Source organism: Capricornis sumatraensis, chromosome 5 (assembly GCF_032405125.1).
Source record: "Capricornis sumatraensis isolate serow.1 chromosome 5, serow.2, whole genome shotgun sequence".
Classification (NCBI taxonomy): Eukaryota; Metazoa; Chordata; class Mammalia; order Artiodactyla; family Bovidae; genus Capricornis; species Capricornis sumatraensis.
Genome location: NC_091073.1, coordinates 37,001,409 through 37,145,587, shown reverse-complemented (window position 1 = coordinate 37,145,587; position 144,179 = coordinate 37,001,409). Strand labels below are relative to the sequence as shown.

The window sequence follows — 144,179 nt, the reverse complement described above, 5'->3', positions numbered from 1 at the left end:
AAGAGAAGGGGGTGACAGAGGATGAGATGGTTAGATGGCATCACTGACTCAATGGACAAAAGTTTGAGCAAACTCCAAGAGATAGTAAAGGACAGGGAAGCCTGGCGAGCTGCAGTCCATGGGGTCACGAAGAGTCCAACACAACTTAGCAACTGAACAACAACAACAACAAAGGCAAATCTCTGAATAATTTTCCTAAATAAATGTGAAATAACTTTTCAGGAAAAAAAAGTTGAGAAAAGTTATCACTGGCTAAAGGAAGCACAGAGAGTTCTTTAGGTAAAAGGAAAATGATCCAAGATAGTGGCTCTGAGATGTAGGAAGAAATAAAGAGAAAGAAAAGGGTAATACATGTATAGATAAATCTAAATGATAATGACTATAATCATTATAAAATAATTATAAAATCATTATAAAATAATTTCTCATAAGGATCATAAAAGATAGAAAAAAATTAAAGTACATGACAGTAGTAGTGTGTAAGAGGTGGATAAGTGAGGTCTGAGAATTTTAAAGTCCTTACATTGGCCTGGAAGAGGAAAAAGTACCACTGTTTAGTCAAAGATAGGTCATAATCTCTAGGAAACAATTAACTGTTAAATATAAAATGAAATATGGACTTATTAAATCAAAAGAACCAAAGAATAAAAATAATCCAAAAAAAGCAATAATTAAGATTATAAAAGAAAGAACTAATGGAACATGTAGAAGAAGTAAGACGGAGGGAAGGACATTAACTCTACATCAATGAGAACAAAGCAGGATTCTCTCAATATCCTACCAACAAAAGAAAGTTGAGATTTCTCACAGCCTGAGTGTCATGGAGAACTCTCCAGTTTATCACAGTGGCTTAAATACTGTTTTTTAATGACTAACCGGATGGATGCACCAGATAAGGTTGTTTTACTATTATTAGATAAATGTAAAAGTAGCCCTTGGAATGGGCTGTAACACAGGCAAATACATAAATACAGTCATTTGGGCATGGCTTCTCTCTCCCCACACACAGGCCTCAGATGCAAGCAACATGTGATGAACACTTTTTATAGGAACAACTTTATGAACTGACTCTGACAGGGGAAAATGTCATATTCCTGTGTGTTGGTTTTTTGTTTTTGTTTTTTTTAGTTCGGAAGCTTCCTACTTTCTCACATGTCTACCTTTTCACTCCCCCAAGATGTCTTTTATAGAAACTTAAGAGGCTGCCATCTCCTTACAGGCTACTGAGTTTTATAATGTTCTCCTGTCACCACCAAGCTTTCTTTCAGCTCAACAATTTCAGTTGCTTTAATTGTAGAGTATTTTTTAAATAGTGATCTGACCACCTGTTAGACTTGTGAAGAAGAGGAATTCTGGTTGATCAAAGAAGAGAATCCTCCTGATTGTGGTAGATGGGCTAAGAAGAAAACACATTTTTAGGAAAACCTGTAAATAAATTCATTTCTAATAATTCTAGAACATGCCACAGTTTCAGTCAACTCTAAGTCATCTCTTCAAGTCAGGTTCTGCCTAGCTAAAGGTGATATGCAGAGTGGGGTAGAGATAAGTGGCATACTTTAGAGTGAGTGCTGGAGCTCCTGGCTCTTATCCCAGTCTCTCCTCATCAGTCTCTTCTGATCTTGTAACTATTAATACCTCTTATATGCCAGGCACTTTACACACATTATGTCTAATCCTAAGAACACCTCAATTTTACGGTTTCCATAAAATCAAGAATTAAGTAAATTGCCTAAGGCCAAACAGTAAGTGACACAGGTGAGAGTCCAAGGTCTGCCGACAGCACCTCCTCTTGTAGGATGCTCTTTGTTAATTTTCTCTGGGAACCCGAGAAAGCCAGGGGATGACTTCTGTGTTCACAAGACAGCAGGAGCAAGGACCAGCAGGTAACCCTGCTACCTGGCTGGGAAGAGGGGAAGCCATGTGTATGGAGTGTATTCTGGTTCAGGCTCAGTACTAGCTCCTTCTACCTTCTTAGTTATTCCTCACAGTGACCTAGTAAGGGGGGTGTTTTATCCTCATGTACCATATGAGGAAACTGAGGCTTAGAGAATCGAGAAAGTGTCCAAGGTGACATAACTAGTGAGATAGGAAGCTCTGAGTTTGAATTCCACTGGCTTCAAAGCTATGGTAACATGTTGCTCCCTGTTTTCGATTTTCCCTTTAAGAAGGAGTGTGGCGCGCGGTTCATGAAAAGGGATGAGAAAACCACAGAGGATTCCCGTGAGCGCGAGGTTTAGAGACACCTGAGCACGGGGAGAAGTCCAGGATCAGAAGAGGATTCCAGGAGAGGACACTGGAGACTGGACCCTGATCCTGAGGATGTAGCCACAGGCGAGACTCGACCTCCCTGGGCTTCAGTTTCCTATTGGAAAGGGAGTGGACGAGAAGCGAGAAGCGGTTGAATTTGGCGATTTCTAAAGCGCCCTCCAGCCCTAAAGTTCTGGGCCTCTCCGTATTAAGAAAGGCTTCCCTGGTGTTAAGACGCCACCGACTGCATTATCCTGCGAAGAGCTTAATGCGATGTTTTTGGGCGGCCCTGCCCTGTTCTCAGCATCCCGAGAGACGGGTGGGTTCGGTGCCCCCCGGGGAGCAGACCCGGGGATGCAGAAGCTGCGGAGGCGAGCGTAGGGGTCCCTCAGCTGCCGCATCATTGGTGAGCATGTACAAACTGTCCCCGCAAGGCTTCAAAAAGAAAACTGCTCTGAAGGAGTGTGACAGTCACTCTGGAGGGCTCGAGGGGCCCGCAGGCCAGGCTTTCGGAACACCCCGCGGCACCAGGCTGGTCGCGGGGCTTATCGGCCGCAGCTGGCGCGGCGGGCCCGGGGCTGGCGGCTGGCCGGGGGTGGGCGGCAGCGGAGGGCGGCGCGCCGGGCACCCGTCCCCGCGGGGTGTGCGGAGCGAGCCTGGCGGCTGGAGCGCCTGCTCTGCCCGGGGCCGTGGCCCCGGCGGCTTCAGGAGGCGTCTCTGGGGCCGGACACTCTCGGGGTGGGGCGGGGGGCGGGGGCGGGGGCGAGCAAAGTCCCAGGCCCCGCGGCCGCAGCCCCGGCGCGCCCAGCGGCTCGGCCGGAGACAGGCGCAGTCCCGGGCGAGGGAAGCTCGGGAAGGTGGGCTCCGCGCGGCGGGCAGCGTGGCATCCGCGCGGTCCTCCCGGGTCCCCGCGACCAGTCTGCTGGCCCCGACCCCCCGGCGGGGTGGGGAGGGGGGTGTTGTGAGGAGTCTGGGCGACCTCCCCAAGCTGGGGCTGGTGCCCTTGGACCTGAGACTGGTTTCTCCCCAGGCTGAGATGGATCCAGAGGTGGGAAGGATCGCAACATTCCGGATCACCGAGACCAGGGAGGACGGATTTGAACTGGGCGTCCGCAGGTACACCACCCTCGGCCACCGTTTTTCTGCTTTTCTCGTTACACGCGAGTCAGCAGGGCCACATGTAGCCGAGCAAAGAAGCTGAGTGGATGATGCCTTTGGCCTTTGTTTTGGAGTTTCCTTAGAGTCTTTTCTGTGGTTCTGACTTTACCCAAGGAATGTCACTGAGGCTTCTTTTGCGACAGGCTGGCTTTCCTGGTGGGTCAGTGGTAAAGAATCTCTCAGACACGCCGGGACCCCTGGGTTGGGAAGATCCCCTTGAGACGGGCAAGGCAACCCACTCCTGTATTCTTCCCTGGAGAATCCCCATGGACAGAAGAGCCTGGTGGGCTACCGTCCTCTGGGTGGCAAAGTCAGACACGACTTAGCCAATAAACACCACCAGGAAAGAGAGCATGGTTTGAAAGCGCCCCCTTCCGTTTGTGCAGGGCCCTTCGATGAGCATGTGTGGTGTAACATTCCTTGCATTTTGGAGCTCACGACTTTTCCAGAAAACTTTCATAAGCATGGTCTGATCTTCCGAGCATCAACAGCAGATGTCTGATGCTCGTGCTTTTTAAACAAGTGTAGTGAAGCAGGCAGCTCCTTCCTTCCACTCATTATTCCTCTTCCTCCTTTTACCCACCCTCCTCTCAGCTCTCCGGTTCCCTCTTTCTCCCCTCTGGGGGGTGAGGGGTGAGTTGGGGAGGGGAACCTTGAGCAGCCTGGGGCGGGTTACCTGCGCTTCCAAAGAAAGTGTTGCTCAGATGCGAGGGGGAGACCTCTGCCTCTCTCTGCTGGCCTGTCTTTCTCCCTGTGCTGGCTCTTTGGTTCCCGAGGGCCCTCTTCACTCTCACTTCTCCACCTTAGTAGGGGCGTAAGCAATCAGTAAGTGGCAAGCTGTCTTTGTCCCTCTTTCACTTTGAGGACAGTGAATCATTTTTGCCTTCAGCCTCAAAATTTATGAGGCTGTTGTAGTCTGAATTCATGCCAAGCCACCCAGAACTAACTGACCTGTGTCATCCAGTGATCACCCAGAGGGACACACTTATCAGGTTCTGTAGTGGGTCCTCAAGCTGCAAGTGGCCTGATTAGTTAACAGAGAACATGCCTATCTGGTGGTTAAACCAGGGCATTATTTTAGTCTGTTAATTTCTTCAAACAGTGATCTTGCTTTGTTTCTTCTATGTACTGTGGTATTCATTCACAGAATATCTAGTTTGCCCTATAAAGTTGGAAAACCAACGGGTGGTATTTTTTCTTCTAGAAAAAGGTGGTTTTCATTCGCTGGCAGTTTAGGCTGGAATTGACTGTGAATCTATAAATAGATGGCATTTTCTCCAAGAAGTCTGTTTCTGTGTTGCACTGGCTAAACACTGGTGAGTGTACAGAGGGGCTACCCCTGCAAAAGACACAGTGACACAACAGAGCCCAAGGAAGTGCTCAGAAGTGGCGCTCACAGCCTTGTGTCGGGAAGAAGAGTTCAAAGAGTATAAAAGACTAAGAAAAAGTTAAGATTATGAACTTAAGTGTAATGAGACACACTTTTATAAAAAATGGACCAAAACTTGTATGCTAAAGGAAGTTCAGCTCACTTCAGTGGTCTAGGGAAAACTGAGAGTTCCATGGTCGTTCCGATCACGCAGTTTTGCCTGTCACATTCTTGTGAACACGTTTCATTGCAGATGTCAGTCCTTTGATTTTAGAAAATGTTCCAGATAGTTTGGGATCAAGTCCTGTGAATAAAACTTTACCTGGAAATTTAAATGAATGCATTTAGGTAAAAAAAGTCTGCTCTCCTACAGTTAGCTTTTATTTATTATTGAGAATAGATGCAAACAATACATATGCTGAATATGTAGTTGCTAGAATCTGGCAACTAGTCTTTATATGGCATGGAATTAAAGCCCAAGATATGTAAGAGAAAAATATTACATCAAATTCCATCTTCCTGCCTCAGGGGAGAACCAGATTGTGTTTCATTCTATACGGAAGACTGAGGAAGCAACAGCATTTCCAACCTAAAACCAAATTAATAGCCTGTGCTTCTGAGACAAATTATCACCAAAGGGCATCAGATATCCCAGACCAGGAAACCAGGAGCACTCTTGGGCTGTAAGTAATATCAAGTTAGATCTATGCAAATAGGTGGTCATTTGTGAAAAAGAAGCATCCATAAACTCTTTTCCCAGGGGCACTTAGTCCTGCAAATAATTGTTAGCAGGTTATGAATGCTATGGGAACACGTTAATTAAGGCTAAAGAAATCAGGAGTGCAAAAAAGCAATTTTAAATAGGGTAGTTAAGGTAGGTCATATTGAGAAGGCAATATTTAAGCAAGAACTTGAAAAAAAAAAGAGAGAGCCCTGTGGCATATATGTACCACTCCCGGCAGAGGTAATGCAGGCCCCGCAGGGGGAGCGTGTTTGGAGGGTTCACAGGACAGCAGCAACAGAGAGAGCTGGGTGACTGAGGCTGAGCTGGCAGGGGTGGGAGTGGGCACTGTGGGCTCACAGAGGCAACAAAGAATATCGTGTGGGGCCGGAGAGGCCAGGGTAAGGATCTGGCTTTTTCTCTGAGAAAAGTGGAAGCCACTTGTAAGTCTTTGAGCAGAGTAGCAGCATAGTATGACCTGAGAGTTGTTTTTAATTTATTGAAGTATAGTTGATTTCCAATGTTGTGTTAATTTCTGCTATACAGCAAAATGATCAGCTATACATATATATATATATATTTGCGCACACATTCTTTTTCATGTTCTTTCCCATTATGATTTATTACAGGAAGTTGAATACAGTTCCCTGTGCTCTGCAGGAGGACCTTGTTGTTCATCCATCTTATTTGTAATAGCTGGCATGTGCTAATTGCAAACTCCCAGTCCATCACTCACCTCTTCCTCCTCTTTAGCAAGCATGTGACTTGTGTTTTTAAATGATGACTCTGAGTGTTGCCTTGCGGACAGACTGAAGTGGGCACGAGCGGAAGTGGAGAAACAAGGCAGGAGTTCTCCGGGCTGTTAGGATAGTTATGAAAGTGGTGAAGAGCGAGTGAACTCGAGATGTATTTTGACTGTAGAGCTGACAGGATTTCCTGACGGCACTCCCTATAATCATTCAGAAGAGTGGCCTTTACTAATTTTAGATCAAGATGTACCTTTTCAGCACATGAAGAATTAACTGATCTTGCAGACATTGTTGACATGGTCATCTTCCTTCTGTGCATGCATGCTGCAGGCAGGTGACCATTCCCCGGTTATCCAGAGATTCCTATAGTGCCTTGGACAGTTCCTTTGCTCTTGGATATTACCTTACACCATGTGTTAAACTGGATAATTTTGACAGTTTGTGGGCATCACTCTTTTACATTTGGAAATATAATATTCAAATTTGGTAACTACTTAAATTTATATTCAGTTGACTGTGAAATATTTTGTAAGAGTTTTTAAATACAGGTTTTTTGTTGTTTTTTTTTTACAGCAGCCAAGCTAAGGAAAAAATGAAGAAAGTAAATTTGATTGGACCATTAACACTGGTAAGCTGTGAAATATTAAGTTTGAATCAGTTCTGCCTTCATTTAAGTTTGATGTCTTGGATCTGAAGTGAGAAGTACTTTAAGATACATGTCCTGGATTGGCTCATTGTATTTAATGGCCCATATTCTCAAGGTGGATGATAAAACAGGTAGGGATAGGCTGGCTGGGAGAGCAGGTACACCAGTACTTCAGAGAATAAATTGTTTATAAAACTAAATCTGGTTTTAATGCAAAGGTTTTAAATCTGCCTCTTACAGAAAACAAAATGTCACAAAACTTAAAGTAGAAACTGAAATTTTCGGGGCGCGGTCCTAAGATGGCGGAGGAATAGGACGGGAAGACCACTTTCTCCCTCACAAATTCCTCAAAAGACCATTTCAACGCTGAACGAACTCCACAAAACAACTTCTGTAGGCTGGCAGAGGACATCAGGCAACCAGAAAAGCAGACCATTGTCTTCAAAAACAGGTAGGAAAAAATATAAAAGACGAAAAAGGAGACAAAGGAGGTGGGGAGGGAGCTCCGTCCCAGGAAGAGAAGCCCGTCCCGGGAAGGGAATTTTAAGAAGAGAGGTTTCCAAACACCAGGAAACACTCTCCCTGCCAAGTCTGTGGCTAGCCTTGGAAACACAGAGGGCAACATAACAGGAAGGGAAAAATAAATAAATAATTAAAACCAAGAGATTACAAGCCCAACAGTAACTCCCCCAGCAGAAAAGCAGCACAGATGCCTGCATCCGCCATTAGGATGTGGGGGCGAGGCAGGGAAGCGCGGGAGGCACGGGCTGCAGTGCTTTGTAAGAATCGGGCAGGAACGCCCCACGCGCAACCAGAACGATCTAACTTGGGCTAGCAAACCAGACTGTGGGATAGCTACCACGAGAAAAACTCGAACATAAGACATCACCAGGACCGAGCACAGAACAAAGGATGGAACGGAAAAAGCCGGCTGCAGACCATGCCCCCCCGGGGACAGGCAGCCAGAGCCATAAGGGCTGGAAAGGGGCAATTGCAGACCCGGAGAGACTTTACTTACCAAACTGCAAACAGGCTTCTTTGCTAAGACTTTTGGGGGTGCTGGACAGTCACCATCTGCCTCACAAGGGGCGCCAGCGGTCCACCCAGAAAACTGAGCAGCAGAGGCAGAAAAGGCGACAAGTCGCAGCGATTGCGCTCGCCAAACTCCTGAGCTACTCGGACCCGGGAAGGGTACAAAACGCAGTCCCAACCGAATCTATGCCTCTGAGGGCTACCTGAGTGCTGAACCTGAGCGGCTTAGACCGGGGAAGTGCACACAGCCTAGGGCTGGCCTCAGACGGTTCCCGGCTGAGCATCGTAGAGCCAGAGCGGTTTGTACGCCGCGAGAAGGGACAGGTCCAGCGGGGCTGAGACACTGTGTGCACACGACAGTGCTATTTGTTGGCAGCATCCCCCCTCCCCACAGCGCGAATGAACTAGTGAACCTAAAAAACCAGCATAAAGAAGAAGTTAAACAGAGGGAACCGCCTGGGAAGTGACCCCACACTGCCCACAACATCAGAGAAGAGCCAGATATATTTTTACTATTTTTAAAATCATTCCTTTTTTTTTTCTTTTTTTCTTTTTTTTCTAACTTTTTTTAATAGTTAAGTCTTCTATTTCTCCTCTAATTTTTATTTCTATAACCTATTATTACTATTTAAAAAAAAGACTCTTTTTTTTTTTTTTTAAGGCAAACACCATATATAGTCTTTGGGTGATTATTGGTGTTTGTTTTTTTTTTAATCTTGTGCCTTTTTTTTTCTTTTCTTTTTTTTTTCTTCTTTCTTTCTTTTTTCCTTTTTCCTTCTGCTTCTTTTCTTTAATATTGTATTTTTGAAAATCCAACCTCTACTCTAGATTTTTAATCTTTGCTCTTTGGTTTTTGTTGTCAATTTTGTACATTTAAAAACCCAAACTTCACTACCCAATTTTACCTGAGAGCGAGATTACTGGCCTGACCACTCTCCTCCTTTGGACTCTCCTTTTTCTCCACCAGATGGCCTCTGTCTCTTTTCTCCCCCATCTCTTCTCTATCCAACTCTGTGAATCTCTGTGTGTTCCAGACGGTGGAGAACAGCTAAGTAACTGGTTACTGGCAGGATTTGTCTCTCTCCTTCTCATTCCTCTCTCTTATCCTCCTGGCCACCTCTGTCTACTTCCTCCCTCTCCTCTTCCCTGTATAACTCCATAAATACCTCTGAGCGGTCCAGACTATGGAACGCACATAAGGAAGTGACTACTGGCTAGCTTGCTCGCTCCTCTTTTGATCTCACCGCATCTCATTCCAGTCACCTCTAACTACCCCCTCCCTCTTCTCTTCTCCTTGTAACTCAGTGAACCTCTCTGAGTGTCCCTCAATGTGGAGAAATTTTTCATCTTTAACTTAGATGTTTTATCATCGGTGCTGTATAGATGGAGAAGTCTAGAGGCTACTGTAAAAATAAAACTGAAAACCAGAAACAGGAGGCTTAAGTCCAAAGCCTGAAAACATCAGAGAACTCCTGAATTCAGGGAACATTAAGCAATAGGAGCTCATCAAATGCCTCCATACCTACACTGAAACCAAGCTCCACCCAAGGACCAACAAGTTCCAGAACAAGACATACCACGCAAATTCTCCAGCAACACAGGAACACCCCTGAGCTTCAATATACAGGCAGCTCAAAGTTACTCCAAAACCTTTGACGTCTCATAACCCATTACTGGTCACTCCACTGCACTCCAGAGAGAAGAAACCCAGCTCCACCCACCAGAACTCCAACACAAGCCTCCCTAACCAGGAAACCTAGACAAGCCACTGATACAACCCCACCCACAGTGAGGAAGCTTCATAATAAAGAGAACTCCACAAATTACCAGAATATAAAAAGGCCACCCCAAACGCAGCAATATAATCAAGATGAAGAGACAGAGGAATACTCAGCAGGTAAAGGAACAGGAGAGTTGCCCACCAAACCAAACAAAAGATGAAGAGGTAGGGAATCTACCTGAGAAAGAATTCCGAATATTGATAGTGAAAATGATCCAAAATCTTGAAATCAAAATGGAATCACAGATAAATAGCCTAGAGACAAGGATTGAGAAGATGCAAGAAAGGTTTAACAAGGACCTAGAAGAAATAAAAAAGAGTCAATATATAATGAATAACGCAATAAATGAGATCAGAAACACTCTGGAGGCAACAAATAGCAGGATAACGGAGGCAGAAGATAGGATTAGTGAAATAGAAGATAGAATGGTAGAAATAAATGAATCAGAAAGGAAACAAGAAAAACGAATTAAAAGAAATGAGGACAATCTCAGAGACCTCCAGGACAATATGAAACGCTCCAACGTTCAAATTATCGGAGTCCCAGAAGAAGAAGACAAAAAGAAAGACCATGAGAAAATCCTTGAGGAGATAATAGTTGAAAACTTCCCTAAAATGGGGAAGGAAATAATCACCCAAGTCCAAGAAACACAGAGAGTTCCAAATAGGATAAACCCAAGGCAAAACACCCCAAGACACATATTAATCAAATTAACAAAGATCAAACACAAAGAACAAATATTAAAAGCAGCAAGGGAAAAACAACAAATAACACACAAGGGGATTCCCATAAGGATAACAGCTGATCTTTCAATAGAAACTCTTCAGGCCAGGAGGGAATGGCAAGACATACTTAAAGTGATGAAAGAAAATAACCTACAGCCCAGATTACTGTACCCAGCAAAGATCTCATTCAAATACGAAGGAGAAATCAAAAGCTTTACAGACAAGCAAAAGCTGAGAGAATTCAGCACCACCAAACCAGCTCTCCAACAAATTCTAAAGGATATTCTCTAGACAGGAAACACAAAAAGGGTGTATAAACCCGAACCCAAAACAATAAAGTAAATGGTAACAGGATCATACTTATCAATAATTACCTTAAACGTAAATGGGTTGAATGCCCCAACCAAAAGGCAAAGACTGGCTGAATGGATACAAAAACAAGACCCCTCTATATGCTGCTTACAAGAGACCCACCTCAAAACAAGGGACACATACAGACTGAAAGTGAAGGGCTGGAAAAAGATATTCCATGCAAATAGAGACCAAAAGAAAGCAGGAGTGGCAATACTCATATTAGATAAAATAGACTTTAAAACAAAGGCTGTGAAAAGAGACAAAGAAGGCCACTACATAATGATCAAAGGATCAATCCAAGAAGAAGATATAACAATTATAAATATATATGCACCCAATATAGGAGCACCGCAATATGTAAGACAAATGCTAACAAGTATGAAAGGGGAAATCAACAATAACACAATAATAGTGGGAGACTTTAATACCCCACTCACACCTATGGACAGATCAACTAAACAGAAAATCAACAAAGAAACGCAAACTTTAAATGATACATTAGACCAGTTAGACCTAATTGATATCTATAGGACATTTCACCCCAAAACAATGAATTTCACCTTTTTCTCAAGTGCTCATGGAACATTCTCCAGGATAGATCACATCCTGGGCCATAAATCTAAACTTAATAAATTCAAAAAAATTGAAATCATTCCAAGCATCTTTTCTGACCATAATGCATTAAGATTAGATCTCAATTACAGGAGAAAAACTATTAAAAATTCCAACATATGGAGGTTGAACAACACACTTCTGAATAACCAACAAATCACAGAAGAAATCAAAAAAGAAATCAAAATATGCATAGAAACTAATGAAAATGAAAACACAACAACCCAAAACCTGTGGGACACTATAAAAGCAGTGCTAAAAGGAAAGTTCATAGCAATATAGGCATACCTCAAGAAACAAGAAAAAAGTCAAATAAATAACCTAACTCTACACCTAAAGCAACTAGAAAAGGAAGAATTGGAGAACCCCAGAGTTAGTAGAAGGAAAGAAATCTTAAAAATTAGGGCAGAAATAAATGCAAAAGAAACAAAAGAGACCATAGCAAAAATCAACAAAGCCAAAAGCTGGTTCTTTGAAAGGATAAATAAAATTGACAAACCATCAGCCAGACTCATCAAGAAGCAAAGAGAGAAAAATCAAATCAATAAAATTAGAAATGAAAATGGAGAGATCACAACAGACAACACAGAAATACAAAGGATCATAAGAGACTACTATCAGCAGTTATATGCCAATAAAATGGACAACGTGGAAGAAATGGAAAAATTCTTAGAAAAGTACAATTTTCCAAAACTGAACCAGGAAGAAATAGAAAATCTTAACAGACCCATCACAAGCACGGAAATTGAAACTGTAATCAGAAATCTTCCAGCAAACAAAAGCCCAGGACCAGACGGCTTCACAGATGAATTCTACCAAAAATTTAGAGAAGAGCTAACACCTATCCGACTCAAACTCTTCCAGAAAATTGCAGAGGAAGGGAAACTTCCAAACTCATTCTATGAGGCCACCATCACCCTAATACCAAAACCTGACAAAGATACTACAAAAAAAGAAAACTACAGGCCGATATCACTGATGAACATAGATGCAAACATCCTTAACAAAATTCTAGCAATCAGAATCCAACAACACATTAAAAAGATCATACACCATGAACAAGTGGGCTTTATCCCAGGGATGCAAGGATTCTTCAATATCCGCAAATCAATCAGTGTAATTCACCACATTAACAAATTGAAAAATAAAAGCCATATGATTATCTCATTAGATGCAGAGAAGGCCTTTGACAAAATTCAACATCCATTTATGATAAAAACTCTCCAGAACGCAGGAACAGAAGGAACATACCTCAACATAATAAAAGCTATATATGACAAACCCACAGCAAACATTATCCTCAATGGTGAAAAATTGAAAGCATTTCCCCTAAAGTCAGGAACAAGACAAGGGTGCCCACTTTCACCGCTACTATTCAACATAGTTCTGGAAGTTTTGGCCACAGCAATCAGAGCAGAAAAAGAAATAAAAGGAATCCAAATTGAAAAGGAAGAAGTAAAACTTTCACTGTTTGCAGATGACATGATCCTCTACATAGAAAACCCTAAAGACTCCACCAGAAAATTACTAGAGCTAATTAATGAATATAGCAAAGTTGCAGGATATAAAATCAACACACAGAAATCCCTTGCAATCCTATACACTAATAATGAGAAAGTAGAAAAAGAAATTAAGGAAACAATTCCATTCACCATTGCAACAAAAAGAATAAAATACTTAGGAATATATCTACCTAAAGAAACTAAAGACCTATATATAGAAAATTATAAAACACTGATGAAAGAAATCAAAGAGGACACTAATAGATGGAGAAATATACCATGTTCATGGATCGGAAGAATCAATATAGTGAAAATGTGTATACTACCCAAAGCAATTTACAGATTCAGTGCAATCCCTATCAAGCTACCAGCCATATTTTTCACAGAACTAGAACAAATAATTTCAAGATTTGTATGGAAATACAAAAAACCTCGAATAGCCAAAGCAATCTTGAGAAAGAAGAATGGAACTGGAGGAATCAACTTGCCTGACTTCAGACTCTACTACAAAGCCACAGTCATCAAGACAGTATGGTACTGGCACAAAGACAGAAATATAGATCAATGGAACAAAATAGAAAGCCCAGAGATAAATCCACACACATATGGACACCTTATCTTTGACAAAAGAGGCAAGAATGTACAATGGAGTAAAGACAATCTCTTTAACAAGTGGTGCTGGGAAAACTGGTCAACCACTTGTAAAAGAATGAAACTAGATCACTTTCTAACACCGCACACAAAAATAAACTCAAAATGGATTAAAGATCTAAATGTAAGACCAGAAACTATAAAACTCCTAGAGGAGAATATAGGCAAAACACTCTCCGACATAAATCACAGCAGGATCCTCTATGATCCACCTCCCAGAATACTGGAAATAACAGCAAAAATAAACAAATGGGATCTAATTAAAATTAAAAGCTTCTGCACAACAAAGGAAAATATAAGCAAGGTGAAAAGACAGCCTTCTGAATGGGAGAAAATAATAGCAAATGAAGCAACTGACAACTAATCTCAAAAATATACAAGCAACTTATGCAGCTCAATTCCAGAAAAATGAACGACCCAATCAAAAAATGGGCCAAAGAACTAAATAGACATTTCTCCAAAGAAGACATATGGATGGCTAACAAACACATGAAAAGATGCTCTACATCACTCACTATTAGAGAAATGCAAATCAAAACCACAATGTGGTTCACACCACACCACACCAGTCAGAATGTCTGCGATCCAAAAATCTGCAAGCAATAAATGCTGGAGAGGGTGTGGAGAAAAGGGAACCCTCCTACACTGTTGGTGGGAATGCAAATTAGTACAGCCACTTTGAAGAACAGTGTGGAGATTCCTTTAAAAATTGTAAATAGAACTACCTTATGACCCAGCAATCCCACTGCTGGGCATACACACCGAGGAAACCAGAATTGAAAGAGACACATGTACCCCAATGTTCATTGCAGCACTGTTTATAATAGCCAGGACATGGAAACAACCTAGATGTCCATCAGCAGATGAATGGATAAGAAAGCTGAGGTACATATACACAATGGAGTATTACTCAGCTGTTAAAAAGAATACATTTGAATCAGTTCTGATGAGATGGATGAAACTGGAGCCGATTATACAGAGTGAAGTAAGCCAGAAAGAAAAACACCAATACAGTATACTAACACATATATATATGGAATTTAGAAAGATGGCAATGACGACCTTGTATGCAAGACAGCAAAAAAGACACAGGTGTGTATAACGGACTTTTGGACTCTGAGGGAGAGGGAGAGGCTGGGATGATTTGGGAGAATGGCATTGTAACATGTATACTATCATGTAAGAATCGAATCGCCAGTCTATGTCCGACCCAGGATACAGCATGCTTGGGGCTGGTGCATGGTGATGACCCACAGAGATGTTATGGGGAGGGAGGTTGGGAGGGGGGGTTCATGTTTGGGAACGCATATACACCTGTGCTGGATTCATGTCAATGTATGGCAAAACCTATACAGTATTGTAAAGTAAAATAAAGTAAAAATTAAAAAAAAATCAAAATAGAAGGAAAAAATAAATAAATTAATTAATTAAATAAATTTTTTAAAAAAAGAAACTGAAATTTGCATTTGAATTTGCAAGTTTAACCTTAAATATAAATGTAATCTTTTCCACTCTCTTAATTTTTTTTGCTGCTATTCTGATTGAGGTTCAGGATAAAACTGCATTTTACTAGGAGTTAGGCATTCGGGCTTCTCTGGTGGCTCAGATGGTAAAGAATCTACCTGCAAAGAGGGAGATCTGGGTTCGATCCCTGGGTTGGGAAGATCCCCTGGAGTAGGGCATGGAGTAACCCACTCTGGTATTCTTGCCTGGAGAATCCCCATGGACAGAGAAGCCTGGCAGGCTACAGTCCACAGGGTTGCAAAGAGTTGGACACGACTGAGTGGTTAAGCACAGCACAACACAGAAAGGCATTCTTCTGTTGAAAAATCACTGGAAACAGATCTAGGTTACTTAGGATATTACTGTGAAATTCCTGGAATTTTCACTGAAGCTTGGAGACAATAAAATTATGTTTCATTAATATGAGAAACGTTTTAATTGAGGTGCAGTGAATATATTATATTACATGAGTTTCAAATGTACTATGAAAAGCCTTTAAAACTTTCCTCAGTTTCACATGGAGAAGGAAATGGCAACCCACTCCAGTATTATTGCCTGGAGAATCCTGTGGACAGAGGAGCCTGGTGGGCTGCCATCTATGGGGTCGCACAGAGTTGGACACGGCTGAGGCGACTTAGCAGCAGCACTAGCAGTTTCACGTAAATGTTTGGTGAAGACAACATTGCATGTTGACTTGCTCCTATGCTTGAGCTGTGGCCCAGATACTCAAGTGCTCTATCTCCCTTCCCCTCTAGCCACTAAGGTGAACCTTGGGGACACTGGTCCCTTTTGTGGCAATTTTAGGGGCCCTTCCCACCTGCCCTGGACTTTACCTGCCTGCCTTGTTTCATTCCAAGCTCCACCTGGCTTCCCACCCTTTGCCTCTCTCAACACTCTTGCTTGCCCTCTGTGTTTAATGATGGAATTTGATCTCCCAGACCGAACTTCTGGAAATCCCTGAGAGCAGTTGGCACACTGCCCCCCACCACCCCCCACTTTGTGCTTTAGCCTCAGGGTGCCCCTGCATGGTGGCTCCCTCCGACTCAGCCTCCACTCTCAAGGACCCCACTCTGCCCAGCCTGACTCATCACCCATTCTCTTGATGACTGTTCCTTCCTTTGTCCCCCAAAGGGAGTGGGGTGGGGAAATGGGCAGAGATAAGGGTTAAAAAGATGAGAGAGATGTGAGGGACAAAGGGAAAAGTATAGAAATGGAAAACTAAGAGACGGGAGATGTAGTCTGGAAGGCAGAGGACGAAAGAAGAACAGAGAGAGAGGCATAGTTTCAGTCAATCAGAAATGGGGAGAAAAAGTGGGAATTTGGAAAGAACTAAAACAGGTGGTGAAGGACAAAGGGTTTTGGAGTATTGTGACACTGATCGCTGGTTAGTTCCTGGGTGTCGTGCACTTTACTGGTATAATTACTTCCCTCTATAAGTGATAAGTGGAAGTTGCTCAGTCATGTCTGACTCTTTGTGACACCACGGGCTATTCAGTCCATTGAATTCTCCAGACCAGAATACTGGAATGGGTAGCCTTGCCCTTCTCCAGGGATCTTCCCAACCCAGGGATCGAACCGAGGTCTCCCACATTGCAGGCAGATTCTTTACCAACTGAGCCAGCAGGGAAGCCCTCTATAGACGGTGCTACATCCAAGATAGTTGGTGTGGCCACCAGGCCTTTTAGGCCTCTCTCTAATATCGTCTTCCATGCTCTGTACTGTGTGCTTAGAAATTCCACCACATGGAATTCCCTGAGGACTCAAGGCAATGGCACCCCACTCCAGTACTCTTGCCTGGAAAATCCCATGGATGGAGGAGCCTGGTGGGCTGCAGTCCATGGGGTCGCTAAGAGTCGGGCACAACTGAGCGACTTCACTTTCACTTTTCACTTTCATGCATTGGAGAAGGAAATGGCAACCCACTCCAGTGTTCTTGCCTGGAGAATCCCAGGGATGGGGGAGCCTGATGGGCTGCCGTCTGTGAACTACTATGAAACTACTCATGTAGTTTCCATTCACCCTGCTGTTTTAACCCCCCACTTTCTCCACTTTCTCTGCGCTCCCCAGTTCTTCTTCACTAATTCCCCCTTGTCCTTCAAGATTCTACAATGAGTATCATCTCCATAAGCAAGACTTCCCTAAAGCACACACCCAGGCACTCCTTACGGAGAAGGCAATGGCACCCCACTCCAGTATTCTTGCCTGGAAACTCCCATGGACGGAGGAGCCTGGATGGCTGCAGTCCATGGGGTCGCTAAGAGTCGGGCACAACTGAGCGACTTCACTTTCACTTTTCACTTTCATGCATTGGAGAAGGAAATGGCAACCCACTCCAGTATTCTTGCCTGGAGAATCCCAGGGATGGAGGAGCCTAGTGGGCTGCCATCTATGGGGTCCCACAGAGTCGGACGTGACTGAAGCGACTTAGCAGCAGCAGCAGCAGCAGCAGCAGGCAGCACTTCTTAAGTTTCTTGCCCTTTACTATTGATCTGTCTTCTAAAAGCTAACTTAAGCCTCTTAAAGGGACCTTATCCTCAAAACCCAGAATATCTGTTCCTTCTCCACTCTTTATAATTCTCCCTCTGAAATATTCTGAATGTCTTTTTAAAGGATATATTGTGTCTGTGTGTGTAAATGACATCAACCCCTAGCTATTTCTACTTCACTACCTCAGGAGCTCTGGAAGATCAAACAGTGTTTCTTAATGAAACCAATCTCAGTCCCTTCTGATTATATTGCAATCACTTATCCAAATAAGACACTGATTCAATGAAATTAGGATTTTTTCCACACAGATACAAAATAAATAGAATCTCAAAATTACTCTGTCAATGATTTGAATTGAAATTCTCTTTCTTCCCTAATACATTTATTTGGAACGGTTACAAAAGTACTGACCTTAAAGAAAAATCCAAAGAACATACATTGTGAAAAAAGAGAAAGTCTGTTTACAAGCTAAGTATTCTTCTCTTCTCTTTCCTTCTTTTTTTTTTAGTTTCGATACTCTGATTGGCAGGATAAATTATTTATGTCTTTTGGCACTATCATGGCCATAACTCATGGATCAGGTCTGCCCCTCATGATGATAGTATTTGGAGAAATGACTAACAGATTTGTTAATACTGGAGGAAATTTCTCCCTTCCAGGTAAGCGTTTCTTTAATTGAGATATGTAGATGTATAGATGTATTCATTTATTTAACTGAGTAAAAATTAGATATTGACTTTTCTACTCATCATCTGCTTGCTTCATGGTCTGGACATCTGGGTAGCTTCAGATATCACAGAAGGAGTTTTAAAATTCTCAGTAAAATTCCTCAAATAATCAGTTAAATTTCAACAAATAAGTGTATGCTATTGGGCTTTAAGTATAGAACAAGGAAATTTCCAGAAAGCTTTGAGTTTCAATAAAGTAAGGAAGTCAGTCTGCTTGAGGACGGTGGACCCATAGCAGAGCATGTCTGCACAGTGTCCATTCAGTTAATGACTATTGATGAACTCGCTTCAAAATGCAGCAGTTGGCATGGCAATACTTCTGAGCCGTCCTCAGCTTGCAGGTCTGTTTCTGATGTTTTCTTCTTCCCCTCCCTCTTCCCCTCTCTCCTATCCTTCTTGCTAAAATTACACCTACTTTCTGTCTCTAATATTTGGATCAACAAGGTTGACTGTTCCTTAACAGAGCACTTTACTAAAGAGTGAATGGATTCAGTATGAGAATGATGTGCTTTGAAACTCACCCAAAGGACTAAAATTCTGAAGTGTCAAAGGAGTCACATAAGTTAATGCCATCTATATGAGGAGCTATGTCAGCAGCATTGGAGTGAGGTTCCAATGGACAAAGTTATTTTCATATTAGACAGACTTAACACAGAAAGGAAGATAGGCCACACTTTCTAAGCACGACGGCTCAGTTCCTCCCTAGAGACCTGCAGGCTCTAGCTGGAGACCGAGTGGAGCCCTGCTGCTCAGATGGGGGATGTGCAGGAGACGGCTAATAAAGAGGAGGCAGCCTCCCCAGTAGAGGCACCTGAGAGGCAGTAGACTGTATTTAGATGACACTCAGGAAGTTTCCAGTGTTCACTGCTGAGAGCTACATATTTGGTTAGCATTGTAGGGCTTAGCTGTAATTACCTAAGAACATGATTGCTTAATTTATACAATAGGATCTCTTTACATGAATATTGATGAATATTAATACCTTTTAGATGTCTAATAGAAGCATCCTTTAAATAGTTAAAGCACACTCCTACAAAAAGAGTTTATTTATTCTCTAGTACTACTGTCTCTGAGAAGAACCTCTTTGTAACAAAAATAACAGAAATCTTTCATAGTGTGTATCACGTGCTAGGTCTTATTCTCTGTGACACATGAAGACAGCTGAGGCTTGGAGAGAATAAATAACCTCCCAAAATTACACAGTGTTAGGGCAGAATTCAGACTCAGGTCTTTCTACCGCCCATACCATGCTCATGACTGTACACATTCTACTGCCAATGTAGGTAGCTGTACCTTCTCCTTTAAAAGTTGTGTCTGGGAAAGTTTTAACTGGGTTAGTTGTATTTGACCAGTGGCCAAACCTTTAACACAAATATTGTAAAGAGTAAGATAGGATAGTTTTAAAAGTCTTTAAGGAAACTAGGAATTTTTAACTTACTTTTCTTTTACTTCTAAGATTTATAGATGTATAATACACACACACAGAACAGGAGGATGCCCATATTAGAATATATCAATCAAAACTGGCTTCAATTTAGGATTTTAAAAACTCAGATGGATAAACAAAAGTTGTTACATACATACAATGGAGTGTTAAAAAGCCTTAAAAAGAAAGGAAATTTTGACACCTGCTGTAACAAGGATGAATCTTGAGGACATTACGCTAAGTGAAAGAAGACAAATATCATATTATTCTGCTTATAGGAGGTGTCTAGAGTAGCCAAATTCATAGAAACAGAAAAGAAGATAGTGGTAGCTGGGGCTGGAGGATAAAGAAATGGGGGGTTGTTTAATGGGCAGAGTTTCAGTTGGGGAAGCTGAAAAGTTCTGGAGATTGATATCACCATAGTGTAAATATATTTAGCACTACTTAACTATACACTTAAAATGGTTAAGACTGTAATGCATACCTTATCACAGTTAATTTTTTTTAATTGGATGCAATGTACTTATCCCAGGCAAGTTGACATTTGGCCCAGTTTTATTAGTCCCGTTTTTGTTTTTACTAACACCAGAGTAATTCACAGCTTCCTTATTTGGAGCAGTCTGCTTATTTTTAATGTGTTTCTAATTATGCAACCGAATTGCTTTGAAGCTGGAATGGCAGACAGGTCCCACGTACTGTGCCCAGGGCCAAGTTCAAGGTCTTTCTGGGGAATGGCACAAGCAAGTCACTTGCAGACCTGTGACTGCTGGAGTGATACACTCACCAGAGTTGCCAGCTTAGTTTCGGTGACCTCCGAATTAAATGACACTTGGTTCTCTGCAGCCACGTTTGTCATTAGGCAACTTGTCTTGGAGGATTTGGAATGAGAAGTCCCTCAAATGTTATTAATGCCAGTGTCCACTCTTTAGGTTTGTACAAATAATATTCCCATGGCTCTTTGGAGAAAACAAATTGTTACATTTCATGCTCACTCTGAATCCAGAGAGCTCCTTGATATGTTTAGGTTTGTAGAGTTTAGCCAAAGTCATGGGGGTTGAGAGATGGCAGAGTCCTCAGTGTCCCTAGCTGAGCTCACTAGCTCGTCTCACCAAGATGATGTTTGTTTAGAGTCTGTTCTTTAGAATTGTTGGATTCTTGGACAGCAAGACTCAATGGGAGCCAAATGAGACGAGAATGTTAGAAGAAAAAAACAAAAGGTTTAAATTACAAGAGGGTCTGACAATGAGTTATTGTGAACAGAGTCCATCCTTGTCAACAGAATGAAGTCTCCGTGACAAGGTTGTTCCCTCACAATGACTCAGTTGTGCAGAAACTATGCATAAAACATTCCACATCCAAACCTTAAGAATGGAGTCCTAGGACACAGGGTTTCTACCGGGTATTAGGAACTTGATACTTTATGCCAAGTCTGTGTGGCTGTAATAATGTAGGAGGTTGTGTGGACAAATTGATACACCCTGCGTGCCCTTGCATTACCACAGAGGAAAGGAAAAGACATTTTTGAGCCCCAGTTACCTTGATTTATTACCCATACTGCTAAAACTGCCTGGCCATCCAGCAATTCTGTCTTGTGCTAAGTGTTTCCATGTACTATTAATAAAAGTAGTCCTGGACTGAATCAAGGGAGGCAGGCATCGATTTACTTTAAGACTCAAAGTGACAGCTCTCCTTATTTAGTGTCTCTTTGAGTGTTCCTTAAGGTATACGTTTATTACTGAGGCCTGTACCTGAATTGGGGGCAAATTACTTAACCTCTATAATCCCTACTGTTATCACCTTTGAAAGGTAGGCTTGCTGATAGAATTAAATGAGATGACTTATGTCAAGTGTCTGGAACATAAATATTGAGGGGAAACTAGCTGTAAGAACTTGGAAATGCAACAACCACTCTTAGACTCTGTTTCCTCACCTATAAAATGTATAAACGTATGGAGTATATGCGGGCTCTCTAAAATGAAAAGGCAGCTTTAGAATTTCCCACTTCTTTGCTATGGGAGGCATTTAGGCAGAATAGAGAAGTTCTCCATCCTGGTATATTAAAGTCAATTGGAAGCAATTTTTAGATTATGATCTAGACTCAGCTAGAGGTTCTGATTCAGCTGGTCTTGGATGGAGCCTCAGTTCAGTTGTTCAGTCATATCTGACTCTGCAACCCCATGGACTGCAGCACACCAGACTTCCCTGTCTATCCCCAACTCCCAGAGCGTACTCAAACTCACGACCATCAAGTCAGTGATGCCATCCAACCATCTCATCTTCTGTTGTCCCCATTGGACAACTATATTTTTTTCCACCCACCCCACATGATTCTAACAGGCAGAGAGTACTGCAAACCACTCAACCAGATAACTGCTTGAAGACTGTTTATGAGGCTGAAGCCTAACACGTAGCATCTGGGAAGACCAGGTAGTGGCCTCCTCCAGATCAAATCCCGTGAGATTTCCAGATCTAGCATTCCAGATTTCATCGCATGACTCTTGAAGGAGCACATTCATACACACGTGTCACACCTTGGTCCTCTGGCAGCAGAAACTTGGTTTCCTAGGGGCTGTAGGGCTTCTAGGGTTACTCACCCAGGATTAGATTGCCATTCTTGGCCTGGGACTCTGAGAAAGGAGCAGGTCAAGTTTGTAATGGTTGTAGATTTTTATTTCCTAGGAGAGAAGATCAATTTGAGTTATAATATTGGTGTTGGAGGCGAGAAAAAGTCATTTTAAGATTTCACCTGCTTTCTAAGTTCAGGGGGGAAATAGCCCTGTACACATAATCTGCAGGTTTCCTGTGGTTTTGAACAATGATTTCTGCACATACTTCAGCTTTCATGTAGCTTGTCTGCCTCTCATTCCAAGCACACTTCCAACAAAGCTATCGAGGGTGCCAGATTTATGAACTCAGGAAGCAAATGAGCACACAGAACTGAATGGATGAGAACAGAAGCAAAATAGAGTCTGCTTCCTCAAGGACCTAGTAGCTGATAAAGAGCTAGACTAAAAGGCAGAAACAGTTTGCTATGAACATCTATAGAAAGAACAATCCTGAGGGAGAAGTTATGCCGCCATCGGGGCTACAGGCCTGGTAATTGATCCTGACGGTAGGTTAAGTTTAAAATAAATTTCTACCTCATCTCCCTTTGGTAACACAGCACCCAGAAAATGTGACCTCAGGGCTGTCTGCACGTGATAAAGGAACAGAGCCTGGTCTCTCTCCTGGTATCGTGGCAGGGGTGTTTTCCCAACAATGCTGTGGTAGCATTTGATCCTGTTACGCTGTGAATGCAGTCGGTATGGGCTGGTTTCTTTCTTTTTTTTTTTTTACTTTGTGCTTCTTAAAGTGAAAATAAGTCATTACCACGTGAACCAGTCGGTGTGTAGTGTCGGGTGCTGTATGAGAGTGTTAGGACTCTCAGCCTACTTACTGTAGTAACTGAGTGACTTTGGCTAAGTTACTTTATATCCCTGTGCTTCAGTTTCCTCATCTGTAAAACAGGAATTTATGGTATAGCCCTACCTGTATCGTCCTATCTATGGAATTGTGAAAATTAAACCATGTAATGCGTGTATAGTATTCAGAACAGTGCCCAGCATATAATAAATGCTCACTGGATCCTAGCTGTTACGAAAACATGTGAACCAGAAAAGGCACAGTGACACTTTTATCAAAATTAGTTCAAAGTAAAAGACCATTTCCTTCCAGTTAATACTGCTTTAAAAATACCAGTTTACAGGACTGCTAATAACCAAGACAAGGAATGCAGGACCCTGACGGATCACCATGATCGACTGACTTGTCTTTGAGCAGCTCAGTGATCTTTCTTGTCTTTTTCTCCCTTTGCCATGAATGTAATTCAGACTTTCCATTATTTATGTTGTGAGGAAGCATGTAAGGGAAACACACACATATAGTAACGTAGAATCAGAAGAAGCAAGTATCTGTAAAGTGCTTTGCACCACTAAGAAAAAAGTGCCTGTTAAATCCTGTGTTTCTATGTGGACCATTTCTTTTTTCTTCCTCTGCCTTCTGTATGCCCTTCATCAGCTCCTCTCTGCTGCTCTAGGAAGCTGTGTTGCTAAAGGCCCAAGGCCTCTGGTAGGGGGGCAGTACCTGGGGCGGGGGGGCTTTACTTCCCCAACTGGACCCTCGATGCACCTAAACCCTAGGGCCCTTTACATGGGCCAGATGATAAGAGTGACTTGAGAGTGACAGGGAAAGAGAAAAAAGATTTTAAAAACCCAGCAGTTTCTTTCAAAAATGTCTTATTTTTAATTTGCTTTTATTTAGTGAATTTTTCACTGGCAATGCTAAATCCAGGCAGAATTCTGGAAGAAATGACTAGGTAATTGGCTAATATTGTATATATCATATGTACTTCTTCATACTGTGCTTTTAAAACACATTCTTTTGAAAATAATTTCAGTCTTATGTAGAGCTGTAAGCGTGTACAAAGAATCCCTGTATACTCTAGCTTTTGCTAGACTCTTTATCCTATTGTTTCCATTTATACCCCTCCCCCTGCCATTTAAAGTAAGTTGCACAGGGGACTTCCCGGGTGGTCCAGTGGTTAAGACTCTGTCCTCCTAATGCGGGAGGCCTGGGTTTGATCCCTGGTCAAGGAAATAGATCCCAGGGCAGCCAAATGAATAAATATTTTTTAAAAAAGTAAGTTGCCCAGAGCATGGTCCTTTACTTATAAATACTTGATTGGTTCCAAGAACAGGGTATGCTCTTTATAACCACAGTACAGCTATCAACCTCAGTACATTTCATATTGATACAATACTTTGGTCTACCATCTGAATTCCAGTTTGGTCTGTTGATCTAATAATGTCATTTATGGCATTTTTTTCCCTTTCTTCACCTTCTTAATAGAAATCCCAAAGCCTGTCACATAACATCTGTGTTTACTTATCAATTAATGTTGCCGACTTAAATGAGTACTGTGTGTTGCCATCGTGGCCTGAAAGGAAAATATATTTGAGAGTAATTAAATTGAATTTATATTTCTAAAGATACTAACTTCCCTCCAATTTAGTTAAGACTACACTCTGAGTTGATTTGAATTCATAACATTTTAGCATTGTTTTTAAAAATTCTTTCCACTTCTGCCAATCAGGAAGAGGGTCTTTTGTTCTTTGTGCAAACAGTATGGGAAAAACTTACAGCAAGAGCCATTTTGCATGTTCAGCCTATTTATTCCTGTATTTGCAATGTGGTGAAGCTTTTCAGAACAGTGAGATATGCAAGTTTAGAATGTGAATCATGGAAGTCAAATTGTGTCTACAGATTATCAATATAAGTTTAAAAATGATTCATGAACACCACTGTATGTTTGCAGTTGACCACACAACTTTATTTTACCTTTGGCTGATAATTCAAGTGGATAGATTGGCCACTGTTCTATTATAATGTAAGATAAGAGAAAAAAAAATTGTATGTTATAATGTCCTACATGGTCTTTGTGATCTGTCAGTAAATTTATTACTGTCCAATTCTGAATGTTTCTCTTCCAAACATAAAGACTTTATTTAAAAGAAACTTTTGAATTGTTTTCCAGATATGCATATTATTATTCAGGATTAGGTCCTGGCGTTCTTGTTCCTGCCTATATACAGGTTTCATTTTGGACTTTAGCAACTGGCTGACAGATTAAGAAAATTAGGCAAGTGTTTTTTCATGCTATTCTATGACAGGAAATAGGCTGGTCTGACATCAGTGACATCACTGAACTCAATACATGGCTAACAGAGTAAGTATATTCTTACCTACACATCCATAAAGAAATTAACTACTAGCTATAGATGATGCTGTGAAAGTGCTGCACTCAATATGCCAGCAAATGTGGAAAACTCAGCAGTGGCCACAGGACTGGAAAACGTCAGTTTTCATTCCAATCCCAAAGAAAGGCAATGCCAAAGAATGCTCAAACTACCACACAATTGCACTCATCTCACACGCTAGTAAAGTAAAAATTCTCCAAGCCAGGCTTCAGCAATACATGAACCGTGAACTTCCAGATGTTCAAGCTCGTTTTAGAAAAGGCATAGGAACCAGAGATCAAATTGCCAACATCCGCTGAATCATTGAAAAAGCAAGAGAGTTCCAGAAAAACATCTATTTCTGCTTTATTGACTATGCCAAAGCCTTTGACTGTGTGGATCACAATAAACTGTGGAAAATTCTGAAAGAGATGGGAATACCAGACCACCTGACCTGCCTCTTGAGAAATCTGTATGCAGGTCAGGAAGCAACAGTTAGAATTGGACATGGAAAAACAGACTGGTTCCAAATAGGAAAAGGAGTACGTCAAGGCTGTATATTGTCACCCTGCTTATTTAACTTCTATGCAGAGTACATCATGAGAAACGCTGGGCTGGATGAAACACAAGTTGGAATCAAGATTGCCAGGAGAAATATCAATAACCTCACATACGCAGATGACACCACCCTTGTGGCAGAAAGTGAAGAGGAACTAAAAAGCCTCTTGATGAAAGTGAAAGAGGAGAGTGAAAAAGTTGGCTTAAAGCTCAACATTCAGAAAACGAAGATCATGGCATCTGGTCCCATCACTTCATGGGAAATAGATGGGGAAACAGTGGAAACAGTGTCAGACTTTATTTTTTGGGCTCCAAAATCACTGCAGATGGTGACTGCAGCCGTGAAATTAAAAGACACTTACTCCTTGGAAGGAAAGTTATGACCAACCTAGACAGCATATTCAAAAGCAGAGACATTACTTTGCCGACTAAGGTCCATCTAGTCAAGGCTATGGTTTTTCCTGTAGTCATGTATGGATGTGAGAGTTGGACTGTGAAGAAGGCTGAGCACCGAAGAATTGATGCTTTTGAACTGTGGTATTGGAGAAGACTCTTGAGAGTTCCTTGGACTGCAAGGAGATCCAACCAGTCCATCCTGAAGGAGATCAGCCCTGGGATTTCTTTGGAAGGAATGATGCTAAAGCTGAAACTCCAGTACTTTGGCCACCTCACGCGAAGAGCTGACTCATTGGAAAAGACTCTGATGCTGGGAGGGATTGGGGGCAGGAGGAGAAGGGGACGACAGAGGATGAGATGGCTGGATGGCATCACTGACTCGATGGACATGAGTCTGAGTGAGCTCCGGGAGTTGGTGATGGACAGGGAGGCCTGGTGTGCTGCGATTCATGGGGTCACAAAGAGTCGGACACGATTGAGTAACTGAACTGAACTGTCCTTTTTGCACACTTGAGAGACCCTTTAAAAGACAGTTCCTTTTGACATCCTGGTAGTCTGTCACAGCTTCCTTGCTTTGTGGAAAACAAAATGTTCTGATTTTCTTTGGTACATTTCATGCCCATGGTCAGGATCAGCTGCTTCTCCAAGTCCTGTTTCCTTACACTAGAAAATGATACCGGAGAACATAATCTGGGCCTTAGAGGTGCCTGTTATGACTGGACTGGTCACTGTTTCTAGCCTCTTCATTAGCGAGTTAGGAAGTTTTTTAAAGAAAAATATACCTAAAATTTATTATATTTTGTAATTCATACATAAAAGGTTTCCATGTACTTTTGTATATATTTCTTATGAGGAAAATATTGGTCTCTAGTTTATAGGAACATAATTACTTGCTTTTCCTTATTATTTGTTCTAATTTCAAAGTAATATTATCTCTATTACTAAAATACAATAAATATAAATTTTTAATTATTTTATCTTGTGAATATATCCCAGAGTCAGAGTACTATACTTAAAGTTCATCTCAACTCTGCCAACTTCTACTTTCATAACTATCTTATTAGTTTAATTATCTATTGATCTTTAAAAATATATGCAAATTAAAATAAATTCATGTTCCTCAATATAAAAGATAACATATTATGTGCTTTGCTTTTTCCACTACATAGTATATCCTGGAAATTATAGAGATTTTTCTCATTCTCTTTTACACCTGCACATTACTCCAGTGTGTATGTCAGACTGTTAGTCTTTGCAATTACTGTTATAATCTGTATATTTTAAAAATATGTGTAATCTAAGTATATACTCTCAAAGAATTGAAAATAGGGCTCAAACAGATACTTGGATGCCAGTGTTCACAGCAGAATTATTTTCAGTAGTTGATAGGTGGAAACAACCCAGATGTCCATACAGATGCGTGGAGTAACAAAATGTCATATGTACACACCATGGAATGTTATTGAGCCATGGAAAAGGAATACATACCACATGCATGGGCCTTGAAAAATAATATTACGTTAAGTGAAATAAGCCAGACACAAAAGGGCAAATGCTGTGATTCCACTTTTAAGAATGAATCTAGGACAGGCAAATTCACAGGAAGTAGATTAGAGGTTTCCAGAGACTGAGGAGAAGGCGAGAAAGGAAAGTTACTGTTTAAAGAGGTAGGGAGTTTTTGTTTGGCATGATGAACATTTTTTGAAATAGTGGTTGGTGATGGTTGCACAATAGTGTGAATGTGATTTTCACCTTACTAGCCTTTCACAACCCACTCCAGTGTTCTTGCCTGGAGAGTCCCAGGGACGGCGGAGCCTGGTGGGCTGCCATCTATGGGGTCGCACAGAGTCAGACACGACTGAAGCGACTTAGCAGCAGCAGCCTTTCACAGCCTTAGGCCGGCCTCTTAGAGCAACTGTGTGCACACTGGGGGTTGAAACTTGTTCTGCTCAGGAGAGAACGTGATTTCCCCAGGCATGGACACAGACCTCTGCCACTCCTCCTTCAGGGACCAACTGACTTCTAGCAGGTAACCGTATTCCTGGTGCAGAGTAGATGCTGAATGTTTATTCAGTCAGTGGACAGAGGTTCCCTAGGTCAGGCCTCCAACTGAACTGCAGCAGTTCTGCTGCTTCTGCATCGCTTCACCTTTACCCACATGCGGATTTCCTGGTGTTTCTGTCACCTGGGCACTTGTGTTGTTGCTGTAGTTTTTTGTTATTCTTTACTAATTGGATATGACCATATTCTCCCCCAAAAAGGTAAATTCCATATTTGTTCCAGAATATCTCAAGCTTCCATATCTAGAACCTTAGAAGAAGCACAAATAATCCCACTGTAATGTTTCTATAAGGGGTAGCATTGAAACGACTGGAAGATCGAAAGTCAACATACAGATGTTTGATTTTACAGTATGTTTGCACTGTTTTACACAGTATGTATGGCGAAGGCGATGGCACCCCACTCCAGTACTCTTGCCTGGAAAATCCCATGGACGGAAAAGCCTGGTAGGTCCACAGGGTCGAAGAGTCAGACACAACTGAGCAACCTCACTTTCACTTTTCACTTTCATGCATTGGAGAAGCAAATGGCAACCCACTCCAGTGTTCTTGCCTGGAGAATCCCAGGGATGGTGGAGCCCGGTGGGCTGCCGTCTGTGGGGTCACACAGAGTCGGACACGACTGAAGCAAGTTAGCAGCAGCAGCAGCAGCAGCAGCATACAGTATGTAGTTTAATGGTTTTAGGATCTTACTAGTATCAAGTTTCAAGAGCAATTAAATATTTGTTATCTAATCCTAATTTTCAGGTAAAGAAGATACTCCCTCGTTACTTGGCCTCTGTGGGTCTCTAACATCAGTGGCAAGTTTCAGATCTCTAACAAGCCTAAAATAGAATGACTACCTTGCAAGTCCCACAACAGAGATGACAAGTCCAGGTCTGACTCCATCCTGAAAAATTGTGTAAAAAACCAGAAGTTTTTATGTTGCAAATATTCCATATACGTAAGTTTGACTGCTGGGAAAATCTTTGGAATTTTATATTGTTCTGGGACATGTCTGGAATTCTGTTGCTTATTCAGTCCACTCCATGTAAACTTCTGAGTGAAAAAAAAAATGCTGCCATTTTTCATTTAAAAATTATATTTGTCACTGAAGTTTAAAAATAGGCTTAAAAAACTTTCAGATATCCTCCAATAACCCATTGCAAATTGTACATATTTATTATTCAGCTGATTTTCATATATTTAAATGTATCATAGTTGCCAGAGACTGAGTTCAAGGTTTTATTCTAGATATTTAAGTATTTTCTTTTGCTCTCTTATTCAATGATTACATTTTCTAAAAATGAGTTATTTCATATTTCATGAACTCCTTCCCAGGTTCTGATGTTTAAATGCCTTGTCTTTGAAGTGAAGAGAAAGTTTCTCAGCTGCAGTTTCACAGCAGTTTATTCAGTTTGTCTGTAACAGTTACCATTTAGCATCAACCTAACATTCCATTCAGCATTTTATAAATTTTGTAGGACGTGCATTTAGGCAGTTACTAAATTTGTTGGGGCACAAGGAAAGTATTTTACACTATTTTAGGCCATTTAGGTAAAATGAATTAACATTTTGTTTTCCAAAATTTCCTTTAAAGTTTACCAGTTTTACTGGTCAACCACTTGTAAAAGAATGAAACTAGAACACTTTCTAACACTATTCACAAAAATAAACTCAAAATGGGATTAAAGATCTAAACGTAAGACCAGAAACAATAAAACTCCTAGAGGAAAACATAGGCAAAACACTCTCCCGACATACATCACAGCAGGATCCTCTATGACCCACCTCCCAAAATATTGGAAATAAAAGCAAAAATAAACAAATGGGACCTAATTAAACTTAAAAGCTTCTGCACAACAAAGGAAACTCTAAGCAAGGTGAAAAGACAGCCTTCTGAATGGGAGAGAATAATAGCAAATGAAGCAACTGACAAACAACTAATCTCAAAAATATACAAGCAACTCCTGCAGCTCAATTCCAGAAAAATAAATGACCCAATCAAAAAATGGGCCAAAGAACTAAACAGACATTTCCCCAAAGAAGACATACAGATGGCTTACAAACACATGAAAAGATGCTCAACATCACTCATTATCAGAGAGATGCAAATCAAGACCACAATGAGGTACCATTTCACACCAGTCAGAATGGCTGCGATCCAAAAGTCTACAACCAATAAATGCTGGAGAGGGTGTGGAGAAAAGGGAACCCTCTTGCAGTGTTGGTGGGAATGCAAACTAGTACAGCCACTATGGAGAACAGTGTGGAGATTCCTTAAAAAACTGGAAATAGAACTGCCTTATGACCCAGCAATCCCACTGCTGGGCATACACACCAAGGACACTAGAATTGAAAGAGACACGTGTACCCCAATGTTCATCGCAGCACTGTTTATAATAGCCAGGACATGGAAGCAACCTAGATGTCCATCAGCAGATGAATGGATAAGAAAGCTGTGGTATATATAAACAATGGAGTATTACTCAGCCATCAAAAAGAATACATTTGAATCAGTTCTCATGAGGTGGATGAAACTGGAGCCGATTATACAGAGTGAAGTAAGCCAGAAAGAAAAACACCAATACAGTATACTAACACATATATATGGAATTTAGAAAGATGGTAACGATAACCCTGTATGTGAGACAGCAAAAGAGACACAGATGTATAGAACAGACTTTTTGACTCTGTGGGAGAGGGAGAGGGCAGGATGATTTGGGAGAATGGCATTGAAACATGTATAATATCATATGAGAAACGAATCACCAGTCCAGGTTCGATGCAGGATACAGGATGCTTGGGGCTGGTGCACTGGGATGACCCAGAATGATGGTATGGGGAGGGAGGTGGGAGGGGGGTTCAGGAGTGGGAACTTATGTACACCCGTGGCAGATTCATGTTGATGTATGGCAAAGCCAATACAGTATTGTAAAGTAAAAAAAAAAAAAAAAAGAATTTAAATAAATAAATAAAGTTTACCAGCTTTAAAATTGATCACATTTATGTCCCATAAATTGGAAAAACTTAAAAATGTAGAACAGATGTTGAAAACAGTTTTATCAGGAAAGATATCAAGTTCATTTAAGGATTTGGGAAGCTTTAAGATAAGGATCAGCAGGCTAATCACCACACTTAACAACATGCCTGACATCCGGTGCTGTTTTTCTCGTGTGCAAGAATGAATTGCGTCTCACGTGCTTTAACAGCTTCTGTTATTAATCATGCCAGAATCTCATTTTAAAACTGACCTTAAAAATTATTAGTTAAAAATCGGTTTTCTTAAAAAGCTCTGAGATGTCTTTTAAATTTTTGCAAATTTTGAAACAACTGTACATTTGGTCCCCCCAAATTCCACCATATTGAAAGAGGAAATGTATGAAGTATATTTTCTAAAGTAATATGAGGAAAACATGGTCAGTTTTGCCAAAGATCTTTTATACATTGTTTACATGAAGAGGCTACTACAGTACTTATCTGGGACTTTGTATGCTATTTTTTATTTGTTAATAAAACATTACATTCAAACTTAGCAACTTTGACTATTGAAAGAACATTCCTCCTAAAATATTGAGAGAAAAGCAGCACTTACCACAGTCATTCTTTGTATTCGAAATGTGGGAGTGTGGTGGTTCTCTGCAATACTTGACTCTCATTATTCGGAATTGAAGATAATAAACAGTAACAAGGCTAGTCATATGTTAAGACAGTTCAAACAATGTCATTTCAGGGATAAAGAAGACCTGGAAGCCCTTAAGTTATTTAGATGTATCAGAACATACTCAGAGCTTTCTTCCTTTAGCTTAAGTCTTTGGTACTTGTAGTAATGCAAATATGCTTGAGAAATGGTACCATCAATCTAGTCTTAATTCTGTATACCTTATTGTGAATGATGTATCTACAGCAATTTGTAATTCAGCATGGGGAATGGAAGGAAGGTTAAAACAAGGTTACTGGAAACCTTGGGAGGAGCCAATGAGAGACAATTAAGGGTGGGAGGAACTTCGAAAATTTTAGGCTAGCCCTAAGCACTGTTGCTGCTGCTTTCCTAACAGTCAGACTATTTAAATGCTTTCATTCATGGTCCACTCTCAAATGGCATTATCCTTCAATAATTAAAGGAAATCATTGTTACATTTTCCATACATTTTTATAATATAGAAAGGAAATACAGGATTCCATAACTGATCGAAATTTTCAGATTTCTTCTAACGTGTACCGAATCTTGTGCATCTTCACACGCTGCTGAACGCATACTGAAACATGGCATCTGAGGACAGCGACTCTTCCTCCTTTCTTGGAGCTCTTGGTGTAAAACTGAGCTGCTAATGTGACTTCAGGTTTCTACACAGTTCATTCCACGCTAGTTATAGAGGTAGTCTGTTAATGTTTGCATGAGGTATGTCTCTATCTTCAGTAGTGTTCATTGTTCACACACTCTGCCCTAAATAGAATGCTGAACTATATGCTACTATTTCCATGCGTATTTTGTTGCCTTGATGTACGATACTTGTTGCATGTATATTAAACATTTTGTACCATGCAGTAGTAGTCTTATTTTTTCTTTGACAAAATGTTATTTGATTCAAGGTATACACTGAATTTTTGTTTCAACAAATGTGGTAAGTGTATATTAACACCTCAAATACTAATATGAAAATGATTTTGGAGAAATCTTCATTTTGTTTCAAATTTTTATTTTCTAAAAAATGACATAATATGCTTTAAAATTGACAACATTCACTCAAGTGGTACAGGACAGTCGTGGTTTTGGCTGAGTTGTGATTTATGTAACAACCCTGTTTGTTTTCTCACATGTAAAATGGACCCACCACCATTCTCTCAGCACCTATGTGATGGCATCAGGATAAAGTCAACATTAAATAAAATTACAAGTTCTGAAGTGGTAAGTACCAAATGCAAACTACCATTAACTGTGACTGACAGGAACCTTAAACATCCAAGTAGACTAAGTTGGTTTTAAGTCCTCTTTATTAGATGTACATACAAGTTTTCAGGTGGTTAAAAATGTTTCTCAAATTTACAACTTATGTAAATTCTTTGTTAAATTTCCCATTGTGGTTAGTTTCTGGTTTTGATAAACTCATCTACTGGATTACTCTGGAAATGTCACATGACTGCTTTGAACATCAGGGCTCTTAATTTCTTTTACCTAGTCCACTTTGCTCTTTAGTAAGCAAAGCAACTTTTATTTTGCTTTAGCTTTTTTTCCCCACAGATAGGAGGGGGAAGATAAAATTATACCAATGCCACGGTGGTACCTTTTAAAAACATACTTTAGTATAAACCAAAACTTTTGTTTTTAAATAGGTCACCTGCTCATAAGTCCCATTTTTCATCCTGCCAGTCATTTTTCTAAAACCAGCTTCACTTTATAACACTTGGTCTTAATATGTGACACATTCTGGTGTTTTCTGTTTAGGCTAACCTATGCTATCCTATTTTCTTTCAGTTAAAAAAAAAATAGGTCTTGAGAGAAAAACAAAACACAACTCTAACTTTTCAGAGCTGGGCTCAAAATACTTCCTTGGTTTTCTCTTGCCTTCTTGTTCCTTCTTGGCAGACCAGGCCCCCTGGACTCCTTTTCCCATCTGATCTACCACGGGGCATGTACACTCTGCTCAAGCCACTGGTGCTAAGTACCACTGCCTGATTGAAGACTCCCAGCCTCCAGGTATGTTGCCTTGGACTGCCTGTCCTAAGAACCATTTCCTGACCAGCCTGTGCACCCCAGGCCAGGGGAGAATTCTTCAGCTTTTCCATTACTTCTTTTGTTTATTCCTAACAATCACAGCTGAAACCTTAAGACCAGTGAGAGTAACTGCAGTGTCTTACCTCCAGTGCTTTTTATGCTGCCTACCACGTAAAAGAGCTCATCTCAGTAAGTGTGGAGTGATGGATTAAAACATAACAACAGTCATTTACTTTTAAAAGTTCACTTGGACAAAAATTAAAAAGTAACACACCAAACTTTCCCGTATTCCTGGAATTTGTGCCCCAGGAGGAAAAAAAGAGGCTAGAATTAAAGGAGTCAAATGTGGCTAAATAAACATAGTGATTAGTTTTCCTAGAAATAACTTTATTTTTGAAAAGTAATATGGAATTATATGAAAAGCAGCAAGCATGTAATACCTGAAGAAGACATTTTTCTTAAAAAACTTACACATAAGAAATTAAATGTGTATGTTAGAAATTTTAACATTAACAGAATGCATTTAGAAACATTACCAAGAATACAGTTTGTAGCCAAACCTTTTTTGGTTCCTACTAGTAATGCTTTTTACCACTTAAGTATAGACAAAGCCTAAATTCAGACTTCTTTTCTTTCAGATACCTTGCATGTAATGTATGTTACAAAAACTACAGGGAGTTAGGTTTATTTAAGTTCTTTTAGTTATAAAATAATAATTTTCCACAATGCAGTCAATAGTGGGAAAGGAAAGGATGAAAGTTTCCCTTCTGTTTGTTTATAAGTGACATTAACTGAAATACATAACTGATTTTTGAGACTATTGTTCAAAACCTAAATTTTTCTGCCTGTTCCTACCAGTTACCCAAAAGAAGCACAGCAGGACAAAGGTAAATTTAAATTTAATACTGTAAAAATCAGTGTTCAAGATAAACTTCCATGTGTGTTTTATATATGTGTTTATAGAATAGCATTAACGTAATTTTATATGAAAGTATTTAGCTAGAAGCACAGTGGTAGCTTTAAGAAAGCACAAAATATTTCAATGAAAATATATTTATATTTTTATGGATATATATGTTGCAAACTTAAGGTAAATCAACACAGGATAAAATAAACACAAAAAGCTTAAATATAAACCCTATATAGTTTATTTCTGGTGAAACATTAAATATTTTTCTACTATATTAGAAAATACATTAATTCCTACCAACACTAGAGATTTGCCATTTAAATATATATTACTCTATTTTAGGGAAAAAATGTTTCACATTTTCATAAAATACAGATAGACTGCAATAAAGTGCTTTTTCTTAGAGTATACATATCCTGAGGAAAACAAAAATATTTAAAAATATTGTTTGTCTTGAAATCATATTCTTTTTCATTTTTACATTCATAAATTAAACTTCTTAGGCATTAGCCTCCAGTGACCAAAAGCTCTTTCTTCAAGGAAATTGGCTTGGTAGTTCTTGGTCTAGCACTCTCGTGTGAGATGTGTAAAGTCAAGGGACATCTTGAACATACTCTGTCTCAGTGGTGTTAGGACAAGCGAAGAGACGTGACCTAGAGAACTTCACAGATGGTAATGCCTGATGACAAGACAGCTGAAACCAGAGGCCTTTCTTGTGCTGAAACGGCTTTCTTGCTGGCCTGAATACCACGTGCTTTACCACTGCACACCCAAGTTTGACTGAAGTGAACACTGAATACAGTCAGTGAACACTCTCTCACAGAAACAGTAGATAATACAGGGTCTTTAGACATCAAAAATAGCAGCATCAATATCACACAAGTTATATTTTTGGTTCATGAACATAAGATAGCCATACCTTTGATCAGAGAAATCTTAATACACATGAGGCCTTAAAACAGTAACATGGTGGGGGGCGGGAAAACACCCAAATACATGTGAATTAAAGAAAATAACCGATAGGCAATATTTGGTAAATGATGTGAATAATAACATTTAAAGACTGCTTTCCATTATCTACTTTGTTGAAACACTTAAGTATCTACGTCCATGATTTAAATGTGTATAAAAGACTTGGGAATTCTCTTAGACTCTGTACATCATTCAGCACACAAATGCAAAAATGTTCGACGACTCTGACACTCCCAACAGGATGAAGTTACACAGAAATCGATACCAAACTCTGAGATTATTGCTTTCAGTGTAGAATAATTTCTCTCTTCTTTACAAGAATGCTCAATGGTTATGATTTCTGGAATATCTTTTTCAAGCTCTCAAAAATTAGGATAAAAATTTGAAGTTAGAATGATTAAATGCAAAGTAGGGGTTTACTATTCATTTAAATTATAGATAAGAATGATAGAAAACCACTGTAAGATAATAGCAAAAAAGGTGAAAAAAGCTCTTGTCTAAGAGTCTCCGCTTATTATTTGGTCATGGTGGTTATTTCAGGTTGAAATAGCATCTCTAGTATTGCTGTCTTTGAGCATTTTGTTTCTGGAAAAAAGACTTTCCAAATTCATATGTACTGATCATAACAGCACAAGCAGGAGCAATTTTAATTAAACGAGGTATCAGTCCTAAAAAGGGAAGAGAAAAATTCAGACCAAAGTTTTCCTTACATTTTAAAATGTAATTTATTTGGTTTCATTCTGACAGTTATCAAATTAAGTGAAGTTAACATATAAAACACCGTCCCATAACTGGTGTCAAAGAACAAGCCGAACTGTTCACTCCTCACTTTAATTCCAAATTACTTCAAAAGCAACTGGTATTTAAAATTTTTAAACTTACAGCAAAGATACTTAGGAGGAAATAGTAAATGAGGAATATTTTCAAAAATTTTCTGCTGAAAAGCAATTAATTTAAAAGGAAAAGTAAACATTTTAGTCAACAGTTGGTAAAGGAAATATTTTTACCTGTAAATAATCCAGAAAATCCGTTCTTAGCAACAATGTTCTTCATTATAGTCCAGGTTGACATTTGCAAAGGCATAGAAACTAAATGTTAAAGAAACGATGCTATTATAAATTACCACTTAATTTCTAATATAGATAAATACACATAAAAGAGTGTTAATGGGCTTTGGGATATATCAGTTCATTATAATAAGAACAGATCTGTTTACATAAAGAACTATGTTAAATCTTATTTTTAATAGTTGGATTCATTAAAAGAAACTTTAAAGGAACTTTTAAGGTACATAGGACCTGATGCAATCAAGGAGGAGTATACAGAAAGCCTCTCCTGAGTTGATGTTTAAGCTTGGTGGTGTGTATCCTTTATACTTTTTTCCGTATCTTAAAAATATTTTCATAATGAAAAATTTTAAAATTTTAAAGATGTACAGGAATTTTCATGGGGTTCCCCAAGTGAAGCCATGATAACCATTTTTCATTGTACTTTTAGTGCATACATTAAAAAAACTCTTTTCCCCAAAGAGAAGCTTTAAGGAAAATAGCTCATTCTCCCTAGGGAGGTTCCACCTTACTAGAATCTTTCTGAATAAATGTGCTAGTCTTGAAATAAATCAATCCTGTCTCCTCTGAAAGGAAGAGTTTTCCTGTAAGTAACAGTAACATCTCACTTATTTGCAACTACTCAAGTGTCTGGAACACAGTAAATAAACAGATTTATACATCTTTTGAAAACAGCAAAAATAGATGTTACTCAGATTCAAACATAAACCTCATGAATGTGCTGTACATACACAAAGTTCGCTCACCTTCATTGTACACAATGATTCTAAGCAGCTGGCTTAGCCCCCAGACTATAGACACTAAAGGTGAAAAAATATCTGCTAAAAGGTGGGCATCCTACCACGTGAGCACTGTGACAGCTGAAGATTTCAGTCTTGCCCAGCCCAGTGCGTGATAAGCCAACACTTATCACTCCTAAGTGTCTCACTAGCTTCTGAGAGCTGCGTTATGAAACTACAGTAATCTGTGTACAGTGACGACAACTCTGAGTCTTTAGGATTAAAGTACATTTTAGTACGTATGCCTAGGGAAAAAGGGAAAATTAGGGAAAGGGATCATTCAGTAACAGCTCTGTAGAATCTGCAACTTACTGACGAGGGGCTCATTATCTTAAAATTTCTTCTATATAAATCAGATTCTCTATGAAGATAAATGAGGCCTTGTCATTTAAGAAGCTAAACTATCTATATAAATAGTGTAAGTATAACTATAGTAATTAGAGCAACCAAACAGAAAGGATACATTTTAAAACCAAGAACAAAGTATTTATGATTGAAATTTAACTCTCTAAACACAGTCAGTGACAAAAGCTTTATACTGCAAGTTGACAACTTATACTCCTTGCTTAAATGTTTTCAAGTTTGGAAACAACTAGTAAAGAAAGGAGGCTAAGTAGCTGGGTATTTCTAATGTTATGGAGCTCAAGCTCCAAACCGATCTCTATTTTAACAGTAGGGTGAGATGAACGTAAAAGAAGATGAACAAGAAGACTTCTCAGCTGGAGGGACGCCATGGCAGAGCCCTGCCTAAAGAGCCAACGTCCAAGAGCTCTTTCTACAGGGGAAAAGCAGCTTCATACACTGTAAGGAAACACTGTGTGATTACTAATATTTCAAGCACAGACAACAATAAACACTCCTCTACTGACCGTCCAAATGATCAAATCCTAAAAATGTTATGTTTCAGAAACAAAGCCCTATTTCCAGTGGGCTTGCTACGCTTTCTATAATAAAAACAGAATGAATATAGTAGAAGCAACTAATAGTACTTTTTTTATAAATATGGACCATTGTTAAATTCTTTATTGAGGTTGTTCAGTATTGCTTCTGTTTTATGTTTTTTTTTTGCCCAGGAGGCATGTGGGATCTTAGCTCCCCAACCAGGGATCAAACCTGCACCTTCTGCATTAAAGGGGAAGTCCTCAGGACAATTTTGTTCTAGAAGAAATTACAGGTTATAAAGAAGTAGATGGGATAACAGGCAGGGGGAAAACAAAACACATCAAAAGGGAAGCTAAAAAATAGAAAAGAAAAAAAAAAGAATATGTATATGCATACTAATATAGTCTTTAAAATTTCTTAAATTTTTTGCTTAGGTTTAGAGGTTTTTCTGGGTACTCCATTCGAACAGTACATTAGTTTGAGCAACCAAGCGACAGGGGGAATCTTGTCTTCCCTATCTTAGATATTCCTATCTAGAAAGAAAATATTTTTCATGGCATCTTAGACACATTTTAAATTAATTAAACTTACTTTTCTGGCTTTCATATATCCAAAGTTGTGTCTGCTTTTGTGTTTTTACCACATCAAATGGCAAAGTTACAACAGCTGCAAACTAACAAAAAATAAAATTGATTAAATTTTTCCCAAAGTATTTTATACTCTAATTAGCATCTTACTTAATAAGCATAGTAATAAAATAATAATTAAGTGAAACCAGGGATGTTTAAGAGAAGCTCCTATTGAAGAGGACAGATAAAGTCTTATGTATTCCTCCCAAAGTTCAGGACTAGGAGAACAGTCCCCCTATATTCCTGAGGTCACACCACACTAGTTGGCAGGCAGAATTCCAATCAGACCTCTGACTGCAAAACCAGTATTCACAATTTCTGATGCTCCTGTGTGTTCCATTATTCCTTTACTACAGATGAAGGCATATGTATTTTAAAGCAGAAATTATTAATTAGCATTTAAAATTTTCCAAATGTTTTTTAAATTGTTAAAAAATTAAAGAAAATGGACTTTTGAACTTTCAGTGCCATATACATTTTCTTTATGGGTTTCAACATATTTATCAAATGTAGTTCCCAAATCATTTTTAAAAACACATTTCATGCAAATCAAAACCACAATGAGGTGCCATCTCACACTGGTCAGAATGGCTGCTATCAAAAAGTCTACAAACAATAAATGCTGGAGAGGTGCGGAGAAAAGGGAACCCTCTTACATTGTTGATGGGAATGCAAACTAGTACAGCCACTATAGAGAACAGTGTGGAGATTCCTTAAAAAACTGCAAATAGAACTGCCGTACGACCCAGCAATCCCACTGCTGGGCATACAAACTGGGGAAACCAGAATTGAAAGAGACACGTGTACCCCAATGTTCATCACAGCACTGTTTATAATAGCCAGGACATGGAAGCAACCTAGATGTCCATCAGCAGAGGAATGGGTAAGAAAGCTGTGGTATGTATACACAATGGAATATTACTCAGCTATTAAAAAGAATGCATTTGAATCAGTTCTCATGAGGTGGATGAAACTGGAGCCTATTATAAAGAGCGAAGTAAGTCAGAAAAACACCCATACAGTATATTAATGCATATATATGGAATTTAGAAAGATGGTAGTGATGACCCTATATGCGAGATAGCAAAAGAGACAGATGTAAAGAACAGACTTTGGACTCTGGGAGAAGGCAAGGGTGGGATGATCTGAAAGAACAGCATTGAAACATGTATATTAACATATGTGAAACAGATCACCAGTCCAGGTTCTATGCATCAGACAGGGTGCTCAGGGCTGGTGCACTGGGACGACCCTGAGGGATGGGATGGGGAGGGATGTAGGAGGGGGCTTAAGCATGGGGAACACATGTACACCCGTGGCTGATTCATGTCAATGTATGGCAAAACCACTACAATATTGTAAAGTAATTAGCCTCCAATTAAAATAATTAAAAATTTCAAATTAATCAATTTAACAGTTATTTCCATAATGCCTTAATTAAGCAAGAAAGGTTTTCTGAAAGAACAAATTCCCCTAAGAATGTCTTATATTTGATATAACAGTCATGCAAAGTAAAACAGTCTCTATTTTCTGTTTCTCAACTTACATTTGGCCAATATGCTCATAAAATGACCTTTAAAGTCATTTATTTTTATTTCACCCATCCATGTAAGGAGATTTAAGTTCTTGAAACCAGTTTCAAAGATCTCAGGTAAGATAAAATCAATGATCATTTCTCCACAATCTAACACATATAGTTGTTCTTTAGTATCTGAGGTGCATTGGCTGCAGATACTGAAACCTGCCGAGTATCTGTCCCTTATATAAAATGTCATAGCACAGCTGGTCCTCTGTGTCTGTGGTTCCACATCTGTGGATTCAACAGCCAAGAATCGAATTGGTTCAATCTGCAGGTGCAGAACCCCTGGATAGGGGGTGCTGATGGGAGTATCAAAGGCAGCAACAATGCGGAATGAGCCTGACACTCTGCAGAATAACAGGCTTAGGCTGTTCGGTTTTCTAACAGAAAGCCTGGACATTATCCCACTGATGTGCTTTTCCTGTTGCAGACACATTTTTATTTGTTTAACAGTTAAAAGGCAGTAATATTTTCTAAATTATTAAAGAATTTAAAAATATATTTTCCGTGTTAGGTAAGAAATAGTGAAACAACATTCTTTCGTTACTGGAAAGCTGGGACCCTACAGCCATTCAACTTTTTCCTTTTTTTACATAACGCACTAAGTACAGAATTGGTTCTACAATTGTTATGGATCACTAAACATAAATGGTACTTGTTTTTCATTTCATGGTGGATTAAGATATAAATAAAATTTGTAAGTTACTTTTAATCACCTCACAAATAGAAATAATGAAAAGATTTTGCTGGTATTCTAACTTCTTAAATTAATACAAAGAATTTCTCTTTTGCCTCAGTATATTTATACCCCACTAATGCGGGAGACCCGGGTTCGATTCCTGGGTTGGGAAGATCCCCTGGAGAAGGAAATGGCAACCCACTCGAGCACTCTTGCCTGGAAAATCCCATGGACGGAGGAGGCTGATAGGCTACAAAGAGTCGGACACAACTGAGCGACTTCACTTCACTTCACTTCAGGGTTAATCTGCAGAGAAGGTAATGGTACCCTACTCCAGTACTCTTGCCTGGAAAATCCCATGGATGGAGGAGCCTGGTACGCTGCAGTCCATGGGGTAGCTAAGAGTCGGACACGACTGAGCGACTTCACTTTCAGTTTTCACTTTCATGCATTGGAGAAGGAAATGGCAACCCACTCGAGTGTTCTTGCCTGGAGAATCCCAGGGACAGTGGAGCCTGATGGGCTGCCGTCTATGGGGTTGCACAGAGTCGGTCATGACTGAAGCGACTTAGCAGCAGCAGCAGCACCAGCAGCAGGGTTAATCTGACATATACCAGACCCGAGAATCTTCATGTCTCAATTTTGAACACAATCTCTGAGATTGTGCCTAGGTTTTCTGACAGTGACTCCAGTAGTTTTCTGCCAGTCTCCATGACTGCACTGAGCTCCTTCACTCTCTCTATCTGGTTCCAGTATGTCAGCACATCACTGTGTCATCACAAACTCATTCTCTAAGTATGCGGGGGTAAGAAAGCTCTCTGCGTCCAAGATCATGGTGATAAGAAGCTGCATAAAGGCCCACTACATGAGTTTTCATTATGTGGAGGAGTGGCCAAAGGTGAACTCCCTACTACCCAAAAACGGTCACTGGGTACTGCTCCCTTCTAATTGTAAGTTTTTTTAAAATTCTTTTAAGAGGTACTCAGCTAGAATGTTCCCAAAGAAACAGGAATTAGCAGCAAAGGATGCAATTACTTCTATTCAATCAGATGATATATAAGAGATAACATTTATAAAATATTAACTAACAAGATCTACTGGTATTTAATGACCAAACTGCCAAATACTTTGTGTAATAAAGTACTATCTAAACTCATTATCATAACTAATGATCTAACAAGTTCAAAAGTTTCAGAAAGATATAATGTACTTGTAATGTAATAAAGACAGATATAAAATGCATTTTAAAATATTTAATGGCTAGTGCTGATAATTTATCTTCAAAATAGGGTAGTAAATACTTAGCACTTTGACGATACACTACCCTAAAGCTGTTCTATCTCAATGGACATGAAATGCTACATAATATTTTGTTCTGTTTCAGTAAGACAATTATCACTATTTTGGAATATAACAACAATAGAATAAACTTACAGAACCAGACAGTGCCCCTGAGGTAAAGTTGATCATAAATGTTGGTTCATATAAGCCAGATTTTGCACACAACCACTTCTTTAAGACTTCATAGTTATACCAGTACATTGCTACAAAAACAGAATAGAATGAACACATTTAGGAATGAAATGTGGACTTTATGGAAAATATTTGAAGAATATTATATATTAAAGGAAAATAGAATTCTGGTATTGAGACACCTTGCTTTCTGCTTAGGCAAATACTAGGTGAAATTTGTAAAAATAGTAACCAAATTCTCAGTAATATTCTAGGAATCTTATAAACAAAACTATGCATCAGTAAAAAGTAGGACTTTAATCTCAAATCCCAACAAGAACACGAGAGGAAAGGAGAGTCACATCTCATGAACACTGATATAAAACTCCAAAAGAAGAAAAACTGAAGTATTTCATGAACTATCACACACTATGACTAAATTAGGTTATCTGATAAACACAATGATGGTAAACATAAGAAATGCTTTAGATACCGTGTATCACATTAACAGAATTGTAGAATCATCTAAAAATGATGGAAAAGCATTCAAAGGAATTTCTTAGAAACCTAGGAATAAATGGCAGCTTCTTCAACTGCATAAAGGATATTCATCACGAACTTAAAAATGAAATAGTTATAATTTACACATTGCTGTCTACATAGAAAAAAGGTAGGCAGACAAATTAGAATTTATAACAGTTTTAGAAGAAGCTGAATATAAGCTAACAGACAAAAATCAACTCACAATGCAACATCCACAAACACCTGGAAAACTTTTTTTAAATAGATTTTTAAAAATAGGCACTAAAAGCTGCAGATTCTTGTACATACCCAGCAAAAGACTTAAAAAAATGTTTACAGCATTATTTGTTTATTCATGTATAAACAAGAGTGAAAAAAACACAGTTGCACATATAAAACAAAACAAGGAATATTTCCAAGTAAAATAAACTTTATACCTCAAAAATAGGCAAAACTGAATACCATTGTTTAGCAATAATACATATGTGGTAAAACTACTTTTTAAAATGAAATAAATGATAAAAATTCAGGTAAGAGGTTACCACTGAGGATGTGACAGTGGAGGTGGACATACGTGGTTTCATGATTTTAAAAACTGCAGTGTTCTAATTCATATACAGGGGTGGTGATGTCACAGGTGTGTATCAGTGCACTTGGTAATTTATATCCTTACTACTTTTTATGTGTAAAACATCAAATCAAAGAATGAAAAAGTATTGGTCTAGGAATCCACGGTGTTTCTAAAAAGCATAGCTGAACACAAAAGTTGAAGAAAAATACCAATGGAAAGGGAAAGATACAGGACTGTGAACAGGAGTCCAAGCAAAGGATTAAATCAAAGAGAGAAAGAATGTGGAATGTTAATACAACGGTTCTCAATAATTCTTTCTTCCAGGTTTTAAATGGAAACATCAGTTTCCAAGAGAAGTACTACTGAAGTATGCACATTCTATAAGTTGTTAATTTTGTATTTCTTCATGATTTTCTCCCTCTTCATAATTCAATGATTAGCACAATCTTGAATCTGATTTATAATAGTCCCTATAAGACATTCACTCAAGTGGGGGAGAATTTTAATAACTGAATAAAGTAGGAGTCAATATAATTCACAGGTGGTCTTAAATGTTATGATATTTTGATTCGTAGTACTTTACATATCTTACTAATTATGACTTCTTTACAATAATTTTAAAGGTAGCTTGCATTACCTAAATATGAGTACTCACCAACTGATATTTTAAAAGAAAACACAAAGAGAAAAGAAAACCAGGCTTGAAACAGAAACCGTCCATTAAATACTCATCAAGATCTGAGAGAGCCACACTGAACGAGGTGTGCGTGATCACCTAAGACAGTAGCTTACATTTAGCCTTAAAGAGTCTAGAATTTCCTTCATTTAAAAGTAGTACATACAAAGCTACTTAAAATGTAGCAGATAAGTCCTACCTGAGAATGGTACATCTCTAAGAATGGTAGGAGCCCAGCCCCTCCAGAGGGAAATCCAACCATCTTCAGATACTTTCTTGCTGACAAATCGATGCAGTTCCTCATAAGAAAACTTCTTAGATTGCATCTTGGTTCTGATCAATTCCAGTGGACTTATTACAGTCACTGCGCCAACTGGTACAAAAGAAGCGAATACAACAAAAGCAAGCCATGCAGTACGAGAACATGCGTGCAGAAATGAGTATTTCATGCATTTTTATATTTTAAAATTTTATTCTGAAATATCTGCAAACTGTCTAGTATCTCATGATGGCAACATACTGGCTCAGATTTTTTTCCTTGATAAAGGTATTTCACATACCTTACTCTTTCAAGAGCAGGTCCACAGCCATTATACATCAACCAGGACTATTATAAACTTCACTTCCACTACACAGAGAAAAATGCCCTTCTGATTAAACTCTGAATCTCAGAGTGTATAAAGAAAATGATGAAAGATTCTGGCATTAATTAGACTCTGTTATTATCCTAAAATCTAGAATCTAAGGTCTACAATCTCACATCTGAGACTCTGTCCAAGAATTAACGGGATAGGCTGATCCCATCTGGTTCTGACGGCAGTCACCACACAATGTGACCACTAGAGCATAGGTGTCAGCATAGGAGGACAAACTATGATGCAAAATAAACCGTCACCAATACTCTGCTTGAAATTCTCCACGAATGTAAACATTTTAAAGCAAGCTTTAAGTAGAAATCAGAATGAAAATATTCTGAATTTATTACTTACGTCTGGCCATGATTCCAGCAACGATTGGTATGCAGCTTTCATTTTCTCCTAATTTAGATCTCAGAAGAGCAGTTAATTGATCATAGCAGGTAAAATAAATAACTGTGGCAGGAACTGCCATCACTCTGTTAGAACAAACGAAAAGATTGGTCCAACACTAGCAAAAGGCAGAAACATATTCTTAAGTTATTATGAAGCACAAGATACAGTCATACTGCATAGGTGCTCAGTCATGTCAGACTCTCTGAGACCCCATGGACTGCAGCCCACCATGCTCCTCTGTCCATGGGATTTCCCAGGCAAGTATACCAGAGTGGGTTGACATTTCCTTCTCCAGGGGCTCTTCCTGACCCAGGTATCAAACCCACATCTCTTGTGTCTCCTGCACTGGCAGGTGGGTTCTTTACCAACTGCACCACCTGGGAAGTACAAAATGAAGATCCTTCTATTTTACAGAAGCTGAAAACCACAGCAAATCAGCTATGAGATCAATTTTTCTTTAAGAATTAGCAGTGTTTAACTTAGACAACAAAAAGATGTAAAGTAGGTTTCTGCTCTCCAGAGATTTGTAATGTAGTAGGGAAGGGAAGTTTAGAGCACCCAGTCAGGTCAAAAATGTGAAAAGACAAATAAGTCGTCTTGACTTATTCTGTGTCTGGTCTTCATTCCCAACTACATATATTACGGTAACATGAAAATCACTAAAGTAAAAAATCTTGTAAAAATTACTTGTAAAAAAGTACAAGCACAATTATAAAATACTTTTGAACTGTGGACCATGTCATACCTGCTTATAACTGAAAATAATGTCACCAGAATTATACATACTCAAAGCAAATTCCAATGACATTCTTTCAAATGGAAATATCAACAGGGAGTTATTAATTAAACACAAAGTTGAAGGTACTATCATGTCATAAAGATTTAACGCAACAAGAAACCGGTCTCTGTTACTGGTCTAACCAAAGGACTTTCACAGACCACACATGGGAACGCCTAACACTCGACAGTGAAGTGTGGTGACGAGAACTTAGGAACAGGACTGACTGCTGCTCCTGGATCTAGCACCAACCTTACAACCTTAGGCACTGTTTAGAGTATGTGCTTCAAAACTGACTAATGTGCTCCATAACAAGATAAATCAGAAAGAAACGAGGCAGAGAAAGGCAAGGTATTAATTGGAATTTTTACATTCAGCCTTACTAGCTTGTCATGTGAATTCACGTAATAGCTAGTTAGTACAGAATTTCATTATCTGGAGAAGAAGTATAACTAGCACAATACCTCTCATTATTTTAGTAAAATAAAAACTCAAATGAACACTAATTCCTTAATTTCTGAACATGGAAAAATAAAGAATGCTTGTGCCCCAAATCCAGTATCTTCAGGAGGGCCTATTTGTCTACTTGACCTTGGGTCATCTTCAAGGAATTTAGCCCTTGAAATACTCCCTGTAACAAGGCTTTTCTGTATGTCTGGAGCACTAAACCAACTTGCCTGCATTGATTTGTGCAAATGATGTGAGTTTTGGTAAACATCTACCGCTTTTTGTGGGGCTGGAGTTTCAGTAACCACAGCCAGTCATGAACACAGCATGCTATATCATCAGCCCCCAGTGCAAACCCTAGACTCAGATTCAAGTGTGGGTAAGGCTGAACCCCTGCACTGGCCGCAGCGGCCCGGGGCTGGGAGAGGCAACATGCGCCCTGCGTGTCACAAGCGGGGTCTTGGCAGGAATCCGCCTGGCCAGCTCCTGTTGGGCCTCTCCCCTCACTGATTCCGCTTCATGCCTCTCCCCTCATTGATTCCAGTTCACGCCTCTCCCCTCACTGATTCCACTTCGTGCCTTTTGCGGTAATAAACCATAGACATTAGTATACATCCTGTGAGTGCTTCTAGCAAATCATTAAATGTGGGGTAGTGTGAGAGTCACAAAACAATGCTCTAGAAAATGAAAAGTTCTGATATTAACATGCATGATGTTGTCCCATCATACTGATAAGGCAAAACAAAACCACCACCATCACTAAGTAAGAAAAATACTAAATTTCAACTTACAACGTAGGAGGAAGGCCACTCCATAGGGATTTAATGCCCTCATTTCGAATGATTTTCAAAAAAGCATCCTAAAATTGTAATAGAAAAAAAGTGGTCAAAATAAACAAAAAAGCTTATAATGATAATTGGTATTTGATTCTTTTAAGCATTTATTTCTAAAATAAAAGCTTCCCAGATTTATATATGCCCATTCTTTAAAAAGGAAAAAAAAAGAATTTTTCTCAACTTCTAGACACAAATAATGCATTTCTAAATGACAGTTCCTGCTTACAAAATAAACCTATATTACTCAGCTTGGGATTGTTCTACTTAGGGCTGAGAAGCAATGTTTTTTGAAGATTATTATAAAAGGAAGTGGAGGGATGGCAGAAAGTTAGAATAACTCTCCTCTCAAATTATGAAATCTGAGAGAACATTATTTAAACCCAGTATTTGAAACCTCTCAGGAAGAACAAAAAGCAAGTAGAAGCTAGAGGGAACCTTACTGTTAAAAGTCAAAGTGCCATGAATGAGGTTTGCACATTTACAGCTTTTTGCCGATGGGAGCTGCAAGGAACAGTACATTTACTTGCTTGAGATAGCAAACACCAGAGTTCAGGCTCGTGTACTAATCAGAAAGTTAGAAGGGAAATCCTAGGAAAAGAGGCTACAGAGGACATGTTGTTGTTGCCATTTTAGTCGCTCAGTCATGTCTGACTCTGCGACCCCATGGACTGTAGCCCTCCAGGCTCCTCTGTCCATGGAATTCTCCAGGCAAGAACACTGGAGTGAGTTGCCATTTTCTTCTCCAGAGGACCTAAGCCCTTGAATTTAGAGACAAAGTTAGCCCCAAGATGCGGCTCACCACTCAATTGTGCAGCCCCAGGAGAAGACAACAAAAACAAACCAGACACCCCGTGGATGGCAGACGGGGTGGGAATTTCAGCTACAGCCCCCCACAGTGGTGCCTGAGTGTGAAGTCTGAATCTGGCCAAAGTTAACTGCCTTTTAGAACAGAACGGACTCTTGGGAAGAATATAAAAGAACCCAGAGTCTTTACAAAGCATTCTTCATAATGTTCACTATCCAATCAAAATTCATTAGACATAAAAAGAAACAAACGAAGCAGTAGTCATCAGAAACCAGCACTGAGATGATTAACATGAGGCTATCTGCAGATAAGAACTCCAAAACACCTATTATAAACATGTGCAAGGGTTACAAAGATGATCGATCCATAGTACGTGGACAAATTTGGAATTCAGCAAGGAAATAATTACTGTTAAAACTGACAAGTGAAAATTCTGAACCTGAAATGAAAAATTAACTAAGTGGGCTTAACAGCAGAAAGGAGACATCACGGAGTCACTGAAGACAAATCTAAAATTAAATCGGAAGAAGGAAGAGAAAACGAATGAAGAAAAATGTGAACTTCTCCGTGGTCCAGTGGTTAAGACTCTATGCTGTCAATGCTGAGGGTCCAGTTCAATCCCTGGTCAGGGACTGTGATCCAGCAACCCATGTGGCATGGCCAAATTAAAAAAAAACACAAAACTTTGGAAAAATGATCAGAGACTCAGAGATCTGAGGGTACAAAAATGATCAGAGGCCCAGAGACCTGAGGGGAAATATCAAGCACTATAGCACTAGTTTATGTGGAGTCATAGACAAAAGGAAAGAAAACAGAAGAGGAAATTACCTGATGCAAATATAAGCAAAAACCTCCCTGAATTAGTGAAACATATCAATTGACAGGGTCCCAAAATATCAAAAAAAAAAAAGAAAAAAGTGAATAAAAAAACAAAAAACAGTAGAGGAAAATGACAAAATACATATAGAGAATCCAGTTCAGTTACTCAGTCGTGTCCGAATCTTTGTGACCCCATGAATCGCAGCACGTCAGGCCTCCTGTCCATCACCAACTCCCAGAGTTCACCCAAACTCATGTCCATCGCGTTGGTGATGCCATCCAGCCATCTCATCCTCTGTCGTCCCCTTCTCCTCCTGCCCCCAATTCTTCCCAGCATCAGGGTCTTTTCCAATGAGTCAGCTCTTCACATGAGGTGGCCAAAGTATTGGAGTTTCAGCTTCAGCATCAGTCCTTCCAATGAACACCCAGGACTGATCTTCCTTGAAGTCCTTCTTGAAGGAACCCTCAAGGTCTTCTCCAACACCACAGTTCAAAAGCATCAATTCTTTGGCACTCAGCTTCCTTCACAGTCCAACTCTCACATCCATACATGACTACTGGAAAAACCATAGCCTTGACTAGACAGACCTTTGTTAGCAAAGTAATACCTCTGCTTTTCAATATGCTATCTAGGATGGTCATAACTTTCCTTCCAAGGAGTAAGCATCTTTTAATTTCATGGCTGCAATCACCATCTGCAGTGATTTTGGAGCCCCCAAAAATAATGTCTGACATTGTTTCCACTGTTTCCCCATCTATCTGCCATGAAGTGATGGAAACAGATGCTATGATCTTAGTTTTCTGAATGTTGAGCTTTAAGCCAACTTTTTTACTCTCCTCTTTCACTTTCATCAAAAGGCTTTTTAGTTCCTCTTCACTTTCTGCCATAAGGGTAGTGTCATCTGCATATTTGAGGTTATTGATATTTCCCCTGGCAATCTTGATTCCAGCTTGTGCTTCTTTCAGCCCAGCGTTTCTCACGATGTACTCTGCACAGAAGTTAAATAAGCAGGGTGACAATATACAGCCTTGACAGACTCCTTGTCCTATTTGGAACCAGTCTGCTGTTCCATGTCCAGTTCTAACTGTTGCTTCCTGACCTGCATACAGGTTTCTCAAGAGGCAGGTCAGGTGGTCTGGTATTCCCATCTCTTTCAGCATTTTCCACATTTTATTGTAATCCACACAGTCAAAGGCTTTGGCATACTCAGTAAAGCAGAAATAGACGTTTTTTCTGGAACTCTCTTGCTTTTTTGATGATTCAGCAGATGTGGGCAATTTGATCTCTGGTTCCTCTGCCTTTTCTAAAACGAGCTTGAACATCTGGAAGTTCACGGTTCATGTACTGCTGAAGCCTGGCTTGCAGAATTTTGAGCATTACTTTACTAGCATGTGAGATGAGTACAACTGTGTGGTAGTTTGAGCATTCTTTGGCATTGCTTTTCTTTGGGATTGGAATGAAAACTGACTTTTCCAGTCCTGTGGCCACTGCTGAGTTTTCCAAATTTGCTGGCATATTGAGTGTAGCACTTTCACAACATCATCTTTCAAGATTTGAAATAGCTCAACTGGAATTCCATCACCTCCACTAGCTTTGTTCATAGCGATGCTTCCTCAGGCCCACTTGACTTCACATTCCAGGATGTCTGGCTCTAGGTGAGTGGCAGAGATTTTAAAATTATCAGACTGGGGATTTTCAGTAACAATGATGAATATCAGTAGTATCAGAGGACTAGTAGTGGAGACCCGACAGTAATAAGGCCGCCTCACCAGAGGCAACGGAAATCACCGGGGGAGTCAGAAATTCCACTCCCACTGTCTTAGTCTGTTAAGGCTGCTGTAACAAAACATGACAGAGTGGGTAGCTTAGGAACATCATTAATTTATTTCTCAGTTCTCAAAGCCAGAAGTCCAAGATCCAGGTTCTACTAAGGTCAAATGAGGGCCCTGTTCTGGATTTCACACTTCTCATTGTGTCGTCACAAGGCAGAGGGGCGAGGAAGCTCTGCAGCCTCTCTTCTAAGGGCGTTAATCTCATTCATGAGGTCTCTGCCCTCATGACCTAATCAACTCCCAAAGGCTCCACGTCCTAAAACGACTGCATCAGGCATTAGGATTTCAACAATGAATTCTGGAGGGAACACAAACACTCAGACCACACCGTCCCACAGTGAAAGCCCCCGACTCCCACTCTGTGTGTCAGTGGAGGCTGACATGGAAGGAACACGGACTTCCAGCTCTACCAGCCTAATAACAAGGTGGCACCCTCTTCCTCTGAGCCGACAGTGTCAAAAGGGCCAACTGGCATATTTAAATGAGATTCAGAGCCTCATAATACTCAAAATTTCCTGGTTCCAATTTTTTTTTTTAAATCACTTGTCATTTTAAGAAGCAGGAAGAGGAAATTCCCTGGTGGTCCAGTGGTTAGAAACTGGCACTCTCATTGCCAGGGTGCCAGGTTCGATCCCCGGTTGGGGAACTAAGATCCTGCAAACCACTTGGTGCAGACAATAAATAAATAAACAAGAAGGAAGATGTCAAACTGAATGAAAGGAGACAATAAACAGACACCAAAAGTAAGACTGACAGGATTATCTGACAAAGGTTCTAGAGCAATCAACACAGAAATCACTGACTGATCACTTACAAGATGTCTGAAACAAATGAAACATTAGAACAGCTCAGCAAAGGAATATATACACAAAAACCTATATATCAAAATGGAATTTCACAACTGATACCACGGAAATACAAAGGATCATAACAGATTAATGACTATATGCCAGTAAAATGGATGACCAGGAAAAAAATGGAAAACTTCCTAAACCAGAAAGAAATACAAAATATGAATAAATGAATTACCAGAAATGAAATTAAATCAGTAATTTAACAACTTCCAATAGACAAAAGTCCATGACCAGATGGCTTCACAGGTGAATTCTAACAAATACTTGGAGAAAAGTTAATGCCCATCCTTCTGAAACTATTCCAAAAAACTGTACAGGAAGAAACACTTCCAAACTCATTCTGTGAGGCCAGCATCACCCTGATACCAAAAGCAGGCAAAGATGTCACACACAAAAAGAAAGTGGCAGGCCAGCATCACTGATGACACATATGCAAAAATCCTCAACAAAATCTTAGCAAACCAAATTTAATAATAAGATAAATGATGATCAAAAGGGGTCACACACCAGGATCAAGTGAGATTTATCCCAGGGATGAAAGAACAATTCGGAATCAATAAATCAATCAATGGCACACCATATTAACAGACTGAAGAATAAAACCATACGATGAGGACTTCCCTGGTGGCTCAGTGGTAAAAAATCTGCCTGCCAATGCGGGAAACACGAGCGTGATCCCTGATCAGGAAGCTCCCACATGCCAAGAAGGTCTATTAAGCCTGTGCTCTAGAGCCCAAGAGCCACCACTACTGAGCCCATGAGCCGCAACTCCTGAAGCCTGTGCCACCTAGAGCCTGTGCTCCACAAGAGAAGCCCCCGAAATGAGAACCCTGCGCACCACCAACTACAGAGTAGCCACCACTCCCTGCAACTAGATGGAAAACAAAAGCCTGCATAGCAACAAAGACCCAGCACAGCCAAAAATAAAGTTTACAAATGAATAAATACATAAAATAAAATAATTCAGCTAAAAATAAATGCATATGATCATCTCAATAGGGGCAGAAAAAGCTTTTTACACAATTCAACATTCTTTCATGATAAAAACCCTCAACAAAGTGGGTCTATGGTTACAGAGGGAACATACCTCAACACACTGTAAGCCACAGACAACAAGCCCACAGCTAACATCATAGTCAACAGTGCAAAGTTGAAAGCACCTCTGCTAAGATCAGGAAAAAGACAAGGATACACCTACTCTCATCACTCAACATGGTTTATTCAACATAGTTTTCAAAGTCCTAGCCACAGAAGAGAAGAAAAAAATACAAGAAATCCAAATTGGAAAGGAGGAAGTAAAACTGTCACCATTTACAGATGACAGGATATTAAACGCAGTAAATCCTGAAGATGCCAGCAGAAAACTACTGGAGCTCCTCATGAGTTCAATAAAGTTGCAAGATGCTAAATTAATATACAGAAATGTACTGCATTTCTAAACACTAAAAACTATCAACAAGGAAAACTACGGAAATTATCCCATTCACAGTCATATCAGAAGGAATGAAACACCTAGGAATAAATCTAACTAAACAAGGTGGTAAAATATTAATACCGAATTATTATAAGTTATAATTATAATAATACTGAATTGTTATATTATAATCAGAAAATTATAAGACCACAAATTGCAGGTGACTCAAACAGATGTTTTTTGATTGGAAGAATAATGTTAAAATGACCATACTACACAAGGCAATCTACAGATTCAATACAATTCCTATCAAAATGACAATGGCATTTTTTACTGAACTAGAACAAATATATTCTAAAATTTATATGGAAACACAAAAGATCCTGCATTGCCAAAACAATCTTGAGAAAGAAAAACAAAACTAGAGGTTATCATTATCGCTGATTCCAAACCACATTATAAAACTGCAGGCATCAAAACAGACCTCTAAGGTGGCAGAGTTGAAGGACATGCGCTCATCTTCTGCGAGAACTCCAAGATTCCAACTAGCTGCTGAGCAACCACTGAAAGGAGAATATTGGATCCCACCAAAAAATGATACCCCACATCCAAGGGTAAAGGAGAAGCCCCAACAAGATGGTGAAGTGAAGTCGCTTAGTCGTGTCCAACTCTTTGCAACGCCATGGACATTAGGCTCCTCCGTCCATGGGATTTTCTAGGCAAGAGTACTGGAGTGGGTTGCCATTTCCTTTTCCAGGGATCAAACCCAGGTCTCCCACATTGTAGACAGACACTTTCCGTCTGAGCCACCACTTGATCTTAGCCAGATGGTAGGAGGGGAGAAATCACATTTAGAATCAATCCCTATACCCGCCAGAGACGCTTGGAGGGCTCAAACAAAACCTTGTGTACATCAGGACCCAGAGACCCCACAGGAGACTGAGCCACGCCTGCCTTTGAGTGTTTGAGTGTCTCCTGCGGAGGCATGGGTCAACAGTGGCCTGTTGAGGGGACAGGGGCTCTGGCTGCAGCAGACCTGGGAGGCACAGCATGTGGCCTAAGGCCTCTTGGAGGAGGCTGCCATTAGCCCAACCATAGAGCCACCGAGCAGATGACCCACAAACTGGAGAACAGTTATACCAAAGAAGTCCTCGCACTGTTGCAAAAGTTCTAAGGCCCAAAGCAGATTTCTCAACCTGGGGATCCAGCAAAGGGACTGAGAATCCCCAGGGAACTTGACTTTGAAGGCCAGTGGGATTTGATTACAGAACTTCCACAGGACTGGGGACCAGACTCTTGGAGGGTACAACAAAAACTTGTGCACACCAGGACCCAGGAGAAAAGAGCAGTAACCCCATAAGACAGTGAGCCAAACTTGCCTAGGAGCATCCCAGAGTGTCCAGCAGAGGCATGGGTCAACAATGACCTGCTGTGGGGTCATGGCACCGAAAGGGAGGGAACACAGTCCCACCCATCAGCAGAAAATTGGATTAAAGATTTACTGACCCACCCATTACAGCAAGATCCAGATTCACCCACAGCCAGTCCCTCCCATCAGAAACCTTCCACAAGCCTCTTACCTTTATCCATCAGAGGGCAGACAGACTGAAAACCACAATCACAGAAAACTAACCAAACTGATCACATGGATCACAGCCTTCTCTAACTCAATGATACTATCAGCCATGCCATGTAAGACCACCCAAGACAGATGGTTCTTGGTGGAGAGTTCTGGCAAAACATGGTCCACTGGGGAAGAGAATGGCAAACGACTTAAATATTCTTGCCTTCAGAACCCCATGAACAGCATGAAAAGGCAAAAAGATATGACACTGAAAGATGAACTCCCCAGGTTGGTAGGTGCCCAGTTGTGACTGAAGAAGAGTGGGGAAATAGCTCCAGAAAGAACGAAGAGGCAGAGCCAAAGCAAAAACAATGCCCAGTTGTGGATGTGACTGGTGATGGAGGTAAAGTCCGATGCTGTAAAGAACAATACTGCATAGGAACCTGAAGGATTATGTCCATGAATCAAGGTAAATTGGAAGTGGTCAAACAGAAGATGGCAAGAGTGAACACTGACATTTTAGGAATCAGTGAACTAAAATGGACTAGAGTAGGCAAATTTAATTCAGATGACCATTATATCTACTGCTGTGGGCAAGAATCCCTTAGAAGAAATGGAGTAGCCCTCACACTCAAAAAAACACTCTGAAATGAAGTACTTGGGTGCAATCTCAAAAACGACAGAATGATCTCGTTTTGTTTCCAAGGCAAAGCATTCAATATCACAGTGATCCAAGTCTATACCCCAACGACCAATGCCAAAGCAGCTGAGGTTGAATGGTTCTGTGAACACCCACAAGGCCTTCTAGAACTAACACCAAAAAAAGATGTCCTTTTCATCAAAGGGGACTGGAATGAAAAAGTAGTTAGTTAAGAGGTACCTGGAGTAACAGCCAAGTTTGGCCTTGGAGTACAAAATGAAGCAGGGCAAAGGCTAACAGAGTTTTGCCAAGAGAACACACTGGTCATAGCAAACACTCACTTCCAACAACATAAGAGACGACTCTACACATGGACATCACCAGATGGTCATTACCGAAATCAGATTGATTATATTCTTTGCAGCCAAAGATGGAGAAGCTCAATACAGTCAGCAAAAACAAGACTGGGAGCTGATTGTGGCTCAGATCATGAATACCTTATTGCAAAAGACAGACTTAAATTGAAGAAAGCTGGGGAAACCACTAGACTATTCAGAAATGACATAAATCAAATTCATTACGATTATACAGTAGAAGTGACAGATAAATTCAAGGGATTAGATCTGATAGAGTACCTGAAGAACTATGGATGGAGGTTGTAACACTGGATAGGAGGTGGTAAGCAAAATCATCCCCAAGAAAAAGAATGCAAAAGGCAAAATGGTTGTCTGAGGAGGCCTTACAAATAGCTGAGAAAAGAACAGAAGCTAAAGGCGAAGGAGAAAAGGAAAGATATACCCATGTGAATGCAGAGTTCCAAAGAGCAAGGAGAGATAAAAGAGCCTTCCTAAGTGATCACTGCAAAGAAATAGAGGAAAACAATAGAATGGGAAAGACTAGAGATCCCTTCCAAGAAAATTAGAAATATCAAGGAAATATTTCATGCAAAGACGGGCACAATAAAGGACAGAAACGGTATGGACCTAAAAGAAGCAGAAGAGATTAAGAAGAGGTAGAAAGAATACACAGAAGAACTATACAAAAAAGATGTTAATAACCCAGATAACCATGACAGTGTGATCACTCACCTAGAGCCAGACATCCTGGAATGTGAAGTAAAGTGGGCCTTAGGAAGCATCACTATGAACAAAGCTAGTGGAGGTGATGGAATTCCAGTTGAGCTATTTCAAATCCTAAAAGATGATGCTATGAAAGTGCTGCACTCAATATGCCAGCAAATTTGGAAAACAAAGCAGTGGCCACAGGACTGGAAAAGTCAGTTTTCATTCCAATCCCACAGAAAGGCAATGCCAAAGAATGTTCAAACTACCATACAATTGCACTCATCTCACATGCTAGTAAAGTAATGCTCAAAATTCTCCAAGCCAGGCTTCAGCAATATGTGAACCGTGAACTTCTAGATGTTCAAGCTGGTTTTAGAAAAGGAAGAGGAAGCAGAGATCAAATTGCCAACAACTACTGGCAAGTGTTGAAAAAAGCAAGAGAAATTCCAGAAAAACATCTACTTCTGCTTCATTGACTACGCTAAATCCTTTGACTGTGTTCACTTCAGTTCAGTCGCTCAGTCACGTCTGACTCTTTGCAACCCCACGGACTGCAGCACGCCAGGCCTCCCTGTCCATCACCAACTCCCAGAGTTTACTCAAACCCATGTCCATTGAGTCAATGATGCCATCCAATCATCTCATCCACTGACTGTGTAGATCACAACAAACTCTGGAAAATTCTTAAAGAGATGGGAATACCAGACCACCTCAACTGCCTCCTGAGAAATCTGTATGCAGGTCAAGAAGCAACAGTTAGAATTTGACATGGAACAATGGACTTGTTCAAAATTGGGAAAGGAGTACATTAAGGCTGCATATCATCACCCTGCTTATTTAACTTATATTCAGAGTACCTCATGAGCAATGCCAGGCTGGATGAAGCACAAGCCGGAATCAAGATTGCCAGGAGAAATATCAATAACCTCAGAAATGCGGATGACAGTATCCTTGTGGCAGAAAGCAAAGAGGAACTAAAGAGCCACTAAAGTGAAAGAGGAGAGTGAAAAAGTTGGCTTAAAACTCAACTTTCAAAAGACTAAGATCATGGCATCTGGTCCCATCACTTCATGGCAAATAGATGGGGCAACAGTGGAAACAGTGAGACTTTAGTTTCCTGGGTTCCAAAACCGCTGCAGATGGTGACTGCAGCCATGAAATGAAAAGATGCTTGCTCCTTGGAAGAAAAGTCATGACCAATCTAGATAGCATATTAAAAAGCAGAGACATTACTTTGCCAACCAATCTCCGTATAGTCAAAGCTATGGTTTTTCAGTAGTTGTCTATGGATGTGAGAACTGGATCATAAAGAAAGCTGAGTGCCGAAGAATTGATGCTTTTGAACTGTGGTGTTGGAGAAGACTCTTGAGAGTCTCTTGGACTGCAAGGAGGTCAATCCAGTCCATCCTAAAGGAAATCAATCCTGAATATTCACTGGAAGGACTGAAGCTGAAGCTCCAACACTTTGACCACCTGATGCAAAGAACTGACTCACTGGAACAGACCCTGACTCTGGGAAAGATTGAAGGCAGAAGGAGAAGGGGACAAGAGAGGATGAGATGGTTGGATGGCATCACCGACTCAATGGATATGAATTTGAGCAAGCTCCGGGAGACGGTGAAGGACAAGGAAGCCTGGTGTGCTGCAGTCCAGGGGGTTGAAAAGAGTCAGATACAACTGAGCGACTGAACATCAACAACAAATGTGTACAATGGATAGCTAGCAGAAACCTGCTATAAACCACAGGAAGCTGAGCTCTGTGATGACCTAAATGGATGGGAAAGAGGTGAGGAGGAGGGAAGTCCAGGAGGGTTAGGATATATGTACACATATAGCTGATTCACTTTATTGTACAGAAGAAACTACACAACATTGTAAAGCAATTATAATCCAATACTTTGGCCATGTGATGCAAAGAACTGGATCATTGGAAAAGACTGATGGTGGGAAAGATTGAAAGCCAGAGGAGAAGGGGATTACAGAGGATGAGATGGCTGAATGGCATCACCAACTCAATGGACATAAGTTTAAGCAAGCTCCAGGAGTAGGTGATGGACAGGGAAGCCTGGCATGATGCAGTCCACGGGGTGGCAAAGAGCTGGACACGACTGAGAGACTGAACTGACTAACTGAATCACAACAATATGGTACTGGCCGGAAACAGACACAGATCAACAGAACAGAATAGAGAGCTCAGAAATGAACCCACAACTATATAAGCAATTAATCTATGATAAAAGGGGCAAGAATACACTGTGTGGGCAAGACTGCCCCTTTAATAAACAGTGTTGGGAAAACCGGACAGCTACATGTAGAAGGACCAAATTGGACTACTCTCTCACACCAGGTACAAAAATAAATTCAAAATACATTAAAGGCTTATATCTAAGACATGAAACCAAAAAACTTACAGAAGAAAGCACAGGCAGTAAACTAGAGTGCCACAACAAGAGAATTTGTGGCAATGAGACACCTGAGCACCACAACTACAAAGTAGCCCCCGTACAAGCTCGCTGCAACCAGAGAAAGCCCTCGTGCAGCAACAAAGACCCAGCACCCACAAAAACAAACGTTAAACTTCCAAAACACTTTATATGGAAAGACAAAGGAACTTTAGAAATAGCTAAAACAACTTCCGAAAAGAAAAATAAGAATAAAGCAGAAGGAATCTACTGATTTCAGGATTTACTCTACAGCTACACTAATTAAGACCGTGTGGTACTGATATAGGTAATAGATAAATGTTACAGGATAAACAACCTATAAATAGATTCACACAATATGCCCAAATGATTTCTGACAAAGTGCAAAAGCATCTTAATGGAGGAACGATACCTTCTGAACAAAAGCAATTGGACAACCATAGTGTAAAATAAACAAAAAAGAAGAAACTTCAACCTCAAATCTATAGATTATAAAAGAATGACTCAAAATGGATCAAGGACTTTAAAAATAGGAGAAAATCTTCAGATCTAAGAGTAAATAAAGAGTTCTTAGATTTGACACCAAAACCATGATCTATAAAGTAAAAACTAACTGGACTTCATCAAAATTAAAAACTTTTACTCCATGAAAGACTTTGCTTAAGAGGATAAAGGGGGAAGGTAGAGAGTGGGAAAAAATATTTAGTAATTTAGTAACTACATATTCAACAAAGGACTAGTATCTAGATAATACAAGGAGTACTCAAAACTTAACAGTAAAAATATAAACAGTTCAATTAGAAAATGGGCAAATGATATGAAGAGTCATTTCACTGAAAAGGATAAACTGATGGCTAATAAACATATGAACAGATTTTCAACATCAGTAGCCACTACAGAAAATGTAAATTAAAACCACAATAAGGTATTACTACATACTTATCAGAACTGCTAAAATGAAAATAGTAACAACACCAAATGCTAGTGAGGATGTGGAGAAGTTAGAACAGTCATACACTGCCACTAGGAATGTAAAATGATACTATCAGTCTAGTAAACAGGTTGGCAGTTTCTTAAACCATGAACAGGCAACTACCATATGACCCAGAAACTCATGGATATTTACTCCAGAGAAATGAAAACTTACCATGATATTATAATTAAGAAAATATATACATTTTGGTCTTAATCCATGGATCCTGGCACACAGCTCCAAAATTCCTATAATTTCCTAACTGACATAGAGCAAAGGTATAAAAACGGTATGAATTTAACAGAAGCAGAAGATATGAAGAAGAGGTGGCAAGAAAACACAGAAGAATTATACAAAAAACATCTTAATGACCTGGATAACCACAATGGTGTGGTCACTCACCTAGAGCCAGACACTGGAGTGTGAAGCCAAGTGGGCTTTAGGAGGCATTACTATAAACAAAGCTAGTGGAGGTGAAGGATTTCCAGCTGAGCTACTTCAAATCCTTAAAGATGATTCTGTTCAAGTGCTGCATTCAATATGCCAGCAAATTGAGAAAACTAAGCAGTAGCCATAGGACTGCAAAAGGTCAGTTTTCATTCCAATTCCATTAACGAACAATGCCAAAGAATGTTCCAACTACCACACAACTGAGCTCATTTTACATGCTAGCAAGGTAACGCTCAAAATTCTTCAAGCTAGGCTTCAACAGTATGTGAACCAAGAACTTCCAGATGTACAAGCTGGATTAAAATAGGCAGAGGAAGCAAAGATCAAATTGCCAACATCCTTTGGATCATAGAAAAAGCAAGGGAATTTCTGAAAAAAATATCTACTTCTGCTTTCTTGACTATGCCAAAGCCTTTTACTGTGTGGATCACAAAAAACCGTGGAAAATTCTTCAAGAGATGGGAACACCACACCACCTGACTTGCTTCCTGAGAAATCTGGAGGTCAAGAAGCAACAGTTAGAACCAGACATGGACCAACAGACTGGTTCCAAATCGGGAAAGGAGCACGTCCACACAGTGTATTGTCACCTTGCTTATTTAACTTATATGCAGATTACATCATGAGAAGTGTTAGCCTGGATGAAGCACAAGCTGGAATCAAAATTGCCGGGAGAAATATCAATAACCTCAGATATGTAGATGACACCACCCTTATGACAGAAAGCAAAGAACTAAAGAGCCTCTTGATGAAAGTGAAAGAGAAGAGTGAAAAAGTTGGCTTAAAACTCAACATTCAGAAAACTAATATCACAGCATCTGGTCCCATCACTTCATGGCAAATAGATGGGGAAACAGTGGAAAAAGTGACAGCCTTTATTTTTGGGGCTCCAAAATCACTGCAGATGGTGACTGCAGCCATGAAATTAAAAGACGCTTGCTCCTTGGAAGAAAAGCTATGACAAACCCAGACAGCATATTAAAAAGCAGAAACATCGCTTTGCTGACAAAGGTCAGTATAGTCAAAGCTACAGTTTTTCCATAGTCATCTACAGATGTCGGAGTTGGACCAGAGAGAAGCCTAAGTGCCAAAGAATTGATGCTTTCAAGCTATGGTGCTGGAGAAGACTCTTGAGAGTCCTTTGGACAGCAAGGAGATCAAACCAGTCAATCCTAAAGGAAGTCACCTCAATATTCACTGAAAGGACTGATGCTGAAGCTCTAATAGTTCAGCCCCCTGATGCAAGGAGCCAACTCATTGGAAAAGACCATGATGCTGGAAAAGATTGAGGGCAAGAGAAGGTGGCAATAGAGGATTAGATAGTTGGATGGCATCATCGACTCAAAGGACATGAGTTTGAGCAAACTCAGGGAGATGGTGAAGGACAGGGGAGCCTGGTGTCCCACAGTACATGGGGTTGCAAAGTCAGACACGACTGAGTGACTGAACAGCAAGGAATGCTGCCTCCATTAAAATCTCTGAAGAAAGGCATTTGGAGGCTTCCAGGCTGGTGAGCATAGGGAGGTGCTGGGAGAATGACAGGCCTGGAGAGGACGCAGAAGCTCCATGCCTCCCCTAAGTCCTGCCCTGTGCACCTCTTCTATCTAGCTCTTCCTGAGTTGTGTCCCTTCATAATAAACTAGTAATCTCTTAAGTAAATTTCCTTCCTGAGTTCTGCAAGCTGTTCTAGCAAATTACTGAACCCAAGGAAAGGATCGTGGGGACTTCTGTCTTTTGACTTGCAGCCGGTCAGTCAGAAGCATGGGTGATAACCTGACCTTGAGAGTGGTGTCTGAAATGGGACAGTCCCGTGGGAGCTGACAAGTAACTCCAGGTAGATGGTGTCAGAATTGAGTTAAACTGCAGAACACCACTGGTCTGAACTAGAGGACTGCTTGGTAGGGGGAAAAATACCACTAATCTGTTCAGAAGAATCCTGAGTGTTCAGAGAGAAAAACAGCGAGTAGTTTTTTCTTGTACGTTGACACCAAAACCTGTGAATGAATGTATGCAGCAGTCTTATTCAGAGTCAAAAATTGGATATCACTTGAAACAAACTATGGTATATCCATACCATGTAATACTAGTGAGTAGTAATAAAAAGGAGCAAACTTGATACATTAAACAACTTGAATGAATCTTTAGACAATTAAAATAAGTCAGAAGTACCAATCCCAAAATGTCCTATTATAATTCCATTTATAGAACATTCTTAAGATGACAAAATTATGTAAACTGGAGAACAGGCTAGTGGTTGGTAGGAGTTAAGAAGTGGGTGTGACTACAGAAGGGAAATAGGAAGGATCCCTGGATGACAGAATTGTTCTGTATCTTCAGTCTATCAATGTCAACATCCTGATGGTCATATTGTACTCATCCTGTTACATGTTAGCAACTGGGAGAGGGTACACAGGGTCTGTCTCTGAATATTTTTCTTAAAATTATATATGATCTACAAGCATTTCAAAATTTTAAAAGTCTACTCCTTTTTTCCCCATATATAAGAGAGCATAAACAGATGAACATAAAGTTAACAAAGAATTGAAAGTAAAAAAAGTCCTTCCCCTCTCCTGCTTCAATGTCTACCTTTTAACTGTGTGCTAACTACATGATGGACTTTTTACTCTCTTGCAACTGCTGAAACTCTCATATAGAAGAATAAACATAAGAATAAAAAACATGCTGTGATTATAAATAATGTAATCTCTTTACCAATGTTCCCTGGAAACGTCCTGGCTTCTTATACCATGCTTTGTTGCCTTCCTCTTCACAGACACACAGATGATCCATAAGTCCGTTACTATATAGAAAACATTTTCCTAACAAAGAAGATTACAATGGTCAACAATTATTTCACACAAGTGTATTATTTTTACAGAGGATCAAATTAAAAATACCAGGAGCAGGATGAACAAGACACAATTTTGTCTTCACCTTTTAGGATGAAACAAACAATCTGATTTGTTTAATGACAGCACTGGGCTCTAAACTCACAGTGGTGAAAAGCAATTGAATAAGTTACTGGATTCTGTGTGCAGGTCTATAGTCAAAAAATGTACACAGAAAAAAATTATCTTCAGTTATCTGAGGGAATGGAGAGGAAAGATAAGAGGAAAACCTCTTTGCAAAGACAGTATGGGTGTGCGTCTTCTCTATCTGATCAGAACTCTGTGGTATGTAAGGGAGATTCTGACCAAAATGCATTATGAAACAATGCATATCTGAATCTTAAAAGAGCTCAGTACAAGGAAAAAATTATATTAACTATATGAGGTGATGGGTGCTGGCTAAACTTATTGTGGTAATCATTTTTCAATATATACATACATGAAATCATTATACTGCACTCCTAAAACTAACACTATGTTCTCTATCAATTACATCTCAACTGAAAAAAGTAGATCATGAAAAAATGTTTTCATAATCTCAACCCATGCAAATAAAGCTATGCTTTGTCCCTTCCTCTGTATTTTTACTGCTTAATCTAGACACTGGCCAGCTCCCTCCTAATTGACTACAACTTTTTCTAATAATGATTCCTTCCCATTATTGGATTCATTCTTGCTCCCATAATTGTCTTCCCCACTTAATCATATATAATTCTGTCAGTTTCATAATACACTGGTCTACCTTTAATATACAGGAAACTGCTCTGCTTTTCATCCTTTCCTACAATCCACCTATTCTTTCATCTACCTGAATACCTGCTGTTCATTCTGTCTCCCTGATACACATTCAACAGAGTGGAATTTATGTATGAACTTTTTTACAGTCTGTTTTCTGCTATTTAAACACATTTGAAATGACATTATCTTTATAAAAACCGCAAAATACAGATCAAGGAATTGTTATTTTGCCTATCTAATAAAAACATATAACTAGTCTTCTCAAAGTCCACATAAGCTCTAATGTCCAGCAATTAACCAAGCTGCTTGATAAAATATTGAATTTCCTATTACTATTCAAGCAACAATTCGATGCCTATTGGAGGAATACTGTAGGATGGGCACAGCTCTTGGACTAAAGTAGGAAGCTAGATTCAAGGTCCCTTATAAGTAAAATTCTGTTCTTACTTGTGAGGCATACACTGAAATACAAAACTGTCCTCTTCATTTGCTAGTAGGTTCATCAAAGTGTTACATGTGTTACATATATGCACACATATACACACAGCCTGTTGACTCTCGAACAACAGGAGTCTAACTGGGAGGGTCTACTTATACAGATTGTTTTCAATAGTAAATACCACAGTGTTACACGATCTGCAGTTGGCTGAATCCAAGGATGAGGAACTACAAAAACAGAGGAATTATGGACACTGAGGGCCAACTGTAAATTATAGGCAGATTTTCAGCTACACCAATGGTGGGCAACATTAACCTCATTCTTCAAGGGTCAACTGTACTTGTTTTCTGCCTAGACTTCATCAGGTATAACTAAGAAATGAGGAAAATGTTTCCGCATGAAGATAAAGGCATCAGTTTTCAAAAACTGGCAAAAAGGGAATATTATTTTTTTTTTAAATGAATGCAGTGACATTTAAAAACCTAACATAACATTTTCAGGATAAGCTGAACACATACCTTTGGGGAATGGGTTGTTTTGGGCTTGGAGTCGAATTTTAACAACATCAAAGGGTGTCACTATGAAGATACATAAAATTTCAATTAACAAGTGATATCTGTAATTTGCATAGATGTTTGTCCAAAGAAAATACACCACATGATACCTATATAATGGTTAAAACTATTTATCATAAAGTGGTTTTAAGTGTTAACATTCTAATTTTTTGCACTTGAATTTTGTTTAAAGAGGACCAATGAGAAAATGTAGTTACTTCTTTCACAGGTACTAAACTCTCATTTCGGAGAAGGCAATGGCACCCCACTCCAGTACTCTTGCCTGGAAGATCCCATGGATGGAGAAGCCTGGTAGGCTACAGTCCATGGAGTCGCTAAGAGTCGGACATGACTGAGCAACTTCACTTTCACTTTTCACTTTCATTCATTGGGGAAAGAAATGGCAACCCACTCCAGTGTTCTTGCCTGGAAAATCTCAGGGACGGGGAAGCCTGGTGGGCTGCCGTCTATGGGGTCGCAGAGTCGGAGACGACTGAAGCAACTCAGCAACAGCAGCAAACTCTCATTTATACTATTTCTACAGCTATAATATCATTAACATTAAAGCTAAAATACTAGTATTTGTAAGAAAATGTTATCTAAGATAAAAGTGAATGTTCCAAAAGACCACTTAAATATCTAAAGATAACTATGTATTACAAGTAATCAATAATCCAATAATATAAGTCTCCCTATATTAAAGTCTCCCTCTGTTAAATTCACCTGCATCAAATAAAAACCACAGGTATTGAAAATTTGAGTAAGCTAGCCATAACTCATTCTTGCTATCATATTGTGTTACTCTACATGGGAACAGTGCAGCAAAGGAAAATGGGCATTATGGTCTGAAGTAAAATACTATATTCTAAAGCAATTAGTTTACATTTGTTCTAACCATCTTGGGCTTCCTGGTGGCTCAGACAGTAATGAGTCTGCCTGCAATGTAGGAGGCTCAGGAAGATCCCATGGAAAAGAAAATGGCCACCCACTCCAATATTCCTGCCTGGAGAATTCCATCGACAGAGAAGCCTGCTGGACTACACTCCATGGGATCACAAAGGGTCAGACACGACTGAGAGATGAACACCTGCTATCTTATTTAAATAAACTAGCCAACTCGTTCAAATGTTAAACTGGTACCTACTGTGTCATTTGGCTGTGTCTATAAGAAATTCACTTAAAGACAGAGAAATGTAGTCCAGAGAAATTTAAGCAATTCACTAAAAGCAAAGTAAATGATCGTCTGAATTTGTTGGTACTGTAAGTTATCCAACTTCTATGTTTTTCATTATGCTCATATTTAACCCCATATTTTTACTATTTTAAAAAGGATAACAGTCATAAAAGTTTGATATTGACAGAGACCTCAAAGAACTTCAGATCTAAGCCCCTAAATTTAGAGAGGGAAAATTAAGTTCAAAGAGAATAAAGACAATCCCAAAGTACATTCGTCCTGAGAACGGCAAAGCAAAGACTAAAATGCTAGTCTCTCGATTCTCTGTCCAGGGCTCTTTCCTGTTATCATGATGAAGCATGAATGATAATATCATCAGTATTTCAGAGTAAAACTCAAGTGGGATCAATAATTCATTCAGATACTTAATCTACATCCAGCATTACTGTACCCATCAGTGACGTCAGTATAGCTCCAGTGCAAGAGGCAAACATTTGCTGAAGCGGCGTCACTGTTGTAATTGGTGGTCCCTCTGATTCAGGATCCATATCCTTAACTAACAACAGCAAAATCTGTTAAAGAAAAGCAGATGTAAAATAAAAATGTAACAGAAGATGCCCTCAAAACTAACTGCTAAAAGTTAAATAAACTATAAAAACTAAAACCAGTATTACTATCAAAGCACATGTTGACCAGCAGAAGTATACACATAAGTTCTATACACAAAGGCACAACACGGTTGTCATTAATAGAACATGTTCTCGGATGTTCCAAAAGTGTAATGTACTTCAGCTAAGCTATGTGAGCAGCATCACATTTGCAAGACAAATCAATAGAGCATTAAGAAAACAGACTCTGGCCATGGAACAGAATGAAAGCAGCTGACCAGTAAGACTCAAAATCAGAATTTGGTCTCATAAGAACCACTCAGATACTTGAATCTAGTAGAGTTATCAGCAAATATAGCACTATTTTTATTGCACTGCAAACACTGCTGCAAAAGTACAAAATAAACCAAAAGCATAACCTTCATAAAAAGTATTATTTTAGAAATAAGATAGTGAGAAAAGCAACATATACTCTTTCTGAAAAACTCAACACAAGAGTATAAAAATCACTTAGAAACTTATTAAAACAATAACCACGGGCAACATACAGTATCATCTTTCCAAAGGCCTATGTACACAAAAACGCAAATATGGAGGCAGATTACATCTAACCAAATATGTACAAACATTCAAGTATCTATACATGCATCTTTTTTGAAAGACAAAATAGATTAACACCATTCATAGCTTTTAGTAGCCAACTTTGATGCTTAAAAAGATAGATGTATTAATAAATACAGATTGACAGTATCATTTTTAATGCTTTCATGGTATTCAATTATATTTATTTTGACTCTTAGATATTCAGGTTATTGCCAATTTATTAATTCTTTAATTTCATAAACTCTCATATAAATATCTTTATACATACATCTTGTTGTAGTGTCTTTACAATTACTATAGGAGAAAAAGTAAGATTGCTGGGCTAAACTAAAAACCTGAGAAAAATTACCAGTGCTTTCCAGAAAGACTGGACCAATTTATATTTCTATGGAAATATATGTTACTGTTAGCCCATAAATTCACCAACACTCTCTCATACTACATATCATTTACTTTTTCTGACCCATTTGAAAGTAGACTGCATACATCATACCCCCTTCATCCTAAACACCTCAGAATACTTTCATATAATTGAGGTCCAATTACCAAATTTAGGAAACAATACTGACAGTATTCTAAAGTTCATTTTCCAATTCTGTCAATTATCCCAATTACAACCTTTATAAAAAAGAATGCTTCTATTGTTTCTTTAGGCTTTTATTATTTACCTACCTGATTTAAGTCTTTTCCTCAACTCTATGTTCCAATATTTTATTGTTTGTAACATCAGTATCTGAAAATCTGTAGTGAAAAAAGAAAGAAACTGTCTTATCTTTTCACACAGGAAACAGATACCAAACCTAAAGTAAAGGAGTATATAAAAAAACTTTAAAACATAAATCAACCAATATTTATTAACTATTATTATGAAATATTTTATTAAGTACTTTGCAGAATATGAAGAGCACTCCAGAAATATTATCATTAGAGTTATGAAAGTATTATCACACAAAAATCTTCATATTATCCCAGCAAATATACTCTACTTGAAAAGCAGACAATTTTAAACCTGAACATACTGACCCATCTTAGTATCAACAGGAGTTGAACAACCAGATTTTGTGATGCTTGGAGGAAATCCAGACTAAAGTAACATGGTAAACACATGCATACTGCCACAATACAGGAGAAGGTAACACTCTGGTCTACAGGACTAAGGTCTTAGCTTCTTCACGTGAAAGTACGGTGGGAAAAACGGTGGCAGGGAGGCACATGGTTCTAGAATAAAGGAATCCACTCAAATGCATCCTGGTTTAAATAAGAGAATTTTAAAAAGCCAGTTTGAAAGTAACTAAAGAAATCTGAATGTGGGTTGCCTATCAGATATTTTTAAAGTATTCTTGATTTTGTTTGGTGAGATAATGTTATTGTGCATAGATAAGAGGTCTTTCGGAATGATTTTGTTTGCTGCCTACTGTACAATATTACGGACTTCTATCTATAGTTCTTCAGGCACTCTGTTTATTAGATCTGATCTCTTGAATCTATTTGTCAAATTTCCTCTTCTTCAGCGATCAATGCAAAGAAATAGAGGAAAACAACAGAAAGGGAAAGATTAGAGATCTCTTCAAGAAAATCAGAAATATAAAGGAACATTTCATCCAAAGATGGGCACAATAAAAGAAAGAAGTGGTAAAGGCCTAATAGAAGCAGAAGAGATGCACAGAAGAACTGTACAAATAAGGTCTCAATGACCCAGATAACCACAATGGTGTGATCATTCACCCAGAGCCAGACACTGTAGAGTGTTAAGTCAAGTGGGCCTCAGGAAGTAATGCTATCAATAAGGCTAGTGGAGGTGATGGAAATCCAACAAAGCTATTTAAAATCCTAAAAGATGATGCTATCAAAGTGCTGCACTCAATATGTCAGCAAATTTGGAAAACACAGCAGTGGCCATAGGACTGGAAAAGGTTGATCCACATCCCAGTTCCCAAGAAGGGGAGTACTAAAGAATGTTCAAACCACTGGACAATTACACTCATCTCCCATGTTACTAAGGTTACGCTCAAACTCCTCAAAGTTAGACTAGCATCACGTGAACTGAAAACTTCCAGGCATACAAGCTGGATTTAGAAAAGGCAGAGGAACCAGAGACCAAATTGCCAACATTTTCTGGATCATAGAGAAAGCAAGGGAATTCCAGAAAAACATCTACCTCTGTTTCATTGACTATGCTAAAGTCTTTGACTGTGTGGACCGTAACAAACTGTGGAAAGCTCTTAAAGAGAAGGGAATACAAGACCATCTTATCTGTCTCCTGAGAAACCTGCATGTGGGTCAAGATGCAACAGTTAGAACTCTGTAGGGAACAACTGACTGGTTCAGGATTGAGAAAGGAGTACAACAAGGCTGTTGTTTACTGTCATCCTGTTTATTTAACTTATACGCAGAGCACATCATGAGAAATGCCAGGCTGGGTGAGTTACAAGCTGGAATGAAGATTACCAGGAGAAATATCAACAACCTCAGATATGCGGATGATACCACTCTAATGAGAGAAAGCAAAGAAGAACTTAAGAACCTCTTCATGAGGGTGAAAGAGGAGAGTGAAAAAGCCAGCTTACAACTAAATATTGAAAAAAAAACTAAGATCATGGCATCTGGTTCCATCACTTCATGGTAAACAGAAGGGGAAAAGGTAGAAGCAGTGACAGATTTCCTCTTCTTGGGCTCTATAATCACTGCAGATGCTGCCTGCAGCTGTGAAATTAGAAGACAACTGCTTCTTGGCAGAAAAGCTATCACAATCCTGTGTTAAAAAGCAAAGACATCACTTTGCAGACAAAGGTCCGTATAGTCAAAGCTATGGTCTTTCCCATAGTCACATATGGTTGTGAAAACTGGACCATAAAGAAGGCAGAGCATTGAAGAATTGATGCTTTTGAACTGTGGTACTGGAGAAGACTCTTGAGAGTCCCTTGGACAGCAAGGTCAAATCAGTCAATCCTAAAGGAAATCAACTCTGAATATTCATTGGAAAGAATGATGTTGAAGCTCCAATACTTTGGCCATCTGATGTGAAGAGCTGACTCACTGGAAAAGACCCTGATGCTGGGAAGAACTGAGGGCAGGAGAAGAGGAACACAGAGGATAAGATAGTTGAATGGACGATGGACTGACTCAGTGGATGGACCCAGTGGACATGAGTTTAAGTACGCTCCAGGAGATAGTGAAGGACAGGGAAGCCTGGCATGCTGTAGTCCATGGGCTTGCAAAGCTGGACATGACGGAGCGACTGAACAAGAGAATCAAGTGATAACCTTGGGATTTTGATTTCATCTGCTTGATGATTAGTCTCGCTCAGTGTCTTTTCACACACTGTTGGTCATTTGTACCTCATCTTTGAAAAATGTCTATTAAGGTCTTCTATCCATTTTTAAATCAAATTATTTGGTTTTTAAGCTGTAGGTGCTTCATAAATATTTTGGATACTAGACCCTTAATAGATATATTGTTTGTAAATATTTTTCTCCCATTCTACTGACTGTCCTTTTACTATAGTTTACTGCCTTTGCTGTATAGAAACTTTTCAGTTTAATATACTTTCATTTTTATTGTTGTTTCTCGTGTCACATCCAAGAAATCACTGCCAAGATAAATGCTACGAAGCTGCTATCCTGTTTTCTTCTAGGAGTTTTTATATCTGGGGCCTCACACTTAAATCTTAATCCATTCTGAGTTAATTTTGTATATGGTATAAGAAAAAGGTCAAAGTTCTTAATGTAGCCAAATTTATTGATCTTTTTCCTCTACAGATAACACTTTTTTGTGCTTTCTTTAAACAATCTTTCCCTACTCAAATGTCCAAAACATATTCATCTATATTTCTCCCTAAAAGTTTTAAACTTTTGCTATCACCAAATTTTAAGTCCTTAATCCATGACTGAGTGACAAAACTTTCACCTTCAATCCATGCAGAAGTATTTTAATAGCATGTGAAGCAGTGATCCAATTTCACCTTTTTCCAGGTTAAAACAGATAACCACTTTACCCAGCTCCAATATTAAATCCCTCTGGGACTTCCCCAGTGGTCCAGTGGTTAAGACTTTGTCTTCCAATGCAGGGGGTACAGGTTCCATCCCTGGTCAGGAAGCAAGGATCCCCTAGGCCTCAGGGCCAAAACACGGAAAGATAAAAGCAATACTGTAACAGATTCCAAAAAGACTTTAAAAATAGTCCATGTCAAAAAATATATATATTAAAAAAAATATTAAATCCCTCCTTTCTCCTTTAAACTGACATACTACTTGGTCAAAACTAAGTTTCATTTCGGTATGGAATTGCTTCTGGTCTCTCTATTCTATTTGCCAACTTATCCATCCTTAAACTGTAGCACACTCTATTATTATTACGTCCTAAGAAGCCCTCCTGTTTGGTAGGGTAAGTCTACCATCCCTGTTCCTCTTCTTCACAAGCATCATGCTTCTCTTGGCCCTATGGTCCCTTCAGAGTTTAAAATCCATCTTACCACGTTCCTTGAAAAACCTCTTTGGGATTTTGACTCAAATTGGATTGAATCTACAGATAAAACTGGTGAGGATTTTAACTGTGAATACAGTCTATTCTTTCATTTCAGTTCAGTTCAGTCGCTCAGTCATGTCCGACTCTTTGCAACCCCATGGACTACAGTGCGCCAGGCTTCCCTGTCCATCACCAACTCCTAGAGTTTACTCAAACTCATGTCCATCGAGTTGGATGCCATACAACCATCTCATCCTCGGTCGTCCGGTTCTCTTCTCACCTTCAATCTTTCCCAGCATCAGGGTCTTTTCCAATGAGTCAGTTCTTCCCATCAGGTGGCCAAAGTATTGGAGCTTCATCTTCAGCATCAGTCCTTCCAATGAATATTCAGGACTGACTTCCTTCAGGATTAACTGGTTTGATCTTGCAGTTCAAGAGACTCTCAAGAGTTTTCTCCAACATCACAGATCAAAAGCATCAGTTTTTTGGCGCTCAGCTTTCTTCATAGTCCAACTCTCACATCCATACACAATTACTGGAAAAACCATAGCTTTGACTAGACAGAACTTTCTTCCATTTATTCCGATCTTAATGTTGTTCTGAGAAGTTTTAAAATTTGTGCTATAGAGATATTGCATATTTGTGGCAGACCTAGTTCTAGATACCTGATACTCTCTACTACTAACATAAAACAGTGTCTTCCTTTTAATCACATGTTCTCTGTGCAGTTGGGCTTCCCTGATAGCTCATTTAGTAAAGAACCCACCTTCAATGCAGGAGACCCCAGTTCGATTCCTGGGTTAGGAAGATCTGCTGGAGAAGGGATAGGCTACCCACTCCAGTATTCTTGGGCTTCCCTTGTGGCTCAGCGGGTAAAGAATCTGCCCGCAATGTGGGAGACCTCGGTTCAATCCCTGGGTTGCAAAGAACCCCTGGAGAAGGGAAAGGCTACCAACTCCAGTATTCTGGTCTGGAGAATTCCATGGACTGTAGTCCATGGGGTCGTAAACAGTGGGACATGACTGAGTGACTTTCACTTGCTCTGTGCAATTAGAACATGCAACTGATTTTTTTGTCTATTAAGCATGTACCCAGCCAATCCTGCTAAAAAAGAAATCCTTTATTATTTTTAACTGTTGACTTATAGACTCTCATGAGTTTTTTTATGTAAATGTGTATGCTATGCTGTGTTCAGTGGCTCAATCATATCTGACTCTTTGCAACTCCATAGACTATACCCTGGTTCCTCTGTCAATGGAATTGTCCAGGCAAGAATACTGGAGTGGGTTGCCATTTCCTCCTCCAGGCAATCTTCCCAACCCCAAGGGGTGAAACTGCACCTCTTGCATCGCCAGGCAGGTTCTTTACCAGTGTGCCATGTGGGAAGTCCATCAACGTGCATATTTGTCTGCAAACAATGACTGATTTCCATCATTCCTAATCATCATGCTACCATCCTAATTTCCTTTTTGCATAGCTAAAATGTCTAATACAGTATTAGATAAATAGAGAAAATGAGTATATTTGTTCCATTTCTGAATTTTAAAAGAATTCTTCTAAGGTTACCCATGAGAATGATGTTTGCTCTAGACATTTTATCCATTTATTTTTAATCGGACATTCTTCACCACATTGAGGAATTTTCTTTCCAATCCTAATTTGCTATAAAGACTTTCTTTTTCTTTCATTCTTTTTTCTATTCCAGTTTTACTAATGTAAAACTGATATAAAATTTGTAAGATTATTATAGTGACTTGATATATATGTATATGCTGTGAAAAAGTACCTTCTATCTAATCAATCAGCACATCCATCACCTCACATATTTAGCGATACTTCTTTTAGTGAAAACATTTAAGTTCTACTTTCTTAGCACATGTCAGTTATACAACACAGTATTATCAATTATAGTCACCATATTTTACATGAGATCTTCAATCTGTATTTCTCTTATAGCTGGAAAATTTCGCCATTTACTAACCTCTCCCTATTTCCTCCACACCCTGGCCCCTGACAACCACTTTTCTACTCTGTTTCTGATTTTTTTAAGAGTCCACACACAAGAGGTACTATGCAGTATTTGGGTTTTTCTTTCTGGCTTATTTCACTGGGCATAATGTCAAGGTCCATCAGTGATGTCACAAATGGCAGTATTGCTTCTCCTGGCTGAGTAACATTCTATTTATCTATATCACATCTTATCTTCTCTCTTCACAATTTTACTGAGGATTAATTGACATACAATGAACTGCATATAAGTAAAGCTTACAACATGAGTTTTGACCACCTGTGAAACTATCACTCATCAACAAAATGAGCATACCTGGCAGGCCCATTAGTGTCCTTCTGCTCCTTTGCCGGTGCTACTTCCCAGCTCCCATGCCTGCACCGAGGCAGCTGTGAGCTGCTGTCACTACAGTTTAGTTAGAATTTCTGAAAATTCCACACGAATGGAATCACACAATATGTGTTAATTTTCTTTTGGCATCTTTCATTTACCATAAGTGTTCTGACACTCATTTATGTATTGATACTTACTTCCTTTCTATTACTAAGTAGTATCCCACTGTCTAAACATACTACAATTTTTTTATTCATTCCCCAGCTGATAAAAATTTAGGTTGCTTGAAGTTGGGGACTAGTACAAATAAAGGGGCTATGAATTATTCACATATAAATCTTAAATAAATAAGTAGAAATTAAGTGGCTAAATCAAACAGCAAATGCATGCGTAAATTCTTAAGAAACTGCAAACGTATTTTCCAAAGCAGTTTTATCATTTTATATTACCACCAACATGTAAGTTCTGGTTGCTCCATATCCTTAAAACACTTGGTACAGTTATTTTTAAAAACTGTAATCATTTGAATAGCTGAGTAGTGATATGCCAATGTAGTAGTACTTTGCATTTTCCCAAGGAATAATGATGTTGTGCATCTTTTCAAAATATGCGTAATTTTATTATTAGTTGAATAGTTGGAAAATTTCACGTATTTTTTTGGTGATGAAAAGGCTATGAATACTTTGTACATAAACAATCACCAACCTTACCACAAAAAAGTAATAGCATATACTAAGCCAAAGAAAGTCTTCCCTGATGGCTCAGACAATAAAAAATCTGCCTGCAATGCAGGAGACCCAGGTTTGATCCCTGGGTTGGGAAGATCCCCAGAAGGGAATGGCTACCCACTCCAATATTCTTGTCTGCAGAATTCCATGGACGGAGGAGACTGGAGGGCCACAGTCCCTGGGGTTGCAAACAGTTGGACACAACTGAGAGACCAACACACACAAGCCAAAGAAGAGAAATCCTTACTGAGTTTTATAATTTTTGGCCACTTGAGTCACTACTTGTAACATAAGAGATACAATACTCTTCACTATATACATGGGTTTCTCGTAGCCACAAGTATTCAATTCCACAAATCACTATAAATTTTAAATGCATAAATACTCCATTTGGTAGTGGCTACTTCCATGGGGAGTTTTAAACAGGCTATCTAACATTCATCCTTTAGATCGCCCGCAAGTATTAAACTACTCTTCTGCTACTGGGAAAAACAGACACACAATTTACCAAACAATTTACCACAATAAGCCTCATTCTAGTCATGAGACAGGTATCCATGAATTTAACAGGATTTAAATAATATAAAATATGTTCTCTGACAAACTAGAAAAGAATAACAGAAAGCCACCTGGAAGTCCCTAAATAATGGGAAGCTGAAGAACACCCCTCTAAACATCTCATGGATCAGAGTAAAAATTAAAAAGCATTCTTACACTTAATGATGAAGTGATATCAAGCACATGATAAGAATGTAATTACCACTACCCCTACTTAATGTTTTATTAAAGTTCCTAGCCATCTAGATAAGCAAAAAGTACATAAAACTTTATAAAGAAAAAAAAATCAGTATTTCCAGATGACATAATTGTGAACACAGAAAACTTAAACTCATCATAGAATTATTAATATTAATAAGTTAGCAATGTTGCTAGCTATAAAAATCAATATGCTAGGCTTCCCTGGTGGCTCAGTGGTAGAGAATCTGCCTGCCAATGCAGGAGAGACAGGTTCAATCCCTGGTCCAGGAAGATCCCACATGTTGCAAGGCAAGCCTGCATCCCACAACTACTGAGCCTGTGCTCTAGAGCCCGGGAGCTGCAACTCCTGAGGCCACCTGCCACAAGTCCTGAAGCCTAAACACTCCAGAGCCTGTGCTCCACGAGAGAAGCCACCACAATGAGAGGCCCATGTACCCCACAACTAGAGAGTAGCCCCTGCTCATCGCAACTAGAGAAAAGCCTGTGCAGCAACAAAGACCCAGCACGGCCAAATAAATAAATGTTATTTTTAAAATTATCAAAAATCATTTCTATATACCTGTAATTCACAGAAAATGAAATTTAAAATAAACAGCATGTACAGGGGCATGGAAGAATTTCATGTATTCTGGGGATAAGTTTCACAAAATATTCTCAAGACATCTGTTTAAAAAACATAAAAATTTCACCAGCTGAAAGGTCTTTCTGGGTGGAGTCCAGATGACAGAGCAGGAGGATGCTGAATTCACATCTTCTCACACCCCGGACACCTACCAGGGCTGCTGAGAGGCCTTGGACACCTAAGGGACGGGAGGAATTCCCAAGCGACTGGGTAGGATGATGGGGAGAAAGAGGGGGAAAAGAAAAGTAGAGGTGGGATGGGAGAAGAAACCCTGAGGGGCAGCAGGAGGATGAGAGGGGTGAAAGGGGTCACCACTCAGAGGGGCCCGCCCAAGGAACTAGGATTACCAGGGATGCGAAGGGAGTTTGGGAGATACTAGATCAGAAGCAAATGTGCCCAGCATCTCACCCACCCTCTCAGCCACTGGCAAGCCTGCTGGGGTCTCGGACCCACCTTCTGGGGTCCCCTCCAGCCTAGAGGGTCCTGAGCCCCCACCCCTGCCAAGGGCCTTTTCTAGCTGCTGGGGTCTTCAGCCTAAGCGCCTTCCTCCTCCCCTAGGGCCTTTTCTGGCTTTTTCTGCTGTTGTAGTTTTGTTTTACTTTGTTGTTGTCTTATTTTCATTTCTCCTAAAATATCAAATTTTTTTTTAGTTTTTTATTCTTTCTTACTGTTTTTCTCCTTTTTCTTTGTTGCCTTTTCTTTATGGCATATAGGGGTCTCCGTTCCCTGCCCAGGGGTTGGGCCTGAGCTCCCATGGTGGGAGCACCAAGCCCAAACCACTAGACCGACAGAGAATCTAGGATCCCAGGGAATGTTAATTGGTGTGAGTTATCCCAGAGGTCTTCATCTCGGCACCAAGACTCAGCTCCATCCAACCGCATGCCAACTCCAGTGCTGGACACTGCAGGTCAAACAACCAGCAAGGAAAAAACAAAGCCCCATCCATCCAAAAAAAAAAAAAAAATGAGATGACAAAACAATATGGGACAGATGAAGGAGCAAGGTAAAAACTTACAAGATCAAATAAATGAAGAGTAAATAGGCAATCTACCCAAAAAAGAATTCAGAGTATTGATAATAAAGACAACCTTAAACCTCAAAAGCAGAAGGGAGGCACAGATCAAGAAAACAGAAGAAATGTTTACCAAAGACCTAGAAGAACTAAAGAACAAACAGTGGTGAACAACACAAAAACCGAAAGAGAAAATACGCTAGAAGGAATTAATAACTGAAGCACAACTGAAGCAGAGAAAATGAATGAGTGAGCTGGAAGACTGAATGGTGGAAATAATTGTTGAAGAGCAGAATAAAGAAAAAAAAATGAAAAGAAACGAGGGGAGTCTCAGAGACCTCTGGGACAACATTAAATGCACCAATATTCAAATTACAGGGATCCCAGGAGAAGAGAAAGATAAAGAGTCTGAGAAAATATATGAAGAGACTATAGTCAAAAATTTCCCTAACACAGGAAAGGAAATAGTGAACTAAGTCCAGGAAGCAGAGTCTCATATAGGGTTAAACCCAAGGAGAAACATGCTGAGACACATATTAATCAAACTAACAAAAATTAAATTCAAAGAAAAAAAATATTAAAAGCAGCAAGGGAAAAGCAACAAATAGCACACAAGGGAATCCCCATAAGGTTATCAACTGATTCTTCAACAGAAACTTGCAGACCAGAAGGGATTGGTGGAATATACTAAAAGTGATGAAAGAGGAAAGCCTACAACCAAGATTACTCTATCCAGCAAGGGTTTCATTCAAATTTAATAGAGAAATCAAAACCTTTACAGTCAAGCGAAACTTAACAGAATTCAGCACCAGCAAACCAGTTTAATAACAAATGCTAAAGGACCTTCTCTAAGAAGAAGAAAACTTCTCTAGGAAGAAGAAAAATAACCACAAAAACAAAGCCAAAACAGTTAAGAAAATGATAATAGGAACATACATATTGCTAAGTACCTTGAATGTAAATAGAACGATTGCTCCAACCAAAAGACGCAGACTGTCTGAAGAGATATAAAAACAAAACCTATATATATCCTGTCTATAAGAGACCCACTTTAGACCTTGGGACACATACAAACTGAAAATGAGGAGACAAAAAAATATTCCATGCAAATGGAAATCAAAAGTTGGAGTGGCAATATTCATACCAGATAACTAGACCTTAAAATAAAGGTTGTTTCAAGAGATAAGGAGGGTCACTACATAATGATCAAGGAATCAATACAAGGAATCAATTACATAATGATCAAGGAATCAATTACAAATATACATGCACCCAACATAGGAGCGCAGCAATACATAAGGCATATACTAACAGTCACAGAAGGGGAAATACAACAACACAACAATAGTGGGGAATCTTAACACGCCACTTACACCAATGGACAAACCATGCAGTCAGAAAACAAATAAGGAAACACAAGCTTTAAATGGCACAACAAACCAGTCAGGCTTAACTGATACTTACAGGACATTCTACCCAAAAGTGGCAAAACACACTTTCTTCTCAAGTGCATACAGAACACTCTCCAGGAGAGATCACATCTGCACCCGCAAATCAAGTCTTGGTAAATTTAAGAAAACTGAAATCATATCAAGCATCTCTTTTAACCACAATGCTGAGATTAGAAATCAATTATAAGAAAAAAAAACCTGCAAGAAAAAAAAAAAAAAAAACACATGGAGGCTAAGATCTACACTACTAAATGACCAAGAAATCACTAAAAGAAATATCAAAGAGGAAATAAAAAAAAACATAGAAACAAATGACAGTGAAAAACACAACTTAAAATCTACAGAACAAAGGAAAAGCAGTCCTAATGGAAATTTGTAGCAACTCAATCTCATCTCAAGAAACAAGGAAAATCTCCAACAAACAATTGGGTGCTTCCCTGGTGGCCCCTTTGGCAAAGAATCTGCCTACAGTGCAGGAGACCTGGGTTCGATTCCTGGGTTGGAAGATCCCCTGGTGAAGGGCATGGCAACCCACTCCAGTGTTCTTGCCCAGAGAAGCCTGGCAGGCTACAGTCCATGCGGTCGCAAAGAGACACCACTGAGCGACTAACACTTTCACTTTCAACCTTACAACTAAAGCAACTAGACAAAAAAAGTTAGCAGAAGGAATAGGTCATAAAGACCAAAGCAGAAATAAATGAAATAGAAATAAAGATCAATAAAACTAAAAGTTGGTTCTTTGGGAAGATAAAGTTGATAAACATTTAGCCAAGGTCATCAAGAAAAAAAGGATAGGATTCAAATCAATAAACTCAGAAATGAAAAAGCAGAAATTACAACTCATGCCATGAAATACATAAGGGACTACTATAAGCAACTATATGCTAATAAAATGGACAACCTGAAATAAATGTACAAATTTTTAGTAAAGTACTATCTTCCAAGGCTAAACCTAGAAGAAATAGAAAACATAAACAGATCAATCCATTAGTAATGAAGTTGAAGCTGTAATTAAAAATCATCCAACAAATAAAAGTCCAGAACAGATGGCTACACAAGCAAATTCTGTTAAATATTTAGGGAAGAGCTAAATACCTATCCTTCCTATACTTCTCAAACACTTCCCAAAAAAACTGCAGAGGGAAGAACACTCCCAAACTGATTCTATGAGGCCACCATCACCCTGATACCAAAGCCTGACAAAGATATCACAAAAAAAGAGAAAACTAAAGACCAGTATTGCTGACGAATACAGACACAAAGCTCCTCCACGAAATCCTACCAAACAGGATCCAACAACACATTAAACGGATTGTATGCCATGATGAAGTGGGATTTATCCTAAAGCAAAGATTCTTCAATATATGCAAAATCCATGTGATATACCAGACTAACAAACTGAAGAATAAAATCCACACGATCATCTCAACAGATTCAGAAAGCATCTGTCAAAATTCAGCACCCATTTATCATAAAAACTCTCCAGGAAATGGGCACAGGGGAACCTACCTCAATACCATAAAGGCCGTACTGACAAACCCACAGCACAGATCATTCTCAGTGGTGAAAAATCAAAAGCATTTCCTCTAAAATTAGGAATAGGACAAGGATATCCACTCTCGCCACTTTCATTCAACATAGTTTTGGAAATCCTAGCCACGGCAATCATAGAAGAAAGAGAAATAAAAGGAATACAAATTGGAAAAGAAGAACTCAAACTGTCACCTTTTGCAGATCACATGACACTATACAAAGAAAATTCTAAAGATGCCATGCCCCCCTCCAGGGGATCTTCCCAACTCAGGGATCCAACCCAGGTCTCCTGCATTGCAGGCAGATTCTTTACCGTCTGAGCCAGCAGGGAAGCAGTCAGTAAGTATGGTAAAGCAGTCTCTGATCGAATTCAGGACACCCTACCCCCCAAAACAATACCTATTGAAAATTTCAAGCTGAAAAAGTCTGAGAACATAGCAGAAACAAGAATGTCCCTCTTAACTTCCCTGCCCTGTCCTTCTCTCCTGAAATAAAACCACAGCACCTTCATGTCAGAGGTGCCCTCCCTACATCTCTTTCTCTTATTAATTTGCTAGTGTCGGTTTAACGTTCAGATCCAGCCAAGGACCATAAGAGAGTTGAGGAAAACCTTTTCCTCCCCTTCCACTATTCTTCTACATAGTTTTCTTGTTTCCTGGTTTTCATTTTTTTTTCCAAATGAACCTAAAATAATTCTGTCCACAAAATTTTTAGGATTCCTATTCACATATGCATAGGGTATGTATCTGGAAGAGATTACAACTTGTAACCATAGTTTCCTCTATAGAAGGAAGTAATTTGGAACTTCATACAACTGAACTTCTAACTTGTGCGTATATTACTTTTAAAAAAGTAAAAATCTCTTTTGAGTTTTCTTATTTTTTAAAAAAAAAAAAGATGCCATTGGAAAACTACTAGAGCCGATCAATGAGTTTGGTTGCAGGATACAAAATTAATGCACAGAAATTCTTGCATTCCGATACACTAATAATGAAAGATCACAAAGAGAAATTAAGGAAACAATCCCAATTATCACTGCAACAAAAAGAATAAAACACCTATGGAGCCTCTGCTGCGTTCAGTAGTGAAGAATCCACCTACCAATTCAGGGGCTGCTGTTGCTGCTGCTAAGTCGCTTCAGTCGTGTCCGACTCTGTGAGACCCTGTAGACGGCAGCCCACCAGGCTCCTCCGTCCCTGGGACTCTCCAGGCAAGAACGCTGGAGTGGGTTGCCATTTCCTTCTCCAATGCACGCATGCATGCTAAGTCGCTTCAGTTGTGTCCAACTCTGTGCAACCCTATGGACAGCAGCCCTCCAGGCTCCTCCATCCACAGGATTCTCCAGTTAAGGATGCTGGAATGGGTCGCCATTGCCTTCTACCAATTGAGGGGATATGGGTTCAATCCCTGTTTATGGGATCCCATAAACAACATAAACAATATAATCTAGGATCATACATAGTAATAATCAACCAAAAGACACAGACTGGCTGGGTAGATAAAAAAACAAGACCCGAATATATGCTGTCTACAAGAGACCCACTTCAGACCTAGGGACACTTACAGACTGAAAGTAAGGGGATGGGAGAAAGGTATACTATGCAAATGGAAATCAAAAGAAAGCTGGGGTAGCAATACTCATATCAGCCAAAACAGACTTTAAAACAAAGACTATTATAAGAAACTAAGGACACTACATAATGATTAGGTATTTGAGGCAAGAATATATAACAATCACAAATATACATATACACCCAACACAGGAACATCTCAACATGTAAAGCAAAAACTAACAACCATAAAGGGAGAAATCGACAGTAACAAGGTAATAGTGGGGGACTTTAACACCACACTTACACCAATGGACAGATAATGGAGACAGAAAATAAATAAGGAAACACAAGCTTTAAATGACATAACAGACCAGACAGATTTAATTGCTATTTATAGGACATTCCGTCCAAAAACAGCAGGCTACACATTCATCTCAAGTGTACACAGAACATTCTCTAAGACTGACCACATGCTGGGCCACAAGGCGAGCCTTGGTAAATTTAAGAAAAATGAAATCATATCAAGCATCTTTTCTGATCACAACATTATGAAATCAGAAATAAGCTATAAAAAATATCTATAAAAACACAAACACGTGGTGGCTAAATAATATGTTACTGAACAACCAATGGATCACTGGAAAAATAAAAAAGGAAATCAAAAAATACCTAGAGATCAATGAAAATGAAAGCACAACAGTAAAAAACCTGTGCGATGCAGCCCAAGAAGGTCTAAGCAGGACGTTTATAATGATACAATTCTACCTCAAGAAACAAGGAAAAAAATCTCAAATAAACCACCTCACCTTACACCTACAGATAACAACTTAGTGTAACCTAATGAAGCTATGAGACATGCCGTGTAGGGCCACCCAAGATGGACAGCTCATGGTGGAGAATTCTGACAAAACATAGTCCATGGGAGAAGGGAATGGCAAGCCACTTTAGCATTCTTGTCTTGAGAACCCCATGAACAGTATGAAAAGGCAAAAAGATAGAACACTGAAAGATGAACCCACCCTCCCAGGTCAGTAGGTGTCCAATATGCTACTGAAGTAGAGAAATAGGTCCAGAAGGAAAGAAGAGGCTGAGCCAAAGTGGAAACAACACCAGCTGCAGATGTGTCTGCTGGTGAAAGTCAAGTCTGATGCTGTAAAGAACCACACTGCATAGGAACCAGAAAGGCTAGGTCTCTAAATCAAGGTAAACTGGATATAGCCAAACAGGACACGGCAAGAGTGGACACTGACATTTTAGGAATCAGTGAACTAACATGGAGGGGAAAGGGCCAGTTTAACTCAGAGGACCATTTTATCTATTACTGTGGGCAAGAATCCCTTAGAAGAAATGGAGTAGCCCTCACAGTCAACAAGAGAGTCCAAAATGCAGTACTTGGGTGCAATCTCAAAAATGACAGAATGATCTCGGTTAGTTCCAAGGCAAACCACTCAGTATTACAGTAATCCAACTCCAACCACTAAGGCTAAAGAAGCTGAACGGTTCTATGAAGACCTACAAGACCTTCTAGAACTAACACCAAAAAGATGTCCTTTTCATCATAAGGGACTGGAATGCAAAAGGAGGAAGTCAAGAGATCCCTGGAGTAACAGGCATGTTTGGCTTTGGCGTACAAAATAAAGCAGGGCACAGGCTAACAGAGTTTTGCCAAGAGAACACACTGGTCATAGCAAACAGCCTTTCCAACAATCCAAGAGACAACTCTACACATAGACATCACCAGATGGTCAATGCTGAAATTAGATTGATTATATCCTTTGCAGCTGAAGATGGAGAAGCTCTGTACAGCCAGTAAAAACAACAATGGGAGCTGACTGTGGCTCAGATAATGAACTCCTTATTGCCAAATTCAGACTTGAACTGAGAAAACTAGGGAAAACCACAAGGCCATTCAAGAGTGACCTAAATCAAATCCTTTATGATTACACAGTGGAGGTGACAAATAGATTCAAGGAATTAGATTTGATAGAGTGCCTGAAGAACTATGGACAGAGGTTCGTAACACTGTAAAGGAGGTGGTGATCAAAACCATCCCCAAGAAAAAGAAATGCAAAAATGCAAAATGGTTGTCTGAGGAGGGCTTACAAATAGCTGAGAAAAGAAGAGAAGCGGAAGACAAAAGGAGAAAAGGAAAGATAAATCCATCTGAATGCAGAGTTCCAAAGGACAGCAAGAAGAGATAAGAAAGTCTTAATCGAACAGTGCAAAGAAAGAGAGGGAAATAACAGAATGGGAAAGACTAGAGATCTCTTCAGGAAACTTAGAGATACCAAGGGAACATTTCATGCAAAGATAGGCACACTAAAGGACAGAAACAGAATGGACCTAACAGAAGCAGAGAGATTAAGAAGAGGTGGCAAGAATACACAGAAGAACTAAAAAAGGTCTTAATGACCTGTACTACCACAATGGTGTGATCACTCACCTAGTGCCAGACATCCTTAACTGTGAAGTCAAATGGGCCTTAGGAAGCATTACTATGAACAAAGCTAGTGGAGGCGATGGAACTCCAGCTGAGCTACTTCACGTCCTAAAGGATGATGCTGTTAAAGTGCTGCACACTATATGCCAACAAATGTGAAAACTCAGCAGTGGTCACAGGACTGGAAAAGGTCAGTTTTCCTTCCAATCCCAAAGAAGGACAATGCCAAAGAATGTTCAAACTACTGCACAACTGCACTCATTTCATATGCTAGCAAGTAATGCTCAAATCCTTCAAGCTAGGCTTCAACAGTATGTGAACCAAGAACTTACAGATGTACAAGCTGGATTTAGAAAAGGTAGAGGAACCAGAGATCAAATTGCCAACATTCACTGGGTCACAGAAAAAGCAAGGGAATTCCAGAAAAACAACTATTTCTGCTTCATTGACTACACGAAAGTTTTGACTGTGTGGATCACAACAAACTCTGGAAAATTCTGAAAGAGATGGGAATACCAGACCACCTATCTGCCTCCTAAGAAACCTGTATGCAGGTCAAGAAGCAACATTTAGAACCAGACATGGAACATACGACTGGTTCAAAATTGGGAAAGGAATATGTCAAGGTTGTATATTGTCATCCTGCTTATTTAACTTATATGCAGAGTACATCATGGTAAATGCCAGGCTAGATGAAGGTCAAGGTGGAATCAAGATTGCAAGGAGAAATATCAATAATCTCAGATATGCAGTTGACACCACTCTAATGGCAGAAAGTGGAGAGGAACTAAAAAACCTCTTGATGAAGGTGAAAAAGGAGAGTGAAAAAGCTGGCTTAAAACTCAACATTCACAAAACTGAGATCATGGCATCTGGTCCCATCACTTCTTGGCAAATAGATAGGGAAAAAATGGAAACAGCAACAGACTATGTTCTTGAGTTCCAAAATTATTGCAGATAGTGACTTCAGCCATGAAATTAAGACACTTGCTCCTTGGAAGACAAGCTATGACAAGCCTACGCAATTTATTAAAAAGCAGAGACATCATTTTGCCAATAAAGGTCTGTATAGTCAAGGCTATGGTTTTTCCAGTAGTCATGTAGGGATGTGAGCATTGGACCATAAAGAAAGCTGAGTGCTGAAGAATTGATGCTTTTGAACTGCGGTGTTAGAGAAAGACTCTTGAGAGTCCCTTGGACAGCAATGAAATCAAACCAGTCAATCCTAAAGGAAATCAGCCTTGATTCATTCATTGGACTGATGGTAAAATTCCAATATTTTGGCCATCTGATGCAAAGAGTTGACCTACTGGAAAAAGACCCTGATGCTGGGAAAGATTGAAGGCAGGAGGAGATTATGACAGAGGATGAGATGGTTGGATAGCATCACCATTTCAATGGACATGAGTTTGAGCAAACTCTGGGAGATACTGAAGGACTAGGAAGCCTGGCATGGTGCTGTCCGTGGGGTTGCAAAGAGTGGGACATGACTGAATGGCCTAATAATAACAACAAATACACCTAAAACAACTAGAGAAAGAAGAATAAAACCTAAAGTTAGTATAAGGAAAGAAATCATAAATATCAGAGCAGAAATAAATGGAATAGAGACAAAGAAAACAACTGGAAAGACCAAAGAAACTAAAAGCAGGTTCTTTGAAAAGATAAATCAAACTAATAAACCTTGTATCAGACTCATCAAGAAAAAAAGGGAGAGGATTCAAATCAATAAAATTAGAAACAAATTACAGCTGGTTCATGTTGATATATGGCAGAAACCAATACAATATTATAAAGCAATTATCCTCCAGTCAAAAATAAATAAATTTTTTTAAAAAGATATGTAAAGGGAGAAGTTACAACTGACTCCACAGAAATACAAAGGATCGTAAGAGACTACTAGGAGCAACTAACTGTGTGCTAATCAAATGGACAACCTGGAAGAAATGGACAAATTCTTACAAAGGTACAGTTTCCTGAAACTGAACCAGAAAGAGACAGAAAATATGAACAGACCAATCAAGCACTGAAATTGAAATCCTGATTAAAAACCTCCCAACAAACAAAAGTCCAGAACCTGATGGTTTCACAGGCAAATTCTATCAAACATTTAGAGAAGAGTTACCACCTATCCTTCTGAAACTATTCCCAAAAATTGCAGAGGAAGAAAAACTTCCAAGCTCATTCTATGAGGCCACCATCACCCTGATACCAAAACCAGACAAAGATACAACAAAAAAAGAAAATTACATGCCAATATCACTGATGAACATAGATGCAAAAACCCTCAATAAAATACTAGTGAGCCTTATCGTACAATATATTAAAAAGATCATACACCATGATTGAGTGGCATTCATCCCAGGGATACAAAGATTTTACAATATCCACAAATCAATCAGTGTGATACACTACATCAACAAACTGAAGAATAAAAACTGTATGATCATCTTAACAGATGCAGAAAAGCTTTTGACAAAATTCGGCACCTATTTATGATTAAAAAAACTCTCCAGAATGTGGGCATACCTCAACATAATAAAGGCTGCTGCTGCTGCTAAGTCGCTTCAGTCATGTCTGACTCTGTGCGACCCCATAGACAGCAGCCCACCAGGCTCCCCAATCCCTGGGATTCTCCAGGCAAGAACACTGGAGTGGGTTGCCATTTCCTTCTCCAATGCATGAAAGTGAAAAGCGAAAGTGAAGTCACTCAGTCGTGCCAGACTCTTAGTGACCCCATGGACTGCAGCCTACCAGGCTCCTCCGTCCATGGCATTTTCCAGGCAAGAGTACTGGAGTGGGGTGCCATTGCCTTCTCCCATAATAAAGGCAGTATGTGACAAACCGACAGCTAACATCATTCTCAATGGTGAAATGCTATGAGCATTTCCTCTAAAATAGGAACAAGACTAGGACGTCTACTCTTGCCACTTTTATTCAACATAGGTTTGGAAGTCCTACCTTCAGCAATCAGAGAAGAAAAAGAAGTAAAGGGAATCCAGTTGGAAAAGAAGTTAAACTGTCACTGTTTGCAGGTGACATGATACTATACATAAAGGACAGTAAAAGTGCTACCAGAAAACCACTACAAGTCATCGATGGACTAGGCAAAACTACAGATTACAAAATTAACACACAGAATCTGTTGCATTTCTATACACCGACCACAGAAGATCAGAAAGAGAAAGCCAAAAAAACAATTCCATTAATCACTGCATAAAAAAAAAAAAAAACTAGGAATAAACCTACCTAAGGAGACAAAAGACCTGTATTCCAAAAACGCTTAAGAAGCTGATCAAAAAAATTCACAAACAGATTGAAAGACATGCAGTGTTCACATATAGGAAGAATCAGTATTGTCAAAATGACTCTATTACCCAAAGCAATCTAAAGAGTCGATACAACCCATATCAAATTACCAACCAATAGCATTTTTCACAGAACTAGAACCAAAAAAAAAAATCTCAAAATTTGTACGGGAACACAAAAGTCCCTGAAAAGCTAAAGCAATCTTGAGAAATTAACTTCAGACTATACTACAAAGCTACAGTCATGAAAACAGCACAGTACTGGCACAAAAATAGAAATACAGATCAATGGAATAGGATAGAAAACGTAGAAATAAACCCATGCACCTATGGTCAATTAATCTACGACGAAGGAGACAAGACTACACAATGCTGCAAAGACAGTCTCTTCAACAAATGATGCTGCACAAACTAGACAGCTACATGTTAAAACATGGAATTAGATCATTCTTTGACACCATACACAAAAATAAGCTCAAAGTGGATTAAAGACCTAAATGTGAGACTGCACACTATTAAACTCCTAGAGGAAAACATAAGCAGAACACCATGACATAAACAGCGGCAATATCTTTGTGGATCCATCTTCCAGAATAATGGAAATAAAAACAAAACTAAACAAATGGGACCTAATTAAACTTAAAAGCTTTCACACAATGAAGGAAACTATAACCAAGGTGAAAAGACCACCCTCAGAATGGGACAAAACAATACCAAATGAAACAACTGACAATTTCCAAAATACACAAGCAGCTCAACACCAGAAAAACAAATAACCCAACCAAAAAGTGGAGGAAAGATCTAAACAGACATTTCTCCAAAGACATAGAGATAGCTAATAAACACAAGAAAAGATACTCAACATCACTTGTTATTAGAGAAATGCAAATCAAAACCTCAATAAAGTATCATTTCACACCCTGTCAGAATGGCCACCATCAAAAAGTCTACAAACAATAAATTCTGGAGAGGGTGTGGAGAAAAGGGAACCCTCTTACACTGTTGGTGGGAATGCAAACTGGTACAGTCACTATGGAAAACAGTGTACAGATTCCTTAAAAAACTAGGAATAGAATTGCCTTATGTTGGGAGAATGGCATTATAACATGTATACTATCATGTAAGAATCGAATCGCCAGTCTATGTCCAACGCAGGATACAGCATGCTTGGGGCTGGTGCACGGTGATGACCCAGAGAGATGTTATGGGGAGGGAGGTGGGAGGGGGGGTTCATGTTTGGGAACGCACGTACACCCGTGGTGGATTCATGTCAATGTATGACAAAACCAATACAGTATTGTAAAGTAAAATAAAGTAAAAATAAAAATAAAAAAAAAAAAGAATGTAAATATGCACTCTGACAGACTAAAAAGAGATTTTAATCTATGCAGAATAAAGGACCAGTAATAAGACCTAAAAAAAAAGAACTGCCTTATGACCCAGCAATCCCACTGCTGGGCATACACACCGAGAAAATCAGAATTGAAAGAGACACATGTACCCCAATGTTCAGTGCAGCACTATTTACAATAGCCAGGACATAGAAGCAACCTAGATGTCCACCTAGATGTCCACTGGCAGATGGACGGATAAGAAAGTAGTGGTACATATACTCAATAGAATATTACTCAGCTATAACAAGGAATGCATTTGAGTCAGTTCTAATGAGGTGCATGAACCTGGAGCCTATTATGCAGAGTGAACTAACTCATAAAGTGAAAGACAAATACTGCATAGTTACACAACACACACACACACACATATGGAATTTAGAAAGATGGTATCGAAGACCCTAAGTGCAAAGGAGACACAGGCATAAAGAACAGACTTTGACTCAGTGGGAGAAGGCAAGGGTGGGATGATTCGAGAGAACAGAAATGAAACATGTACGTCACCATGTGTAAAACAGATGAACAGTGAAAGTTCGATGCGTGAAGAAGGGCACCTAAAGCCAGTGCTCTAGGACAACCCAGAGGGACAGGGCGGGGGATTCAGGATGGGGGCGCACATGTATACCTGTGGCCGATTCATGCTGATGTATGGCAAAAACCATCACAGTATTGTAAAGCAATTATCCTCCAATTAAAATTAATTAATTTTCAAAAAAAAACTTTTGCACAGCAATGGAAACAATAAACAAAATGAACAGAGCACAGACTGGGAGAAAATATTTGCAAACGATGTGACCGACAAGGTATTAGTCTCCAAAATTTACAAACAGCTCATGATGCTTAACAGCATCAAAACAAACAACCCCATGAACAAATGGGCAGAAGATCTAAATAGACAGTCCTCCAAAGACAGACAGATAGCCAAGAGGCACAGAAAAAATGTTCAACCTCACTAATTATTAGGGAAATGCACATCAAAACTACAATGAGATATCACATTATACCAACCACAATGGCTATCATCAAAAAATCCACAACAAATGCTGGAGAGGGTGTGGAGAGGTTACTGATATCTGAGGTTATTGATATTTCTCCTGGCAATCTTGATTCCAGCTTGTGTTTCTTCCAGCCCAGCATTTCTCATGATGTACTCTGCATAGAAGTTAAATAAGCAGGGTGACAATATACAGCCTTGACGGACTCCTTGTCCTATTTGGAACCAGTCTGTTGTCCCATGTCTAGTTCTAACTGTTGCTTCCTGACCTGCATATAGGTTTCTCAAGAGGCAGTTCAGGTGGTCTGGTATTCCCATCTCTTTCAGAATTTCCCACAGTTTATTGTGATCCACACAGTCAAAGGCTTTGGCATAGTCAATAAAGCAGAAATAGATGTTTTTCTGAAACTCTCTTGCTTTTTCCATGATTCAGAGGATGTTGGCAATTTGATCTCTGGTTCCTCTGCCTTTTCTAAAACCAGCTTGAACATCTGGAAGTTCTCGGTTCATGTATTGCTAAAGCCTGGCTTGGAGAATTTTGAGCATTACTTTACTAGCTTGTGAGACGAGTGCAACTGTGTGGTAGTTTGAGCATTCTTTGGCATTGCCTTTCTTAGGGATTGGAATGAAAACTGACCTTTTCCAGTCCTGTGGCCACTGGTGAGTCTTCCAAATGTGCTGACATATTGAGTGCAGCACTTTCCCAGCATCATCTTTTAGGATTGGAAATAGCTTAACTACTCAGTCATTAAAAAGAACAAAATAATGTCATTTGCAGCAATATAGAGGGACCTAGAGACTGACACACAGAGTGAAGTAATTAAGTCACACAGAGAAGCGGAAACATATTATGGCATCCCTTATATGTGGAATCTAAAAAGAAATGATATAAATGAGCTTACAAAACAGAAAAAAAGACTCACAGATTTAGAGATAAAACTTATGGTTACCAGGAGAGGAAGGATGTGCGAGAGGGTTAGTTAAGGAGTTTGGGATGGATACGTACACACTGCTGTATTTAAAACAAGTAACCGAAGATCAACTACTGTATAACACATGAACGCTGCCCAATGTCATGTGGCAGCCTGGATGGGAGTGGGGTTGGGAGACAATAGATATCTGTATCTTTATGGCTAAGTCCCTTTGCTGTTTACCTGAAACTATGGCAACATTGTTAATGGGCTGTGTGTGTTAATTGTTAAGCAGTTGCTCAGTCATGTCCAACTCTTGGCAACCCCATGGACTGTAGCCCACCAGACTCCTCTGTCCATTGAATTTTCCAGGCAAGAATACTGGAGCGGGTTGCCATTTCCTACTCCAGGTGATCTTTCAAATCTGGGCATCAACCCATGTCTCCTGAGTCTCCTGCATTAGTGGGCAGATTCTGTACCATCATGCCACCAGGGAAGCCCCATTAATTGGCTATATCCCAATACAAAATTAAAAGTTAAACAAAAAAAACAACTACAATGAGGTATCACCTCACACCAGTCAGAATGGCCATCATCAAAAAAAAACCTCTACAAACAATAAATGCTGGGGAGTGTGTAGAAATGGGAACCCTCTTGCATTGTTGGTGGGAAGGTAAACTGATACAGCCACTATGAAGAACAGTATGGAGGCGTCTTAAAACACCAAAAATAAAACTATCATATGACCCAATAATCCCATTACTGGGCAAATCACAATGGAAAAAAAAAACCTGTACCCCAGTGTTCATTACAGCACTATCTACAATGGCCAGGACAAGGAAGCAACCTAAATGTCAAGATATGGTACATATAAACAATGGAACACTTATTACTCAGCCATAAAAAGGAATAGTATTGGGCCACTTGTAAACATGTGGATGGATCTGGAGCCTGTCATACAGAGTGAAGTGAGAAAGAGAAAAATAAATGTCATATATTAGCACATATATGTGGAATCTAGAACAACAGAACAGATGAACTTATTTGTAGGGCAGGAATAAGTCATACAGAACAGACATGTGGACACAAAGGGGCACTGGGAGGGTGGGATGATTAGATTAGGATTGGCATATATACTCTATCATCAGTAAAACAGATAGATACCTAGTGGGAACCTGGTATAGGGCACAGGGAACTCAGCTTGGTGTTCTGTGACGACCTAGATGGGTGGGATGGGAGGAGCGATGGGAGAGAAGTCCAAGAGAAAGGGGATACATGTACAGCTGATTCACTTAGTTGTACAGGAGAAACTAATGCAACATTGTAAAGCACATTATACTCCAATACAAAAACAATACAACAAAACATTGCTGAAGGGAAAAAAAATACAGGTCTTTATAATTCAAAAAGATACATGCAGCCCTATGTTCAGAGCAGCACTATTTACAATAGTCAAAACACGGAAACACCCTAAGTGTCCACTGGAAAATGAATGGGTAAAGATGTGGTACACAAATACTATGGAATATCTCTTGTTGTTTTTAGTCTCTAAGTTCTGTCTGACTCTTTGCAACCCCATGGACTGTAGCCCGCCAGGCTCCTCTGCCTATGGGATTTCCCAGGCAAGAATACTGCAGTGGGTTGCCATTTCCTTCTCCAGGAGATCTTCCCAACCCAGAGATCAAACCCGAGACTCCTGCACTGGCAGGCAGATTCTTTACTGCTGAGCCACCAGGGAAGGCCACAATGGAATATTACTCAGTACTCAGCCATAAAAAGGAATGAAATGTGGGTCATTTGTACTGGGTCATTTCCAGAGATGTAGATGGACCTAGAGTCTGTAACACACAGTGAAGTAAGCCAGAAAGAGAAAAACAAGTATCATATGTTAACACATGTATGTGGAATCTGGGGCTTCCCAGGTGCCGCTAGTGGTAAAGAACTCACCTGCCAATGCAGGACACATAACAGACGTGGATTAAATTCCCAGGTCGGGGAAGATCACCTGGAGGAGGGCATAGCAACCCACTCCAATATTTTTGACCGGAGAATCCCATGGATAGAGGAGCCAGGGAGGCTACAGTCCACAGGGTCACAAAGAGTCAGACATGACTGAAGCAACTTAGCATGCACGCACATGTGGAATCTAACAAAGAATGATACAGATGGACCTATCTGCAGGGCAGGAATAGAGATGCGGACATGAGAAGAGACATGTGCACATGGGGAGCCGGGGAGGACAGGACAGACTGGGAGATCGGACTGACGCATATATACTACCATGCGTAACACAGACGGCGAGGGGGAATCTGCTGTATGGCACAGAAAGCGCAGCTTGGTGCTCTGTGATGACCTAGATGGGTAAAACGGGAGGCTGGAAGGGAGGGCCAGGAGGGAGGGGATGTATGTGTACACACAGTGATTCACTTGTATGTCAATTACACTCCAATAATAATAAAACACTTCAAAAAGAAAAATGCAAGTTTTCATAATTCAAAAAGATACATGCACCCTTATGTTCATAGCAGCACTACTCACAACAGTCAAAACATGGAAGCAACCTAAACGTCCATCAATAGATGAGTGGATAAAGATGATGTCGTACATACAGACAATGGAATACGCCTCAGCCATAAAAAAGAATGAAATAATACCATTTGCAATAACATGGATGGACCCAGAGATGATCATTACCAAGTAAAGTCAGTCAAAAAATAAAGGCAAATACCACATGATGTAACCTAAACGTGGAATCTAAAATATGGCACAAATGGACCTATCTAGAAAACAGAAATGAACTCAGAGACACAGAGAACAGTCTTGTGGTTGCCAAGGGGAGGCAAGTACTGGGAACAGATGTACCCTATTATATATAGGGCGCATGAACAGCAAGGTCCTACTATATAGTTATATTCACCATCTTGCCATCAACCATAATGGAAAAGAATATTTTAAAACATGTCTATATGTACATAAGAGAATCACTTTCCTTTAGAGCAGAGATTGGCAAAACACTGTAAGTCAACTATATTTCAATTTAAAAAATAAAATTAAAACAAAATTAAATGTCTTAATAGAAAAAAATACCACTTTATGGACTGAAATAATAAATGCTGTAACTATATCAAATCTTCCAAACTGGTTCTAAATTTACAGGAATCCTAACAAAAATTCTCAATTTTTTAAAAATTGTGTATTTGATGAAATACTTCCCAAAACCTATATTGAAGTAAAATGGCAAGAGTTGCCATAAATTGTGAAATGCATCTAAAGCAGTGCTTACATGGAAATTTATGGCATTATATGCTTCTATTAAAAAAAAATCTAAAAAACAAGGATCTAAGCACTTGCTTTAAGAAACCAGAAAAAGAAGCGCAAATTAGAACCAAAAAAGGCAGAAAGAAACAATTCAACCAAAAACGGAAATGAATCATTCACAAGAGGTTCAACAGCATATATGAGAGAACAGAGAAAAGAATCAGTAAACCTGAAGATCAACTGAGATCATTCAATCTGAGGAACAAAGAGAAAAATAATGAAGAAAAATGAACAGAGTCTAAGAGACCTAGGTGACATTATCCAGCATATCAGCCTACACATAATGAGAGTCCCAGAAGACAGAAAGGAACAAAAAGAACAGAGGCCAAAAGCTTCCAAACTTTGATTAACAGAAGGGTGGAGGGGAGAAGAGAAGGAGAAAAAGAAACTACACATTCCAGAGTCTCAACAAACTCCTGGCAGGATAAGCTCAGGAACAGCCACACTAAAAACATTATAACTGAACTGCCAAAAGCCAAACACAAAGAGAATCCTGAAAACAGGGAGAGGAGCAATTCATTACATTAAAAGGATCTTCAATGATTACAGGCTGATTTCACATCTAAAACCTGGAGGCCAGAAGGCAGTATACATTCCCAGATAATCTGATAGATTTTGTCTCTAGTGATCTTGTCCTATAAGTAATACTAGGGGGCATCCATTCAGGTTAAAATGAAACACACCACTACATAGTAACTAGAACTCATATGATGAAGCAAAAAGCACCAGCAAAAGTAACAACATAGATAAATATAAAAGACAACTGGTCTTCCAGCTCAAGATGGCACAGTAGATGGATGTGTGCTTATCTCCTCCGGCAAAAAGCACCAAAATTGCAATTACCTGTTGAACAACAATCGACAGGAGGACACTGGAACCCACAAAAAAACATACCCCACGTCCAAAGACAAAGAAGAAGCTGCAGCAAGACCATAGGAGGGACGCAATCACAATAAAGTCAAATCCCATACCTGCCAGGTGGGTGACCCACAGACTGGAGAACAATAATACCAAAGAAGTTCTCCCAGCATTATGAAGGTTCTGAATCCTAGCCTGGGGATCCAACAGAGGGACTGAGAATCCCCAGGGAATCTGGCCTTGAGGGCCAGCGGCATTTGATCACAAGCCTTCCAGAGGACTGAGGGAACCAGACACTCCAGTCTTGGAGGGCACAAACAAAATTTTGTGTGCATCAAGACAGAGGACAGATCAGAGGGGCAGTGACACCACAGGAGACTGAACGAAAACTACCTGCTAGTGTTGGAGGGGCTCCTGTGGAGGCGTGGGTTGGCAGGGGCTCACTACAGGGGCAGGGTCACCAGAAGGTCCCCCTTAGCATAAACCCTCTTGGAGTTCACCATTAATCCTATCACAAAGTTTGCAGACCCCAGGGCAGGTCACCTCAGGCCAAAGAGCTACCAGGGAGGGCGTGCAACCTCCCCCCATCAACAGATAACTGGATTAAAGCTTTACTGAGACTCTGCCCCTAGAGCAACACCCAGTTTTCCCCATCACCAGTCCCTCCCATCAAGAAGCTTACACAAGCCTCTGAGCCTCATCCATCAGAGGGCAGACAAAAGAAGAACACAGAATCAGAGTCTCAAGGCAGCTAAAACAAAAACCATACTACAGAAAGTTAATCACAAAGAAAAAGCAGAAAGTAATGTCCCAGATGAAGGGACAAAGATAAAATCCCAGAAAAACAACTAAATGAAGATAGGCAACCTTCCAGAAGAAGAATTCAGAATAATGACAGTGAGGATGTCCCAGAATCATGGGAAAAGAATGGAGGCAGAGAATGAGAAGATGCAAGAAAGGTTTACCGAAGACCTCCAAGAACTAAAGAACAAACAAACAGAAATAAACAAACACTAGAAGGAATCAACAGCAGAAGAACGGATAAATGACCCGAGGACAGAATGGTAGAAATCACTGCCACAGAACAGAATACACAAAAAAGAATGAAAAGAGCCTAAGAGACCTCTGGGACAACATTAAACACACCAACATTCTCATTATATGGGTCCCAGAAGAAGAGAGAAAGGACCTGAGAAAATATTTGAAGAGATAATAGCTGAAAACTTCCCAAACATGGGAAAGGAAATAGTCAACCAAATCCAAGAAGCACAGAGAGTCCCAGGCAGGATAAACCCAAGGAGGAGCACACTGAGACACATAGTAATCAAACTGACAAAAATTAAAGACAGATAAAATATTAAAAGCAACAAGAGAAAAGTGACAAATAAAATACAAGGAAACTCCCATCAGGCTATCAGCTGATTTCTCAATGGTAACTCTACAAGCCAGAAGGGAATGGCATAATATATTTAAAGTGATGAGAGGGAAGAACCTACAACCAAGAATACTCTACCCACCAAGACTCTCCTTCAGATTTGATGGAGAACTCAAAAGCTTTCCAGACAAGCAAAAGTTTAGCACCACCGAAATTTAGCACCACCAAACCAGCTTTACAACAAATGCTAAAGGAACTTCTCTACACAAAACACAAGAGAAGAAAAAGACCTACAGAAAATAAACCCCCCAAAATTAAGAAAATGCAATCGAGTCATACATATTGATAATTACCTTAAATGAAAATGGATTAATAAATGCACCAACCAAAAGACACAGACTGGGCGGATGAAAACATGTGCGTGTATGCACTTCCACTTGTCATATCACTCTGCTTGACCTCCCCCCAAAATTTTATGCAATTATTTTATATTGTTAAGTTAATCATGTTCTCATGATGGCTTCCAATTACAATTATCTTTTTTTTTTTTGGTCTGGCTATTGATTGTGAAAACTGATAAACATCTTTTACTCTTGTGATTATGTAACTCTTACTAACTTAATTGTATCATGATTGGTTAACAGAAAAGTAGAACTCTATATCACCAAAACTAGGATCTAATAGAAAAACTTGTAATCCCTTTTTAAAATCCAGATGCAGACGAGAATGTTCTTGAGATATTTTGAAAAATACAAATGTATTTGTATACAAATACCTAAGTATTGCCTTTTTTCCTCCAGAGTTCCAATGTGTTTCTAATGAGCAGTGATGCTTAAAAACAAGATCTTTTACTTTTATCTAGTTTGTTTCCTTTTTTCTATTTCATATTCAGTGCTCCCATTTCATTTATGTTCTCCAATTTCTCCATCTCTTCTTGCATCCATATATATATGCATAATATATATATTTTAGAAAACCTATGAACTTCTGCCTAACTAAAATAATTATGACATTTTGAATCCACCTGTTTCACTTAGTATAAATAGAATGCTAGATTTCTAATTAAAAAATAGATATGAAACAAGCAGCAAAGGTTGACTGCATAGCACAGGGAACTAGAGTCAATATCTTGTAATAACATATGATGGAAAATAATTTCAAAAATAATATATGTGTACTTGTATAACTGAATCACCTTGCTGTGCATCTGAAACATTGTAAGTCAATATACTTCAATAAAATATATATTTTTTAAAAAGACAACTGGATAAAGCAACAAAATAAATCTTTGATGATGAGGATACAATACATAAAGATGTAACTTGTATGAGAGCAACAACACACACCGAGGTGTTAGGGGACGTAACCATATACAACTGAAATTAAAAAGACACTAATCTCATCGTTATAAATTAAAATACTAATTAGTAATTAAAAGTAATGTCTCTAAAAGTAATGTCTTCTGCTATGAAGACCTACAGGATCTTCTAGAACTAACACCCAAAAAAGATATCCTTTTCATTATAGGGGACTGGAATGCAAAAGTAGGAAGTCAAGAAACTCCTGGAGTAACAGGCAAATTTGGCCTTGGAGTACAGAATGAAGCTGGGCCAAGGCTAGTAGAGTTTTGCCAAGAGAATGCACTGGTCATAGCAAATACCCTCTTCCAACAACACAAAAGAAGACTCTACACATGGACTTCACCAGATGGTCAACACCAAAATCAGACTGATTATATTCTTTGCAGCCAAAGATGGAGAAGCTCTATACAGTCAGCAAAAAACAAGACCAGGAGCTGACTGTGGCTCAGATCATGAACTCCTTATTGCCAAATTCAGACTGAAATTGAGAAAGTGGAGAAAGCACTACACCATTCAGGTATGACCTAAATCAAATCGCTTATGAGTATACAGTAGAAGTGAGAAATAGATTTAAGGGACTAGATCTGATAGAGCTCCTGATGAACTATGGACGGAGGTTCCTGACATTGTACAGAAGACAGGGATCAAGACCATCCCCAAGAAAAAGAAACGCAAAAAAGCAAAATGGCTCTCTGAGGAGGCCTTACAAATAGCTGTGAAAAGAAGGGAATCAAAAAGCAAAGGAGAAAAGGAAAGATATACCCATCTGAATGCAGAGTTCCAAAGAATAGCAAAGAGAGATAAGAAAGCCTTCCCCAGCACTCAATGCAAAGAAGTAGAGGAAAACAAAAGAATGGGAAAGACCAGAGATCTCTTCAAGAAAATTAGAGATACCAAGGGAACATTTCATGCAAAGATGGGCTCAATAAAGGACAGAAATGGTATGGACCTAACAGAAGCAGAAGATATTAACAAGAGGTGGCAAGAATACACAGAAGAACTGTACAAAAAAGATCTTCATGACCAAGATAATCACAATGGTGTGATCTCACCTAGAGCCAGACATCCTGGAATGTGAAGTCAAGGGGGCCTTAGGAAGCATCACTACCAACAAAGCTAGTGGAGGTGATGGAATTCCAGTCGAGCTATTTCAAATCCTGAAAGATGATGCTGTGAAAGTGCTGCACTCAATATGCCAGCACATTTGGAAAACTCAGCAGTGGCCACAGGACTGGAAAAGGTCAGTTTTCATTCCAATCCCAAAGAAAGGCAATGCCAAAGAATGCTCAAACTACCACACAGTTGCACTCATCTCACACACTAGTAAAGTGATGCTTAAAATTCTCCAAGCCAAGCTTCAGCAGTATGTGAACCATGAACTTCCAGATGTTCAAGCTGGTTTTAGAAAAGGCAGAGGAACCAGGGATCAAATTGCCAACATACGCTGGATCATGGAAAAATCAAGAGAGTTCCAGAAAAACATCTATTTCTGCTTTATTGACTATGCCAAAGCCTTTGACTGTGTGGTTCACAAGAAACTGTGGAACATTCTGAAAGAGATGGGAATACCAGACCACCTGACCTGCCCCTTGAGAAACCTGTATGCAGGTCAGGAGGCAACAGTTAGAACTAGACATGGAACAACAGACTGGTTCCAAATAGGAAAAGGAGAACATCAAGGTTGTATATTGTCACCCTGCTTATTTAACTTCTATGCAGAGTACATCATGAGAAACGCTGGACTGGAAGAAGCACAAACTGGAATCAAGACTGCCAGGAGAAATATCAATAACCTCAGATATGCAGATGACACCACCCTTATGGCAGAAAGTGAAGAGGAGCTAAAGAGCCTCTTGAGAAAAGTGAAAGAGGAGAGTGAAAAAGTTGGCTAAAAGCTCAACATTCAGAAAACGAAGATCATGGCATCTGGTCCCATCACTTCATGGAAAATAGATAAGGAAACAGTAGAAACGGTGGCTGACTTTATTTTTCTGGGCTCCAAAATCACTGCAGATGGTGACTGCAGCCATGAAATTAAAAGACGCTTACTCTTTGGAAGGAAAGTTATGAAGCAGAGACATTACTTTGTCAACAAAGGTCGGTCTAGTCAAGTCTATGGTTTTTCCAGTGGCCATGTATGGATGTGAAAGTTGGACTATAAAGAAAGCTGAGGGCTGAGGAACTGATGCTTTTGAACTGTGGTATTGGAGAAGACTCTTAAGAGTCCCTTGGACTGCAACGAGATGCAACCAGTCCATTCTAAAGGAGATCAGTCCTGGGTGTTCATTGGAAGGACTGATGTTGAAGCTGAAACTCCAATACTTTGGCCACCTGATGGGAAGAGCTGACTTATTTGAAAAGACACTGTTGCCGGGAAAGATTGAGGGCAGGAGGAGACTGGGACAACAGAGGATGAGATGGTTGGATGGCATCACCGACTCAATGGACTGGGTTTGGGTGAACTCCGGGAGTTGGTGATGGACAGGGAGGCCTGGCATGCTGCAGTTCACGGGGTCGCAAAGAGTCAGACACGACTGAGTGACTGAACTGAACTGAAATGTAAAACAGATTAAACAATCCAAGAAAAGGGCAAAGACTGGCAGAATTAAAAAAAAAAAAGACAAACTCTACCTAGCTATAAGAGACCTATTTTAGATTCAAACACAAACATAAACTGATAATAAAATAATAAAACATAAGTATAGGCAACATAAGGAGAAGGCAATGGCACCCCACTCCAGTACTCTTGCCTGGAAAATCCCATGGATGGAGGAGCCTGGTAGACTGCAGTCCATGGGGTCGCTGAGGGCTGGACACGACTGAGTGACTTCACTTTCACTTTTCACTTTCATGCATTGGAGCAGGAAATGGCAACCCACTCCAATGTTCTTGCCTGGAGAATCCCAGGGACGGGGGAGCCTGGTGGGCTGCCGTCTCTGGGGTCGCACAGAGTCGGATACAACTGAAGCGACGCAGCAGCAGCAGCAGCAGCATAGGCAACATAAACATAAAAGTCTGCATTGTGTGTGATGTGTGAAGTCGCTCAGTCGTGTCCGACTCTTTGTGACCCCCGTGGACTGTAGCCACCAGGCTCCTCTTTCCATGGGATTCTCCAGGCTAGAATACTGGAGTGGATTACCATTTCCTTCTCCAGGAGATCTTCCCAACCCAGGGATTGAACCCAGGTTTCCTGCTTTGCAGGCAGACACTTTATCCTCTGAGCCACCAGGGAAACCCAGAGTCTGCATTAATGGATCTTTAATTAGTAATTCCTCTTTTTCTTCCCTCTAATGACTTAAAATACAATTATACAAAACAATAACTGTGTTAATCACTGTCATGCATAGCCTTGTTATTTACAACATACAATATCATTAATGTTGCATATTTACTTATATACGATATATGCTTTCCTATATATAAACATCATATATTTATACTTATGTTACATACTTGTAATAGACACATTTAAATGCACATTATATGTGCTTATATATATCACATACATTATATATAACAGTAACAATATGTCATTTACAAGGGGGCTGGAGGAATGGAGTTATATAGGAGAAAAGTTTTTACATACCATTAAAACCAAGTTGGTATTAATCTTAAATACACTTAAAAACTAAATGTGAATTGCAATCCTCAAGAAATAAACTAAAAACATAACTAAAATATATATAGAAAAAATGAGAATGCAATCAAAACATTACACCAGAACATCTAACACAAAAGGTGGTGAACAAATCGAGAAACGAAAATGTATGACATACAGAAAAAAAGAGCAAAGTGGCAATGTGAGCCTTCTATTTTGAATAATTTCATTAAAGACAAATGGATTAAATTCTCTAAGCGACTGGAAGAGTCAATATAAAAAGTGATCTAACTACATGCTGTCTACAAGAAACTCATTTTAGAACCAAATACACAAATGGGTTAAGAATGAAAAAGTAAAAATCTATTCTATGAAAACTGTAACCAAAGGAGAGCCAGAGTGCCAATACTAATACCAGACAATAACTTTAAAACAAAAATAGTTACAACATCAAAGAAGAATGATATAAAAAGGTTAATCCAGCAAGATTTTAAAAAATTATAAACATATATACAACAGAGCCCCAAATTATACGAAGCAATATCTGACAAAAGACAACAATAGTCGGAAGCTTCAATATTCCATTTTCAATGATAAACAGAACTAGACAAAAGATTAACAAGGAACTAGAAAATTAAATAGTACAAACCAACTAGACCTAACAGACATACAGAGACTACCCCACCAAACAAGAGCAAAATATGTTCTTCAAGTGAACATGGAATATTCTTCATGACAGTTAGGGTACAAAATAAGGTTCCATTAAGTTTAAAAAGACTAAAAATTATACAAAGCATCTTCTTTGATCACAGGAGGAAAAAAATAGAAATCAATAACAATAGGAAATTTGGAAATTTAAAGCTGTTGAATGAAACAATACACTCTTAATTAACCAACAAGTCAAAGAATCCATTACAAGGTAAATTACAAAATACCTTGAGAGAAATTAAAATGAAAACACAACATACCAACACTTAAGGAATGCAACAAATGCAGTGCTAAGAGTACCAAGAGGAGGGAAATTTATAGTTGTACAGGCCTACATTAAAAAAATAAAAGATCCCAAATCTCTATTCAAAACTGAACTTCTTTACAGAACCCAAGAAAAAAGTTAACTAATCCCAAAACAAGAAGAGGAAAGGAATATTACAGATTAGAATGTAAATAGAGTAGAAAAACTACAGAGAAAACTCAATGAAACCAAAAATTGGTTCTTTAAAAAAGAAGAAGTGAAATGTTTGTTAGTCACTCAATCATGTCCAACTCTTTGCGATCCCATGGACTGTAGTCCACCAGGGTCCTCTGTTCAGTGAGACTTTTCAGGCAAGAATACTGGAGTGGTTTGCCATTCCCTTCTCCAGGGGATCTTTCTGACCCAGGAATAGAACCCAGGTCTCTCTCACTGCAGGCAGATTCTTTACCATCTGAGCCACCATGGAAGATCTCTTTAAAAAAAGATCACCAAAATTAACTTTTGGCTAAACTGATCAAGAAAAACAAGAAGACTCGAATTGGTAAAATCAGGCATGAAAGTAGATATTACCAAAAGCTTTACAGAAAGAGAAATTATTACACGAAATGAACAAGTAGAGTTGGACCATAGAGAAGGTTGAGCACCAAAGAATTGATGGTTTAAAATAATGGTCTGGAGAAGACTCTTCGGAGTCCCTTGGACAGCAAGGAGATCAAACCAGTCAATTCTAAGGGAAATCAACCCTGAATATTCATTAGAAAGGGACTGATGCTGAAGCTGAACCTCCAATACTCTGGCCACCTGATGCAAAGAGCCAACTCAATGGAAAAGACCCTGATGCCGGGAAAGACTGAGGGCAGGAGAAGGGGGTGACTAAGGATGAGAAATGGTTGGATGGCATCATCGACTGACAGACACGAGTGTAGGGAACAAGGCATAAAGAAGGTTGAGAAGTGCTTGCAAACGAGACTCTCAACCAGGGCTGAACATTCTTGCAAACGAGATGTTCAGCTAAGAATCCTGTTTGTTCCCATGGGAAAAGAACATTTCTTGCACACAAGGATGTTTCTCTGATTCCTCAAAAGGAACAGACCCTGGGACAAAACGGATTCTAAGTTGATAAGGAAGTTCCCCAAAACAAAGTCTTAGCTGCAGTAAATAAGTCAAGGTAAAGGTTATCTCGCCCTGCGCCTGCGCACTGTATAGTCTCTGAATCATAGTGCTTGGCAGCTTGCCCTGTAGGTTGTTGTGCAAGGGATATAAAATAAAGTAGCTGTAAGAAGCAAGGGTTAAAATATAAAGATTCAAACCACTCTGCAGTATTGGTATTTCATTCCGTCGCCAGCACACGAGTCTGAGCAAACTGTGGGCGCTAGTGAAGGGCATGGAAGCCTAATGCGCTGTGATCCATGGGGCTGCAAAGACTCAAACATGGGCTGAGCAACTGAACAAAAACCTGTCAACAAATCACTTGAAATAAACAAATTCCTAGAGACACACAAAGTACCAAAAGTTACTGAAGAAAGGTACCACTTTCTAAATCATTCTATAAAACAAATATTACTCTTTAGCACCAAAGTCAGAAAAAGAGATCACCTGAAAACTACATAATAATATTTCATATATATATATATATGAAAACAGGAGGGAAGGGGGCAGGACATAACCCTTAAAGAAGGACATATCGATGATATGACAGAAACAGGTCAGAACCAAGATGGCAGAAGAATCCACTTTCAGTAGACCTTGAACAGTAGCACACACTCATTGTAATACATTAACATGCTAAATGACATGGGCGCCTATGTCAGTTCCCTGGCCTATGGGCACCATGACAGTTCCCAGGCCAACCATAAAAGGATAAAAAGTGGGCAGTGGTCCAATTCCTAGAAATCTCTGATTCCTAGAATTCTCCTGGAACAGTCGGAATAATCCTCCCACTTATTAGCCTATGAAGTTACTCAGCCCATTAAAAATTAATGCCCTCATTTTTTTGGCCACTCTCATCTTTTGACATGGGATCTCATTCTGTCTACAGAATGTGTATCTCTCTAAATAAATCCCACTTCCTACCTATTACTTTGTCACTCACTGAAGTCTTTGACTGTGTGGTTCACAAGAAACTGTGGAAAATTCTGAAAGAGATGGGAATACCAGACTACCTGAACTGCCTCTTGAGAAACCTGTATGCAGGTCAGGAAGCAACAGTTAGAACTGGACATCGAACAACAGACTGGTTCCAAATAGGAAAAGGAGTACGTCAAAGCTGTATATTGTCATCCTGCTTATTTAACTTGTATGCAGAGTACATCATGAGAAACGCTGGACTGGAAGAAACACAAGCTGGAATCAAAATTGCCAGGAGAAATATCAATAACCTCAGATATGCAGATGACACCACCCTTATGGCAGAAAGTGAAGAGAAACTAAAGAGCCTCTTGATGAAAGTAAAAGAGGAGAGTGAAAAAGTTGGCTTAAAGCTCAACATTCAGAAAACGAAGATCATGGTATCCGGTTCCATCGCTTCATGGGAAATAGATAGGGAAACAGTGGAAACAGTGTCAGACTTTATTTTTCTGGGCTCCAAAATCACTGCAGATGGTGACTGCAGCCATGAAATTAAAAGACACTTACTCCTTGGAAGGAAAGTTATGACCAACCTAGATAGCATATTCAAAAGCAGAGACATTACTTTGCCGACTAAGGTCCATCTAGTCAAGGCTATGGTTTTTCCAGTAGTCATGTATGGATGTGAGAGTTGGACTATAAAGAAAGCTGAGCACCGAAGAATTGATGCTTTTGAACTGTGGTGTTGGAGAAGACTCTTGAGAGTCCCTTGGACTGCAAGGAGATCCAACCAGTCCATTCTGAAGGAGGTCAACCCTGGGATTTCTTTGGAAGGAATGATGCTAAAGCTGAAACTCCAGTACTTTGGCCACCTCATGCAAAGAGTTGACTCATTGGAAAAGACTCTGATGCTGGGAGGGATTGGGGACAGGAGAAGGGGACAACAGAGGATGAGATGGCTGGATGGCATCACTAATTCAACAGACGTGAATCTGAGTAAACCCCGGGAGTTGGTGATGGACAGGGAGGCCTGGCATGCTACAAAGAGTCGGACACGACTGAGCGACTGAACTGAACTGAAGGTTAATATTTACCTAAGGTCATAAAACTACCTAGGAACAGAGTCAGTACTGAATAAAACTCATTTTCTCTTGATTCACTGCCAAATGTTCATTTAATTAGACCATGATTCTGCTCATGTTCTCCAGCTTTGCTTAACAGAACTCTTCAATCAACTTTCCACAAGGAATGCTGCCTCCATATCTCTTTTCTTGCATTCATACCTTTCACCTGAAGCACATCTCAAGAAATACTTTAACATAAACCTTATTTTTTTTACCAATAACTCCGATTATATACATGATGGTAAAGAGGTGTCTATGTTTACAAGCCATAGATATATGACTACATCCTTCTTCCACTGGCTACCAAAAGATCTGAGCTCCAATAATAATTTTTTAAAATTGTCTTTGGGTTACAGATCAGAAAATTTCTAACACTATGCAGCAAAACAAACTTTCTGCTTATTCACAGCTTGACATTATCACCTGCAGCGCAGTCAAGGGTGTGTCTCAAAGCCTAGGGTGCTGCTACTGCCCTTCCTCATTATAGCAAATAAGAAAGATACCTCAGCTTTCACTGCAACATAAAATGGCCTTCCTATTTTTGTGTTCTTCAACAGAAACATATTTAAATCTTTTCCATATCCCCTAAGAGCTTCCCAGATGGCTCTGACAGTAAAGAATCTGTCTACAATGCAGGAGATCTAAGTTCAGTCAATGGGCTAGAAGATCCCCTGGAGGAAGTAATGGCAACCCACTCCAGTATTCTTGCCTGGAGAATTCCATGAATAGAGGTACAGTCCAGGGGGTCACAAAGAGTCAGACATGACTGAGCGACTAGAACTTTGACTTTCATATCCCCAAACCTTCCAAAGACCCTATCTTCCCTTCCTATCACTATAATTTCCTACAATGACACAGTTTTTGCAAAGAGTATACTCAATCCACCTCCACTTCAAGCCCATCATTTTCATCCAGTACTGTATTTAACTCAGCTATCTCCTGAAATTCTCACTAAGGCACCAAGGACATCTTAGACACCAGAATCAAAGGCCCGTTTTTCAAGACTTAGCTTTTCAGAACCCGGGAAGTTGGAGAGGCTGATAGAGAATAAAGTTCACCAGGATGACAGCACTTACTTAGCTCTTACTCTGTGCCAGTTCAGTTCAGTTCAGTCACTCAGTCGTGTCCGACTCTTTGCGACCCCATGAATTGCAGCACGCCAGGCCTCCCTGTCCATCACCAACTCCCAGAGTTCACTCAAACTCACATCCATCGAGTCCGTGATGCCATCCAGCCATCTCATCCTCTGTCATCCCCTTCTCCTCCTGCCCCTAATCCCTCCCAGCACCAGAGTCTTTTCCAACAAGTCAACTCTTTGCATGAGGTGGCCAAAGTACTGGAGTTTCAGCTTTAGCATCATTCCTTCCAAAGAACACCCAGGACTGATCTCCTTTAGGATGGTTGCATCTCCTTGCAGTCCAAGGGACTCTCAAGAGTTTTCTCCAACACCACAGTTCAAAAGCATCAGTTCTTCAGTGCTCAGCTTTCTTCACAGTCCAACTCTCACATCCATACATGACCACTGGAAAAGCCATAGCCTTGACTGCTGCTGCTGCTGCTAAGTCGCTTCAGTCGTGTCTGACTCTGTGCGACCCCATAGACAGAAGCCCACCAGGCTTCCCCGTCCCTGGGATTCTCCAGGCAAGAACACTGGAGTGGGTTGCCACTTCCTTCTCCAACGCATGAAAGTGGAAAATGAAAGGGAAGTCGCTCAGTCGTGTCCGACTTGACTAGACAGACCTTTGTTGGCAAAGTAATGTCTCTGCTTTTGAATATGCTATCTAGGTTGGTCATAACTTTTCTTCCAAGGAGTAAGCATCTTTTAATTTCATGGCTGCAATCACCATCTGCAGTAATTTTGGAGCCCCAAAAAATAAAGTCTGACACTGTTTCCCCATCTATTTCCCACAAAGTGACAGGACCAAGATGCCATGATCTTAGTTTTCTGAATGTTGAGCTTTAAGCCAACTTTTTCACTCTCCTCTTTCACTTTCATCAAGAGGCTTTTTAGTTCCTCTTCACTTTTTGCCATAAGGGTGGTGTCATCTGCATATCTGAGGTTATTGATATTTCTCCTGGCAATCTTGATTCCAGCTTGTGCTTCTTCCAGCCCAGTGTTTCTCATGATGTACTCTGCACTCTGTGCCAGGCACAGTACTAATTAGGCTTTCAAAAAGGTTCCAATTAATTTTCACATCTGAGAAATGTTTTTTACTCCCTTTTCAGATATTAAAATTTAGGATCAAAATTACCCAAGAACCATATAATCAGTGAAGCCTGCACGATGCCAATGTTCATAATTTTGTGACATTTGAAGATTAATTCCATGTTTTCTTCCTAACTCTGTGGCCTTTTCTCCAACTCTTTCACTATTTCATCTTCCTGCGCTCATCACTACTTCTCTTATTTCACATGCTCTACTGGGCAATTTCTATTTCCTCCCATTACTTTAACTGCATTCTATATCAGTGTTTCTTAATCTTTTATAACTTTTTAGAAACATAAAAACCTTGCATTCTTTCTGTAGCTTATATTTTGAAAACAGATTTTTCCCAAATAGAAATTATAACGCTGCATGTTTGTCCAAACTATACCTCCTTCAGCCTTTAAAGCTCTGATAACCTCCTAGGCATCACCCCATGACTGAGAATCAGTGCTTGGGCTGTAAGTCTCTCAAACTATCTTCCCTTTATTCGACACGTCCACCATTCTCTCCCAGACATCCCTCCTGCTGCTGCTGGCTGCTGCTGCTGCTGCTAAGTCGCTTCAGTCGTGTCCGACTCTGTGTGACCCCATAGATGGAAGCCCACTAGGCTCCCCTGTCCCTGGGATTCTCCAGGCAAGAACACTGGAGTGGGTTGCCATTTCCTGCTCCAATGCATGAAAGTGAAAAGTGAAAGTGAAGTTGCTCAGTCGTGTCTGAGTCTTAGCGACCCCTTGGACTGCAGCCTACCAGGCTCCTCCAGCCATGGGATTTTCCAGGCAAGAGTACTGGAGTGGGGTGCCATTGCCTTCTCCGCATCTCCTGAACTCCAGACAAATGTTACCAACGATCTAACAAAAATGGATCCTTTAGTATCTCCCCAGACCCTTCAAACTAAGGCCATTCACAGCAAAACTCTTATTTCCCTTAGCAAAGCTGAACCATCATCCCTCTGTGTCCTCCATTTTGGCTAAAAGTATTTACAATATCCCCTTTTCTACAATTTAAGGTACCTATTTGTGGAACCGCGGTACTGGCATTAACTTCCCTGAGCTTTTTCATAACAAGTTAAAAATCAACCACCAAACAATGAGTGATTACCATAGCCAGGTGGTAAGGAATGCATAGTACAAGATTTAACTCTTTTACTCCTTAAGAAGTTTACAGGCAGAAACATACCAAAATCCTTTTGTGTGTCTGTGCAGTGTTTTCTCACAAGGCGAAATTGACTTAGTTTTCAAAGCATCCCAATGGAATCCTTACTACAAATCCCATTTTACGAGATGTAAAAAACTGAGATTCAAAAGGAGTAAGTAATTTAACCAAATTTTTACAAACGGATCTGTGGAAGGTCCAGACCCAAAAACCTAGACTTGAGATTTCAAATCTCCTTTCCAGTTACTGTTGAAATAACCTTCTCAGTAAAACGAAATCAAGTGTAGGTACAAGAGGTCAATAGAGTAGCGCACGCAAATACCAAAAAGCACAAGGCGCCCAGGACGCGCTCCAGGCCGGGGGCTTCCTGGCCCAACCCTCGCTCCGACGCCTCCCAGCAGCTCTGTCCCGTGAAATGTCTCTGCGGCCTGCCTCCAGATGGCCCAGTGACCGCGGGAAAACCGCACTCGGGGCGCGGAGAACAGAGCCTGCAGCAGCCAACCCGCCCCGCCCCAATCTGAGTCCGGGCTCGGCCGCAACCGCTGCGTCCCCAGCAGCCGGAACAGTCGACCCGCGGGGAACAAGCGTACCTGGTGGAGAAAGCAACTGGAGGGCAGGCGGTCCGGGCAACCTTAGAAAGCCGGAATGACCCCGGTGGCGAGCTGGGCCGGCCGGCGGCGCTAACTGCATTCACTCTGTTCGGTCAATTCGGAACCACAGACTCTTCAGGGTAGCGAAGGGACGCGAGGCGGCGAGCACCGAGCGCGGACCTGAAGCCGAGAAGGCATCGCAGAGGAGGAGCCGGCGGGGCACAGAGACACCGCCCGTGGGGGCGGGGCGCAGGCGCGAGGGGCGGGACGCGCAGGGCGAGGAGGCGGGCACTAAGGGACTGGGCGCGCGGCGCGAGGGGCGGGCACGTGGTGGCGAGCGCGAGGCGGGGCGCGCGACGTGAGAGGGGGCGGGGCGCACGTATCGGCGCCGCGGCCGCGTGACGCGTTTTCAAATCTTCAACCGCCGCAGCCCACTTGTTTTTGCTTTTCCTCTTCCTTCTCCGCGCCCTGGAGCCGGATTCGGCCCCGGAAACCAAGCCGGCGGGTGCGGCCTCTCTACTGCGTGGGTGTGGTGGCCCGCGGAAGGGGAGAGGCGACCGGCGGGTCAACGGGCCTCGAGGAAGCCGAGTTTCCGCGGCGGCCCGGGGCGACACCCTCTCCCGGCCCAGCATGTAGGTGCCGGGCGGCTGCCATGAACTCCGGAGCCATGAGGATCCACAGCAAAGGACATTTTCAGGGTAGGAAGCCCTTCCTCCGTTTGCAGTCCCTTTAATCCTTTCCTCCTCTCCTGGTTCCATTGTTGATTCTAAAGAGTTCTCGCCCTGGGTCTCTCTGCTTTTCTGCCTGACACGTGCGTCCTGCTCTGTGGCCTGAAGGAGGCACGGTTCGGGGAGTAGAGGGATCCCGGCCCCTGGAGCTCTCCCGGCTCCAGCTTCGGCCCCAAATTCCTCGTCGTATGGTCGGTTATAAAACGAGAAGACAGTGTGCGCACCCGGGAACCCGCCGGGGCTCCCACAGATGCTGCGACCCTTGGAGGCTGCAGATCGAGCCTCGGTTTAAAACCAGATGTGTTCAGGGCTTTTCGCTTCCTGATTAAATTGTGGATTTTTGGTCTTATGAAGTTGAAGCAGAGTATTTTATTTCAAACACACCTTTGCTGTTTTCAACATTATAAACAGAAACAAAAGCAAACCTTCGTTTTCAGGCACTTGTTAAGTAGTCCGGCCTCCAAGTGTTTCTTAATACACAGTGTGTGTGTGTTTATGTACAGTGTGTATATGTGGTCTCCTACTATAAACAGGAGTTCTTTAATTTTTAAGCAGTTGTTTGTAGCTCAGATCTGTTTTCAAAAGAAAGAATGAAATGAATGGTGATTTGGTTCTTCAAGTGGACCGTTTAGTCTTTTCAGTATACATTGACTCTTCGTGAAACTTACCCTTGAGCAGTCAGGAACCTTTGAGGATTAGGTCAGTACCAGTTTTGAGTGTTCAACAGAATGCCAGAAGCTCAGTAAGTATTTGTTGAGTAAATACTCCATGGAGTTTACATCCTATGAAAACTTTGAAATTGGTTTCATAAAGTTCCATGCTTTAATGCATAAAACAGGATTAAATGCATGAATATTTCCTGCAAATCAGCTCCTATGAACAATAAACGTTTTGTGACATAACAGTATCTGTTTAAAGACTATTTTGTCATTATCCTAAGTGACACTACAGAGGAAATAAAATGTTAATGCTGAATTAGTAGGATTATATTTTTCCCTCTGTGATATGATTATTACATAAACAAATTATTTTTTAAACAGTAAAAATTTTCTGTCTGCATAAAGCATGATCTAATTCTAATTTTTTAAACAACAGGTGAAATCCAAGTTAAAAATGAAAAAAACCGACCATCTTTGAAATCTCTGAAAACTGATAACAAACCAGAAAAATCCAAATATAAACCTCTCTGGGGTAAAGTATTTTACATTGACTTACCTTCTGTCACCATATCTGAAAAACTGCAAAAGGACATTAAGGATCTGGGAGGGGTAAGTCAAATCCATGGACTTTGATCAAAAAGAAAAACTTTCTAATTTATAATCATTTAAAATTTTCCTTTTGGAAAAAAAAAGGTATAACCATATAGCACCAGGGGCTTCCCTGATGCCTCAAAAGATAAAAAATCTGCCTGAAATGCAGGAGACCCATGTTTGATCCCTGGATAGGGGAGATCCTCTGGAGAAGGGAATGGCTACCCACTCCAGTATTCTTGCCTGGAGAATTCCATGGCCAGAGGAGTCTGGAGGACTATACAGTTGAGGGTCACAACGAATTGGACACAACTGAGCAACAAACACTTTCACTGTTTACCAAGTTTAAATTTTTTATCATCTGTTTATCATTAGTGCAGTCATGTAGCTTCAGAAACCTGACAGAACTTTCAGATTTCTGTCTGGTGTAAAGTTCACAGTGTGAGACATGAGACACCTTGTCCTGGAGGAACTGCTGACTGCCTTTTCATTGTAATGTTGACATGTCCTTCAGATGGCAGGAGCTCTTTGATTGTGATTATTAGGAAGTTAAATATAAATAAGATGGTATTTACAGAACAAGGGAAACCTGTTTAAACCACAAAGATGTAAAATTTCTTTTGACTGATACAGTCTCAAAAGAATGAATGTCACTAAGGTACCACTTTTGGATAATGAATATGGGAAATGTGCTTCTTTTCTACATTATACATTTGAGTAGTAGAAAATTTGGATAAAATTACAAGAATTTTTTTAGAAGTAAGGGTAATACTGGATAAATTTTGTCAAGGTTAAGATTTAATTTCCTGATTCTTCCTGTTTCAGAGATTTCTGCTATACTTTGAGTTTGTGTTGGTTAGCATGAGTAAATCCTGCCATAATGAGGATAAAAACTTGCAGAACATATAAGAGGTTTTTTGGAACTATTTAATCTGTCTTTGAAAAGCTATTCTACTGTTTTGCTGTTTTCTTAAAACATTGTCACACACTTGTCATAGTAGTAGCATGTTATCAGAATAACCATATGACTGCATTCCTAAAGGTTATGTTTTATAACCTAGCACCTTTGAATAAAGGATCCTTGCATTTTAAATAGTAAGTACTCAAGTGTTCAGAGAAGTTAAGTGACTGGCTCAGGGTAGAATCAGCCTAATTTCCAGACTCACATGCTATTGCACCATTCTGTTCCTCTAGAATCCATGGCTACAGTGGGAAAAACTCATTAACCCTGCTGATGTAAATCAGTAATTTTAGATTTATGTTTTTAGCAGTGGAGCTCTTCAAACAAAATCATGTTCAGAAGTCCAATGTATAAAGCCACTGCTCTAGCTAAAAGAACAGTACAGAAGCTCTCATCCCTATAGCAGTTCCTGAGACACTTGCAAGAACCAAATTTTGAATTAACTTATACATTAGATAATAGTTGAGAGTTGGTTTTATCAAATTTTCATCCTAAAATGGTTTGAACTAGGCCAATGAAATGAAGAGTGTATTTCCCCAGAGCTGTGGATTTTGAACTGAATTTGATTATTCTTTAATTTTTCTTAAAAACTCTTAAATTCTGATCTTCCCAACACACTACGATTTCTGTCCCTGGCACAGTACTGTTTCTATCACTGAAAAAGACTGTTAAGATCTCAAATGTGAACTATAAAGAAACTTTGACTTCCATACACTTAAGTTTTAAGATTCAACTCTAAGAAATAGTTCCATAGATATTCCTTGAAAGGATTATGCTTACTATTAATTTTTATAATTACCTAAATCCTTTATCCATTTGTAATTTATCCTGCCTCAGGCTATTAACAGTGTTAGTCTGTTTTAAAATGGTCTATGCATTTTTTTCTCTCATCTTAGTAATGAAAATATCTGGTTCAGTTGCTCAGTCATGTCCAATTCTTTGTGACCCCATGGACTGCAGCATGCCAGGCGTCCCTGTCCATCACCAACTCCCAGAGCTTGCTTAGACCCATGTTCATTGAGTCAGTGAAAACATCTAACTAAATACACTTTTTATTTGGAGAATACACATCTTACAATTAAACACTGAGAGCACATCAGGAAAGTCTGACATAATGGGAAAATATCTTGAATAGTGGAAAGGAAGGCTGCTATTGCAAAACCAACCATGTAAAGGCCCATGTCTAAACACTGGACTAAAATAAGAGAGTTGGGAAAGAAAAGAGATTTAGGGTCAGATACCTTACCATATCATGGACTTGAGGATAAAGTGCTTGTTTTTGATGTTCAGTGTAACCTTTGAGTCATTAGAAAATAAATTGTGAGTTTGTACTTTTAAAGACCTAGATTCAACAATAGCTAATAAAGACAAAACTAAGTTAATGGTACAGGACCCAGTATTAAGTATTTTGGTAGATTCAAAAATGAATCTGATACCTAGTCCACCTGCAATTTCTAATCAAGTAGAGATGGCATTGTTACAATTAATTGTTATATAACAGAATGTTAAAAGGGAAAGATTATTTCCAACTGAGGAACTTTGGAGGCCATTGTACGGATACAATTTAAACTCAGCTTTGAAGATTGATTATGATTTGAGCATATGGAAATTCATTCAGAAATTATTCCACCAGTGTTTCCCATATGGTAGCACTATTTAAGATGATAGGGATGCAAAAATTAGGTATAGTCTAATCTTCTAGGAATTCTCAGCCTATAGGAATATCAGACGCCTAAATAAATAAGTTGCAGTATAACATTGTCAGTGCTTTATCAGAAATTATGTAGAAATTGCCATTAGAATACAGAAATGGAAATTATTAACTCTGCCTTTTACAATTTATAGCAATGATAAAGTTCGAGCTGAATCTTGAAAGCCTAATAGGAATATACCAGGGAGAATGAACAAACTAAATAGAAGAAAGAGCATACATAAAATATATGTGTGTGGTTTGAGCAGCTGTTAATAATAGAGTATGACTTGATCTTGGGATTTAGATGGGGGAAACAGCAAGAAACAATGTTACATTGGGACCAGACTATGAAAGATACTTTGTTCACTACTAAAGAGTTACAAGAGGTGTAGGAAATGGAAAACCAAAGGAAATGTGGGTACTAGCATAATGAGTCGGACAGGACTGAGCTTCCCTTTCACTTTTTACTTTCATGCATTGGAGAAGGAACTGGCAACCTACTCGAGTGTTCTTGCCGGGAAAATCCCAGGGACAGGGAAGCCTGGTGGGCTGCCGTCTATGGGGTCACACAGAGTCGGACACGACTGAAGTGACTTAGCAGCAGCAGCAGCATGACAGACATACAAACCAATGCAAAAGAAGAGAGAAACTAGAAATCCTCTCATATAGTCACCTGATTTTCATCAAGGTTGCCAAGACCATTCAATGGGGAAAGGCTAATCTTTTCAACTTATGATGCTAGGAAAACTGAATATCAACATGCAGAAGAATAAAGTTGTACCCTTACTGTACATTATACGATGTAGTTAATTAAAAATGGATCAAGACCTAAAACGTAAGAGCTAAAACCCATAGAGGAAAGTATTGGGGAAAATCTTCATGATACTAGATTTGGCATTGATTCCTTGACTATCATACCAAAAACACAGACAACAAATGAAAAAAACAGATAAATTCGACTTAATAAAAATGAGGTTTTGTGCATCAGAGGACTACTGTCAAGAGAGTAAAAAAGACAGCCCACATAATGAGAGAAAAAAATTTTGCAATTTTTTTCTGTTTGTAAAATCTGTTGATGGATTAATATCCAAACTATAAATAATTCCTACAATTCAACAAAAATCAACCCAGTTAAAAACTGAGCCAAGGACTTGAGTAGACCTTTCTCTAGAGAAGATATGTATGAATAGCCAATAAGCACAAGAAAAGATGTGCTACATCACTGCTCAGTGCAGTTCAGTCGCTCAGTCGTGTCTGACTCTTCGCGACCCCATGAATCGCAGCACACCAGGCCTCCCTGTCCATCACCAACTCCTGGAGTTCACTCAGACTCACGTCCATCGAGTCTGTGATGCCATCCAACCATCTCATCCTCTATCGTCCCCTTCTTCTCCTGCCCCCAATCCCTCCCAGCATCAGAGTCTTTTCCAATGAGTCAACTCTTCACATGAGGTGGCCAAAGTCCTGGAGTTTCAGCTTTAGCATCATTCCTTCCAAAGAAATCCCAGGGCTGACCTCCTTCAGAATGGACTGGTTGGATCTCCTTGCAGTCCAAGGGACTCTCAAGAGTCTTCTCCAACACCACAGTTCAAAAGCATTAATTCTTTGGCGCTCAGCTTTCTTCACAGTCCAACTCTCACATCCATACATGACCACAGGAAAAACCATAGTCTTGACTAGACGGACCTTTGTTGGCAAAGTAATGTCTCTGCTTTTGAATATGCTATCTAGGTTGGTCATAACTTTCCTTCCAAGGAGTAAGCGTCTTTTAATTTCATGGCTGCAGTCACCATCTGTATTGATTTTGGAGTCCAAAAAAATAAAGGAAAATGCAAATCAAGACCCCAGTAAGACAAACATAGAAAACCAACTTAAAATTAAACAAGTTCCTATTGTATAGCACAGGAACTATATTCAATATTTTGTAATATACTATAATAGAAAAGAATTTTATGAAAAGAAGATATATATGAATGTGTAACTGAATCACTTTGCTGTACACCACACACTAACACAGCATTGTAAATTAACTATATGTCAGTCAAAAGAAGCAATGTGTTACCACCTCACATCCATTAGGACAGCCACTGTCAACATAGGTGTCAGTGAGGATGTAGAGAAACTGGAACCCTTGTGCACTGTTAGTCAGATTTAAAATGGTGCAACTACTATGGAAAACATGTTGTTTCCTCAAAATGATAAAGAAAGGAATTATCATTATGATGAAGCAGTTCCACTTCTGAGTATATATGCAAAAGAACTGAAAGCATCTTGAAGAGATAATTTATATACCCATGTCCGGAACAGCATTACTCACAGTAACCAAAAGGTGGGTGGGGGGGGACAAATATTAATAAGCAGATGAATGCATAAATGTGGTTTATACATACAGTTCAGTCGCTTAGTCGTGTCTGACTCTTTGTGACCCCATGGACTGCAGCATGCCAGGCTTCTCTGTTCATCACCAACTCCTGGAGCTTACTCAAACTCATGTCCATTGAGTCTGTGATGCCATCCAACCATCTCATCCTCTATCGTCCCCTTCTGCCTTCAATCTTTAACAGCATCAGGGTCTTTTCAAATGAGTCAGTTCTTCGCATCAGGTGGCCAAAGTATTGGAGTTTCAGCTTCAGCATCAGTCCTTCCAATGAATATTCAGGACTGATTTCCTTTAGGATGGACTAGTTGGATCTCCTTGCAGTCCAAGGGACTCTCAAGAGTCTTCTCCAACACCACAGCTCAAAAGCATCAATTCTTTTCGTGCTCAGCTTTCTTTATAGTCCCACTCTCGCATCCATACACGACTACTGGAAAAACCATAGCTTTAACTAGATGGACCTTTGTTGGCAAAGTAATGTCCCTTCTTTTTAATATGCTGTCTAGGTCATAGCTTTTATTCCAAGGAGCAAGTGTCTTTTCATTTCTTGGCTACAGTCACCATCTGCAGTGATTTTGGAGGCCAAAAAAGTAAAGTCTGTCACTATTCCTGATGTTTCCCCATCTATTGGCCATGAAGTGATGGGACCAGATGCCATGATTTTAGTTTTCTGAATGTTGGGTTTTAAGCCAACTTTTTCACTGTACTCTTTCACTTTCATCAAGAGGCTCTTCAGTTCTTCTTCGCTTTCTGCCTTAAGAGTGGTGTCATCTGCATGTCTGAGGTTATTGATATTTCTCCTGGCAATCTTGATTCCAGCTTGTGCTTCTTCCAGTCCAGCGTTTCTCATGATGTACTCTGCATATACGTTAAATAAGCAGGGTGACAATATACAGCCTTGACGTACTCTTTTTCCTATTTGGAACCAGTCTGTTGTTCCATGTCCAATTCTAACTGTTGCTTCTTGACCTGCATACAGATTTCTCAAGAGGTAGGTCAGGTGATCTAGTAGTTCCATCTCTTGAAGAATTTTCCACAGTTTGTTGTGATCCAGACAGTCAAAGGCTTTGGCATACTCAGTAAAGCAGAAATAGATGTTTTTCTGGAACTCTCTTGCTTTTTTTTATAATCCAAAGGATGCTGGCAATTTGATCTCTGGTTCCTCTGCCTTTTCTAAATCCAGCTGGAACAGACGGAAGTTCTCTGTTCACGTACTGTTAAAAGGCTAGCTTGGAGAATTTTGAGCGTTACTTTGCTAGCATGTGAGATGAGTGCAGTTGTTTAGTCGTTTGAACATTCTTTGGCGTTCCCTTTCTTTGGGATTAGAATGAAAACTGACCTTTTCCAGTCCTTTGGCCCCTGCTGAGTTTTCCAAATTTGCTGGCATATTGAGTGCAGCACTTTCACAGCATCATCTTTCAGGATTTGAAATAGCTCAACTGGATTTCCATCACCTCCACTAGCTTTGTTGGTAGTGATGCTTCCTAAGGCCCACTTGATTTCACATTCCAGGATGTCTGGCTCTAGGTGAGTGATCACACCATTGTGTTTGGAATATTATTTAACATTGAGAAGGAATGGAATTCTGTTCCATGCTACATCATGGGCAAACCTTGAAAACACTGTTACATGAAATAAATAAGACCCAAAAAGATAACCACAGGATTCCACTTACATGAACTACCTAGAATTGTCAAGAGACTTCCTTCATGGCTTAGCAGTGAATCCATCTGCAATGCAGGAGATACGGGTTTGATCCCTGGGTGGGGGAGATCCTTTGGAGAAGGAAATGGCAACCCACTCCAGTATTCTTGGCTGGGAAATCCCATGGACAGAGAAGTCTGGCTGACTACAGTCCATGGGGTCATAAAAGAGTTGGATACAACTTAGTGACTAACCAATGACTGAATTGTCAGGTTCACAGAAATAGGAAGTAGAGATTAAAAGAGATAAAAAAGGCTGGTGGGAGGGGGAAATGGGGAATTACTGTTTAATGGGTACAGTTTCAGCTTACAATGATGATCAAGTTCCAGAAACAGATAGTTCAGTTCACTTGCTCAGTTGTGACCGACTCCTTTCAACCCCATGGACTGCAGCACACCAGACTTCCCTGTCTATCACCAACTCCCAGAGTTCACTCAGACTCACATCCATTGAGTCCGTGATGCCATCCAGCCATCTCATCCTCTGTCATCCCCTTCTCCCGCCTTCAGTCTTTCTCAGCATCAGGGTCTTTTCCAATGAGTTATTAGAACTCTGCTTGTACTTTCTCAGGACTCAAGGCTTAGAATAATACAGCATAGAAATTTAGAAAATATTGAAAATGTTTCAGATTGACATTTCCTATTGTGCCCAGCATATGAAACAGTTAATGGTTTATATGAGTTCCTTAAAAATATTTTTTTTCCTTTAGCGAGTTGAAGAATTTCTCAGCAAAGATATCAGTTATCTTATTTCAAATAAAAAGGAAGCTAAATTTGCACAAACCTTGGGACGAATCTCTCCTATACCAAGTCCAGAATCTGTGAATACTGCGGAAACCACATCACCTCATCCCAGCCATGATGGAAGTTCATTTAAGTCTCCAGATACAGTAAGTCTCTGAAATATGCTTTGAGACTCTGAAAGGCTATGAATGAGTGAGTGAAAGTTGCTCAGTTGTGTCCGACTCATTGCCACCCCATGGACTCTACAGTCCGTGGAATTCTCCAGACCAGAATACTGGAATGAGTGGCCTTTCCCTTCTTCAGGGGAACTTCCCAACCCAGGGATCGAACCTAGGTCTCCTGCATTACAGGTGGATTCTCTACCAGCTGAGCACAAGGGAAGCCCAAGAATACTGGGGTGGGTAGCCTATCCCTTCTCTAGCAGATCTTCCCTACCCAGGAATCGAACCAGGGTCTACAGCCTTGCAGGTGGATTCTTTACCAATTGAGCTATGAGGAAAGCCCCTGAAAGTCTATAGGATGTTATAATTAAGAGTGGGCTGACAGCAGAGTTCACCTAGGTAGAATATCTACATTAAGTGTATCTACATTAAATGTGGCTTTCCAGTTGTCAATAAGGCTGCTGTTGTATATAGAATGGTGATTTTTTTCCTCCTAATAATACTTATACATAGTCTTACTCCAGGGGGCTTCCCATGTGGTGCAGTGGTAAAGAATCTGCCAGCCAATGCAGGAGACACGGGTTCAAGCCCTGGGTTGGGAAGATCCCCTAGAGGAGGAAATGGCAACCTACTCCAGTATTCTTGCCTGGGAAATTCCATGGACAGAGGAGCCTGGCGGGCTACATACAATACATGGGGTGGCAAAGAGTTGGACATGACTGAGTGAGCACAATCATACTCTGATTCCTAAAATACATCCTTGCATTTAGTGATGACTTATGTTTAGAGTAATTTACAACTAAAAGATGACAGCAGGTCATTTTTAAAAGAAGGAATAGACACCTCTGTTTGTTTCAGAGCATGGTAAACAAACAGTAGCCCAGGGGCCAAATCCAGCCTGCTGCCTGTTTTTTTTACAGCATGCGAGCTAAGCATGGAGTTTACATTTTCAAATGGTTGGGGGGACATTCAAAAAGAATACTTTGTGACAAGTGGCAGTTAAATGAAATTCAAATTTCGTTGTTCATAAATAAAAGTTTTATTGGAATACAGACATACCCATTCGTATAGGTATTGACTGAGTGCTTTACGGCTATAAAGGTAGAGTGGGGTAGTTGCAACAGAGACTGTATGGCCTGCAGAGCCATATGAACATGTACTGTCTGGCCCTCTAAAGAAAAAGTTTGCCAACCCCTGGTCTAGATTTACCGACGTCACTTCAGTTAGGTCACTCAGTCGTGTCTTGACTTTTTTGTGACCCCGTGGGCTGCAGCATGCCAGGCTTCTCTGCGCATCACCAACTCCTGGAGTTTACTCAAACTCATGTCCATCCAGTCAGTGATGTCATCCAACCATCTCATCCTCTGTCATCCCCTTCTCCTCCTCCTGCCTTCAGTCACATCACTACCACTCAGTTGCCAGTAAGTTGTAAGATACAGTGAAGGGTAAATTAAATTGATATAATTGGTTATGAAAAGCAAAAGAGATTGGAAAAATACTGTTTATCTCATTTTAAAATTGAAATTAATTAAATAATTTTAAATATCGTCCCCATCTTACCTCATGTAGCCATTTGGGAAGCAGGGACACCTGGAGGCAGGGAAGAGAAATCACTTGGGAAAAAAGAGACAAATATATAGAAAAAAAAAATCAAAGAAGAAGAGGCCTAGGAAGCCTCATACATTCTTTCAGGTCATGCTTTTTTGAGGAACGAGGTTGTACAACAGTGACTAGTTCCAAATTAGCTCCTGCTGATGGCATCTCAACCAATTTTCCTAATGTCTTACTTAAAACTGAAACTGTAAGAACCAGGATATCCAGTCTACTCATATCATTAGGTCTTCAGTTAAACTAGAAATTAAAAATGTAAGCTTACATTTAATTACAGGCAGAATCTCAAATCAATCTATTTTATTTGTACATTGAATAACGTTTACTACAGAACTGACCTTGGATCACATTCAGCTGAGTTCAGTTGCTCTGCTTGAAGAAACAAACTTTTTCATCAGAAATCTAATTGCAAACAAAGACCCTAAGGAGATCAGTTTTTACCATATTTACACTGATGGTTATTAAGACTTGTGTAAATAAAGTATGTGTATTTTAAAGCTCATATTTATATTAAAATTTATTTTTAAATTTTATCTACTTGCTTTGGTCATTTTGTCTTTTTAAAATTTTTTCCAGTAGGCACTATGTATAACTATATGTTTGGTTGTTCTTTGGTCTTTCTATAGGTGTGTTTGAGCAGAGGAAAATTGTTAGTTGAAAAAGCTATCAAGGACCATGTAAGTAGGGATTTTAAAAATTCACAGTGTTCTGTTACTTCACTGAAGTGTAAAATAGAGATGTTCCTGAAATCTTCTTTTCCTCATTTTTAATAGAAAAAGCCTAAATATCAGCATGTGTCTTGTTTATAAGAACAGAATCTGCTTTTCATGAAGAAACACCTCCATCATGTGGCCTTTTAAAGTATTACTGGACACTTCTGAAGCTTGTGGCATTCTGTGATTTAAAACAAAATAATTTCTTGAAACTATTAACTGTAAGGCTACAGGGTACATTAATTGTCAAGAATATCAGAGTGTATTAATGGTTTTAGAAATTCCAGAAGGAAAAACTGATGTCTTCATTGTTATTGTAATTGTGTAGGGTCTGGTCTGAATAACCATAAGTGACATTAAACTTCAATAATATTTTTAATTTAGCTCATTTAAAATAGTAATTTCCTAGAAAATTTATCAAACTTTTTTTTTTAACAGGACTTTATTCCTTCAAACAGTATATTATCTAATGCCTTATCATGGGGAGTAAAAATTCTTCATATTGATGGTAAGGATTTTATTACTGTTTTTGAGAGTATTTTCTATAAGTGTCTGTCTGTCTCTTGCTTCCTAATTTTAGATAGTGAGAGTTTTAATAGCAAGACATACCTGTAACATTAATTCTTTCATCTAAATTTAGTACAATTTTAAGAAAGTAGCAGTGTTTAACTCCAAAGGCAAAAATGCTAATCTTAAACCCTTCTTTCTTTTAAAAAAGACATTAGATATTACATTGAACAAAGGAAAAAGGAATTGTATTTACTCAAGAAATCAAGCACTTCTGTAAGAGATGTGGTATGTTATTTTCCTTAATTTTTAAACTAATTAGAGAAAATGATTAAGCTTGGTTTTTAGTTATGTATCTGTAAACTTTTTTGCCAAGTGGAAAATATTACTGCCAGAATATTCTAGGGGTAATCATGTATACTATATGCATGACTCTGTTATCTGAATAAATTATTGCATATCACTTTAGGATTTACTTACATGGTGAAAGTTGTTTCAGGGATGGTGGCATAGTTTTATTTTCTTCTTTGATGGCTGCTGCTGCTAAGTCACTTCAGTCGTGTCTGACTCTGTGCGACCCCATAGATGGCAGCCCACCAAGCTTCCCCGTCCCTGGGATTCTCCAGGCAGGAACACTGGAGTGGGTTGCCTTTTCCTCTTTGATGGCTACTGGAGCCAAAAGAACAGATTTTTTTGTTCATTCTGAAGGAAAACACCATGCCTGACATATTGCATGAGAAGCTCCTAATGTGTATAATATACTCCTTTCAGGAACACAAATAAGGAGGCTTACTGATCAAGTTCTCTAATCTCTGTCATATAGTATGACTGTCTGGGCTAACCTCAAAATATTTGTTAAACAAATGTGTTGGGCATTAATGTCTGTTAGACCTAATGCTCTACATTTTCTGTTTCTTCCCTTTTTACTAGCTTCCTTGACAAAGCCTCTGTATAGAATCATGCCTTCATGATCCTTTAAAACAAACCTCTTCTGTCCTTTAAAACAAATACAGTAAAACCTTCCTTGACCTCACATCCCTACCTACTGTTTAATCTTTATGTCATCCAGACACTTGACATTTCCACTTTTACACTTCCCATTCGCTTTTCAACATGGATGGTACAAAACTGCTGACCAATTTGGCATTTTAGGTGTGCACTTTTAAAAAACCAGTCATATTGGTTCTCTATGCTACTGTTCACTTCCTCCTTGAACTTATTTTCATCTGGAACTTCTCTCATCCCTTTGCTTTCTCATAGTTCTCCTATCTCAGAACATTCTTTGTGGTCTGGTTTTTCTTCACTCAATCGTTAAATGAATCTAAATGGTAAAGAAGTTTTACAGAAGAATGTATATAAAGACATGAAGCCATATGTAAGGTGGCATGTTTGGGAAATTTTCTGTAGTATAATACAACCTGATCTTTGAGTATGAAAGTGATAAGAAATGAAGCTAGAAAGGTTAGTAGGTTTAGATAGGTCTTTGTACGCTACATAGAGTTAGATTTTATTTTTAAGAGTTTGGAACATTACTGAGAAATAACTAATAGAAGAGGAATCTGGTTGGATAGGTATTTTGGAAGGATCCTGTGATAGCCAATTAACGATATTTCCTTGCAAGACTGATCATTTTACTCCCATAGTTATACCTTTTCCAAAAATGCAGTAGAGTTGGAAATCATACAGTATGTAGCCTTTTCAGATTGGCTTCTTCACTTACTAATAGGCATTTAAAGTTCCTCCATATTGTTTTGTTACTTGATAGCTCATTTCCTTTTGTGGCTGAGTATTCCACTGTCTGGATGTGCCACAATTTACCCATTTACCTTCTGAAAGACATGTTGGTTGCTTTCAAGTTTGGCTGCCTGTGGCACCTTTACAGCTGCAGTTTCTTAACTGGGGTCCACTCTCATGTCAAAACTTGGGGGAAAAAGAGGAAATAATACAGGGATTCCCTTTGTACTCTTTGGACAGCAGGAGCCTCTTTCCTGGCTCTTTGTAGCCAAAAAGATGAGGTTTGTATAGGAGTTACAGCCACTGACTCTGCTATTGCTGCCAATCTCAGGACTAGAGGTTCATTCTTCAAGAAGCATTGCAAGAGAAAAGAGGGTAGGAGAATAGAAAATATATCCCCTATCCCCTTAAAGATAATTTTGACTTCCTTCTGCAGTATACCTACTTTTGTTTACTTTTAGTCCTCAAGTAGTAGTTCATTGAATTTTGTACAGTTTTTATTGTCATCACTTCATATGGGGAGTGACCATATAGAATATATTCCATCTTGACTAGAATCAACAGGCTAATAAATTTTTTAATAATTCTTTGATGAGTTTATCATCACAATGGTTTTGCTGAATAAGGGCATAAAAATAATTAACATGACTATTTTTAGATTATTCTGTTAACCATGCTTTTTCTTTATTGGTTGATTTCTTTTTGTGAATATAAAAACAATTATAGCTAAAATGCAAGGTATGTGTTGGGTGTACTGTAAAAGTAAGCTTGGGTTACTAAGTTCCATACTAGTGGTTAAGATCTTTAATTCTTGAATGATCTTTGTTTCCTTTCACTTCTTTGGTTGAATTGATTTTTAAAAGCAGCTTTTTCTCGTTTTTTTCCCCCCATGAAACTACAGTAATCAGCCTTCCTTTGTATAGTTCTTTTTCTATATGTTTTTTTAATTTTAAGGATATTGAACAGTGGCAGTACCCATTTTCCCTTTTCAAGCCCAGTGTTTTCACTATATATTTATATTTCCCCCCACTCCAGGGGAAGAGAGTAGGTGTTGGCACTCAGAAAACAAAAAGTAAGTATTTTGATTTTCTTAAGTGTGCATGTTTTGCTAGAAAATAGAACAAACACAAAACATCTACTGAAAAATCATGTAACCAACCCTTTAAATGACTTATTCAGTGGTTCGTAGCCTTTTCCCCATGGCTGTCTGGTGAAGCCTGTGGGCTTTTGTTAGAATAATTTTTTGTAGCCTACCAGGCTCCTCTGTCCATGGGATTTTCCAGGCAATAGTACTAGAGTGGATTGCCATTTCCTTCTCCACATTATGTTACTAAGAAAATAAATTATATTGAAATTCAGTTATCAGAATATTTTTCAGTATACAATAGTTACATACTTGTTTTTATTACACGTTAAAAAGTTCTACCAGATATTATAATTGCTACTGTAATTCGGTTTTTAAATGATGACTGTAAATGATGCTTTGAAATATTTGTAGTAACTAATATGATATGGAAATGTTTCAACTGGTATCAAAATTAGAAGCACTGCTAATACTACTGTGGTCCTCTTGGTTATGTGCAAAATTGAAGGAAATGTTGAATTTAGGTTAGAGACTAGTGAACATGAAATTCAAATTTTCCTTTTTTTAGCTCAAAATTCTCCTGAATTCTACTTATAGATCCTTTGAGGGATCCATTCAGTTTAAGAATTTCAGAATATAGACAGAGAGTTTGTTATTTTGGAAATGGATTTATAATTATAAGATACCTTACCTGAAGCTGAAAATTTCAAACTGAAGTGAAATGGGTAATGAATACTTAGTTGGATTATTTTAGCCCGAGAAGTTTTGTTAAAAAATTTAAAAAAATTTGGGTGTGTAAATACCTAATATCATACTTTATATATTCCCAAGCAGGTAGACTCAAAAAGCCTTTTGTAAAGGTGGAAGATATGAGCCAGTAAGTATCTTGAATTCAATCTGTATGATTTAAAAGGAGAAAATATTTGAATAAAGGAGAAAATCTAATTAAGCTATTTCCACTAATATTCTTAGGTCCCTTTATGTTAGATCTACGTGATACTAATATGCATGTGGCACAGTTTCAAAAAGTAGCATTAGGGCAGCAGTGGAGCAGACACAGAGAGCAGACCTGTGGACACGGTAGGAGGAGAGGAGGGAGAAAGGGAGATCTATGGAGAGAGTGACAGGAATTTACAGTACCACATGTAAAACAGATAGCCAGTGGGAATTTGCTGTATGACTCAGGGAACTCAAACAGGGCCTCTGAGACAGGCTGAAGGGTGGGGCTGGAAGGAGGTCCAGAAGGGAGGGGACGTGGGTGTACCTATGGTTGATTCTTGTTGATGTATGACAGAAAACCACAAAATTCGGTAAAGCAATTATCCTTCAATTTAAAATCTTTTAAAAAGCGTTAGTTACTTTGTGCTTGAGGACTGAATTTAGTTTCAGTAGGTTTTAGATAATAATTACTTAAAAATATAGTTTAGAGCAACCATGAGACCATCTCATTTTTCAGTACTTCAAATAACCCTTCTCTGGCTGAATGTAATACCATATGATTTAGAACTATTACTTAAAGATTGCATTTACATTTTTGAAAAAGAAATTATTAGTTACTACTTGGAAATATAAAATCTGACTATAACATGTAAAGTTGATAGTTTTCTTAAACTCATTCTGAACCTCTGTAATATAATCTTGATGAAGACTACAGACATAAGTAAATTAATTCGGCATGGGAGAATTAGATTTCTCTTAACATTCTACTGCTCATTTAGACACGTGATTAATTCTCTTGGGTACTCACTGAGGTGACAAAGATACATTGAACACTTTTTATTAAATGTGCTTGCTGTGACAGAAAAGTACAATTTAAAATTAGGCCTAGAGAAGCATCAGTAAGTAGAAAGACAGCCCATGTTCATGGATTGGAAGATGTCAGAACTACCCAAAGTGATCTACAGATATAGTGCGGTCCCTATCAAAATCCCAATGACTGTTACAGAAAGAGAAAAATCCATCCTAAAATTCATATGGAATCTCAAGGGACCCTGAACACCAAAAGTAATTTTGAAAATGAAGAACAGAGTTGGAGGTCTATACTTCCTGATGTCAAACTTACTACAAAGCTGTAGTAATCAAAACAGTTAGGTACTGACATACAGACAGATGTATGAACCAATGGAATAGAAGAAAGAGCCCAAGAGCAAATCTTTATATGATCAAATGATTGTGGACTAGGGTGCTGAGAGCATTCAGTAGGGAAAGGACAGTCTTTTTAATAAATGGCATCGAGAATACTAAATAGCAACATGCAGAGAAGAATGAAGTTGAACCCTTACTTTATGCAATATATAATATTAACTCAAAATGAATCAGAGACCTAAAACTATAAAGCTTTTGGATAAAAAACCATGAGTAAGCTTTATGACATTGGAATTGGTGCTCATTTCTTGGATATGACACTAAAAGCAGAAGCAAAAAGAACTAAATTTCACTACATCAAAATTACAAATTTCTGTGCCCAAAGAACCTAACACGATGAGAAGCCAACCTATGGAAAAGCAGAAGAAAGTTGCAAATAATGTATCTAATAAGATGTTAATATAAAGAACAATAGAAAGTCAAATGACCCAGTTGAAAAATGGGCAAAGTTCATACATTGATTCAAAGATATACAAATTACCAACAGGCATATGAAAAGTTGTTCAACATTACTAATAGTTAGAGAAATGCAAATCAAAACCACAGTAAGAAATTGGTGAAGTTGCTTCGTTGTGTCCGACTCTTTGTGACCCCATGGGCTGTAGACCACCAGGCTCCTCTGTCCATGGGATTTTCCAGGCAAGAATACTGGAGTGGGTTGCCATTTCCTTCTCCAAAGAAATCTATTGCCTCACAACTGTTAGGATGGCTACTGTTTTAAAAAGAAAAAACAAGTATTGGTGAAGATGCGGAGATACTGGAACTCTTGTGCACTATTGGTAGGATTATAAAATGGTGTAACCACTAAGGAAAACCATATAGAGACTTCTCAAAAATTCTGAACTGTATGATCCATGAATTCCACTTCTGAGTATATATATCCAAAAGAAACACACAGTTTTGAAGAAGTACTTATACATGCATGTTCAGCACTACACTATTCACAATAGCCAAGAGGCAGAAGCCACCAAAATTTATTCATCAACAGATGAATGGATAATATGGTGCGTGTATGTGTGTATATATATATATATATATATATATATATATATATATACACAATGGAATATTGCTGTGCTTAGCCTTGCTCAGTCATGTCTGACTCTTTGCAGCCCCATGGACTGTGGCCCACCAGGCTCCTCTGTCCATGGAAATCTCCAGGCAAGAATACTGGAGTGGGTTGCCATTCCCTTTTCCAGTGGATCTTCCCAACCCAGAGATCAAACCCAGGTCTCCCGCATTGCAGGCAGATTCTTTACCATTTGAGCCACCAGGGAAGCCCTCAATGGAATATTATTCACCTTTAAAAAGGAATGAAATTTTGATACATACCACAATATGGATAAACTCTGAAGACATTGTGCTTAATGAAATAAGAGGAAATTACTGCATGATTCTACCTAATGAGATAACCTAGGCAATGGCACCCCACTCCAGTACTCTTGCCTGGAAAATCCCATGGCTGGAGGAGCCTGGTAGACTGCAGTCCATGGGGTCACTGAGAGTCTGACACAACTGAGCGACTTCACTTTCACTTTTCACTTTCATGCATTGGAGAAGGAAATGGCAACCCACTCCAGTGTTCTTGCCTGGAGAATCCCAGGGTCGGGGGAGCCTGGTGGGCTGCCGTTTATGGGGTCGCACAGAGTCGGACATGACTGAAGCGACTTAGTAGCAGTAGTAGTGTAGTCAGATTCATAGAGACAAAGTAGAATAGAATGGTGCTTGTCAAGGGCTGGTGGAGAAGGGAGAATGAAGAGTTACTTATTTTATTTATGGATACAAAGTTTCAGTTTTGAAAGGTGAAGAAAGCTCTAGATATGAACAGGTGTTAAGAATCTGAAAACATTGTGAATATATTTAATACAACTGAATTGTGTCCTTAAGAATAGTAAATAGTTGGAATCAAGATTGCCGGGAGAAATATCAATAACCTCAGATATTCAGATGACACCACCCTTATGGCAGAAAGTGAAGAGGAACTAAAAAGCCTCTTGATGAAAGGGAAAGAGGAGAGTGAAAAAGTTGGCTTAAAGCTCAACATTCAGAAAACGAAGATCACGGCATCTGGTCCCATCACTTCATGGGAAATAGATGGGGAAACAGTGGAAACAGTGTCAGACTTTATTTTTTTGGGCTCCAAAATCACTGCAGATGGTGCCTGCAGCCATGAAATTAAAAAGACACTTACTCCTTGGAAGGAAGGAAAGTTATGACCAACCTAGCTAGCATATTCAAAAGCAGAGACATTACTTTGCCGACTAAGGTCCATCTAGTCAAGGCTATGGTTTTTCCAGTAGTCATGTATGGATGTGAGAGTTGGACTGTGAAGAAGGCTGAGCGCCGAAGAATTGATGCTTTTGAACTGTGGTGTTGGAGAAGACTTGAGAGTCCCTTGGACTGCAAGGAGATCCAGTCAGTCCATTCTAGAGATCAGTCCTGGGTGTTCTTTGGAAGGAATGATGCTAAAGCTGAAACTCCAGTACTTTGGCCACCTCATGCGAAGAGTTGACACATTGGAAAAGACTCCGATGCTGGGAGGGATTGGGGGCAGGAGGAGAAGGGGACGACAGAAGATGAGATGGCTGGATGGCATCACAGACTTGATGGACGTGAGTCTGAGTGAACTCCAGGAGTTGTTGATGGACAGGGAGGCCTGGTGTGCTGCAATTCATGGGGTCGCAAGGAGTCGAACACGACTGAGCGACTGAAATGAACTGAACTGAACTGAAAGATAGTAAATTTCAACTGATTTCTATTGTTTGTTTCAGACTTCAGATGAATTATATGATTTTAAAATATAAGACTTAAAGCATGTTTTCTTTCATCATAAAGATTCTCATGTGTTTGGTTTTTTACTCTTTTAGGCTTTATAGCCCATTTTATCTTCAGCTGACCAATATGCCTTTTATAAACTATTCTATTCAGAAGCCCTCCAGCCCATTTGATGTAGAGAAGCCATCTAGCACTCAAAAGCAAACTCAAGTTAAACTAAGGTTGGTTTTACCTTCAAACAGTTTTTAATCTTTTTAATAAATACTTTAAATAATTCATTTAATGCTGTGGAGGGGGGCGGTGTGTGAGTGATCACTATTAAGGTTTCTCCTTTGGATATTTTAATGCCCCTTTGCTAGATTTAAAGTCTGAATTTTTTTCACTGTGTCACATTTAGACACTTTAGATTGGGGTTTGAGAGGAGAAGCTAAAAAATATTTATAAATAATTAAAATACATTGTTTCTCTTCAGTGATGAGATAATTCTCCTGAATAATCATTAATTCTCATTTTGCTGCTTAATTTCTTAAAAAGAAAAATGGTTATAAGTATTTGTTTATATAAATCTCTGCAGATTATAGCAGATGCTGTTTAAAGTCTAGGACTGTAAATTTTGTTTTTTTAAGTATTCCCTGTGTTCAGTAGTTAATCTTTTACCATGTATTTCTATCAGGATCCAAACAGATGGTGATAAATATGGTGGAATTCCAGTTCAATTCCAGTTAAAAGAGAAGAAGAAAAAGGGATACTGTGAATGTTGCTTGCAGAAATATGAAGATCTTGACATTGTAAATATGATTTTGTATTTAGCGGGTTGATGTTTCTAAAACTATGAATAATATTTGCTGTATAAATTTTAGCTTATTCTTTTGATTGTGGTTGGTAGCTTCGTAATTATGAAGTAACATATACTTAATTTTAAGAACCCCAAGTGGGGAAGTATATATTGAAAAGTCATTTTTATCCAGTCAACAAATATTTATTGAGCGGTTACTATGTACCAGTCACTGCTCTGAGTGAAAAGCATCATACGAAAGAGACCAATTCCTGATCCTCATGAAGATTACATTCAGTGGAAGGGGAGAAAGAGAGGTAACCATAGGATAAAAGAATAGTGAAGTATAGAGAGAGAACATTAGATCAGTGCTATGAGAAAGCAGGAATAGAAGATGTTGCTGTTTTATTTAGAGTAAACAAGGAATTCCTAATAAGGTGATCTTTGAGTAGAGACCTGTGTGACTTCGAGGGGACAGACTTGTGAATATTGAAATAAGCAGTGCAGAAGTGGTAAAATAAACTGATGGGATCAAAAAACAGATGTTGGTGGACTAAACAATGGTAGTAGAAGTGATCAGACATGGTGAGACTGTGGATGCAATTTAAGCTGGGGCCAGGAAGGCTTGCGAATTGGTCGGATGTTGGGAGAGAGAGGAGATGACGGGCCATGGCTGTGAGGTGCAGCATTTCAGTCCTTAGCAATTTACAGATGGGCAAGAGATTACTGATGGGAGGATGAGAAGAAAGTGGAAACTTTTTTTGCAATAGCAGAAAGAGAAATAGTTGAAAATGTATATGGGATGAAGAGAAGGTGGGAACAATTACAATTTGTAAACTGATAAAAAAAAGCAAAATAGCTTTGGATCCAGGCTAGCCCAGGTTTGAATCCTGACTTCCTGCCTATGTGACTTTAGACAATACCTGGCACTGTGCTTGTTAAATATTAGCTGTTATTGTTTGAATGTTAATTTTTAAAATAATAGGTAGGTCTGTTTTGGTACTTGGTTTTGGTAAAAGATAGTGGGAAAGTTGAGAAAAAGTACTTGAAATATCTGATTCATAAACTACCTCTCTCTTCAGACTCTAAATTCAAGTTTGTTTTATAACGGAAGTTTGTGTCACATTTTTGTGTTCAGTTTATTTAATAAAGGAGGAAAACAGTTTTAAATTATTTTTAATCAGAAGCTGAACTTTCTCAAAAATATTTTGTCTAAGTTTTATCTCAATACACTGAACTTGTTGACTTTGTTCTTGACCACCCTTAAAATGAAGAAGACTGTCTCGGTACTCTCTGTCATAAGTACTGGGTAATGGAGATCATTATTTGCTTATCTCAAAAATGTTGTTTTTATTCCCAGCATTAGTTGTACTTTTTTTTTTATTTATCTTCTAGATTCTTCTTTTGGGTTCTTATATGTTAAATAACATTTCATGTATTTAATATTTTATAAGGTTTACCTAACTTACTACTTGGTGGTAATTATATAAGGATAAAATAATGTAGTAAAGAGAAGTCTTTCCAAAAATATTAGCATACTCTAAATGCTCAGTATTTCTGTTTTTCTTCAGCTTTATTTCATTTTCTGATGTAACTCCCTCATTTTCAGTTCCCTTAAAACCACAAATTCATTAGTACTTGATTCTTCTCATTGGAAAATGGAAGACTGAAAACCAAAGTAGTTTTAGTGGTTTCTGAGAAAATAACTTTTATTCTACTTATTTTAAGTTCTGATAAAGGATATTTGTTTGGAGTAGTTATTAGAAACTTAATTTTAAGGGCAAGAAGATACTAGAAAACCTAAACAAAAAAGCATCTATTACTTTAAAATATAATTATTATATACTTTTTTGTTTTAGCATCTTCTGAGTGAGCAACACAGAAACTTTGCACAGAGTAATCACTATCAAGTTGTTGATGACATTGTATCTAAGTTAGTTTTTGACTTTGTGGAATACGAAAGGGACACGCCTAAAAAGAAAAGGTAATTTATCAACCTAAGTTTTAAGACTATCAGACTATTAAACTAAAAATAAATCCAAAGTTTTCTGTTCTTAGAAGGATTATAATTTCAGGATATAAATATGGTTAATAACTTATTACTTGCACCACCAAAAGTGCTTACCTTAGATTACTTTTAAGGCTCTCTTCTTAACATAGTCGAAAAGAGGAGTTGGCAAAAAATACAAAGAATTGTTTTAGGCTTTGTGAACTACAAGATAGCTATTGCAGCTACTCAGCTTTGCCTCTATACAATGAAAGCAGCCACAGACAGTAAGTAAATGGGTGTGGCTATGTCCCAATAAAACTTTTATTTGAAAAATAGATGGCACACTAGATAGATTTGGCCCCCCATCTAGACCATCTCCTTGGACTCAAAAAATAGAACTTTTTGTTATTCTTAAGGAGTTTTAAGAAATTCTTCTACTTCTGTTAAATCTTCTTTATACTTTTACTAGATATTTCTGCTCTGCTTGCTGATAAAAGTTGTGTCAGTACCTTTAATAAACATTAAGTGTGAATACAGTGCTGTTCAATATACAGTAACTGTACATGACAAACTAAGCCTCATTAAGATTATACCAATAAATCTAAAATTTTTTAAAATGCTTTCATGTGGATATACCCTAGAATTGGTAATAATGCAATAGGTTATTTAGTTCTTATATTTGGTTTTAGACCAATCATAAAGGCATAAAGACTACTAAACATCATATTTCTGTAACATTCAGAATGATTGCTCATGACTGATTTAATAAAATATTTGGGGAGGAAGCATATCTTCAACTATTAAAACGTATATAGGCTACGGTAAGAATGTGGAATTTCCTAAAAACTCATTCTGCAGCAAAATCCTACACTAGTACTTATACATAAAGTGGTTATTCCTTAATCAGTATCCTATTACCTGCACAGTTTTTATCTCTACAGGCAAGTCACCTAAACATCTCTGGACTTGCAAAGGAGAGAGTGTTGTTGGACTAGTGTTTTTATATTTTATATCCTCCATTTGTTCAAGAGGAGTCTTAAGTGAAAGTATCAACAAAATAAGTAGAAAAGGAACCATTCTGGTTTTGAAGGGGCAGTTGGAATTCTGTATTTTGCTTCATTATCTATAACATGTATAACATAATTAGTGAGCTGTTGTAACCACATGGCTCAGTGGTAAAGAATCTACCTGCCAATGCAGGAGACATAGGTTCAAGCCCTGGATTGGGAAGATTCCCTGGAGGAGGAAATGGCAACCTACTCCAGTATTCTTGCCTAGGAAATCCCATAAACAGAGGAGCCTGGCAGGCTACAGTCCATGGGGTCACAAAGGGTAGGATATGACTTAGTGACTGAGCACGCACACACAATACAAAATAGCATCTCAAGAATATTAAGAGGCTCTTTGAAGAGGCTTCCCTAGTGGCTCAGACAGTAAAGCGTCTTCCTGCAATGTGGGAGACCCAGGTTCAATCCTTGGTCTAGGAAGATCCCCTGGAGAAGGAAATGGCAACCCACTCCAGTACTCTTGCCTGGAAAATTCCACGGACAGAGGAGCCTTGTAGGCTACAGTCCATGGGGTCGCAAAGAGTTGGACATGACTGAGCGACTTCACTCCCTCATGAAGAAGAGAGTTTCAGGTCAAATATGTGTATGAAACTTAAGGACTACTAATTTGTCATGTTTAGAAGTATGTTACAAGGTTTCTGGTTCATTATAATATAGAATTGTTATATTTAAATATAAATAAATCAAAATATAGAAGTTAAGAAAATTTTCAAGATAATAAAAAAATTAGGAGCAGATCCAGATCCCTTCACTATCATCTTTCTTTGATTTATATTGTCAAAGCAGTTTTAAATACCAAGTTCAAGATACTGCTTGCCTGTGGTAGAAAGTGGAAGAATGTGGATAAGGAGTGGCACACTAGAGTTTTCAGCTATATCTGTGAAGTTTCATTACTTCAAAACATCTAAAGCAAATTTGGCTAAAGGTTAAGAGTTCTATATTTTTGTAATGTTTCTTAATTAAATAAGTTTCATAAACAGGTTTAAAAGATACTCAAAGAGTTTTGATAGCAATTATTTTAATTTTTTTCTTTTTTTTTCTTTGAAGAATAAAATACAGTGTTGGATCCCTTTCTCCTATTATTGCAAATGTTGTGAAAAGGTCTGGAACTAAAGAGCTGGAATTGCTGCATAATTCTCAGAAAGACTCCAGGGAAAATGTACATATGAGGGAGCAGGGTTTCCTGTATAAAGAACCTGTTCAGGAACCTGAACAAAAGTCTGTGTCTTCTTCAGAACATACCCTCCACCATTCTAGTGAACTGAGAGAACTTGATGATAAAACATCTCATAAATGTTCCATGTTAAATCCAGCTGAAAATAACATAAAACAAAATTTTACACCTCTGCCTCCATGTAAAAATAAACAAGAATGCATTCTTGATGTTTCTGAACACAAATTAATTTTAAATGAAAGTGACTTAGAAGTGAAGGTAGATCACTGTCCCTGTAGGCCACAGACATCTGTACAAGTTTCTAATTTCAATACAGATGATAGTGTATCGCAACGGAAACAAAAGTCAGATACTGTGCTTTTTCCAGCAAAGGATCTGAAAGAAAAGGACTTTTATTCGGTATTTCATCGTAATTCTGATCTGTTAGCAATAAACAGTTCACAGGAGCACCTAACAATTTGGGCAGAAATTCCATCTGAAAGCCCTCCTGAGGAACCCAACACGTGTGACATCAAGAGTATGGATAGTTTGCCTTCTGGTAAAATCTGTCGGAAAGTGAAAATACCATTAGGAAGAAATAAAAAAGAAAACCTGGAACCAAATGTGGAGTTAGATAAGAAAAGAACTGAATTTCTTACAACACAAGAAGAAAACAGAATTTGTAGCTCACCAGTACAATCTCTACTGGATTTATTTCAGACTAGTGAAGAGAAATCAGAATTTTTGGGTTTCACAAGCTATACTGAAAAGAATAATATATGTGATGTTTTAGATATTTGGGAAGAGGAAAATTCAAATCTGTTAACAATGTTTTTCTCTTCCCCTTCAACTTCTACATTTACTGGCTTTTAGATTTAAAATAAATGCCTTTCAGAAGCAGTGAAGATCATATTCTTGACTTCTTTATAAATATATATAAAAATTCTTAGTTTGGGGAATGGGGGTTTGCCAGTTTTGTTTACAGAACCAAATGTAAATATTAACAATAAAGGTGATTTTACATTTTTCTATAGAATCGCATACCTATTTTTTAAAAATTATGGAATAAACTTGTGACTCTTTACATACTGAGTTCATAATTGTTTTCTAAGAATTTTTATGAATAGTAAATTTGCTTTATGTCAGTGAAAACTAATTTCAAGTGAAATTTAGAGAATATGAAAATTCAGCATTATAAATTAGGTACACTGGTTTTATGTATTGTCTATTAAAATAGATTTCCATAATATTGCTTTTAAAAACCTCATTTTCACACAAAACAAACAAATGTAGTTCAGTGTCTTGAGTTCTAGAAATCATTACCACCAGAAACATTGACACCTGAAGGTGAGCTTGGTGGACTATGCTGGGGTGCTGGCACTGAGGAGTTATTTGTAGCTCATTAGAAGCTATGAGGAAAAATACCAGGCTAGCTTATGAAATGAAATAATCTTTCTTACCTTTGGAAGTACTTTCTTCCAAAATTAATTCTTTCATCCCTAGTTTGGGGGACTCTCCAGGTGATCTGGTGGCTGAGACTCCATACACCAATGCAGGGGGCCTGGGTTCCATCCCTGGTCAGGGAACTAGATCCCACATGCTGCAACCAAGGATCCCAAATCCCACAACCAAGACCTAGCACAAATATTTTGTAGAAAATAGTAGTTTTAAAAAATCCCTAATTTGGTATCAAGAAATGAGAAAAGGGGTGACAATGAATTGTAGATAAGTTTCGAAACAAAGACTGCCTTTGATCAGTAGGCAATTCAATAATTTAGAGAAATTCAAATATAAGGAAAATTTCAACACCAGTAGACAGTTAATAAAAATTGGTAAACGGGATAGAAAATTCCATTTGTTAAGTATGAGGGTTTTTACAGAGACATGTTTTCACTAGTGAACTCACATAACAGTGGACAAATACCCATTTTCAGAATGCTCTCATATTTCAAAAAGTTTGTTCTCATTGTTAACAACCATGTTTGAAGGGCTAAATTGGGGTTTTTTTTTTTTCCAATAACTCTTTGAGGCCCCCCAGAGACCATATTAGTTGCCCCTAATAGTAATCCCATACTCTACTCTTCTCTGTATTAGTACATTTAAACTATAAAAGCTGAGAGCCTTAAAGGCAACTCATCACAGGTTGGGTTCCCACAGGAAGTAAACTCTAGTTTAGCATACAGGTGGCTTTCTAAGGAGTGCCTCTGGACATAACTGACCCCACAGGAATCTTCAAGGTTCCTAGGTGAAGCTGACTGGTACATCAGTAAATGTTCAATAACCAAGGAGGTTCTGCAGCTGGGAATTCCTGAAGGAGCTGACAGTGTCTACTGCCTTGTACTCACCAACAGGGGTGCACGTTCTTTATTTAAGAGGCATCAGGTCAATTACTCCTACCGGGATGGTGCCTCCTTGTCTGCTGGTCTCTTGATATAAGGAACCCAAAGGGGCCAAGTGATAACTGCAGCTTATAACTCAACAGGAATTACTCAGATGGGAAGCACAAATTCCAAGAGGAACACTGGTAAGTAGGTCCACTCCTGCTTCTGCCTATTGGTTCCCACACCCATGTATTCTTTTATCATACATAGCACCATATAAATCTTTTGAACTCAAAGTATATACTATATCCTGGATGATATCCCATCCTCAAAAATACCACCTCCACACTGCTAAGCTAATGCTACAGCTGTGCCTTTAACAGGCTTCCTGGGTGGTTCAGCAGTAAAGAATCTGCCTGCCAATGCAGGAGACGTGGGTTCAGTCCCTGGATTGGGAGGATCCCCTGGAGGAGGAAATGGCAATCCACTCCAATGTCCTTGCCTGGAGAATCCCATAGACAGAGGAGCCTGGTGGGCCACAGTCCACAGGGTCGGAAAAGAGACACGACTGAAGAAACTGAGTACATATGTCTTTAACAGGCCATTCCAATATTCCTATCATTGGGGAAGCTTCTGGTGATTGGGTATGAATTAAGACCACAGACGACCTGACTATGGGCTCACTACCATACCTCAGCTATTAAGTCAGTCCCCTACTGTAACATGAAAATATGTAAGATGCCATGCCAATAAATCAAATCCTCAAATTGCGATGGTGTAAACAAGGAAGACAAACTCATACCTGGAATACATCTGCTACTGTGTCTAGCGTAAATCAAGTTGCCATCAAGTGCCAGCTTGGTCTCTTCAAGGTGCTGTAGCAGGAGCTCACTGTTAGTCTGTTTCTGACAAGTTGAACTTCAAGCTGAAGCAGAAACGCTAGATCAACTTAAATGAATAGAAGTCCATATTATTGAGACCAGTCGTGGCTTTCATCCCTGCCCCCATAGCCCTTCTGCTCATAAACTCACTGTCCCAGCACTGGGGTGATATTAACGTGTGATATGAAGATGCTCACACTTCACGCCCACTCCCATATGCCACATGCCTCTACCCCTTTCACTTGATCTTCCAATCTTTGTCTCCACAAACCCCTTAATAGCCAGTCAAATCATTTTTCACTGCCCGAGAGTCCACATATATTCTAAACTCATGCCATTTCTCTTTCCACACACAGGGGTAGACTAGGTCACCACTTGAATCTCTGCCCATTGGAAAGATTTTCCCTGTGTTTGACTTTAAATGCCATCTATTTTCAGCTTGCACCCACAGAAGCAGCTAGTCCATGAACCAAGTCTGGGTTTTTCCTCCTTTTTACAACTGGTCGTAAAGGATGGCCCATATACCTGTAGGTGTGACCTGAGAGACATACAGCAGTGATGGATGCCATGGGGTCCATGCTGCCTGCTCACGCAATTCCCAGAAGCCCTCAGGTCCTGCTCTTGCTCAACCCTGGATGGACCAGTCCCATCTTACCATGGATTACTGCACACCTGCTTCAAGTTATGACTCGATGGGTCTGAAAGAATCCCAACTCAAGAGTGCCAGTTGTAACCACATGAAAATTTTGCCCCATGCTCAGGTACTTCGTCTCTCATACTTCATCTCATAAAATGAACTATTTTCATTTTTCATACAATATGTAATTCTCCACTGAAGATGGCATGGCCTTACTCTAAAACCCAAGGCCTCAGTTGTGATTTCCTATTGGTGCTTGCCATAAACTCCAGCTTTCCTTCAACTGAAGTCTCTAGAACCTTTGAACCTGCCAGGCTATATGACTGCAGAGCCCTTTTCTGCTCACAGCTGGCACCCTTTCATGCCATTGTGTGGAAGCACCTAAATATATTCCAGTGGGAATATACTGCCTCTAAGATCCGAAGAGGCCTACTAGACATCATACTTCCTTCTTCATGTTTGGGAAGTTCAGGGTGCAATCATTTGTCCTTTACTTTGGAAGCCACATCCTGGAATCCCTCTGACCAATGGAACTCTAAAAATGTTACTGACGTGAGGAGGCCCCTTAATCTTAGGTTCTCTCTCCTAGGATCTCTCTCCTACTCTTTAGGGGGCATGTGTGTCTCATCAGTGTCCAATGTGCTAGCAACTTCTTGCTCATAGGGTCTAATAAATACATTATCATTGATATAATGTATTAAATTGATGTTCTCTGTGGCATCCTCTTCAAATTATAGGATGACAAAGGACAAGAAAGTTTAAACAGCTATGAGGTAAAATCACAAAGGTATACTATAATCTTTTCCCTGTGAATACACACAGTTTCTGATCTTTTACTTTCCTAACAGGGATAGAAAGTATGCATCTACCCAACCAATGTCTGCCCACCATGGACTTGAGACTATGTTCATTTGCAAAGGAAAGGATACCACATGTGGCACTTCAACTGCAGCTGAGCCTGTGACTTAGTGCGGTTGCAGTCTACGATTGCCTTTCTCAACCCAGATGACGGGACTCAATTAGCCTTTAGGTACTTAATATCTCCTCCATCACCACCACCCCCTCCACCACTACCCCATGGTAAGATATCATTTTTGAATTATTATTTGCCTGAGAGATAGAGGCAGTTTTGGAAATTCCTACTTACTTGGGTTTTCTTTTTTCTTCTCTTGTCTCCTCCATTATAATGATTCTTATATACTATAGGTCGGTGACAAAATGTGAGGGATTTTATGAAGTACTGAGTATTCTCTAATAAAACATTCAGAGGCTAAACAAATGACATTGCAGAGCTGACCCACTGCGAGCCAAACCTTGGCCAGGACTCCATTTATTAGCTGGTTGGCACATCCCCGCATTACACGAGGTACTCTGGATCCCAGCTATCAATGTCAATTCAGACGCTGTGTCCAACAAATATTGGGCTTTTCTTACCTTTATCCCCAGTGCAATTACTCAAGCACCTCGAGGTACGTCCCTTGGGGGAGGGGCTAGGGGAATCATCACCACGTGTACTTAACGTGTGTCGCAGGGTCCTTCTCCTGGGAACAGGACTGGGGTCTTTTCAGTCCATTTCTTCAGTCAGTGGTTTCTGGGTTGAAAAACTGACTCACGTTTGGAAACAGAACATGAGAGCATGGCTTTATCAACTACTCTCAGCCTCCCAAGGTGAATTTATTTTAATGATACATATTGAGTAAATTCCTTGGTTGTTATCCATCTGTTTTTGCTCCTAAAGGAACTGTGTTCTCCGAACCAACTCCACAACTTTCTGAGGATCAGGCCTTCTCTGGCTGCCTCTTTAACCTTGCCAAGTATTATTATAATTATGTTCACCTGGCATCCATATATGTGAAAGGTTTCATTCAAATATATAAAATTATAGATAGATATGTAGAACAGGCAAGATGTGGCCAGAAGCACACTACTTCAACAACAGTCAAAGGAGATGAATATGGTACACCACATAAAATGAAAGTTAAAAACTGTATGATCATCTCGACCAATCCATGAAAAGCACTGAACAAAATTCAAAATCCATTCATAATAAAAACTGTCAACAAACTGGGCACAGAGAGAATGTTTCTCAATATAAGAAAGGTCATATATGACAAGCCCACAGCTAGCATCATACTCAACGGTAAGAAACAACGTTCTTCCTCTGAGATCAGGAACAAAACAATGATGCCCACTTGTGACACTTTCATTAAACATAGTATTAGACGTTCTAGCCAGAGCAATTAGTGAACAAAAAGACATAAAAGGCATCCAAATCAGAAAGGAAGAAGTAAAACTGGCTCTATTTGTAGGTGACGTGATATTATATACATAGCAAACTCTAAGAATTCACCCCCAAAACTGTTAAAACTGATGAATTCAGCAAAGTTGAAACATGTCTTTGAAGAGCTCCAAGTGAGGTCCTGAGCCAGTTCTACTTAGCTGAGGGTTCTAAAGAATGCTCAAGAGTTCTGTAATAAAGCCTTGCCTTTCTCCAGTCTATCAAGGACAGGAGCAATATGTGTAGTTCCTCGATCATTACATAGTTCTTCCAAGTTGGGGAAACCCCAGCCATATTTTACCCAGGGGAAGTTGTAGAGCAGACAGGAGTGCCTCAAGTAAGTCACCCTCGGTGTCTTATTAAAAAGTTCCGGGCTTAGAACTAGTACTTCAGGGATTCCTTCCAAGTTCTATCTCTTTCTGACTCTGAACCCACTAGCTATATCTGGCTGGGCAGACATAAACACAGGAGTTAAGATAATAATTCTGAGAGATGTAACCCAGAGAATTTTTTTTTTTTTGCTATGGTGTAGGGATATCTCACTGGCCTCTACCAATGCTTAGGATAAATATTCTACACCAATTCCCAGCCAAAAACTTTCTGATTCAAAAGTTAATATCTCAGGAATCTTAATACCTACCAAAAAAAAAAAAAAAAAGGAGCTGGAAGACTCAGCATCATTAGACAGGAACAAAGTTCATTCTAAATGAATAAAAGCAGAATTTCTGTTTAAATACCAGTCTCAAGTAACACTATTAATAGTACTTAGTACTTATATAGAGCTTCCTATGTACCAGGCATTATTCTCAGAGCTTTTCATCTATTAACTCCTTTTATCCTTATAACAATCCTATGATGAAGTAGGTTCTATCATTATTGTTCTCATTTGCCAAATGAAGATACTAGGGCATAAAAATGTTTGGTAACACATATCCAGTGGCAGAGCTGATTTAAACCCAGGCAGTCTGGCAAAGAATTTGTTTTCTTAGGCAGCCACTCTGCTATTCAGTGTAGAACCTGCCCCCAGGATACCTGCAAAGTTAAAACCCAAGTCTAGGACAGGAAGTTCTAACCCCACGTGCCAATGCAAACAAGCCCTGACAGCACGCTAGCTCTTGATAACAGCTCAATCAAATGATGTCATTGCCCAAGTCAGATCTTTAAATATGGAAATACAGAAAGTGTGGTATATGATGAATAAATCAAAGGCTTCTAGAAAGGTTCTCACTGATACACACATCACTTCAGATTTCAATGTCTTTGCATATGCTGCAATATTCTCCACTCCTCATCATGCAAACTCCTTAACTTTCAAATTCAGAACAAGCATCCTGCTCCCTGGAAGGCCTTCCTCATTCCCAACTCCAAAGGCAACCCTTTTTCTACACTCTTTATTGAAGCATTTAGCACCCTACAGTCTATCTGCTATTATTGTCATCACCCTAGATGGTAAACTCTTTGAAAACAGAACTCTTTGGAAAGCCTCTGTTTCCTCATTTGAATACTGAGAGTAATAAAATTACATCTCCTGTGAGAATTAACTGGATAATCTCTGTAAACTTTCTTTACATTTAGTTAGCACTCAAGTGAAGAATAGCCACTATGAAAGAACAGTTTTGTAACCTCGGGTAGCTGATAGTGTTGACATACAATACACGGTAATGCTAAACAAGTACAAAATGATATTCAGAAGTCATTGAGGAAACAAACAAAAACAACAAAAAGCTCACTGAAGATATACTTCAAACGTCTCAGTTAAAGGTCTTCATTGCTAGTGGATTTGTCGGTTTTGCTTGTGGAAATTTCACAATTCAAGTTGTCACATACCTTGCTCATTTTTCCTTTCTTTGGTTCCTTTTTCTGTTTCATGGTTTTAACTTTAAATAAAAACAATGGTTGCCTTCAAAGGTTATTTAAAACAGATCAAGTTTTGTTATAATTGCTAGCACAAGAAAAATTTCAGTGTATCCAAAAAAATTTCTAAGCTCCTTGACATAACCCATTTTACTGTATTATCAAGGATACAATAAAAATGCCAGACTAATAAAGAATTTGGGACATTCCTTTGAGAAACTTGATATTATCTATTGGATAAAAAAAAATTCTGACCCTTAAGTAAGTCTTGGTCTGTGTAGTTTGTTTACCTTCTTGAACAACTCCTAAGTATCTCTAAACTCTCCTTCTTACTAATTATACAAATATATAAAAATTGATTAGTATGAAGTTATTTTACCTTAATTCCTTTGAAGGGAATAAAATAGCCATCTTATATCACTGAATAAGGTATCTATTTCCTTATGCAGGGAATTTCATGCAGTTATAAATAAAGTTTATTTTACTCTAATAATTTTTACCCTTTATATATTTAGGAAACCTGAGCCTTCCTGCAGCGATTCAACATAACATAATTTTCACAGTTTATAGACATCCATGCTACAAATTGTTACCAAATGTCTATGCTATATAAGCATTATGCTAGGTGCTTGGGATAGAGGAAGACAAATGGAACAAAACAAAGTCAGCAGTGATAAATATCACAAAGAAAAAGAAAGCAGGTTAAGGGAAATAGAGAATGAAGGGGAAGAGGTGTTATCCAGATCAGGAAAGTATCTCTGAAGGAAACCAGCAGGGTTTCAGGCAGACAGATTAGTGAGTACAAACAGTACTGTCCCAGGGCAGAAGTATATTCTGCTTGTTCTAAGCAAAAAGATCAGTATGACTGTAGTGTACATAAGGGAGAGGAAAATAAGTAGGATATGAAGTCAGAGAGGAAGCAGGGCCCAGATCATACGGGGCCTATGGATTCAATGGAAAGATGACATGAGACACATATGTAAATCTTCTAGCAACCATATTTTAGAAAGTAAAATGAAACACATGGAATTAATTGTAATAATGTACTTTATTTGACCCACCATATCTAAAATATCATTTC

The 144,179-nt window shown here is 39.3% G+C and overlaps 2 protein-coding genes across 4 annotated transcripts; one reads left to right on the top strand and one right to left on the bottom strand.

Annotated features, from left to right (window-relative positions):
• Positions 1-33,753: 33,753 nt before the first annotated feature.
• LOC138079819 (mitochondrial glutathione transporter SLC25A40) lies at positions 33,754-110,121 on the bottom strand. 2 transcript variants are annotated; one of them, XM_068972518.1, is made up of 12 exons: positions 109,957-110,121; positions 68,500-68,568; positions 67,068-67,188; positions 65,407-65,466; positions 63,536-63,642; positions 47,940-48,007; positions 45,882-46,006; positions 45,092-45,265; positions 43,106-43,215; positions 39,376-39,457; positions 37,064-37,144; positions 33,754-36,724 (listed from the first exon to the last, which is right to left on the bottom strand). In XM_068972518.1, the coding sequence occupies exons 3-12, from the start codon at positions 67,162-67,164 to the stop codon at positions 36,612-36,614; spliced, it is 1,017 nt and encodes a 338-aa protein (XP_068828619.1). In that variant the 5' UTR covers positions 67,165-67,188; positions 68,500-68,568; positions 109,957-110,121; the 3' UTR covers positions 33,754-36,611. The 2 variants fall into 2 exon arrangements, with proteins under 2 accessions (XP_068828619.1, XP_068828620.1); XM_068972519.1 differs by lacking the exon at positions 65,407-65,466.
• A 419-nt stretch (positions 110,122-110,540) lies between these two features.
• On the top strand, positions 110,541-136,000 carry DBF4 (DBF4-CDC7 kinase regulatory subunit). 2 transcript variants are annotated; one of them, XM_068973114.1, is made up of 12 exons: positions 110,541-110,654; positions 111,780-111,952; positions 119,379-119,558; positions 121,811-121,861; positions 122,336-122,405; positions 122,616-122,692; positions 125,174-125,210; positions 126,054-126,099; positions 130,235-130,363; positions 130,816-130,930; positions 132,777-132,901; positions 135,022-136,000. In XM_068973114.1, the coding sequence occupies exons 1-12, from the start codon at positions 110,609-110,611 to the stop codon at positions 135,998-136,000; spliced, it is 2,028 nt and encodes a 675-aa protein (XP_068829215.1). In that variant the 5' UTR covers positions 110,541-110,608. The 2 variants fall into 2 exon arrangements, with proteins under 2 accessions (XP_068829215.1, XP_068829216.1); XM_068973115.1 differs by lacking the exons at positions 110,541-110,654; positions 111,780-111,952; positions 121,811-121,861; ... (2 more) ...; positions 125,174-125,210; positions 126,054-126,099 and having other exon boundaries at positions 119,545-119,558.
• The last annotated feature ends 8,179 nt before the right edge of the window (positions 136,001-144,179 follow it).

What these genes read in the sequence shown, in the direction of transcription:
- LOC138079819 (XM_068972518.1), bottom strand. Translation starts at nt 67,164, where the DNA reads ATGGATCCTGAATCAGAGGGACCACCAATTACAACAGTGACGCCGCTT. An exon ending in AGTGGCCTTCCTCCTACGTT is followed by an intron (nt 46,007 to 47,939) that starts GTAAGTTGAAAT and finishes TTGTTCTAACAG; the next exon opens with AGTGATGGCAGTTCCTGCCA. An exon ending in TAGAGATGTACCATTCTCAG is followed by an intron (nt 43,216 to 45,091) that starts GTAGGACTTATC and finishes CTGTTTTTGTAG; the next exon opens with CAATGTACTGGTATAACTAT.
- DBF4 (XM_068973114.1), top strand. Translation starts at nt 110,609, where the DNA reads ATGAACTCCGGAGCCATGAGGATCCACAGCAAAGGACATTTTCAGG. An exon ending in CATTTAAGTCTCCAGATACA is followed by an intron (nt 119,559 to 121,810) that starts GTAAGTCTCTGA and finishes GTCTTTCTATAG; the next exon opens with GTGTGTTTGAGCAGAGGAAA. An exon ending in GACACGCCTAAAAAGAAAAG is followed by an intron (nt 132,902 to 135,021) that starts GTAATTTATCAA and finishes TTTTCTTTGAAG; the next exon opens with AATAAAATACAGTGTTGGAT.